The sequence below is a fragment of the Talpa occidentalis genome, unplaced genomic scaffold (assembly GCF_014898055.3).
Source record: "Talpa occidentalis isolate TD23 unplaced genomic scaffold, MPIMG_talOcc4v2.1, whole genome shotgun sequence".
NCBI classification, from domain to species: Eukaryota; Metazoa; Chordata; class Mammalia; order Eulipotyphla; family Talpidae; genus Talpa; species Talpa occidentalis.
In genome coordinates, this window is record NW_026555331.1 from 25,043,335 (window position 1) to 25,165,230 (window position 121,896).

Here is a 121,896-nt window from a genome sequence, read left to right on the forward strand (position 1 = left end):
ACATAGGGGTGCATATATCTATTCCAATTAGTGTTGTTATGTTCTTTGGATAAATACCCAGAAGTGGAGTAGCTGGATTGTATTGTATTCATGTGAGTGTATATGTGAAAATTAAATGTATGTTTAATAGAGGATTAAAAATATCTGTAATCATAATTATCATAATACTGTAAGTATCCTTCTTTTTTAGCATGAAACTTAAGTGGTAACATTGCAGTCACATCTTGAACCTGAATTCATTTTATTTTATCTTTTATGGAGGTAACAATGGTTTACAATGGTGTATATGATTCGGAAGTATTCAAACCCCTCCAGATTTATGTTACCACCCCCACACCCACCTAGTCTTATTTTTTTAAAGAAAGTTCCATATGTTTTTCATAATGTGAATGACTATACCAATTTACATTCCCATAGTGTATCATGGTTTGTTTCCTATTCTCCATATCCTCACAAACACTTCATCACTCTTGATTTTTTAATACTAGCCATTCTAACAGGTGATATGATATCCATTTGTGGTCTTGATTAGCATTTCCCTAATAAGTGATGATAAATATCTTTTCATCTGATGTCTTTTTTTGGGGAGCAATGTCTATTCACATGTGCCCATTTAATCATTTGCTTGTTTTTTGTTGTTAATTATGTTCTTTACTTGTTTTGGATATTAACACTTTGTCAGATGTTGGATTTTCAAATATATTCTCCCATTCAGTGGATTGCCTTTTCATTTCTGAAGGTTTCATTCACTTTATATGTTCTTTTTAGTTTGATGTAGTACCATTTGTTTATTTTTGCTTTTATTTCTCTTGCAGTTAAAATCAAATCCCCAAAGATAGTTCTAGAGCCACTGTGCAGTATTTAATTCCTTTGTTTTTATCTATGTATTTTATAGCTTCAAGTCTTAAGTTCAGGTCTTTAATCCATTTTGAATTAATTTTTCTGTATAGTAATAGTGGTCTAGGGCCTCCCCGGTGGTGCAGCAGTTGAGCGCTGGGCTGTGAAGCTGCCTGCAGCCTCTGCAGCACCGGTTCCATCCCCGGCCTCTGGGTGAGGGTCCCACATGGCATGCAGACCTCTCCTGCCATGCCCGCTGCTCCCCTCAGCAGTGTACTTCTTCAGTCTGCCTGTTCTGCTCCCCACTCTGGCTCTGGCTCATTCTCTCATCCTCCCGCGCTTCTGAATACCCAGTGCTTGTATAAATAAATAAATAAATCTTTCAAGAAAAAAAAAAGTAATAGTGGTCTAGTTTCTTTTTTTTATTTTATTTTATTTTTTTTTAATTTATTTTAATTTATTTTTTTTTAAATAATAAATTTTATTTTTATATTCCCCATACAATTGCAACCCCCCCATTCTGACCCCAATCCCTCCCCTCCCGCCCCTCACCCCCCAAAAAGTGTCTCTGGTTCATAGTTTTTTGTTCATTTTGATTTTCGCTTTCTTATAGTTATTCATTTTTCTGGTCCCTTATTTAAGTTTTCTAGATTCCTGCTATGAGTGAGACCATCCAGTATTTTTCTTTTTCTTTTTGGCTTATTTCGCTGAGCATGATCCCTTCCAGCACCATCCATGTTGCTGCAAATTGCATGTGTTTATCTTTTTTGAATGCTGAGTAATATTCCATGGTATATATGTACCACATCTTCTTGATCCAGTCATCTATTTTTGGGCATTTGGGTTGTTTCCAAAGCTTAGCTATTGTAAACAGTGCTGCTATAAACATAGGGGTGCAGGTGTTCTTTGGAATTGATGTTTCTGTGTCCTTTGGGTAAATACCTAGGAGTGGAATTGCTGGATCATATGGAAGCTCTATGTTTAGTAGGTCCAGAAATCTCCACACAGTTCTCCATAGTGGTTGGACCAGTTTGCACTCCCATCAACAGTGCAGAAGAGTTCCATTTTCTCCACACCCTCGCCAACACTTGTTGTTGCTAGTTTTTTTAATATGTGCCATTCTCACTGGTGTAAGATGGTAGCTCATGGTAGTTTTGATTTGCATTTCCCTGATTACAAGTGATGTTGAACATTTTTTCATATGCCTGGTGGCCATTTGCATTTCCTCTTCAGAGAAGTTTCTTTTTAGCTCTTCTGCCCATTTTTTGATGAGATTATTTTCTTTGTTGTTGTTGAGTCTCATCAGCTCTTTGCAGATTTTTGTGATCAGTCCTTTATCATTAGTGTTGTGTGCAAAAATGTTCTCCCAGTTGATGGGGTTTCTCTTTGTTTTTATTATTGTCTCTTTTGCTGTACAGAATCTCTTTAATTTGATGTAGTCCCAGCTGTTTATCTTTGCCTTCACTATCACTGCTTTGGGTAATGTGTCTGTAAAGATGTCTTTGATGTGCAAATCACGTAGTGTTTCCCTATATTTCCTTCTATATATTTTATGGTTTCAGGTCTTATGTCTAGTTCTTTAATCCATTTTGAGTTGATTTTTGTGTATGGTGTGAGGTAGTGGTCAAGCTTCATTCTTTTGCATGTAGCGACCCAGTTTTCCCAGCACCATTTATTGAACAAACTTTCTTTGCTCCAATGCATAGTCTTTGCTCCTTTGTCAAAGATTAGTTGACCATAAATCTGTGGGTTTATTTCTGGATTTTCTGTTCGATTCCATTGGTCTGTGTGTCTGTTCTTGTTCCAATACCATGCAGTTTTGATGATTATGGCTTTGTAGTAGAGTTTGAAGTCTGGGAGTGTGATGCCTCCATTCCCATTTTTTTTTTTTTTTTTTCAGGAGAGCTTTGGCTATTCGGGGTTTTTTGTGATCCCATATGAATTTCATCAATAATTGTTCTATTTCTTTGAAGAATGACATTGAAATTTTTATTGGAATAGCATTGAATCTGTATATTGCTTTTGGTAGAATGGCCATTTTAATAATGTTTATTCTTCCAATCCATGAGCAGGGGATGTCTTTCCATTTCTTTGTGTCTTCTTCTATTTCTTTTAACAGTGTTTTATAGTTTTCTTTGTATAGGTCCTTTACCTCTTTTGTTAGATTTATTCCCAAGTATTTGATTTTTTTTTGTTTTGATAATAAAAGGGATGGTTTTTTTAATTTCTTCTTCTTCAGATTTATTGTTTGTGTATAGGAAGGCTACTGACTTTTGCGTGTTGATTTTGTATCCTGCCACTTTACTGAACTGATTGATGAGTTGAATTAGTTTTTCTGTGGAGTTTTTGCGGTTCTCTATGTATATTATCATATCATCTGCAAATAGTGATAGTTTGACTTCTTTTCCTATTTGGATTCCTTGGATGTCTTTCTCTTGTCTTATTGCTCTGGCTAGAACTTCCAGTATTATATTGCAGAGCAGTGGTGAGAGTGGACATCCTTGTCTTGTTCCAGATCTTAATGGAATTGCTTTCAGCTTTTCACCATTGAGAATGATACTGGCTGTTGGCTTGTCATAAATGGCCTTTATGATGTTGAGGTATGTTCCTTGTATCCCAAGAATTTCAAGGGCTTTTATCATGAATGCGTGTTGCACTTTGTCGAAAGCTTTCTCAGCATCTATTGATATTATCATATGGTTTTTATATTTCTTTTTGTTGATGTGTTGGATAACGTTAATTGATTTTCGGATGTTGAACCATCCTTGTGTCCCTGGAATGAATCCTACTTGGTCGTGGTGAATTATCTTATGGACACATTGTTGGATTCTGATAGCTAAAATTTTATTGAGGATTTTTGCATCAGTGTTCATTAGGGAGATTGGCCTGTAGTTTTCCTTTTTTGTGTTGTCCTTGTTTGGTTTTGGTATTAGTGTAATGTTGGCTTCATAGAACGTGTTTGGTATTGTCCCTTCCTTCTCAATTTTTTGAAAGAGTTTGTGAAGGATAGGCACTAATTCGTCTCTGAATGTTTGGTAGAATTCATTTGTAAATCCATCAGGTCCTGGGCTTTTGTTTTTGGGGAGGTTTTTGATTACCATTTCAATTTCGCTAATTGTAATTGGTCTGTTTAGGTGTTCTATTTCTTCTTTATCTAGCTTTGGGTGATTGTAGAGTTGTAGGAATTTGTCCATCTCCTCTAGATTGTTGAACTTGTTTCCATATAACTGTTCATAGTAGTTACTGATTATTCTTTTGATTTCTGCTGTGTCCGTTGTGATTTCTCCTCTTTCATTTGTGATCCTGTTTATTTGTGCTTTCTCCCTTTTTTCCTTTGTGAGCCTGGCTAGGGGTTTGTCTATTTTATTGATTTTTTTCAAAGAACCAGCTCTTGGTTTCATTGATCTTTTGGATTGTTTTTTTAGTTTCAATTTCATTTATTTCTGCTTTGGTTTTTATTATTTCTTTTCTTCTACTGGTTTTGGGGTTTTTTTGTTGTTCTTTTTCTAGATCTTTGAGCTTCGAGATTAGGTTGTTTCTTTGAGTTCTTTCTTGTTTCTTGATGTGAGCTTCTATTGCTAGATATTTTCCTCTTATTACTGCTTTTGCTGCATCCCATACATTTAGGATATTGGTGTCCTCCTTGTCATTCAATTCAAAGAATTTTTTAATTTCTTCTTTGATCTCCTCATTAGTCCAGTGGTCTTCCAGTAGTGTGGTTTTTAATCTCCATGAGGTAGGAAAGTTCCTTGCTTTCTTTTTATGGTTTATTTCTAGTTTGATGCCTTCATGGTCAGAAAAGATGGTTGATATGATTTCAATCTTGGTGTATCTGTTGATGTTTGTCTTGTGCCCCAGTATGTGATCGATCCTGGAGAATGATCCATGTGCGCTTGAGAAAAATGTGTACTCCGTTTTTTTGGGGTTTAGTGTTCTATAGATGTCTGTTAAGCCCAAATGCTCTAGGTCCTTATTTAGATCTTTAGTTTCTTTACTTATTTTTTGTCTTGTTGATCTATCCATTGTTGATAGTGGTGTGTTGAAGACTCCCACTACATATGTGTTTTCTCTGATGTCTGTTTTCAGAGAGGACAACAGTTGTCTGATATATTTTGGTGCTCCTTCGTTTGGTGAGTATATGTTAATGAGTGTTATTTCTTCTTGAAGTATTGTCCCCTTGATCATGATGTAGTGACCATTGGGGTCTCTTTTTATTTTTTTGAGTTTGAAGTCTGTTTTATCTGATATAAGTATAGCTGTTCCTGCTTTCTTTTTTGGTCCATTTGCTTGTAGGATTGTTTTCCATCCTTTAACTTTGAGCCTATTTTTATCTTTTGTAGCTAAATGTGTTTCCTGGAGACAGCAAAAGGTTGGGTTTTGTTTCTTAATCCAGGCTGCAACTCTGTGTCTTTTTATTGAAGAGTTTAGTCCATTTACATTTAGAGTTAATATTGATATGTTAGCATTTGTATTTGCCATTGTGTTTGTCTTTCCTTTGATTTTATTTATTCTTTTAATAACTTTTTTTGTTTTTTGGCCTTCTTTCATTGTTATTCGTCCTTCTGAGGTTCTGGCTTTAGGATTCCTTGTAGTATTTTTTGGAGTAGGGGTTTAGTCGTAATGAAATTCCAGAGTTTCTCTTTGTCTGGGAAGGTCCTTATTCTTTCTTCATAGAGGAAGGAGAGCTTTGCGGGATAGAGTATTCTTGGTTGGCATCTGTTTTCTTGGAGTCTGTTGACTATGTCCCTCCACTCTCTCCTTGCCTGTAGTGTTTCTTCAGAGAAGTCTGATGTCAGCCTGATTGGTTTTCCTTTGAATGTTATCTGTTTCTTCCCTCTTGCCAGCTTCATTATTTTTTCCTTGTCCTGGATTCTTGGGAGCTTTACTATTATGTGTCTTGCTGTATTTTTCCTTTCGTCGTGGAAGTTTGGTGTTCTTCTTGCTTCTTGTATATCAATTTTCAGCTCCTTCTTCGCATTTGGGAAGTTCTCTTCAATTATCTCCTGGAATATTTTCTCTGTTCCTACATCTCTCATCTCTCTCCTCTCCTTCTGGAATTCCTGTAACTCATATTTCCTTTCCTCATGGAGTCAGATAGTTCCCGAAGTCTTTCTTTATTCTTTTTCCTTCGTACTTCTCTTTCCTTTTCTGTTTTGGTTCTTTTTATTTCTGTGTCTTCAAGAGTACTTATTCGTTCTTCCATTTCATCTATTCTGCTTTCATTGCTTTTCCCAGAGTTCTTTAGTTCCTCCATTAATTCTTTGATCTCCTGTGTTTCTTTTGCTTCCCTCTTTAGGGACTCAATTTCCTTCTTCTGATCATTGTTTTCCTTTATGAGTTCTGTCATTTTTTTAATCACGGCAATTTTAAATTCTCTTTCTGTAAGGCTCAGAAGTTCTTCCAAGTTACTGTCGTTGCAATCTGGGGGGTGGTTTTCTTTTTGTGGTGTGCTTTTTTCCTGAGGAGTTGCTAGGTTGTGTGTGGTTCTTCTACTCCCTACTGTCTGTTTTCTAATTTGTCGTATGCATTGGGACACTGTGTTGCTCGGACTGGCCGGCATCTTGGGTGAACTTCTCCGCTCCCCTCTGGCTCCTCCAGGAGCCATCTCTGGCTTCTGGGGGAGCTTTCTGCTGGTTTCAGGAAGACTTTACTGAAGAAATGTCCCTGTTCTAAAATGGCAACGCGGGACTCAGTCCCTGAGCATCCGGTCTCAGGCACACTCTTCTGTGCACCCGGTCTGCCCCGGCCGTGGGTGCCTGTTCCCTCTGTGGGCTCAGACTGCTGGTCGGAAGGGGCCTGGCGTGGGCTAACTTCCCAGCTGGCCACTGTCTCCTCCGGGAGCCTTCTGCCCTTTTCAAGCAGACTTAAGAAATTTCCCTGTTCTATGGGGTGTTAGTGACTTTTTTTTTTCTGGTTGCTAGGTGGCGCCAGAGATCTCTCCTATTGTCCTTGGGGGGCTTTTTTTCGCCCCCCCCCACCCCGTGGGACAGGGAACAGAGCAGGAATGGTAGGGTAAACCTCAACGGCTTTGGGGTGCTGTGTCTGCCTTGTGCCCCACCGTCGTGGAGAACCCACGCCCCGAACTTCGTGCCCCGGGTCTCAGTTCAAAGCCCTCAGGTCCAGGACGTGGGCTGTAGCCCAGTTCAGTGGCGCAGGAATGGCGCCTTTTGCACCCCGCTCCTGTGCCTGGGCACCTGGTTCTGTAACAGGGTGGTCCCCAGGAAAGGGGGAGTTTCCCTGCCCCACCCAAGGGAGGGTGGAGCTGAGCAGGAAGAGGAGAAGCGGCAGAAGAGACTGAGGAAGGAAGGAAGCAGGATGGAGCCAGGAGACCTGGAGGAGACGCATGGATCCTAGAGACACGTAAAGAAACTGCGCTTGTCTTTTGGTCGTGGACTGGGTGACACAGATGTGGGTGAGACCTGTGGGGAGGTGACAATGGCAGTTTTTATCTTGATGTTGATTTTGCTCTTTTCCTTCCGGGCTTGTCTGGTTGTTTGTGACCCTTTTCTGTGGGTCCCCACAGGAAGATGCTTTAGACTTGTGGCAGGCTTTGGGGCCTTGTTCTGGGCCAATCCCATTTGGATGGACTTTTACCCACGAGGGGACGGGTAACTCTGGATGCTTCATTTAGAAACTAGACTCTTTGCCTTTCCTGTATTGTTTCCTAGTTTTATTAAAGTTCCTTCCCATTAAAGTCTCCTATGTTTTGTGTTGATGCGGCGGATGGCAGAACCCATGTAGAATAGGCAGGTTTGCAGGGTTTGGGCTGACCCTCTCCCTGTCCTATAACAGATTTGGCGCCCAACGCAGCCACGATCCCGATCCGCGTTTGCTTTTCAAGCGGCGGCGCCAAGCACGCTGCTTTTCTGCGCAAGCTTACAGGCCGGCACCGGCACGGGGCTGTGTGAGCATCTCCTCCAGAGTCTCTTTGTTCTCCAATGGCGCCCGGAGCATTCGCTCACCGCCGCCGCGGCGAATCCTGCAGGGTTCTCCACAGCTCCCGTTCACGGGGTGTGGTGGCTGCAATAGTTCCTTTCCACTCACAGTCCCACTTGCTGCGTCGTTTGTTCTTGTTGGTCGTTTTGGTTTGTTGTTTTCCTCCTCTCTGCTGGTCGGAGAATGCCGACTCTGTGGGTGGGGGAGGGGAGCAGGGGTCTGCGTTTTCCTCCCTTCTAGTCCTCTTTTATGGCCACTTTCTTCTTCGGGTAGTTTGCTGGAGTTGTCCGTTTATCTTCCGTGTCCCAGTTCTCACTGGGACCTGCCGCTTTCCCTCCCTATTAACTTTTTTTAATGGGAGATCTTACTCGCAGCGTCTCCTCGCCGCCATGTTGCTCCCAGAAATACCAATAGTGGTCTAGTTTCTTTTGCATGTAGCTGATGAGTTTTCCAACACCATTTATTGAAAACACTTGCCTTTTTCCATTTTGTGCTCTTCGCTCCTTTGTGATTTGTTAGCAGTCCATATATGTATGTGTTTATTTTTGGACTCTCAGTTCTGGTTCATTGATCAATGTGTCTGTTTTAATTTCAAATACTTACTGTTTTGATTACTATATCTTTGTAATATAGTGTGACATCAGGGACACTGATAGCTTCATTTTGCTCTTTTATCTCATGATTGCTTTGGATATTTGGGGTGTTTTATGGTTGCAGAAAAATTTTAGAATATTTTTGTTCTATTTGTGTGGAAAATGCTTTAGGGATCTTGATAGGGATTGTATTGATCTTTATATTGTTTTAGATAAAATGACCACTTTAACAATATTAATTCTTCTAAGCTATGGAACAGAATATCTTTCCATTTGTTTGTGTCTTCTTCAATTTATTTTAAGAATGTCTTAGAGTTTTCAGTGTACAAGTCTTCTATCCCTGGTTAAATTTATTCCTGGGGATTTTATTCTTCTTGATGAGATTGTAGATACTATTATTTTTTTATTTCTTTTTCTGATAGTTCATGTTTTATATTCATACTGTAGCCTGAAACTTTGCTGGGTTTGTTTATTATTTCTAATAGTGTTTTTGTGGCATCTTTAGGGTTTTCTATTTATAAAATCATGTCATCTGCAAATAGTGACAGTTTTACTTTTTCATTTCTAATTTGAATGACATTAACTTTATTTTTTCTTAATTGTTCTGGATAGGGCTTCCAATGCTATGTTGAATAATATTGATGAGTATTTTTGTCTAAGATCAGATCTCCTCTGATCTTGGCGGAAACACTTTCAGTTTTCACCATTGAGTATGATGGTGATGGTGGCTGTGGGTTTAGGTACTTTACTTTTCTTTTTTTTTTTTTTGGGGACCCTCGCCGGCGGCTGGGGAAAGAACCGGCGCTGCAGAGGCTGTGGGCAGCCTCGCAGCCCAGCGCTCAACCGCTGTGCCACCAGGGGAGGCCCTAGGTACTTTTCTTATATATCCAATTTATGAAGAGTTGTTATCAAACAAATATAGATGCCAGTCAAATGCTTTTTCTGCAACTATTGAGATGATCACATGATTTTCAACCTTTATTTTGTTAATGTGATATATTACTTTAATTGATTAGTGTAGCTTGAACCATCTTTGTATCCCTAGAATAAATCCCACATGATCATGTTATATGATCCTTTTAATGCATTGCTGAGTTCAGTTTGCTAATTTATTGTTGAGGATTTTTTGCATCTATATTCATCATAGATAGTATCTATAATTTTCTTTTTTGTGTGATGTCCTGAAACAGATTATCTTACTAAGTTTGTAAAATTTGAGCCTGGTACCAGAAGTCATCTTCCTTACACAATGAGCCTGTAATAGAATGAAGCAGAATGACACAAATAATGATGAAAGATAGGTAAAATTAGAGAGAAAGAAAGAACAAGAGAGAGAAAAAAAGCAAAAGTGAAAGAGCACATGTACAAGAAAAAGCAGAAGTGAGAAAATAAAGGGAAAGAGAAATGAACTGGAATAGTAGATTTCGTATAGATGCATAATTAATTTTTGCCAACAGACATTTTATGTTATATTGCCCCTGTGACCAGCATTTCCCCAAATATGAAATAAGATACAAAAAAGATATATTTTCTTTTCAGCAATTAATCAGTGCCAGGCACTGGCTGATGCTCTCATTAAAAATTAAGTTGAAATAGACGCTAGGATATTCTTAAAATGAAAAAGGTTAATATGCAGAAAAAAATACATTGTCATGTGTAAGAGCTTATATATAGAGAGATAATAAGTGCTTTGGGAATACAAAAGAGAAATTGACTCTGTACATAAATGGAGATGGGGAAGTATATGGAAAGAGAGTTCATGTAAGAAGTAGCTAGAAACCAAAGTAGAAGCAGAAGTTGCCTGGTAAATACCTTATGAATGGAAACAATGAGAAGCTTGCATTGGTAACAGAGGCTTTAAATTTGTGTAAATTGAATACATTTATTAGCCTCTATTACCTGGCCTACTTTCCAAAGACAGACTTTACCAGATCCTGTTTTGAAAGCAGTTTATGACTGACACATAAGTGTTCTTTAAAAATATGTACATACATACTGAGTATGTACACATACACACTGAGAAAGAAATGCTAGTTTTCATATTGTCATCAGCTTATTAACATTGCCACGCTGTCCATTTCAAAAGGTTAGTGAGACCTATGCACATTGTAAAATGCTGGACTCTTCCACAGGGCAGTGCACTATACTAAGGGTCAAATTAGAATGTGCCTTGGATTCCTTCACTGTGGTTAGACCTAGCTCAAAGTCAAGCCCTTGAAAAGTGGTAAGATTAGGGGCCTCCCAGGAGCTCAGGGGTTAGTGGGATGATGATAGCCATTGTGGCGTTAGTTGGATCTCTGGCCAGGGAGCTGACCCACATGATGCCACAGACCTCTCCTGTCTCCTCCTGCTGCTCCCCTCAGCAGTGTATTTCAGTAGATAGGCGTGTTCTGCTCCCCACGCTGTCTCTGGTGAATCCTTTCATCCAGTCCCCACCACCTCTGTCTACACCCCAGTTCTTATATGCGTAAATAAATAAATCTTTAAATAAAGTGGTAAGATTTTTTAAATTGCATTGCAATTTCTGTTTTTCCCCCAAATCTGGTTAATGTAGGCAATTGATGGAAAACAAGAGTATATTCTGATCGGATGTATAAACTATAAACCTCAGAGCAGTTTTCTCTTACCAGAGGTTTCCCTTGATAGTAAAATAATTACCACATTAATAACATTCCTCTCAATTTTCAACACCAAAGATTTCTCTAACAAAGCATGTTGGAGGGAGAAAAGTGCCAGACCACAAAGTAATTTAAAAGCAATAAACTGCTTTTGTCTTTCACCCTGACTCTATGTAAGTCTAAATGCCCAAGCTCTCTAGGCTATTCCCTGAAAGACAGGGGGTTTGGGTATACTTGTTTGCTTATTTTTTTTTCCCTCTGTTTTCAGTGTAAAGTAACTTCCTTCCTTCTGTGAGATTGTTTATAGGACTTGTGACTCCACAGTTTAAAACCCATTGTTTATCTTTTGAATATGAAATTTTCAAACATTGTTTCATGCATCTGTCAGGATTGGTCTCTGCACCACAACCATGCTGAAATATTTGGTTCCACATGCTCTTTTACCCTCAAGCCTTGCTCATCCTGAGCTACTGAGAGCTCTTTCCCTGTCTACTGCTTCTCAACTCCTTCCACGTGTTTAATTCCTGTTCACCATGTACATGTCAGTACAGTTATTACCCCTGGAGGAAATCTTCTAAATTCTCTAGCAGACTGAGTTTTCTAAGATCAAAGATATTGCTTTGTTTATTAAGTGGTCTTCAGCAGCTGGAATGAACCCAGTTGCTTTTCAATAGATATTTGTTGCAGTACACACATTTTTTTCTTAGTTGCTGTTTTCTTTTCTGACCTATGGTTAACATTTGCTCCTATCACACATTAACTTGGATTAGCTTTGGTGGCCATGTGGTTTACTTTAACCAATGAGATTTGAGCAGATATCTCACACAGCACCTCTGGAAAGATGCTTTAAGTGCACTTGCACAGTTTGACACTTCTCTTTCTCTTGTTTTCCACCGTGAGAATCTTGAAAAATGAAAAGTAACAAAAGTTAGAGAACTTACACTACCTGATAAGAGATTTATTATAAAGCCACAATAATTAAGATGGTGTGTTACTGGCATAATAAAAGACAAATCAATGGATTGAACACACTAGAAATCTAGAAATAGACCTTTCTATATACTCAATTTCTCTATACTCATTTGATAGTGATGCCAGAAGTTCAAAGGGGAAAAGAAAATATTTTCAACAAATGGTGGCAAAACAATTGGGTATCTATATAGCCTGACAAGACTTGTACATCACAACGAAATTAATCTGAGGAGGACTGAAAACCTAAATATAAATATAAAGGCCACAATTTAAAAATTTCTTGAATACATACAATTTAAAAATAAAGAATACATTGGAATGATGTAGTAGGCAAAGATTTCTTGGTATATAAACAGCAATAACCATAAAAGAAAAAATTATATATTGGGCTTCATCAAAATGAGAAACTTCTGCTCATCAAAAGACACCTTTTAGAAAGTTACAAAATGTAATTACAGACTCACTACCAGCAGTAAAAGCATGTTATTTCTAGTTATTAGAGTTATGACATGAATGAATAAAATGTGTTTAAGCTCTGAAAAACTGGTTTAATGATGAAAAAATTCACAAGGGAACTTTGCTTTTAGTTTTATACCCATCATCTATTATTTGATTTTTTTCCATGCATGTATGTATTACACTGGTTTTAGACAAATGGAGAGAGAGACGACAAATAATAGGAAAAGACGGAGTGAGGTTAAAGGAAAGTATGAAAACCTGTATACCTAGAGGTTATCATAGCATAATGAGATTTCAGATGCTTTATATTCATTATACTTGTCTGAATGGTTGACAATATTTTTATAACTATCAAAGGAAAATAAAGCTGTTTTCCTTTTGAAATACAGAGTACCTCAAATTTGAAAGAATCAACACTGTTGAGGTACTTGATTGCCAACTAGAAAATAACATCTGGTAGCGTTGGAGCTATCTGATGGGAAAACACTTTTCAGAATGTCAAAGTATTATTAACTTCTTGGTTTACATCACTATATCACTCTGAATACAAACCACTGTTGTTTCAGTTGATGAAGTCTGGAAAGTCATTATCCGCAAAGTGCCAGGTAGGACTGAAGAATAGTTGCTTACTAGTCAAGCAGAAAGTTCTCACAATAATAGAATTACTGTCAAGTGACATTGAGCTCTTTGCATTTACTGTGGGAGTAAAGAAAGTCTTAAAAAAAAAATACCCCTATGGCAGTCTTTTTACTTTATACTGACATAGCCCTTTTGGGATTTTCTCTAAGATTAAGTCTACACCCATAATTATGTCATCATGAATGCAGAAGTGTCATTTTTTGCTTGGCTCTTGTAACTTGTTTATAAGCCTAGAAGAGCAATAGCTAATGGTGTTGTTTAGAGCCATCTGCCACTTAGATACCAAAGCCCGGTGTACTGTTCCCACTAGAGCTGTGATGTTCGTTCATCTAGGCCTAAAATTAGGTGTGCAGAGAAAAAGTTACATGCCCTTAGGAATGGATTTTATAGCAAAGAGAATATTATTCCAGAAACTAGTCATCAGGTTATCTTGGCCATTGTACAGATAGCACATTTGGGAATTATTCTCAGGAAAACATGGGTAGAAGCTCTGAGTAGTGGCTTGGACTTGGACTACTATAAAGACTGGGGGGAAAATAAAGCACATACAAGCCACAGTATATAACCTACCAAAATTAATCCCATGATATAGCAAACCTTAATGTAGAATCCTTATTGATTTTGTGAGATTATATTAATGACTCTTTCACAAATGGCTACAAAATATTCCAAATTCCCTAATTACCTTATTTATAACTATGAGCCAGATATTTGCAGTAATACTTCTGCTCTGTGCATGCATTTTTAAAGTTAAATTTAGGATTCTCTAATAGCATTGTTTAATATAGAAAATAGTTAAAAGCTGGGATTTTGAAGTTGGACAAATCTGGGTTTGACTCCTTCAAGTTCCATTTACTAGATGATCTTTTCAGCACACTCAATATTAACCTGTTTTCTCATCTGTAAAGAGGAACAAAGTACAGTTTAATAAAATTGTAAAACTAAACATGAGAATTTACATAAATCACCTAGTTCAGTGATTCCTAACTTGTCCGCACATTTGAATTCTCCTGGGAAGCTTTAAAAATGCTAGTTCCTAAGTTCCATTCAAAAAATTATGATTTAATTGGTCAGGGGTGTGGTCTGAGCTTTGAGGTGTTTTAAAGATCCCTAGATGAGCCTAATATGCAGACAAGTTTGAAATCCACTTACCTAATACCTAACAACAGTACCTTGAATCAGGTGCATATGGTCTAAGTCTTTTATAAATATTGTCAAATTTAATATTTGCAACAATCCTAAGAGGTAGGCATTATATTATCACCAACTTCCAGATGATAACTTGGGTTTCAAGAATTTTCATAACAAAATCAAGGCCAAGTAGCTAGTAAAAAAATCAGAAGCAGTATTTAATCCCAGTTTGCTTGAATTCAAAAACAATACTATCTAACTCTAAGTGAGCTTCCTATCTATAAATTTCCCAGTCCACTTGAGGTATAGCATATTGGCAACCTCAGTTTTGCAAAGAAAAGGAAAAACAAAGAAAATACCCTCTAGAGTTAAGATAAATAAATCATAGAAATAACTGTTTATCTTATCTTGCAATGTTCTCAAGCAGGACTTACTTTTCAGTTATTTATACCACAATAATTAGTATTTGTCAAGAACTAGACTTAAGTGAATTTCAACCATAATAATTGTGATTATAACAAGGCATGAGAAAATTTGAGGGGGGTGATAAATATGTTTTTTATCTTGCTTGTGCTGTTGTTTCATAGGGGTATATGTGTGTGTGTGTGTGTGTGTGTGTGTGTCAAAACATATATTTTCTGGTACATTTTAGGAATATGCAATTTGACATGAAATAATTCCCATCATCACTTACGTGAGGGAAACACAATCAAAACTACAAAGAGACACCGTCCAATTGAGAATAGTCCTTATCAAAAAGAACAGAAACAAGTGTTGGTAAGATTGTGGAGAAAAAGGAACCCTCATATACTGTTGCTGAAATGTAGATGGGCCCACTCCTCTGGAAAACAGTATGTAGTTTTCTCAAAATATTAAAATAAATCTGCCATAAGACCTGGCAACTGTACTCCTTAGTATCCATTCAAGGAACACAAAAACACTAATTGGAAGGGATATATACACTCCTTTGTTTATTGAAGCATTATTTAAATATCCAAATTATGGAAACAACCTAAGTGTCCAAGGGCATGTGAATAGATTGGGAATGTGTGGTATACAGGCACAATGAAGTACTACCTAGATATTTAAAAAAAAAAAAAAAAGTATGAAAAATAGTATGACAACATGGATGAAACTGGAAGGGATTATATTAAGCAAAATAAGACAGACGAAGAAAGTCAAATAATGGATGATTTCATTCATATGTGGACTATAAAGAAACAAAGCAAATGAAAATACAAAACTAAACCAAAACAAACCCTAGAAATCTAACTGCAGAATTAAGACTACCAGAGGGAAGGGGGTGAGGGAGGATAAAAAGGATTTTGGGGAGTATAGATAAGCATTGTGTGGTGACATACATCTGAGAGGTGTGAATTTATACCCCTAAATCATATAAAGTTTTGTAAACAAATGTTTCTACAACAAAAAAGATACAATTTCAAAATAAATAAGATTTAAAATAAATATATACAGTTGCTTATATATCAGTTATACCTTAGTAAATAAATCTGTTGTAGTTTTAAAAACTAATGCTCTTTTCTTTTTGTTTAAAGACTTCATTAGCTAAATAGAAAATAATTACACATATGGTGGTGATATTTTTATTTTATATTTGTTTCTTTTCACTATGTGCTACAATGATGTTGATAGGGTTAAAGTTTTCATTTTTCAACAGTAAAAGAGTACTTGTTTTAATTGCTTGAAAACAGCACAACTATTTCATTTTTTAAAAGATTTATTTTTCTTTATGCATACAAGAACTGGAGTGTAGGCCAAAGGTGCAAGGGGTGGGGGGGTGGGGGGAGGGAGGGGGGTGAGATTTGAGAGGATTCACCAGAGACAGACTAGGGAGCAGAACAGGCAGATCTACTGAAATACACTGCTGAAGGGAGAAGCTGGAGAGATAGGCAAGGTCTGCAGCCATGTGGGTTAGCTCCTTGGGTAGGGATGAACTCATGCAGCAGTGGCTGCTGATAGCTTGATAGTGCTGAGACTTTAACCCCTGCACCAGCAGGAAGGCCCAGCACAAATATTTTAATCAATTTTCTGGGAGGAACAAAAAGAACTCCATCTTCAAAAAGAAGTTGAGAGTGTCATGGCTTAGAGAAGGTTGCATAAAATTTTACAATGCTGATTGTTTTGAAATGCAGTAATTGGCTAGATGTTAAATAGTTTGCAAATTTATCTCATGTATTCTAACCAATTTGTTAAAACACAAGGTTACAAGAGAGCACTGAAAATGTATCTACCACACTTAAGTACATTTAATATCTGGGAGTCAATTTATTGAAGCTTTTGTTTGTCCTGTTCGCCTTTCTTCTTCAAAAGTAAATGGCACAGCAGAATCTTTAAAGACAAAGTTGCATTTCAACAAGGTGGTTTTGGGATTTGTTCATGCCCTATGCTTACAGTTATTTATTGCTTTATAAAGGTTATATAGGTAGGTAAATATGACTAAAGGTCAATATGACAGAATTTTCTACAGAATATCCCTTTGGTTTAGCATATTAAAACTTTTAGCATTTAAAATTATTTTAAAGAATGAATACCTTAAAATGTTTAGACATGAAATATATGTGACATATTCAAATAGATAAGAATAGATGTTTTTTTAAACACCTGCAGGTTTTTAACTTGCTTTCATCATCTATTTTATGGTAACTTTAAAGGAAGGACTAAAGGTGGAGCAAATTCTTGCTAATGCAGAATTTTGATGAATATTAATAATTAACTAACTATTCTGGTTAAAAGAGTGCCATATTTAGTAAACCTAAGTTTCTTATTTATCAAAGAAACAAAGTACTATGAAGGACACTAAAATGAGACCTTACAATACCTAAGACAACTTTGAAAAAGAAAAATAAAGTGTGAGGAATCAATCTTTTCAATATTGTATAGTCACATCTATAGTCATTGTATAGTCATAGTAATCAGACTGTGTTATTGACGGAACAGAAGAATAAACCAATGAAACAGAAAAAGAACCCAGAAAAAGACCTATACTGTCAATGCCAATATCCTAGTTGTTATATTTTTGTAGTTTTGTAAGATGTTACTGGGCAGGGGGGATACCCAATAGTATTGGGAAAGGAATACGGAATACCAGGAATTTCTTGTACTATTTCCTGCAAGTACATGTGAATCTACAATTATGTCAAAATAAAAAGTTCAGCTTAACAAGACACTAAAATAATGGCAAATAGAATATAATTATTCTGGTTTATTTTACAGTTCTTGAATTTTATAGTTCTTGGTTATTTTCATTATAAAAATTATATAGTTCTTGGTTGTTTCATAGTTCTTGGTTGTTTTCATTATAAGATGATTTGCCATATATAAGGACTATGAAAAACAACTTCATTTTTTGAAATTTCTAGTAAATTGAATTTTCAATGACTGGGTGTTCTGTTACACAAGAATTGTAGTGAAAAAACCTTAGCTAGTTCTGGAAATAACCCGATAACCTTTTCCAGAGGTCAGGCAGGTGAGCTTTTTTTAGCAGCTTGTTGCTATGGAAAGTGGCTGGTATCCCTGTGCATAACCTATGTCCAGGTCATCTCATCATTTCTCAAGGATTGCTATAAGAAATGGATGTTCAATATCAGCACACCAGAATACTTAGGTTTTTCTTGTATCTATTCAACAATTTTGAAATGTATACGCAAGATTTTTTTTAATGAGAAAAAACTTTAATAAACAAACAACAGATTGAGCTCAGAGTTATTAGACATTACAAAGGCTTTTGGGATACAGACTAGGTGGACCATTGGTATGTGATGGTGTCTTTACACACATTGGCAACCAAAAAAGTAGGTTAACTTTTTAACACATGGTTTATGTTCATTTTCCTTCTGGGAACAGACCTAATAAGAGAAATGTTGCCAGCATAAACTGGATACTTTGCAGAGAACTAAAAAGGTGATAGAAAAGGGGTGAAGTGTATTATGATTGGGCCCGATAAGGACGATTGAGAGTATCACTTCTGTGTCATTTAAAGAGAAACTATGATGACTGTAAATGACTCTGTGTAGTTGATTCACTTCACATCTTTGCCAGTTTCCTACTGATCAAATGAGAAGGTTGGAGAAGATAAAAACAAAAACCTACTCCACTTTGAATACTTTTCTGGTGTAGATGGTAGGAACACAATACGGAGACACCTCTGCTCAGGTCTCTGGGGCCTAGTGGTAGTTGCAGTTCTGCCATTAAGTCATTGCCATTAGTTTTGGACCAAGTTTTTCACATGCTATCCTGAGTATTCTTGTACATCAATCTTTTTCTTTGTAATAAATACCCAAAGCTAGATAAAAAGTAGTCATTTATAAGACTTTTGTTAGATTATCAGAGTAAAATCAGCAAATTAAGCTCTTATCAAATATGTAGTTTTGCCCATACATCAAATAGGTATTATAGGAAAAAGAAATCAAAATCAATGAGTTTTAAAAAAAAATTGTTGGGCCTTCCCGGTGGCGCAGCGGTTGAGCGCTGGGTTGCAAAGCTGCCTGCAGCCTCTGCAGCACCAGTTCGATCCCCGGCCACTGGGTGAGGGTCCCACATGGCAGGCAGACCTCTCCTGCCACTCGCTGCTCCCCTCAGAAGTATACTTTGTCAGTCTGCCTGCTCTGCTCTCCGCTCTGACTCTGGTGAATTCTCTTGCCCTTGCCCTCCCTCGCTTCTGACTGTGCCTAGTGCTTGTATAAATAAATAAATAAATCTTAAAAAAAAAATTGTTTTATTGAGTTAATGCTGTCTTACAGTACTGTACATGATTCCGAGTACAGAATCACACCTTTTCAGATGTATGTCACCAGCCATTCCCACCACCAAGGCACCCATAGCCCTCCATCATAGTATATTGAGCCTCCTCCACATGTTTTTCTCCTCCTACCCTCAAGCCCTCCTGAACCCTTAATTTTACTGCCAGCTTTCTAGGGTTTGTTATTGATTTGTACTTTACTGACCCTTTGTTTTGTTTCTCTTTATTCTACATATAACCATGTGATATTTATACTGTATGATATTTATACCATATGTTACTATATGGTATTTATACCATGTGATATTTATATTTGTCTTTTTCCAAGAATATTAAGAATAACAAAATTGGAAAACAATATTAAAATATTTCCATGAGATTATTTTTAATCTTAAGTATGTTCTCAAGAAATACAGGGATATAATTACAGAAGTTTTACTTGTGGAAGTTTCTTGCATTTTTCTTTACAGTATGGACTTTTCCATGTTTTAGGAGAGACTAACATTATTATATAGTGAGCTGGGAAAAATAAAATATTTTGAATTAGATAAAAAGTTTTCAAACATAATCTTATACATTTTCAGAGCTTCAGAAATATGGATTGTTGGAAATGTCTCATAAAATATTTTATTAAAGCAAAATTATAAACATTTAAAAAAATAACTTTTTTTCTGATGTTGCATCCCCTTTATAACCACTTTCATTCATGTTCTTACTTCACGACTTACCCAAACAATTTTAGTAGACTAGCCATTTCTTTGCTCTGACCTATTTCTTACATCCCACCCCTAGTCTATCCCCCATCTGTCTCCAGAGTAATCTTTCTAATAAACAATCTTCTTGCCCTCTCTCTTGCAAACCATTCTTTGCTTCTGGTTGCCTAAAATATAAAGTTTATACTTAACTGGTCTTTCAAGGTCATCTAAAAATTAGGCCCCACCTTCCAGCCACTCCTAAACATACATCCCACTCTTCTCTATCTTTTCGAACATGCCACACCTTTTCTCATGAGGGTCCTACTCTCCAGAATGCCCTTTCTTGTTTCTGGCCTGTCAATGATCTCACTTCTCTGAAGCTGTCCTCAATATCCTGAGACAGTTCATCACTGCTTCTTTTTGCTCTCATGGGATTTTTTATGGAATAATAGTTGCTATTTATTGAGCGCTTACTAGGTACCAGGCACTGTGCCTAACTAAGCATTTTACAGACGTGATCTCACTTAATCTTTCCAGCAGCCCTATGAGGTAATGTGGCACTTTTCATGGTGTCTTCTCATTCATTGTTTTCAAGTCTATCTCCTAATTAGAAAAGAGCAGTCTTTCTCATCTTATCTGAACCACCTCCTCCTATTCTGATCGAATCAGGTGCTCAGTAAATGTTTTTTGAGTGATAAGATGAATAAAATAAAATAAATAAATGCAATGTGGTACTTTAAAGAGTAACTTGTGAGAGGTGGTTGGTTCCACCATACTGTGTATGACCAGAACACTGGGAATAAACTTTCTGATCCAAATAGCTCTCTAATTTTCCCTGGCATGCTGCTTGAAATCCCTGGTTCTTAAAAATGCCCTGTGTTCCCTTTTTTATTCTTGCTATTACCAACTTAGATTAGACCAACCTAGATTATTTGATCTACTCATCTACTTTCAGATCTTCTCCTTAATTATTGCTTGACACCTCAGAAAAAGTCAACTTTCCTAAAATACTAGTCCAATTATATATTTTTCTTGTCCTAAAACCTTACAATTTCTAAGGGGAATCCTTTATCTCTGTCTAACTTTCAAAAATCTCCACAATCTGGTCTCAACTTTATTTTCCCACTACATTTTAAAATATGATCTAATCAATCTGAAATAGTTACCATTTTTCACATCCATGCCTTTCACATTCTTCTGCCTCTCTGGGTTACCTTCTTTCCTTAAGTTGTCTATAAAAATTCTATCCCTTCTATGATGCTTTCCTAAGATGCATCAGTCAGAATTGACTTCCTGTTTCTCCTTATGCTTATTCCACAGAAGACTTATGAGAGACATTATTTTGAAAGTAAGGGATAAGTCTAACATTTGAATGTCTAATGTTAGACTAATATCCTATATTCAAAGTTAGCTCTTGGAGGAATTAAGCAGACTTTTTCACTTAACTGCCCACCTCATTGATCCTCCTTTTAAGTAAGTGTCTACCTTTCCCATACAGTGGTGAGTCCTCTGGGGCAGTAGTTCTGTCAATTAACTTGCTTCTTGGAAAAGAGGTGAGTAGATCAATATAGGATCCTGACCTCACTGAGCAACTAGATTCTCTCTCCAGAGTCCAAATACTGGGTATAGGTCCTTTAGAGACATCATTTCCTATAATTTTATTGAGAAAATTTTGTATTCTTTCAGTAAACTTTTTTTCACTCAAGGGCAAAATGAGTTGTGCTTTAGTTATCTAATCCCACAAGGTTGAGAGTAACTTTTTAAATAACTCACAGTGTGAGGCACCAGGCTCCTGGTGCATTGCTACCTGTTGAATGTAGGTTTGGCCTCTGGTTATTAACCAATGCCCATATCCCACTGAAGACCAATTAAATTTGTATTTGCTTTAATGAAAGGACATATGCATATGGTATTTCTTTTTAAGTTTCCCTGGTGACTCTAATATATTCTAACAGGGATGTTGGCTATATTATAGTGCTTGTCTTTGCTTTCTACTTAATTAGAAGCTTCTTGAGAGAATCAGTCATGGTCTTCGTCTTCAAAGACTTCCCAAGGCAACTTCAATTAAAGCATTTCAGTTTTATAGCAACAACAAATGTTGATGAGGTTGTGGAGAAAAAAGGAACTTTCCTGCATTGCTGGTGGGAGTGCAAACTGGTCCAACCACTGTGGAGAGCTGTGTGGAGATTTCTTGACCTACTAAACATAGAGCTTCCATATGATCCAGCAATTCCACTCCTAGGTATTTACCCAAATGACACAGAAACATTAATTCCAAAGGGCACCTGCATCCCTATGTTTATAGCAGCACTATTTACAATAGCTAAGCTATGGAAACAACCCAAATGCCCAAAAATAGATGACTGGATCATGAAGATATGGTACATATACACCATGGAATATTACTCAGCAATCCAAAAAGATAAACACATGCAGTTTGCAGCAACGTGGATGGAGCTAGAAGGGATCATGCTCAGCAAAATAAGCCAGAAAGAAAAAGAAAAATACCGGATGGTCTCACTCATAGCAGGAATTTATAAAACCTAAATAAGAGACCCGGAAAAAGACTAATTAATACAAAGTAAAAATCAAAATCAACAGGCAACTATAAACCAGAGACACACTATGGAGGGTGGGGGAGGGAGAGGAAGGACTAGGGTCAAAATAAGGGGGGTGGGGTGCAATTGTATGGGGAATATAACCAAAATGAAAATGCATATATTGTGCAAAAATAAAAAATGATGTAAGAATTATATAAAATAAAGTATTTTTTTAAAAAAGCATTTCAGTTTTAATTGTTGCATGGGGTTGTATCAGAATTTAGGCATAAATTCTAGTGCACATAGTGGCAAATTGTACCACAATGCCTTAAACCAGGGATTTACTTTTCCTATAGAGCAAGAAATCCAGATACAGGCAGTCCAAGATAGCAGAGCATCTCAAGAAAGGAAAGCCATTAAGGACAAATAATCTTTCCATTTCTCCACCTCTGCCATCCTTAATGTTTAGCTTGTCCCCTGGTGATCACAAGATGGCTGCTGCACTTCTATGAGTTACATATTTTGCAAGCAAGAAGGGATCACATTAAAAAGTCCTAAAGAACTTTCCTGGACAATCTATGCCTTTAAAAAGCTTTCCTGGAACCTCATTGGTTAGAACTGTACATAAAGTTACCCAGGGACCAATACTGGAAAATGATTAGGGAAAAAGGAATTGTGGATAGGGGTTGATTCTTGCAAAACATAGTGCCATAAGGTTTGATTCTAATTTGAGTTGAAAGGAATATGACATATTATTTGAAACTCTACTGAGATCTGAGAGATGAAAACTATGAGTTATGAGATTTATAACAGAACAGACTAGACAGAACAGACTAGACTAAGATCCAGCACAATTCTGAGGCTACTGAACATTGCATACATCTGTACATGGTCATTATAAGGTCCTACTTTAAATGGCATGAGTGATTTCCAAAGAGAGAAGATAAAACATTGAACCTTTATTTTTAGTTATTTTTAAAAGAACCTCTCCCAATTTAGAGTAACAAATGGAAAAGCAGATCTTTCAGTTATCCTTTGACTTAAAAGAAAGTAAAGTGAACCATTCATAATATCCATGGAATATGTCCTCCATCAGTTTTCTTTATTTAGAAATTGGAAGCCTTTTTTTTTTTATTTTTAAATCCCTAATGCAGAAAAAAAATCATTACACAGTAAAAATCCAATTGTGTTCAAGTGCAATCACAAATTTTTGCTCTTTTCCCTAAGTGTACACTACTGTTGGTTATTTCTTCTAGAAAATTTTTTAAAATTTACTGTTGCTGTTAAATGGTCTTTACCTGACCCTTGATTCAAAATAATAATAGTAATCATAATAATAATATTTTTCTAAACGCATGCCACCTAAAGAATCAGCACTCTAATTTTTCAGTGTCCCCAAATGACCTATTTTAATTAGGTTGGTATGATATTCACATTTTTGGACGGAAAGCATCTCTCCATGTTACTCAGCTAAAGTTGTGCAAGAATATTGATTATTACTTCTCCATAGCTATGATTTTATGAGTAAATTCTGAATAAGTAGTACCTGTAATTAAGTTTAGGTTGATTTAAGTCAACAGGACAGTGATGCATACATTTGAAATGGTTAATCATGTTATAACAAAAAATCACTTGTATTTTTATCATGTTAAAACACATTAGCGACTGGATTTCTGGGACTCTTATAATTTGTCACAACTGATCCTTTATCTTTATACATACATGCTTAGCATATGCTTATTGAAACTATTCAGCTATCTGCTGTCATGTGCAGTTATTTTGTACCATTTCAAGGATTTATTCAGCAATAATCTTGCTACCACCACAAACTCTGTTAAGGGAGAATTATTTCCATGAAAATTCTACTTCTTAAGCTATTATTTAAAACAGAGGGAGGTACAGTAAAGAGATGTTTTATCACACATTCTGTAACAACCCTACATAGTTTCTGCAAGTCAATTTTAATCTATTTGGGGTATGTAGTTTATCGGTTGTATTTCAGTTTCTATGACAACAGATGCAATCATTGCATACACATTCTGCAGCTGGGTAGACAGGCAATCTCCTCTGAGACTTTAACTTGCAAATAAAGCTGGTGTGAGTAAGAGGCAAGCATTCTTCTCCTCCAGGAGACTGAGTACACTGAACTTCTAGGATACCAGTCTCAGGTGATAGCCAAAACAAGGCTTCCAAATGCAACTCTTTCTCCAGGTTTCTCATGGAACAATTGAGATATCTTTATCCAAGGCATGAAGATACTTCCACTGCTGCTTTTAGAATTTGGGACTTGGGTTAAATAAAACACAGTGGAAAACTGTACACTAAGTACCTGGTTCTCATCCATTTTTAAGACTCTGTTTCTAAAGTAAAATGTGTGAAAACACAGTTCAGCTTTTCTGAAAATAAAACTTAGATGAAGATGCAAACTAAAATTATAGGAGTCACCGCAAAAAAAAAAAAAATAGGAATTAAATAAAGTTCCATAACAAAATTCCCTAAGAGTCTTTTATAATGTTCTAAAACTGAGATTGTACATTCATTCTGAACAAATGAATGTTTTATACATAATCAATTTCATTCAAAGAAAGATGTTTAACTTTTTGTTATTAAAAAATTTCAAACTACATAAAAATAAAGAGAAAATACAACAAAATTTCATGTACCCACCTCCCAGGTTCTGTTATTATCAATACTTTGATAGTTGTTTTGTCTATAAACCCCTACACACTTATTTTGTCAATTTATATTAAAGTAAATTATGTAATTTCACTAATGCATATATATTAAGTCTCCAATTGATATGGATATTTAAAAAAATATGACAAATGTGCTGTCATTTTTAACAGCATCTATATGTAATCTATAGATGCTAAAAAATAAGCAATTAACCTAAAAAATAAGCAATTAACTCTTTAATATCAGAAATATTTCACTTTGAATTAATAATAATATCAAGACATTGATGATCATAATAATTGCTATACATTATGTAAAAGACTTGTAAGTAAAGCACTTCAATGAAAAAATATAAATCATTTATTTTTTCCTTGGAGAGCTAAATACTTTAACACTTTTTTATTCTATCCTTTTTCTCATCTTCTTTCAAGAGGAGGCATCAACTTAGTTCCTACCATTTTACAATAGTGTAGGGAATACCCATGGAAGAAGTTAATTTTAATTGACTGCAATATTGGGGAATCTCTGATTCAGTCTTCATTTCCTTTTCAATTGACCCAGGGGTAGATATCAAGAGGTTATCATCCACCATATACCCATCATTACTTAAAACAGATATGTTCACAAAATCTGTTTTATTAAAAGTCATTGAGTAAGCTATTTCTCCATCAAAACCTTTCTGTTAGATTGACTCATGTTCCCTTAGTTGAGTGCTTATCTGTATTTGACTTTCCACTTAACTTCTTTGCGAATCTTTCTGAGAATCTTTCTGATGTTTTTCTTGTCTCTTTCTTCTTGGTGTGTGTCTATTTCTCTATCTCTGTTAACATCCTTATCTTTTCATTTTGTTTTCCTCCATTTTCATCTTCTGTTCCTTTTTAGTTTCTGCCTCTCCTTCCTAGTTGTAATTTATCAACTGTAACTCAATAATCTCCATTCTTAATCTTGAAATTGACGAGAGAAATAATGTATAGCTTCTCTGGTTTTTCATTTGATTTTTATTTTTCTTCAAAGTAGTAACACTCATAGTATATTTGTTTGGAACACATATTTAGCTGCTCAGATAGGTGGCTATGTGTTGCATGTTTCGGAAGATGATTTCCAAGAAATTCTAAGCAGTTTTGTAACTAGGAATTTCACTTATTCTCATGGCTTCTCTGCTAATAGGATAAAGGAAATTATATAATACTCTGATTTTTATAAAGTGTCATGCAGTTTAGAGTTTCAAAGCATCACTCATGAGATGAGTGTGGACTCATTTTCAGTGCTCAGTATTTTAATTAGTAAATGCTTAGTTATTCAAGTTGGATTCTAGCATTAATACAGACTTTGTGGACCATGCTGAAGTCTTAAGTATGGAAGAAATCTTAGAGACAAAATGCCTTAATAGTCTCTAACTGGAAATCTAAGACCCATGGAGAATAATTCACTTCCAAGGGTGGCTTCCTAAGTTGGAAATGGAGTTAGAACTAGAACCTCAACTTAATGCCTATGAATCTAGTACTTTCCCTACAATTTCTGTAATAAGAGTTGATTATATGTTACATGGTGCAACAGGACAGTGTTGGGTCACATCAGTATAACACACACTGTGAGTTGATTTTATGAGAAACATGATATCCCCCCGACTCTGACCCAGTGGGTTTAGAATGTTAGGACACATTAGATGTACAACTAATAAAGAGGTATGGTAGAAGAAGGCTTAATCTGTAACAACATGCTGGAATGTATCTAAGAATAACTCAGGATACACTCACAGGAGAATTCAAAATGGAAATTCCTCCCTAATGGAGTAATTGATATTGTGATAACTTTATAAAACAGTGTGTTCAAGTTTGTGTTTATGAAAGGGAAAAGATGTCCATTTCCACCATGGTTCAATAATCAATGTATTTACTGGCTTAATGTTTAATACAGATCCTGTCATTTTTATTGTTTCATTAATAAGTTCACAAAGAATTTGTCACTTGTTTTGATTATATGAGGAAGCAGAAATGGGTACACATACCCATTTTCTTTATTCTTGTTGTGAATAAAGTGACTTTGTAAAAATAACAAATAGGGACGATAATAACATATATCTCCTAAATATGCCTGTAAGTGACTTAATCCCATGCCTTTTGCTCTCCGAAAGCTACTTCAAGAAATGATTTTGGTTTTCAGCACCCCCAAATGGATGAGCTATTTTTAAAGACATTATTAACTCATTTAATATTAGTTTTTTCTCTCACATATTTTTAAATTATTATTTATATTTATGTTTATAATAACTCCCTTTTATGACACATAATTTCATTGAAAGAATATCAGTTTTTCAATAGATTGGAAGTGGAACTACTGTTGAAAAGCCACCTCCCTTCATTCTATTTTCAATGAAAGGAATAAATTAATATTAGAAATGTCACTTCAGTGAGGCTATTGCCAACATTAAATTATAGGGAGGTTCCTCTAAAGGGAAAAAAAAAAAATGATAGAACTCATCTACTTGAAACGGCTTCATGGGTAAGCAAATAGCATAGCCAAAAAAAAAAAAAAAAGGTCCCACCCAGTAGGAAATGGTAAGAACAGCCTTAAAATATTCCAGAGAAATAGACTGTTTCAATAAAAAGTTAGGAGAAAAATGTCAGCCCACGACATCAGTTGACTTGGACTGCCAAAGTCTTGGGCTGGAAAAGCACAATAGTAGGAAATCTAAAAACTTTAAATGGCATTAAAAATACAGCCCCTAGGAAAAATAACATAGGCTAATGTACAAAAACAGGGCATGGATATTAATCAAATGTTGTAGTTCAGTTTTCCCTCCCCCACATTACACTTCAAGTATAAAATTGAACAGTCATAATGCAGCAAATTAATTGTTTTCAATATTATTAAAATGCCCTCACTGAGGGGCCTCCCCTGGTGGCCCAGTGGTTGAGTGCTGGGTTGCGAGGCTGCTCACAGCCTCTGCAGTGCTGGTTCGATCCCCGCCCACTGGCAGGGGTATCACAAAAAAAAAAAAAAAAAAAAAAAAAAAAAGCCCTCACTGAGAACTCAGACTTCTGATCTCCATAGTTCCTGGTTCCTGTCTAAATCTTTGCTGTGAATTGTGAACACTATCTCTACCAAAATATCTCCAGGTGTCCTGAATAAAGTTCTTAACTCATAGTAGCTTTACCCTAATTATAGTATTAAATAACAACCAAGAAACTTGACAAGTATCTAGTCATAGAAATTAATAACATATAAAGAACTGGAGACATCAAAGTTACATCTTAGTAGCTGATCAATGACCTTGGAGAGATTAATTTAACTTCTCTAAGCCTCAATTTTCTTTATGCCTAAAATGGGAACTAGTGATGTATACCTTATTGGGTCTTCTTTACCACTTAAACAACTTATATCTATCTTGGCTTAGTGGATGTAGACGCTCAATTAATATGTGTTTCTTCTATTTCTATAGTTAGGATAGATCTTGAATACCTAAGTATTCTAACAAAATGAGTTGTGTTCTCCATCATATTTGCAGATATTGTCTTATAAATCTCAAATTTGCTGAATGAAATATTGTCTTATAAATCTCAAATTTGCTGATTCTTAATAAGTTGGTTCTCATAATGTATACTCTTGAGACAATTATTTTACAAAATATATAGATAATAGTTAAGAGATTGTTGAGCATTAGTAAAGAACACCGCCACCTTTTGGTTAGATAATTTTTTTATTTTTATTATTTTTTATTAAGGTAACAGTGTTTTACAGCATTGTGTATAATTTGGGGGTATGGTTCACACCTCTTCAGGTGTATGTTACACCACCACATTCACCATCAAAGCTTTTGATTAGATTTTAATAAGAAAGTGTCATATGTTAATGTGAACTGTCTAGAAGTACATTTTTTCCAAAACTCAGAATGTGGTAGGCAAGTGCTATCTCAGATATATTTACTTTTACTAAATGACTCCATTGGTGGTTAGCTATAGTATCATTTGGTCAATTCAAAAAGATTTCCTTCTAATTTTCTACTTAGTTTCTGGAGAATGCTCTGAAAATGCCACTATTTTGGCAACAGCTGGATAGATTTAGATTCTCAGTCTTTGTCCTATGGCACAAAAGGGCCTAGAGACTGAAGGTGATCATTTCTACATAAGAACTTTTGTTTTGGAAAAGCTGAAATATGCTAAATAACAAGTGAAAGCTTCAGTAAACTTACTGCATCTTGTCATATGTACATTTCCATTTAAGATCTGTATTTTAATTTTCTTTCCATATGCATGGCTTTACATTTACTATATTTACAGATCAGGAAATTTTTAACTTAGAGAAGTTAAATACCTGAAAAGTCACAGCTTGATTGAGACAGAGATCTTGGAAACCTTTCTGTTGACTCTAGAAACCATGCTCATAAGACCTACACTATTTCTGAAAGAAAAAAAATATATATTTATATAAAAAAGTTATATATATATATATAACTTTTTCCCCTAACTGCAGCTCCTGGGTAGAAAATAAATCAAGAGCAAGCTGGATTTGTCTTCCATTCTTTATCCACTTTTAGAAATTCCATCTATTCCAGGGAGTTCAATCTTCACATTTATTAATCCTATAATCCATACCTTAACCTCTCTCTTATATTCAAATTCCAAACCTATATAGCTAACTTCTGACTTGAGTGTTTCACCATCACATAGACTATGACCAAACTGAATATTCCCTTTACTGAAATAATTGTCCTTTGGGAACTGTTCCAAAATTGCTCTTGATTTTTCTTTCCTTTTCTTCCATATCCTGTCAGTTGCATAATACTATTAGTTGGTTGATTCATTTGTTAAATCATTCCTGGATGTGTGCATCCAGAGGTAAAATCTGCCTCAGGCATTGAGCTCACTGTTAAGAATATCTAGATAAGTCCCTGCCCTCTAGATTCAGAGTGGTTAGATTTCAAATTCTTATTTAAAGACATTCACATCCAATATTTTCTTTCCACTCCCACAGCCAATATTGTAATGCAATTTATCATCTTGTCAGGATCAGCTCTTGTATGAGTTCCTAGCTGGTGAGCTGTCTACTTCTATTCTCCCTGCTCAACCCCCGATATTTTCTCTAACCATTCTATTCATTATCAACAGAAGAATCTTCCTGAACCCAGCTTTGCAATGTTGCTTCTTTGCTCTTATGCTATTAATGGCTGCTATTGTTGGTAGAATTATGTTCGAATCTATTGGACTGTTTTTCAAGAATCTCTATATTCTGTTCCTCTTGTTCAGCGTTACTTACCATTGGAAAACTTGACCCTCAGAGTCCCTCAATCAGAGTCACACAGGCATCTTATTAGAAATATAGATTTCTTGTCCAGAGCAAAGCCTTGCCTCCTTGGGGCTACTTAAAATTGCCAACACAAATCCAAATATTATAGTAAGTCTTTTCTAACACCCTCTAACTGAGACAGCCATGCTTCTCCATAATATGTGGGCTCTTTCTTTGCAACAAATCAATAAACCCAACCTCCTTCAACTGCAGGTGTGTTTCTGGTGGTCTTTGGTTGGAAGGCATTGTCAGGTTACATGAATCCTCACTTTATTGAGTATTCTGTTTCCCTGTAAAAAAAAAAAAAAAACTATATACATTATTACTTATCTAAATTCCTTCTATCCTTCAAAGCCATATCCTCCTTCATCACTGAGGACCCCGACCCTGCCATCCCACATCATTTCCTTCTAAACTCACCAGTGACACCCATTTAGAACCAAGTACAAAGCATTGCTACACTCTTCATTCTTTTTTTTTATTTATTTATTTATACAAGAACTGGGGTACAGGCCAGATGCGCGGGAAGGTGAGATGATTCACCAGAGACAGAGCAGGGAACAGAACAGGCAGACTGACGAAATACACTGCTGAGGGGAGCAGTGGGTGCGACAGGAGAGGTCGGCAGCATCATGTGGGACCCTCGCTGGCTGGCCGGGATTGAACCGGCCCTGCAGAGGCTGCGGACAGCTTCACAGTGTGACGCTCAACCGCCTGTGCCAACAGGGGAGGCCCTACACTCTTCATTCTTAACATTGCATTCACCTCCTCTCCTTAAAAGCCATGACTCGTCAATGTCAGATGCTCCAGAGAAAACCAGTTCTAACTGCTATCAACAGAAGAATCTTCCCAAGCCCTGCTATGCAAGGTTGCTTCCATGTTCATACATCTTTAATGACTGCTATTGCTGACAGAATTAAGTTCAACTATTTCATTCTGTTATACATGAACAAGCTAGGGTTGTTCAATATCATATCCCTCAAAGCAGAGATAGGAAAGAGATGAGCTCTGGTAATGTCATATCTCTCTGCCAGAAACACATGTAGGAGGAGGTCCCCAGGAAGGCTCTATAAGCCAAACAGGAGAAGCAAAATCTGGCATCATTGAGTGTGAAGGGGGAAGGTAATAAATTAATGAAAATTAGTTTATGAATTCTTATGCTTCTAGCAGAACTGTTTATCATCAAACATGATGTATAGGCTTACATGTTGGTTATACTTTTTGATGACGTAGTCTCTTTTTGAAGAAAGCATGTATATGGTAATTAATCTTTTTTTCTAAAAACCTTCTATGTCCACATTTATTCTTTTATTTGTTGCACAAATATTTAGGGGCACTTTCAATGTGTGAGTCACTGTGCTGGGAATTGGCACTACAAAATTTATCAGGAAAGACAGGGCCTTGTTCTCATTAAGATCCCACAATTTATTGGTTACATGGACAATTAACTAAGAAATTGCTCTAAATTATGCTAAGTATAAAACAATAGATTCATGAAGGGTTCCTGGAAGAAATAACTTTAAATGGACACATCATGGATTAGGAGTTAGTCATTTTATAGAATTGTGGTAACTCATTTGGGGGGTCTCTCAAAATATTCTTTAGATCCATGTGCTCAAATAAAAATTTATAGTTATCAAGGTTTAAGAAATTTTCAAAAGAGCTTACCTCCCTTCAATATGCTCTACAATTTTTAACTGTCTGCTTTTAAGATACATCTTTCTATCTATGAATATTAAGAATTGTTGTATTGGGCCTCACCTGGTGGCGCAGGCCATTGAGCGCCGCGCTGTGAAGCTGTCTGCAGCCTCTGCAGCACTGGTTCGATCCCGGCCGGCTGGCGAGGGTCCCACATGGTGAGGCAGACCTCTCCTATCACCCCGCTGCTCCCCTCAGCAGTGTATTTCATCAGTCTGCCTGTTCTGTTCTCCACTCTGTCTCTGGTGGATCCTCTCACCCTCCCGCGCATCTGGCCTGTACCCCAGTTCTTGTATAAATAAATAAATAAATAAATAAATAAATAAATCTTTTTAAAAGAAAATCTTTGTATCCTTTTATGTGAGTGTACCTATCCTGAAAAGAGTTCTGTGTAGGAAGATTCCATGAAGGCTTGCTTAGTAAGAAATTTTCATTTACTGCATAGTACCAGATCAAAAAAATGGATCCTCCATTGAGCAATATGATGACACATCACAGATCCTGCCTTCAAACATTCCAGAAGCTGCCATCACTTAAGTGTATTTCTGTTCAATTATTTTTTTCCTAATATTGTTCAGACTACATGGGTAGCAAATGACAGAAAGTCAGGGTTCATGTTTCTGTTATCTATGACAGCATATTCTCCAAACACCTAGCACCCTTTCTTGCACTCACCACGTCATAATGCCCATAATCTAAAGAAAATGATAATACACCTTTGCAAAAACTGGAGAGAAATTAATCAATAATATAGAAAGAAAGAAGAGGGGAGAAGAAAATAACCTAGGGGACTTTGAATCCCACTAGAGACAAGATGGTGGCAAATTGAAATGACTCATGTACAGTGGTCCAAAATTCTTGTGGTTTCAGAGAAGGTATACAGAAATAAGTCCACATGTACTCATATTTCAAATAAGAAGAACTTGTGGTTGGAGGAGGATTACTGAATGAGACATGATCCTTTCCTTAAGCAGCCTACAGCCTAGCTGAGGAGACAAGGCTCACGAACTAGAAACAACCTGGTAGCAATTAAGTTCTAGACATGAGGTACTGAACTCCTTAACTATGGTGATGACAGGGACAATGATAAGGAGAAAGAGAAATGTGCATTTAGAATTTAGAGTTCCATCCTTTATATGCTTGCTCATGTCAGTTTGCCCAGAGGGTAGCAACCATGCCTATTTAATTGATTTGATTCTGATAACTAGGACAACTTCCACATCAAATATCTTATCCAAAAGGTAATTCTAGTTTCTCTGTAACTACCTTACTTAGGCCAAATTCACCTGCATCCTCTATCTTTGGAGTTAAACTCTTAGGTACCAACTTTTCTGAATTATGGCAATTTTGCTAGCTCTTCAATCTTCCAGCCTTGATTTACCTACCATTTTGACATATAACATATATATTAGCGGTTCTTTGCCTTGACTAACCTGCTTCAGTGTAACATATTTTCTATCTAACCATCTTGCTGAAATGAATTCCTGAGCCTGTTCTTCTAGACTCAACTGCTATGTGATCACTTCTGCCCCCATATACTAGTTTTGTATTGCTGCACAATAAATTATCCCCAAATTTAGCAACTCACTGAACCTTTATTAGCTTATTCACAGGATCAGGAATGTGGGAATAGCTCAGCTGTGTGGCTCTTATTCAGTCTCTTATCAAGCTGCAGTAAAACTGTCAGCTGGGGCTAAAGTCACTCAAAGACTTTTAGAGGGCTGGAGGTTCCAGTTCCAAGTTCATTCACAGGGCTATAAACAAGAGACCTCAGTTCCTCCTTGCATGGGCCTCACCATAAGATTGCTCACATTAGTTCAACTCGCTTTTTCCAGAGTGAATGATCCAGGAAGTTAAGGAGGGAGGAGGGAGGGAGGAAGAGAGGAAGGGAGGAAGAGAGGAAGAAAAGACTCTGTGTGTGTGTGTGTGTGTGTGTGTGTGTGTGTGTGTGTGTGTGTGTGTGGAGAGAGAGAGAGAGAGAGAGAGAGAGAAAGAGACCGCCTTTTATGACATATCCCATTACTTCCACCTTATTCTGTAAATTAAAATCAAGTCACTCTGTCTAGCCTCACACTCAGAAACCAGTGGGACGGGTTTACACAGGATGAAAATATCAAGAGGCAGGGACCATGGAGGCTGCTCTAAAGGCTGCATGCTATACCCCTTTATAAGGTGATTTCTCAGTTCTTCATTGGAAGAAGTTTCCTTAGTTTTTCATATATTTATTAACTTCCTCAAGAAATTAAAGTGATTCTAATCTGCTTGCCTGAGAAGCTATATGAAGGTAATATTTTATACTTTTGCCTCAAAATCTTCTCAAAATCTCCAATCTACTGTCGGGATTTTACCCTTTTGAGAATGAAAATATACTTTTCTTTTTCAATATTGTCTAGCACTGAAAGTTGTCAGTTTCCATTTTTTTGCTTATTTTGATTTCCTGGGAATAACAGCATAAAACATTCCTTAAACTCACAATGTTAAGAAGTAAATGGAGAATTCCTTCTATTCCTTACTGCCAACTGAGAATATTCATATCCAAACCCTTCACAACTCAGTGAATAAGCCAAACCCAATTCTCTGTAAAAGTGAGCCTTTTAAAATCTTTTCTTAATTTATTTATATCAAATAAAGAACTGTATTAATGTAAACAATGGTTTATTTCATAAATAATTGAAATGAGCCAGGAATTGAGTCTTCCGTGCTTAGAAGTAAATATTTAGTAACTAAAACAGAACTTACTATTATCTTAGCTTGACTTTGCGCAAGGTTCTGTTAAGCCAGGAATACACTGGAAACTGGAAGTCAGTGTCATGACATTTACCTTCAGGAGTTTACAAGTGGTGAACATGCTAGAACCTTGTAACTAAAATCATACCTTTTGTCACAAAAAGAGCAAAGACTGATCTGATAAACTCCCCTTTTGGCTAGAAGGAAGTAACAGAGATTTTGTCCTTTTTAAAATGTATGTCTGAGTAGGGATGAGGCTAAAATGATGGAGTGTTTGGGCAGAACTATTTTGCATTCCTACATTTGGACATAAATCCTTGGTCAAGCATGTAAACACAATGAAGACAGGATGTATTCCATTCTCAGTTCTACCACAATTGTGCTTAATTTCAGCAGTAGTTCTGAGCTTAGTTTCCTTAAAAGAGAAATAGGAATAATGAATGCTTTCACTTGCAGATCTGTATTGGTGATTAAAGTGTGTTAAAATACTAATAAAAGGGCTGGTATACAGTAGGCATTCAGGAAATCTTGATCCTCCTTCCTTTTGTGTTCCACCAAAATATGTTGGCAATATCTCTGCCAGGGAGATTTTACATACAGCTGTTGCCTCATTTCCTAGCTCTGTTGGTGAATCTGGGTGTGAAAGGAAGATTTTCTACCATCTGCATGGAGGACATTATATTGTTAACTGTATTCTGGACACTTAAGAGAGAATTGAGTTGAATATTTAAGTACTCCCTGAAGTCAATGCACAATTTAAGAAATTATGTATATTAGAATGTTATGCTGCAATATGATACATTAAGTCCCAATGAAGCTGTGGTCCCTAATTCAGACTGTATTAAGTTTCTCTGTTTAAATTTTATTACAGTGTAGATCATCAATATCAAGTGAATCAAGTCAACTATGAAAGCATCCCTAATAAGAGAAAAACATTTTAATGTATCAAGAAACCACTCTATGACATTTTACACAAAATACACCACTTATTTCAGAGACATGTGCTGGAAAGTTGCTAATGTTAAGTTTTATACTAATTTATGTTTACCAAGTGCTTTGCAAACACCTTTATTTCCCATCTCCAAAGACTTTTGATAGTGGGTCAAATCAAGCTACCAACTTGGAGAAGCAATTTTGCTGAGATCTCACCACACTCCACTTTGAAATTTAGGATAATTTGATCTATAATCACTTGTAAAACCAATCCCTATTGTCAAAATAGCCAAGATATTGTCCTGAAACTTTTCTCAAATACTCTTCCTACCTCCTATTAGATAAAAACTATATTATCTCTCAAACTTCCCCAGAGACCCAGGAAGAAAAGTCAGCATACTTTTCACCTTCTGCTCCTTCCAAGTCACCTATTGGTCCACTAACACTTTTACTCAACTGCTTTTCCTATAGAACAATATAATCCTCTTCTTGTCATATTCATGCTTGATATATTTTTAAACAATAACCTGTATAAGCCATCATTCAGTTTTAAATTACAATGATACAGATGGTTAGGAAGAGAACACAGTTACTCATCTTGAAAATGAGTCCTTTTTGGACTAATATCAAAGACATATAAAAAACTCATAAAACTCTACAAAAAAACAAAACAAATAACCCAGTCAAAAAATGGGCAAAAAACTAAACAGACACTTCTCTACAGAAGACATTAAAATGGCCAGCAGGCACATGAAAAAATGTTATTAAAGAAATTATTATTATTAATAAATAAATTATTATTAATAAATAAACTTATTATTAAAGAAATGCAAATCGAGACTGCAATGAGATACCATCTCACATGATGAGAGTGGTCCATATGGAAAAGACCAGAAACAATTGCTGACAAGGATGTAGAGAAAAGGGACCCCTCCAACATTGCTGGTGGGAATACAAACTGGTCCTGCCCTTATGGAAAGCAGAATGGAGGTGTCTCAAAACATTAAAAATGGGTTAGCTATTGCCACTTAACCCAAAAATTCCACTCCAAGGCATTTATCCAAAAAATTCAAAAACATTAATTCAAAAAGAAACTTGGACTCATATGTTTATTGTAGCACTGTTTACTATAGCTAAACTATGGAAATAACCTCAGTGCCCCAGAACAGATGAGTGAATTAAGATGTGGTATATGTACACAATGCAATACTAAGCAACCAAAAAAGATGAACTCATGCCATTTATGGCAACATGGATGGAACTTGAAAGGACAATGCTAAGTGAAGTAAGTCAGAAGAAGAAAGATAAATACTGGATGGTGTTACGAATGTAAAGTAACTAAATGAATAGTCAATAAAGACAAGCTGAGAAGCTAACATTTTTGATGGGTGACTACAGAACTGAAGCACCAAGGGAGAAGGGGGTGGGAGAGAGACGAGCAAAGAGGGAAGGAAGCACAATGGTGTATGGTGGTGGAATATGAGTGAGATAGTGGTGGGTGCACTATGGTGGTAATACCTGATGGGGTACCCCAATATTAGCTCAGTGAAAACTTAATTTTTTTAAAAAAGAAAATGAGTCCTTTTTAATCCCTGTACACCAATGTCTGAGGGAGCCTCAGGAGAATCACTAGGCTGTTTTTGGTGAACATGGGAGTGGAGTGAGTAAAATAATTTTGATGAATTAGTTAATGAATTTGAGTTATGATTGCCTGATACCCTCTTCACTAAAGACCATGCTGCTAAGCAACTAGATTTTGACCACTTCTTTAAAAAGCAATACTCCATAACTATACTGAAGTCACACAGAGCTTTTATAGTTGCCTTTTATTTTCCTCTTAATAATATCTATGCAGACCTGAAAACGTGATAAAATCCTTAGTCACAATCTATCTTTTCTTTACTCAAACACAATATGGCAGATTCAGCTTAGGCATTCTTACTTATAGTCATCTCACTAACTCTTTGTTATTTGTATATCATCTTAGCCATCTATTGATGGTTACTTGATGGTTAAAAAGAACTATGTTCTTTTTCCAAAATTTATCATGAAGGGTGCTTAGACACCTCTTCATTCCCACTTTACATCCTCTTAACTAGCCCAAATATTGCTATGACAACCAGCTGTGCACAAAGTGTATGACAGCACCTTGCCTCCATCAAGGTGATATTTCCTTGCTTTCTGTATCAGAGAATTTTTGCTATAGTGTTTTTGGGAACCAGCTCAATTATTTGACTCACAAAGGTGGAAGGGAAGGAAGTTAACACAATCCATAAAGAAATACTCCCCTTTTCTATCTCTTGAGTAGACACTTCTGAGTGTATTCCAGACAGTTCCTCAGTCTATCTCCATAAGATAAAGTCATATTGGTCAGCTTGCCATATTTCTTTAAAAAAATGTATTATTTGACAATTGAAGAATACAGAGCTCAGTGATATTTTTATTATACCCATTTTTATATTGGCAAGTAGGCATGCTGTTGTGATTGTCAGACATATTTTATCAGTTTCCAAATCAATGTGCATATTTCCCAGAATATTTAAACTAACTGAAAATATTTTGACGATTTAAAATATAGAATATGAGAAAAACTTCCACTAAGGAAAATGTGTCAAATATTAAAATTGTCTACATGATTCTCTTTTCAATGTTTTAGTACAAAAGAGTGAAAAACGGGAGATTTACCTTTAGCAATGAAATGTTTTTCTCCTTTTAATTGATGGAAACATGCTATAGAAATAGTCACAAAACAGAATTACAGCATTGTGAATATAAAAAGTATAAAAACCCTAGAACATAACATGGTCTTTGAATTTGCTGTCTGATGATTTCCCATTTAATACCTTCTCTTAAATACTGATAGAAAATCAGAGTTCAGCCAGACATCTTGGCAATGCTAAGAAATTATACTTTAAATGCAGTATGCAAACACTTATTTTCATTTCTAATCTTAATTCAGAGAAGATGGAAAATATAACTATTCAGTCCCCAAAGAAATATTAACTCCTCAAACTAGCTGTTTTGTATAAAAAGTCCTACATGTGTGCCCTATGAACCTATCTAATATAACTACGAGTACTGTAATTTCTGCATTTCCTGATTTGTATTAAAATTGCAAGTATATTAGTCTAATATTTTATAGGGGTTTTTGGAAGACAGCTCTTGAAATTTTCAAGGTATAGGGTTGTCAGTTCTCTGGAAGGAGAATTCAGCATCTGACAATAATTCTCCATAATCTTTTACTTGGACAAAGATTCTGATTGGTTATAGTCATGGTTTTTACTCAGACACAAACCGAAAAATTTTATAAGTAAAGAGGTTCACTGTTTTCTTTTTTTGAAATAACTAGACATCATATCCTCACTTTGAGTCTGTCCTACATCCACTAAAGTATAAGACCTACTCCCAGGCACCCTGATTAGCTAACCAGCCACCATAGTGATTTTTTAAAAGAGAGTTATATTCTTTTTTTTTTTTTTTAAATAGGGAATGCTTCACAAATTTGCATGTCATCCTTGCCCAGGGGCTATGCTAATCTTCTATCATTCCAGTTTTAGTGTATGTGCTGCCAAAGCAAACACAAGCATTATTATCTAAATACTCAGATTGTGCCTGATGTTTTGCTACAAGTTTCCTTTATCTTATGCTTTGTTCTGTGTGTGTTGTTTTTATTTCTTTGTTTTTTGTTGCCTTATACAGCCACAGGGCACTGTTACTATTGACAAAAATCTACTCAAATGATAAAACATCAAAATTCTAAATTATTTTATGGAAATAACAGACTTATATTCAGATGCATACACTAGCCTATATAATCCTTTCCCTCCAGAAGAAAAAATATGTAGCTTTATGCATAGTCAGAAGAAACAGTAAACTTATTATTTTTACAGTAGCATTCATGGATATCTGAAATTGGGGTATATTGATGACCCTTCTTGGAAATTTGATAGAACTAAAAGTCAAAAATTCAAGAAAGTTGGTGGGTAATTTTTAATATTCAAGGTCTGATTTTAAAAGTAGTATAAAATAATACTATTTTTAGGTATCTGTGACAAAGAATGATTAGATGTATTCTATCATTCCGTCTCTATTGGATTATTTCTTTTTTTTTTTTTTTTTTTTTTTTTGGTTTCACTCTGGTCTTTATGGATTATGGCGAATCAAGTGGCTAAATAAAGTCAATTATGTAAAATTCATATTTTAAACTTGATCGCTCTATTTAATATACATGTCAAACTCTAGTCTTTACACATAGAAAGAGTATTCTTATTTTTAAGAATATTTAAGACTGGAGCATTCAGGAAAATTGATCACATCATTATGCCACAAAGAAAATCTTGATAAATTCTAAAAAGTAGAAATAGCATAGGCAATATTCTCTGATTACTATGTAATAAAGCTATAAAATAATTTAAAAAATCAAACAACAAAAATTCCCTTTCACCTGTAAACATTAAAAATTTCTCTTAAAGAAATTTTAATTCTTTTAAAAAGCCTACAACTCTTTTTTTTTTTTTTTTTTTTATAACATCAATACAATTTTATTTTTTAATCCCACAGTTCACATTTAAATTTTGTCAACTGACTCAATAATGTCCTTTTTTCCCAATTTAAGATCCAGTCTAGAGTGACGTTTCTAGAATCTCCTTTAATTGGGAACAACTTCTCAGTGATTGTCTTTTTTTTTTTTAAGATTTTTCTTTTTTTTTTTTTTTTTTTTTTTATAAATTTTATTGTTATATTCCCCATACAATTGCCGCCCCCCATTCTGACCCCAATCCCTCCCCTCCCGCCCCCGCCCCCCTAAAAGTGTCTCTGGTTCATAGTTTTTTGTTGATTTTGATTTTCACTTTCTTATAGTTTTTCATTTTCCTGGTCCATTATTTAAGTTTTCTAGATTCCTGCTATGAGTGAGACCATCCGGTATTTTTCTTTTTCTTTTTGGCTTATTTCGCTGAGCATGATCCCTTCCAGCGCCATCCATGTTGCAGCAAATTGCATGTGTTTATCTTTTTTGAATGCTGAGTAATATTCCATGGTATATATGTACCACATCTTCTTGATCCAGTCATCTATTTTTGGGCATTTGGGTTGTTTCCAAAGCTTAGCTATTGTAAACAGTGCTGCTATAAACATAGGGGTGCAGGTGTTCTTTGGAATTGATGTTTCTGTGTCCTTTGGGTAAATACCTAGGAGTGGAATTGCTGGGTCATATGGAAGCTCTATGTTTAGTAGGTCCAGAAATCTCCACACAGCTTTCCACAGTGGTTGGACCAGTTTGCACTCCCACCAACAGTGCAGAAGAGTTCCTTTTTCTCCACACCCTCGCCAACATTTGTTGTTGCTAGTTTTTTTAATATGTGCCATTCTCACTGGTGTAAGATGGTATCTCATGGTAGTTTTGATTTGCATTTCCCTGATGACAAGTGATGTTGAACATTTTTTCATATGCCTGTTGGCCATTTGCATTTCCTCTTCAGAGAAGTTTCTTTTAAGCTCTTCTGCCCATTTTTTGACTGGATTATTTTCTTTGTTGTTGTTGAGTCTCATCAGCTCTTTGCAGATTTTTGTGATCAGTCCTTTATCATTAGTGTTGGGTGCAAAAATGTTCTCCCAGTTGGTGGGGTTTCTCTTTGTTTTTGTTATTGTCTCTTTTGCTGTGCAAAAGCTCTTTAATTTGATATAGTCCCAGCTGTTTATCTTTGCCTTCACTATCACTGCTTTGGGTGATGTGTCTGTAAAGATGTCTTTGATGTGCAAATCACGTAGTGTTTCGCCTATATTTCCTTCTATATATTTTATGGTTTCAGGTCTTATGTCTAGTTCTTTAATCCATTTTGAGTTGATTTTTGTGTATGGTGTGAGGTGGTGGTCAAGCTTCATTCTTTTGCATGTAGCGACCCAGTTGTTCAATAAATGGTGCTGGGAAAACTGGGTCTATTGGATTATTTCCATCCACAAAACACCTGTGTGCCTTTTCCCTTGGGCTACCTTATTTTCTTCCCATTTATAGAAAATCATCTCGAAATCATCTATACTCATCATCTTCATTTTCCTCCTATCCCTCTGTTCAGACTTTTAGTCCTCTGCTGCAAATACATATTCAAGGTCACTAATTGTTGCTGAATCCATTGGTCTCACCTCAGTACTCATTGCACATTTCACAGAGCAGCCCTTGACAGTAATTGCTCAAACCCTGTTTCTTTCTTCTTTTAAGTATAGAAACATCACGCACTTCTGTTTTCCCACTTACATAATTGGCCTCTTGCTTTTTTCTAACTTTTTCTTTTCTTCCTGACCTCTAAATTTTTAAGTTCCCCAAGGACCGATCATCACTGACCTTTCAAGTTTTCTTTGTTACTGTATGCAAAAAACTCTGGGCGCTCTGGGTTTAGACTCTGGTTCCCTAAGGGAGGACATTTCCACTAAAAGACCAGCAAGAGTCCAGTTGAACTATGCTGCCTGACTCCTGGCTCCTTGTGGTCAGCAAGATTAGGAATCACCATTTTAGCAGGAGAAATTGACCCTGGCCATCAAGAAAAGTTAAAATTGGTTAGGACATGTTTGAAGCTTGATGATGCACTTGACTGACACTTGGTACTCCTTTGTCCACATTTGGTGGTAAATTGACCAGTGTGGTAAATCTAGTCAGAGAAGGATACAGGGTATAATGTTCACATGCCTCAGAATAAAGGGTTTTAAGTCATGCAACCAGGTAAACCTTTGAGACCAGCAGAATGCGAGTTAAGGGTAAGGGGGTGTATAATGCATGGTAGATGAGGGTGACAGTCAGAATGAGTTGTGACCATGTGATAAACGTGTTGCAGTTGGAGCTGTAGTTTGTCCCACTCACCTTCCTTTTACAAGTATTCCTCAGGAAGAACGCCTCATGGGAAGTTGCTTGCAGAACTTGTATACAAAGATTGAGGGGCATAAATAGTAGATAATGGCAGACACAGTGAACTACTTCCCCATCTTCTGGAAATGTTGCTGGAAGATGCTGCTCAACTGTCTTTCTACTGAAGGGATTCTCTCAGCTAGAGAAAGCTGTCTTGCCCAACATGCCTCTTTGCAGGATAGCTGGTATCCAATGACCAATCTGCATGGGAGTATAAAGGCCCCCTGTCAGTGCTCCCAAATCTGAAGGATTGAGGACTCCATCTCAGGGTCTACTTCTGAGGAAATCCTATAGGAAACAATATTTTAGTACTATTCACTGAAGAATACAAACACTTCCCTCACAGAGATTGGAATGGAAGCGATATTCTTGTGCTGTTTGTGCCTCACTCTCCCCCTATTCTGTTCTGTAATGCAGAAACCTTGCTTCCTGAAACTACATCTCCTTGGCACCCTTGGAATTTTCTTCCAGTTTGCTTTGCCCAGTAGAAGGATAGTAGCAGTGGGAGATGAATGGCAAGAGGAGGAAGTGAATCAGGGTATTTGCACTGCATCTCTGGCAATATCTACATGTTCTTTGTCACAATGGATGCCTCCAATCTTGGTAGCCTCTACTAAATAACCTCTACTAAGACTTTAGCTTCCAGTGATTATATTTGACTCCTGAATTCACTACAGGATCTAACCCAGACACATGATTAACTATAATTTCTGCACCTGACAAATGGGTTTATACATACCTAGCAAATGACCTTTCTGTCTAGAATACTTGTTTTTTTCAATCATCTCACACTCAGCTCAGATTTCACTATCTCCTTGAAGCCCCCTCTGACCATCCCCTTCCCCAGCTCATTCCCAGCATGTGTTCCTTAAGAATCCTGTTGCAGGGCCTCCACTGGTGGTGCAGCGGTTGAGCACTGGGCTGCGAAGCTGCCCGCAGCCTCTGCAGCACCGGTTTGATCCCAGGTTGCCAGCGAGGGTCCCACATGGCGCTCAGACCTCTCCTGCCGCGCCCACTGCTCCCCTCAGCAGTGTACTTCGGTCCTTCTGCCTGTTCTGCTCCCCGCTCTGGCTCTGGCTCTGGTGAATTCTCTCACCCTCCCGCACTTCTGACTGTACCCAGTGCTTGTATAAATAAATAAATAAATCTTTAAAAAAAAAAAAAAGAATCCTGTTGCTTCCCTCAATCCCATAACTTATTGTACCAACCTGTAATCATACATTCACTCAGCAAGACTCAGTCTTCCTTAAGGGCAAGATGAGTTTGGACTTTCATTTTTGTATTCTAATCCTGACACAGGGCATCTGATATGATAAGTCAATAAATGTTTTTTAAATGAATGAATGGCATAGAGACAGGCTTCTGTGTGTCACCAGAAAATGTTTACATGACATAGATTTGAAAATAAGAATATTGGAGTCAGAATCTCCCAGAATACAGACCTAGCTCTATATTTAAATAAGAGCTTTGTGAAGTGGCCTTGGGATAAATTGTTTAACCACTGTAGGCCTCATTTCCCTTAGTTATTAAATAGAAATGATAATAACACCAATTTCATAAGATTGCTATAAGAATTAAAATAATATTCATAATTGGCGTGCTATCATTAAATACCAGGTTTATTTATTGTGGTCTACCATGCAGCGGCTGGAGTGCTTAAGTGTCTCATCTATAATTTTTATTCAGTCCTCTAAACAAGTCCGCAAAGTGGATGCCAACTCCACAGAGATTAAAAAAAAAAACAAACTGTAGCAGTAAACTCAGAGTCACAGAACATATTCTCTAATAATACACAGTATGTTTGTCTGGGTAAGTTATGCCAAGGTACATTTGTAATAAGACAATCCTGAAATATAAGTGAATTAATGATAAAGGTTTATTTCTTTCACACATAAAATATGCTGTGAGTCCAGTGATTCTCCTAGGTATCTTCATTTAAACTTCTCTTCAGGCACTAAGGTTGCTGTGCTTTGCATATGTACCATCTTGAACAATGATTTTCTAATTCACTGCAGCAAGGAAAGAGCCTCTGGGGTTGGGTCCCACACTGGTTTTAAGTGCATTCTCAACTGACACACATCATTTCTAACCACACCACTGGCCAGAAGGAGTCATATGACTACATAACTTCAAGGAAGCTGCAACAGTGCAGGGGAGCATAAGGCTATTTACTATTTCTAGCCAATGCAAACGCATCTACAGATAGAACTTTGTTATGTGCAAATTTATAGCTTCAACTACACCCGATTATAGTTTAAAATAAAAACCTTAAAATCAAATTAAAAATTTTGCGTCTTCCAACTAAGGATGTAGTTAGCCTTCTACAATACTGCCTGAATATCTATCTCATCTTTTCTTATTTGTAAAATTAGATGGTTTGACTAAATGTTGAGAAAGTTTTCTTGCTCATAAAATGGAGTATCCTATATCTCTGTTGTGTTACTTCTACAACAATTTGTTAGAAGATTAAAACATATGAAAAGTAATACTTTTTGTTCTCTTTCAAAGTAAACTCCTCAGGGGGCCATGTTATTCTAATGATGATGCTGTTGGTTAAATCATATAAAGACACTTACTGTATTTAAGGTCCAGCCAGATAATGCAGAATGAACCTAACTCACAGTCAGACTGCCTGGTCTCAAAGTCCCATTCCGTCACCTTCCAATGGTGTGACTTTGAACAATTCATTTAATCACTCTTTTGCTCAGTTTTCCCCTCAAATTAAGGGAGATTAAAGACTATACTTTCAGGGATCATTTCTATAGTTCGTTACTAGAGAAGTTTCTCTGATCGTGTAGAGCACCGGAAAGCTAAGCTTTGGAAACAATCCAAATGTCCAAAAATAGATGACTGGATCAGGATCAGGTGGTACATATACACCATGGAATATTAGTCAGCATTCAAAAAAGATAAACACATGCAATTTGCAGCAACATGGATGGAGCTGGAAGGAATCATGCTCAGTGAAATAAGCCAGAAAGAAAAAGAAAAATACCGGATGGTCTCACTCATAGCAGGAATCTAGAAAACTTAAATAAGGGATCAGGAAAAAGAATAACTATAAGAAAGAAAATATCAAAATCAACAAACAACTATGAACTAGAGATACTCTATGGGGAGTAGGGGGTGGGGAAAGGAAGGCTTGGGGTCAAAATAAGAGGGTTGTAATTGTATGGGGAATATAAAAATAAAATTTAAATAAAAAAATACACAGTGATGAAAAAAAATAAAAAAATAATTAAGGGAGATTATTTCTAAGTGGTTGTACTCCCAGAGCTTTTGATTGTTTTCTTCTCCCTTACTTCAGTGTTTAAATATTGCTATTACATACATGTATGCTTTCATAATAAAATCAATATAGGATATTTTTTATGAATACAAAGTAAGTGAGATGGTCCCTCTAATTTAGAAATCATTCCTGAGCAAACCTGGGTTATTTATTATATTTCAAAGATCTTTCTAATATCTTTAGCACTGTTATGGAAAAAAAGGGAAAGATACTGTTATATGTATTTGAGAAAAGCAGAGTTTACTATAACAGCCTGTAACTGTTACGAAAACGATGGATTATAATACCCTAGTTTTTTAAAGTAATATCATGAACTATTGAGTAATTTTCTAATTGTATGTAGGCTTGGTGTCAATAACACAAAATAAGTGCAAGACTGCAGAAGTATGTCATATAAACACCTTATTGGCCCATTACTTCTGCAACACTGAGAAAAGCCATGGTAGATTTGGTGTCGATCCTGCTTTTCCCTGGATAGAGTGAGTTCTGGTCTGTTCTATCTCTCATTACTGTGATGACGGCATATCCAAATGCTAAATACTCAAGAGACACTCCAATCCAGTGTTAAAGACTGAACACTTCATCCCCAAAGAATGTAGCATTCCAGGAGAAAACAGGCCTCCTTCTCACACTCGTAAAATTGTGAAGGTGTGTGATAAATCGGAGATCAAAATGAGAGGCCACAAATTCTTAAACGTGTTCTGCCCCTTCACCATGAGTCCTTGCTCTTTCCAACATAGAGAGAATAATATATTTTTAATAATGATAATGGCAAAGTTGGCAAATACACATCAGTAAAAACAAGCTCCAATGTGTTACAATAAGCTATGCAGTTAAGAAGGCAGGTCTAGGTGGAAAGCAGAGAATAAATAGTTAGAGATATAACTAAAGATCACAATGTGAAACATCTTAAGTAATTTGAGGGGATTTATTTTGAGAGTATGGGCGGGAATATTTTTCCCTTAGGGGACTGGTTTCTTTCCCTTTATCCTTTCTTTCTGCCGTCTATCCATCCGTCTATCCTTCCCTTCCTCCCTCCTTTTATACAGAGATTTTCATTCTTCATATTCATAAAACAAAAAATACAGGTTTGAAAAACTACCATTTACTTTAAACATCAACTTTATAAAGAAATACAACATCTTAAAAGTCTAAAATAACAAATTTTATGTATGTCAAAGAAAAAAACAATAGCTTTTTTTTTCAAACATGTACATTTGGCTTAAGTGAGAACTGCATTTCCATTTAAAAATCAACACTATTTTAACAAAAAGCATGTAAAAGGTTGTTTCTGAAATGATCAGTACCTAAGTTTGTATCTAACAAAAATGCAAGATAATCTGCTTCAGCAAAGCAGAAATATATAGATTATGCATGCTAGTTAAAATTTACTAAACAGTGGATTTATTTTGCTAAAGCAATATGCTTTTCACTAGTGCAGCTTACATAAAGTATAAAAGATAAGTGTACATCTTGATGAATTTTTATATGTTATAGCCATGATCTACCCACAGATCAAGTTAACCCTTAAAAGACAATGTTTCCTTCAATTTTAGGTGTATATGTCTCCCTTCAGGATATTAATAAAAATGTAGATTTCTAGGTCACATTCCCAGGTATTTACTATCAGTAGGTCTAGGATAGGGCCCTGAGGCTGAATAATTGGTATACCTCCACCTTGAGAAATTCTGCCCTTGAAAGAAACCTAACTTGAGTGGGAACTCTTGCAGAACTTCCATTACTCTTAACTGACAAATGATTTTATTCAGGGAAATCTAGGTGGTTTTCTACTGAAGATTATGTCTGGCATTGGCTGTCTGTGCAATTGTAAGTTTTAGTTTTGTTTTTTCATTCTTTGAGCCAGTCTCCTAAGTAAGTTTACACTAATCCATGGTCAAATAAAAACTAAAATCCCTAGTAAGTTTTTCATAAAGCTTAATGACTTTATTTTTTTTTCCCTAAGGTTTATTTATTTATGCATACAAGAGCTGGGGTACAGGCCAATGGTGTGGGGGATGAGAGGATTCACCAGAGACAGAGTGGGGAACAGAACAGGCAGACTAACCGAAGTGCACTGCTGAGGGGAGCAGCAGGCGAGACAGGAGAGGTCTGCTGCTCCATGTGGGTTGCTCCCTGGCTGGCTGGGAATCGAACTCATGCTGCAGTGGATTGCTTCATAGGTTGCGTCTCAACCCTTGCGCCACCAGGGAGGCCCAAGCTTAATGACTTTAAATTTGAGATTATGTTCTTCATACATTCAGAAATTTGAAATGATCATTCTTTTATTAAATCATTCTAACAGTAAAATGGTACGGGGTTTTTTTTTTTTTTGGTTTTTTTTTTCTTAATTTAGAAAAATAAGAAGTCAGAAACTCTCTGTTATTCTCCCAGCTTCTAAAATCTGGGCTACCAAGTTTTCAGATTTGCTTCTTAAGTTTGAGCTGATTGCTGCAGGGGGAGAGTAGAGTACCACAGCTTATACACTGAACAACTAGGGTTCCATTTTCTTTGCCAGAGCTTGTCAAATTTGACCGAAAAATTCCTACTGCTCCAAAAAATGACATCAGCATCTTTTCTCTTCTTATATAATTAAATACTCTCTCTATAATAAGCTGTCCAAAAATGGGAAAACTTAAATCAAAACCACCAAACTGGGCCTTCCTGGTGGCGCAAGGGGTTAAGCACAGCACTATGAAGCAATCTGCAGCCTCTGCAGCATGAGTTCGATCCCTGGCCAGCCAGAGAGAAACTCACATGGAGCAGCAGACCTCTCCTGTCTTGCCTGCTGCTCCTCTAAGCAGTGTGTTTCAGTCAGTCTGACTGTTCTGTTCCCCACTCTGTCTCGGGTGAATCCTCTCACCCCCCGCATCTCTGGCCTGTACCCCAGCTCTTGTATGCATAAATAAATAAATCTTAAAAAAAAAAAAAAAACACCAAACCACGGTGAATAGACTGATTTGTTTTTCATTGCAACTGCCATACCACCTGATTTTTTTCTTCACCATTTCCAACATCATTAAAAATCCTTGCAACAGTTTGTAGATGTTCCATCTCCACTTATTAAAAGCATCATCAATTTTCAGTACTATATATTTCAAATTTAAAACATAGAGGTTGTTTTCACTTTTTAAAAAAATTAAAGAACACTATCATAAACATTTTTGTACACATTTTAAAACTTTATTTTAAAATATATTGTTAAAAGAAAAAAATTGATATGGAGGCTATAAGCAATTTTAGGACTTCTGATATCTGTTGTGATTCAATTATATGTTGCTGCATAGCAAAAGCTCCAAAACTTAGTGGCTTAAAATAACAATCACTCATTGTTTCTGCATGTAGTATTGGCTGGGTTCACTCAAGCAGCTGCATTCAGCTAAAAGATCAACTAAGGCTGGAATGCCTAAGATGACTTCACTCATGTGTCTGGCACCTTCACCAGAGTAGTTGGAATAACAGGGGGTGACTTGGCTTTCTCTTTTTTTACAGTCTCTCCTCATTCAGTAGTCTAACTTCAGCGTATTTATATGGCAGCTGATCCTATGACAGTGAATGAAGAGGTTGCCAGGCTTGTTAAGTCCTAGACCTAGATGCCAAAGCAAGTCATGGCACTAGCCCAGATTTGGGGAAAAGAGAAATTGACTACTTTTTAACAGAGGAGATACAAAAATCACACTGTAGAAGAACATGTGGGGTTAGAAGAATTGTTATGGTCATCTTTAGAAATAAATGACCATATATTGCCATATGTATTCTTTTCTAAACTCTACATATACATTTTTTTCTATACACACACACACACATACATGTGTGTGTCATTATTTTATGAAGTTCAATTTATTAAGAGAGGAACAAACAAAATATACCTCCATCATTGGCAAGAGTTAACAAGTGTCTGGAAAGATAGGTAATAACAATAACTCTCATATACTTTTGATGGGAATGTAATCTTGAATTTTCATTTTAGAAAACAACTTGGCACTAACTGCCAAAAGCTCATAAGTATAAATAATGAGGAAATGGTTACACAGGTAAATGAAGATATACACATAAGAAGGTTCGCAGAGCATCATTTGTGGTTCAGTACAGTCCCGAACTGTAAATAATCTTAAAGTTCACTGACTCTAGAGTAATTTTAAGAAAATGTAGAATGTTATAGAGCAATGAAAATGAGCAGACTCTACATTCAGTGATATGGATGAATCCTTCAATTTTAATGTTGAATATAAAATACAAGTCACAAAAGAATGCATGCAATGTGGTTTCATTTATATAAAGTTCAAACACACACAAAATTAAACTATGTTGCATACAGAAGTAATGCAATTATACAGAAGAACAGTTAAATATTTACCATATTAAAGCTAAAGTTTAGTTTGGCCTGGTAAGGGGAAGGAAGATAGGAGTATCCAGGTGAAGGAAACAGTATGACTGAGTAAAAGGAAGAGGTTGGCTGAATTTGAGAAATTTAAAGGAAGCCAGAGAGTCAAAGGAAGAAAATGAACTTCGAGGACAATTTAAAGATTTTCAAGTTTCATGCTAAATACAATGAGAAGTCATTGATAGGTTTTAAACAAAGGATCAGGTTTTTATTTCAATGGGTAATTTTTGTGTCATATGTAAAACCAATTAGAGAGAGCCAAGAGTGGACACAGGAATCAGTTAGGAATCTATCTTAAATGTCTCAGGTGAGACGAAGTGGCTTCAACTGGTGCACTGATAGTGGATAAGGAGAGAAAGGGATGGATCTGAGATAGGCTTAGAAGGGGACTCACAAGACTTGGTGTTTGGAGAGTTTAGAAAACAGAATGAGTCAGCGTGACTCCTGTTTTCTGGCATGATCAACAAGGTGCCATTCATCAAGAACGGGAACACTAGTAAAAAGTATGATCTTGATTCTGGATCCCTGGGAGACACACAAGTGTTGATGTTACACAGTAATTAAATATGTAATCTAGAGCTTAGAAGTACCTGCATCAGAGAAGGAAATTTGATATTTGCTCTTTTAATGCATCATGGCAGTAAACAAAATAGGGCATGATTAAAACCCAAAAGCTGGTAAAATAACTCAGAGAGGAAAGGTAGAAGCAAAACAGTGAAAATGTTAATATGATCTATAGGCAAAGCATTGTGCTTGCTGAGTGAGCACAAGCTGAGTTGGCTATGGTCCCCAGTTTACTGTCAAGTGGAGGAGACACTTTGGCAAGTCTTATATATCTTATCTGGTAAATGATAAGGAGAAGATGCCTAGAAATCTCACAGAAGGGCAGCTTAGTTGAGCAAGTCAAATAAGAATTAGCCAGAAGAAAGTTGTAAAAGGCATTCCAGGCAGAAGCAATAAGATTCACAAAAGCAGTGAGGCTTGAAACATATACATGTGTGCTAACAAGCAGTCCAGTAACTATAAAAACATAGAATTTGAAAGCTAAGTGACAGGAGGTCAGACCAAAGAGGAAGAAAGAGTCCAGTTATGTAGGGCTTTGTGTGCCCTGCCAATAAATCCAAGGGATACACACAGTAGGAATACTCAGTAGGACATGGTCATATTTGTACTTTTAGGGAAATTACTTACACAAGCATGGAGGGTGAGGGCAAAGCTGAACATGCACAATTGGTTGGGAAAGATAAGCTGCTGTATAGGAATGGTGATGGGGATAAATGGGAACTATACATATGACAAACATTTTGGACCACTCTTTATTTCAAAGAGCTTGTCTGGAAGATCAATCTGCTTAGTCCCAGGTTCATCTCATCTTTAAACGCAGTTGGCAGGGACTTCGGAGCGATGGTGCAGGGCCAGGTTTTAAATCTACAAATTCCCACAAAATAACAACTACAAAAACAACCAGATGGTGAAGCCAAAATGCCTGGGCAGATTTTACAACAAAGCTAGGGGATCCCAAAATACCAACTGTGGGGGCAAACATCCAACAGTCACACATTCTCAGGGTCTGTGCAGGAAGGAGAAGGAAGCCAGTGAGACTGGGTGTCAGCCATAGGAGGAGCTCTCAAGTGCAAACAGGAAAGCTCCCCAAAGCCACACTGGTAGCTCCTGGCTCAACATCCCCCCAGCTGCCCCAGTGGTAAAGTGGCATATCAAGCATCTGGTCACCTTTGCCACCCCAGGGGCAGCAGAGCCCCCCTGTGACTCCAAAACCTGTAACTCACCAGTGCTCAGATTAGACATGGCCCCACACTGAGGATAAGCTAAAGCTGCTGCATGAAGAATAAATCCCAGCAGCACAGGACAACTGGGACAAAAGAAAGAAAATTGGGGGGTAGAAGAGGTAGGGGGTTGAGCATGATCCCTTCCAACGCCATCCATATTGCTGCAAATTGCATGTGTTTATCTTTTTTGAATGCTGAGTAATATTCCATGGTATATATGTACCACATCTTCTTGATCATGCTCAGCGAAATAAGCCAAAAAGAAAAAGAAAAATACCGGATGGTCTCACTCATAGCAAGAATCTAGAAAACTTAAATAAGGGACCAGGAAAATGAATATAAGAAAGTGAAAATCAAAATCAACAAAAAACTATGAACCAGAGACACTTTTTGGGGGGTGGGGGGCGGGAGGGGAAGGATTGGGGTCAGAATGGGGCGTTTGCAATTGTATGGGGGAATATAAAAATAAAATTTATTATTTAAAAAAAAAAAAAAAAAAACCAAACATGCTCTTACCATAGATCTAAAACTTTTCACACCTGGGAATTTATCCCAGAGTAATTAAAACCCAGGCTCACATAAAAAACCTATACATAGCAGCTTGATTCATAATAGCCAAAAACTGAAAACCCAGATGTCCTTCAATGGGTGAATGGGTAAGCACACTGTGGTATATCTATTTCATGGAATATTACTCAGAAATAAGTAATGAGCTATATATAAATATACTCAACAACTTAGACCTCAAGGGAATTAGGCTGAGTGGGGGGAAAAAGAATCTTAAAAGGTAATATAATGCATGATTCCATTTATGTAACATCCTTACAATAACAAAATTCTAGAAGAACAGTGGTTCAGTGGCAACAATGTTGACAGTGGTACAGATGGGGAAGGGATAAAGCAGTTGTAGAAGGAAGCCTACAGCAGATGGAACACTATACCTTGATTAAGATATTGTTTACACAATAATCACAAGTGATAAAATTGCACAGGACAAATACATGTATTAAAAAAACCTGTATATACCAATATGCTTTATGGATTGTTACAACATCAATTTTCTGGTTTTAATATTTGCACCATAATCTTCCCAGACGTTATTATTGAGGGAAGCTGAATGAAGGGTACACAAAATCAATCATTTTTGCCAACTTTCTGTAAATCTATAATTATTTCAAAATAAAAGTTTTGAAAAATTAAAAAAAAAAAAAAAAGAAGAGGTAGGGGGTTGAGGGGGGAGCCAGCCAAGAACCCCTGAACATAGTCACCAAGGTTTTGACCACTACACAAAAACAACAGAAGAGGGAGCTTGGGGAAGTATGAAAGCTTTCTTCCAGCAGCTTCACTGTAAAAGTTCAGTAAAAGCTAATTTCCTTATAGAAATGAGAATGAGGGGCATCACTGGTAGCGCCAGGGGTTAAGCACAGCACTGTGAAGCTATCCACAGCCTCTGCTGCACGAGTTCAATCCCTGGCTGGCCAAGGAGCTACCCACATGGCACGGCAGACCCCTCCTGTCTCACCCTCTGTTCCCCTCAGCAATGTATTTCTGTCAGTCTGCCTGTTCTGTTCCCCATTCTGTTTCTGGTGAATCTTCTCACCACCACCCCAGCACCTCTGGCCTATACCCTAATCTTGTATGCATAAATATATAAATCTTTGGGGAAAAAAAGAAATGAGAACAAAAATAAAATTGAGGGAAAATCCCATGTAAAACTATTATTTAAAAAAAAGAAAAAACTTGAAGAAAACTAACATCTCTACAGACAAGGAAGACTGGCCCAGAATATATACCTACCCCAAAAAGCTCAAAACTGTAAACTGTCATTTCAAAACAAGCCTAAAAAACATTCTGAAAATGATTCATGATGTGAGAGAATATCATAAATCAGAATTAGAAAAACTCAGCCCTGAATGATAACTCAGAAAAAAAATGAGAAACAGAAAGGGAAAAAAATAGAAAAAACAATCAAAAAGAAGGACAAAACTGAAAAGACTATAAGAGCAAATAAACACAGCAGATAGAGCCTTAAGAAAAACAGAAAGTGAAAAAGAGGAATTTTTTCTAATTTAAAAACCAAACAAATGAAGAGAGGTTGAAGCCAGCACACAGATCTTTTCCAGCAGCTCCAGACTTGGACTGACTCTGCTTTGTGCCTCTGGCTGCCTCACAGTGTTCCTGGTAGGTATCTGTGTATCTTGTGACCTCACTCAGTTCTTGTCACATGGCAGGTACAGACTACTTTTGTTAAATAGTAGTTATCTCCTGTAACAACTCTCCCATCCCCTATCTCCAGGACTCAGAGAAGCCTTCCGAGATAACACCGTTAACCCAGCTCTTTTCCTCTACTGGCATTGAGTTAATGTTCCATTGTTACTTTGCAGAATAAAAAAGGGAAACTCTCTTTTTCAAAGATCAAAAACCAGGTCCAGGACATTCTTCCTGTTCCTTCTCATTAGTCCTACTTCTTCTATAACCTGGCATGTAAGTAAGCTTTTTCTGTCATGTAAGACATTTTCAAGACAAAACACATTCTTTTGTTCTAATCATGTATGTTAATTCATTCAAAGTTCATTCAGCAAATAGTTACTGGGCAGCAATGAACAAGACCACAGATTCCTGCCTTCACAGAATCACCCTGAGGTGCAAAGGATGTGACCAGTAAACAAATAAACAAGGTCATGATAGATAGTGCTAAGCACTGGAAGTGAAATAAATAAGGTGATGAAAAATTAGGAAAATCTATTCTAAATAGAAAAGTCAGGTCTTTAACCATATCCAGTTTCATAGCAGCTTGATAGTTTGAGAATACTAAAATATTCAAATGCCTCCCCATAAATCCCAGTTGTATTCCCCTTTGGGGCTACCGATAGGCCTTCTTTCCCTTTTCCTCATTTTCACCAAAAGTACATGAGTATAGGTTTATATGGCTTTTTCCTGACCTTTAGTAGAAAAGACGGGTGTAAACAGATGAGCAAATACAACAGGACAAAGGCTATGCCATAAGTTTGAACAGGGTTAGGGTTCACAGCTAGTTAACTCTTCTGCCTGGGCCTTTGAAGTCCCTGGAAAATCCTGCTTTCCTGTTTAGGTTCCAGGCTGAAAATTCTGCCTGGCTTCTTACATCATCTTAATATTTATTTTTTATTTCTTGGCTAGATCAGAAGCAATTTGACTTGCATGCAATACCAGCTCAATTCCCTCATAGTAGATTCCAGCACTCGCTTAGTCTCATGACTTAAAGTAACATGAAAATTTTATTTAAAAATTACTTCCCTAAAGGGTCCATATTTTTCCCATCAAGTTTTTTTAAAGAGATGCTAAATAAGATTTGGGCTTAGATAATTGAAAGTTGGTTATTATTATACAAAAGAATATGTTCAGTTATAATTGTCATGATTAGAAGCCTGTACTATCCTTCATTATCACTGTATTTCTCTCAGTAAGTACATTAACCAACTACATGGATCTGGTTATCAGGCAATGAGTGTTTATTTGGACTGAAGGAATTTTTAAAGACAGATAACACAAGCAGCGTATTCAATAAAAGACACAGAATTAGAAGTATTCAAACAGATACACTGATGTTTTAATTATGTTCTAAAGTGGCTCATGGTTTACATTAGCTTGTCAACTCTTTTAGGCTCATCACTTTCAGATTCCTCTGAAATACTCCGACAACTGGGAATTACTACTTTATCCCATAGAATGGAGTTACTGCATTCCAGAACCTCGCATTGGAGACAGATGAGAAAAAGCAGTAATGATTCCCTGTGCACAATAACATTTGTTTCACATATCACTAGGTCTCAGAACTAGAGTAGAATTAGCTATCAATCTTAACTTTAAATGAGGTGATATGTGAAGAAAGAAGGGGTTTGCTTAAGTCCTACAAAGGCAACTTCTCGTGTGATTCTTTAATGAGGATGACAGCAGGACTGAGGCTTCTGGAAATTCTCACACAGACATCAGGTATAACCAATATATAAAGGACTCCAATAAGGTTCCTCCAGAGCAAGGGAATAAGGTCAAGAAAAAGAAACACACTCTGAAGACACACACTCCAAGAAGTAATAATTATTTGGGGGAGAAAAAAGACTTAGAAAAAACCTAGATGTAAGACATCTGTGTGTTCTATCTAATTAAAGAGCCTCTTTAATAAATAACTCATGCACATCTCTTTCATTACACTCGTGAAGCTACAGTATAATTCTTGGTTTATGCATCTCTCCTGCTGCCTAGCTGTGAATTCCTTTATGTAGAAACAGCATATTTGTTTCTCTTGCTCTGGCACAGACCAAATAATTGTTGAATAAAGGAACTGGAAACATAACTAAAGAAGGCAGACATTAAAATGCAAATGCATCTGCATGCAATATATAAAGAATAATGGGATTAAAATGATAACATTTAGTGCTACTTAACATATCTAAGAAAGCTATTCAATCAACATCCACAAGTATCCTAAAAATGTGTCTACTACTGTAGTGATATGCATTCATTAGACCATTCCAAAATATGGTTGAAATTCTTTCAAGACCATGTAGGTATGGATATCCAGATTCGATGCACACTTACGTAGAACATTTCTAGAGCATTTATTGAGAACCTGTTATTTGCCAGGTACTGAGCAGGTATTGAAGCTATAAAGAGTTATTTGTAGGGCCTCCCAGGTGGCGCAGCAGTTGAGCACTGGGTTACAAAGCAGCCCACAGCCTCTGCAGCGCTGGTTCACAAAGCAGCCCACAGCCTCTGCAGCGCTGGTTCGATTCCGGCTGCTCGCCGACCGCCGGGTGAGGGTCCCACATGGCGCGCAGACCTCTCCTGCCGCCCGCTGCTCATCCCAGCAGTGTGCCTCGGTCCTTCTGCCTGCTCTGCTCCCCGCTTTGGCTCTGGTGAATTCTCTCACCCTCCCGCGCTTCTGACTGTACCCAGTGCTTGTATAAATAAACAAATCTTTAAAAAAAAAAAAGTTATTTGTAGTCCTTATATTCAAAATGTCCATAGCCTAGGAGAGGGAAACATGTTTTAAAAGGGGACAGGGTGGGGGAGGGTTGGTAAAATACTACAGGTTTCTAGATAAAAGTCTGCTGCCAGTAAAGACTGGCAGAAGGAGGGTGTGATTCCTTCAGGCATGTTCTGCTCATGGGAAACACAGAATAGAGACGATGCATCATCTGAGTCTAAAAAACATGTAAAAGTGGTAAACAGCGGAAGGGACCATTTACACTGCAGGAGCTGCTGGAAAGCAAGTGGACACAATAAACTTGGTAGCTTGTTTGAGCAGAGCTTAATATAATTGGAGTGTGGGGTTCTGGAGAAAAAACATTAAAGAACTTTATATAGTGTACTGAGAAGATTTTACTTTATAGCATATAAAATTGGAAGTTCAAAATATTTACTAGGGCTGCCATAACAAATTAGCATGATCAGGTGGCTTAAACAACAGAATTTTTTTCCTCATAATTCTGGAGGTCTTAGCAAGATGATTTCTTCTAAGCAATCCCTCCTTGCCTTGTAGAGAGCCACCTTTTCTCCATGTGTTCATGCAGTCTTCCCTCTGCATATGTCTGTGTCCTAATCCTCTCTGCTTATCAGGTTACAAGTCATATTGGATTAGGGCTCACCTAATGACCTCATTTTAACTCAGTTACCTCTTAAAGACCCTATCTCCAAATACAGCTACCTTTTGAGGGACTGGGGATTGATTAGGATTTCAATATGTGAATTTGGGAAAGAGGCACACAATTCAGCTCATAACACAGTTATATGTGTGTAGAGATCACCTAGTCAGCAGGGCAGAGCACAGGTTAAAGAGGTGCAGGACAGAAGCATGGAGAACCTTTGGAAAACTATTGCAGTAGACTGTATGGGAGATGATCAGAGCCTGAACCAGAGAGACAGGGGAAGGTACAGAAAAGGGAGAAGCTTAGAGTCATCAGGAAAAATTGGCCTGCAGGACAGAATTCAAATTCCTCAGCATGGTCCACAGCACCCTTAACAATTCAGTCCTGACCTTTCGATGTAGACTCATGTCCTGCTGCTCAACCTCACAAATGCTATCCTTAGGGACAAGGACCTTGTCAATACCCCTAATCATACTATGCTTTTTTTTTTTTTTTAATGGCAGTAACATTGGTAACAACACTGTATATGTTATAGGGGAATAGATTCGCACCTCCTCAGATGTATGTCAATACACCATATCCATCACCAAAGCACCCTCGTGACTCCAAAACCTGTAACCACCAGTGCTCAGATCTAGGGCATGGCCCCACACTGAGGATAAGCAGAAGCTGCTGTGTGTAGATTAAATAACAGGCGCACGGGACAAATGGACAAAAGAAAGAAAATGGTGGGTGAAGGGGAAGAGAGCAGCCAGTGGATCCCAGAGCAAGTCACCAAGGTTTTGATCACTACACAAAAACAACAGAAGTGCTTTACCCTAGACCACTGGGCTCCCACCCCACCAGGCCTTTTTTCATACCCCTTACTGTCCCTCTCCTTCTAGTAGACTCAATACTATATTATGCTTTTTCTTAAGGCCAAGCCTGTGTGCCTGCTCTTGCCGCTGCCTGAAACATTCTTTCTCCTTTTCTTAGCCAGCGGATCACATCCTATTCAGGTGGAAGTAGTCAAATATCACCTTCTCAAAGAAGCTCCAACTTTCTCTGGCTGCCAGTTACTCCCTCCAAGAGCACTCTGTGCAGACTCTCACACACTGTGCTATGGTTATTTTGCATTTTACATGTTTACCACCCATAACCTGATAGCCCATAACCTCTTTTCAGGCTGGGATGCAGAGCCTGGCATGATGACCAGCAAATGGAAAGCATTCAATAAATGTTTGTCTAGTGTATAATAAAGTTTTCACCTGATAACCACTTAGGTATACCTGGGCTGGTCATGCCTCACCATCCTCTACAATATCTCTTTTTAACTAACACAGTAGGAAAAGACTAAAGCAAGAAAGTAAGATTTTCCATATTTGGGACTAAATCTCTCTTATAAAAAGAAACAAGATATTTTTTACAAACTAGCAAGGAAAATTCCAGGGAAAAAGCCAGGCAAATCAGCAGAGTTTCCAATCTGTCACCACTTTAATCCATCTTGTAAATCACTTCCAGTTTAGTTTTAAAGGAAAAAACACCACTGTCTTCATCACTTTTTTTTATTTAAGAACTTAATAAGTGGCTCCCATTGCCTATCTGCTCAAATCCAAATTTCCTAGTCTGGTTCTGAAGAACTTCCACAGCCTTGCTACACTTAATCTATCCAATCCTCTGTCCACACAACTGTTGGACTTACCTTCCCCAAAACATCGATAGGATCATTCATTCTCATTATCAAGAACAGCATATTATACAAGGGATACTTTCAAGCCTCTCAAGACCTCAGATTAATTTTAAATTCCTAACATAAGCCATTCCACTGCTTGTCCCTGGTCTTTTTTTCCCCCACCCTGGCAATACCCTCCTCTACAGTCTTCAATCTGTCCCCAACTGCATCCTCCCACCCCTAGCCTTCAAAGTGGTCTTTTTAAAGCATATTTCTGATTATGTGATTTCTTTGTTCAAAACTCTATAATCACTTCCCATAGCATTCAGAATATAACCACAACTTTGTGGCACAGAAACATCATGCCATATATTCCATCCCTCCATCTTTAAACACATCTTCCACCATACTTCCTCTTGCTCAGCCAGCTTTTGAATTTCCAGTTTCCATACTATGCCTCAGTATACCAAGCACACTTCTGCTTCAGTTCCTTTATACTTAATATTCCTTCACCTGGAATTTTCCTACTCTAGAAAGCCACGGGCTCTCTCACTTAGTCAGGTCTTTTAAATTCTGCTTTATCAGAGAGTTCTTCCCTGACCACTTTATGTAAATCAGCAATCTCTCCCCTTCACTCTCTAACTTCCATCTTACATGTTGTTATTTCACAGCATTATCATCACTAAGCAAAGCATGTATTTATGTTTTTATCCATTTCCTTTCATTTGAATTTAAGCTTCCTTTAGAGAAGGTAGTTTATTTCCTTTACTGCTGTGTTCCTAAGTCCTAGAACAGTACTTAATGCATTATAAGTATTCAATTTATAGTGAATGAATGAAAGAACAATTACCATCTATTAAATTGAAAGCTCCTGTAGCCAGGGACTAGCTCTGACTGATTATATATTCCTATTAACACTTAGCTTAGGATCTTGTATGTATATGGTAAAGGGTCAAAATGATTTTCAAATTGAATTGCATGATTTCTCCTTAAAGTGGCTCTGTTTCTTTTTGGCAAGTTTCCGTACTGGCACCTGCTTCATTCCTTCCTCTGTTGCAACTCACTTCCACGGCAAGTGTTCTTGCTATTTCTCTCTTTAGTGCCCCTGTTTTCTGTCTATATTTAATTCTAGGTTTAAGATCTGGGCTTCCAGGAAACATCAAATTACAGCTATCTCTTAACTCCTAGAGGTTACAAATACTACTCCCTAAAATTTAGCATGTATAAGTTATATATATATATATGTTGTATATAATATGTCTATATAAGGTATATACATGTAACATAGTATATAATTTATACTGTATTCTCTGCTTCATGGAAATTCAGCCTTGCATTTTCAAGAATACTGTAATGGGCATGATGAAAGAGGTCATATCATATTTTCAAATTAATGAAAACATTAAGTTCAAGGTATACACAAGGTAAATAATTAACAACTATATGAACTGATCTATAATATTTTCTCCATTTACATAGTAGACATCACCACTTGGATATTTAATAGGGATCTTATTCTAATGGAAACAGAATTCCTGATTTCAAACCAGACATGTCACTTTGCCATTCTCCCCCATATAAGTCACCAATAATTACCTAATTTCTTTATTTGTTTTGATATCTTTAACTTTGAGAAGTTAAAAAAGGTACCCAGTTTCTTAAACCCCAACAATTTTTAAAAATTAAACCTTTGCTCGAAGACAGTGGATTCACATGCATATGTTAGAAATAATGTAGGGAGATCCTGTATACCCAGAGGTAATATCTTGTACAATTAAAATCTGGTAGTTCATCAAGAAATTAAGCAAATTTATCATATATCTACCTTTGGGCATATATCCCCCCAAAATGGAAAATATAGGTTTTCCACAAAACTTGGGAACAACTGTTTGCAGCAGCATTACTTACAATAGCTAAAGGATAGAAACAACCCATGTCCATCAACCACCGACTGGGTTAACAACATTTGGTACATCTATACAATGAAATATTATTCAGTCATAAAATGGAATGAAGTACTGATTCATGCTACTACTTGGGTTAGAAAACATGCAAAGTGAAAAAGTCAGACACAAAAGGTCACATATATATATGATTCCATTCATATGAATGTCCTGAATTGGGAAACCTGCAGAGATAGCGAGTAAATTAGTGGTTGCTAATCTTGCAGTAGAGTGAGCAAGAGAAGATGCAGATGAGGTTATTTCTCTGAGGATGAATAGTGGATCCAGATGATATAGGGTTCTTTTGTTTGTTTTTGGGTTTTTTGTTTTTTTTTTTTTTAGGTCACTGTAAGACCTATGTTGTTTACTTTGAGTAAGATACCAAGGAGCTTGGAGGGTTTTAAGCAAGATTTAACTTTTAAGCCATTCTCGCCATTGTACAAAGGAAAAGAGAGGAAGTAAGGTGATTTCCAAAATCAAAGTAAGACATGAGAGTGGTTTGGTCCAAGGATGCAACTCTGGATAGCCTGTGAACTGATGGGATAGGACATGCTTTAAAGTATAGAACCAAAGGATTTGTCGGTGGATTTAATGTAGAGTATAAGAAAGAAAAATCAAGGATGACTTTGTAACAGGGAGGTCCCCAAGAAAAAGGCAGGTTCCAGGTTCCTTCCTCACCCAAGGAAGGGTGGAGCTGAGTGGGGAGGAGAAGTTGGAGAGAAGACTGAGAGAAGGAAGAAAGGAAAGATGGAGAGCAAGAAGGAGACCTGGAGGAGGCACATGGAACAGACGAATATGTGTAGAAGTGGCACTTGTTTCTTGGCCTGGGACCAGTTGAAACAGACATGGGTGAGAGACGCGTGGAGTGGTTAACTATGGCAATTTTTAAGTTGATTTTAATTTTGCTCCTTCTGTACCAGACATGCTGGGTGCCTTCTGTCCATTTTCTATGGGTCCCTACCAGGAGTTGCCTTTGACTTGTGGCAGGCTTTCAGGCCTCATTGGCCCTGTTTTGGGTCAACCTTATTTGGCTGGGCATTTACTCACAAGGGGATGGGTAACTTTGGGTGCTTGATTTGGAAACTTCCCCCCCTGTTTATTTCACTAATTGCATTAAAGTTTCTTTCCCCTCCTTTTAATACACTAATTGTATTAAAGTTACTTTCCATTAAAGGTCTTACCCACTAGAGTATGTTTTGTCTTGACACAGCTGTTGACAGAACCTATTTAGAGGAGGCTGGTGTGGGGGCTCTGGGGTGCCATCACCCTGCTCGTTAACAACTTGAAGGTTTTGGGTCTGAGCAACATCACTGAGTTGGAGAATGCAAAAGCAGCAGGTTTTGGTGAGCTATGGGGGGGGCTTGGTTTTGTACAAGTAATGTTGAAAGGCTAGGTCGGCAGCCAAATGTATGTGACTTTTGAGGGTAACTAAGTCTGTATTGGGGCTTTAATTTGGGAGTTGCCAATGTAGGCTGAATTTAAAGCCATTGTGGTGAATATTACTTAGAATATTACTTTTAATAGGGAAGAGATCCATGATCTGGAGGCACTCCAAAATGAAGAGGCCTGAAAGGTGAGAAGAAACTAGAAAAGGAAACTTCCAAGCACTTAGAATAAAATCCATATTGCTTACCTTAATCATGATTTGGCCCTTCTCAGCACCTTTAACCCCAGTCACACAGGATATTCATTTTTTTTGAAATAGATCAAACTTTTTCCTATCTCCCAGTCTTTGGCTGTGCTGTGCCTTCCACGAGGTATGTTTGTATCCAGGCTCTAAATTTGGTCACTTCCTTTTTAGTAGCACTCTCAACAACATTGTTACTGAGTTTTCTCTCCAACCTTAATACCCATGAGTTTTCTCTAACCTAATTAAATAGGTCCAACAAGACCACCCCCACCAAATTATGGCTCTTAGTATAATCTGAAATTATTTAATTTGTTTTCTGACTAGAAACCCATCCCACCCTAATTTAACTAAAGCTAGCAAAACGATTACTATATGCAAAATAAACGGGTAGGACTGCAGTCCTTCCAGAAACTAGCAGAGGAAATTGGGCGCGCGCTCCACTCAGAGCAGCCTAGAGGAAGAAATACACAGAACGCATGCGCAATTAGGTCTCTGAGGCCTCCAGGCTGACCCCGCCCCTTTCCCTTGGGGTCGTTTAGCCACGGCACATGCGCGGTACCGAGCATGTCTGTTCGTTTGTCTGCGCTATCAATAAAGTTTTAGAACAGCCTCTCCTCTTCCTTGCCAAGATGGCGGAGTACGACTTGACTACTCGTATCGCGCACTTTTTGGATCGGCATCTGGTCTTTCCGTTGCTGGAGTTTCTCTCCGTAAAGGAGGTGAGGGGGTCTTTTAGTGCCAGGAGGATGTAGCGGGGGGTGAGATCCAGGCTGGACCGGCAGGCGGGGGCGGTAGCCCCAGGCCCGACACACGTGTGAGGCGGCCGCGAGTTTGATCCCGGGGCCGGCCGGAAGGACCGGCTTGGGCCGGGGCGGGCGGAGAGCCGCGCGGAGCTGTCAGTACGGCCGTCGGGGAGAAAGGGTCTCCGCCGAAGTTCCTGAAGGGCCGGTGCCGGAGGGACCTTCGCGTGTTTCCCTAAGCTGACGGCCCGCCGGCTTCGCAGTAGCAACGCTCTCGAGCGTTTACTTCAGGCCGACTCTACTCGCAAGTTAGTGTCAGGAGATTGTGATTTTTGTGTGTGTGGAGAACTGAAAGGGCTAGCCTAGCTTTCTGATTCTGCTTGCGGGATTGTTGGGAATGATTTTCTTACACTTAAACGAAATATCTAGCACTTTAGTTCCACAAAGTTGTGAGTTCTTTGCATTGAGTCGTCCTGGTCTTTGGTCAAGTAGCTACCCCCTGGACGCTTTGCGTATTTTGTCGGTGTGGTCGGGGATGCCAGATAACATTTCAAGTGAAAAGTTTTCCAATGTATAGATGTATACAGTCTTTTTAGTGATTAAATTGGTTGCTGACGTTTATTTAGCTACTCATTATGTCTTCAAGATGGGGTTTTGGGACCTCATTGTAAAACATGTCTCACTTCCGAATGTTTTTGAAATTATGGGTTTATTGGAAATTGGTGAGCTTTAATAATTACAATCAGTTGATATTGTGATGAAGAGATTAGAATATTGGTCAGAAAAATAATTCTGTTGCTCGGAGTAGATTTTGGGTGTTTCATCACCATAAAGATAGAAAAGTTCTACAAATAAACACTAAATTGTTCTGATAACTTAAAATTTCCCTGGTAACTAATGGCTTATTAAACCTCAAATTAATATGAACATATTCTAAGCACATCCAGACAACTCTAAAGTTGTTTATGTTGAGAAACAGCTAAGTTCATTTTCAATGAATATTCACGAGTATCTTGCCATATTAATCTTTACCTTGAAAGGAATGTTTTTGCCATTGTTTTTCTTGATGTAGGATGTACCTACACCTGTATTTTAGACCTTGAATAAAACAATGTGGTCAGACTTCTGTTTCCTTTTTAGACAAGGGATGATAATTCACTAAAGGTCAACGAATAGAAAAATACCATATTTTGAAATCCTTTATCAGCATCTTGTAGAAATGCTTCTAAATTTGCCAGACATCATATTTCTGCACTGTTTTTTTTACAGTTGTGTTTTTTTCAAGGCAGACAGATGAAAGGGAGGGATATGTAAGTATTAAACTGATTATTCATAGGTAAAGAACAAAATAATGAACATCAGCTGAGAATCAGTGGGAAATGCTGTGCCCAATAACTGCCTCCTTGATTGAATATTGGTAAGATAACTGTGATATACCAAAAGGAAGACAGTTGGTTGAAGATCATGTTTATTTACCAATCAGTAAGTATAGGGTTTCCATGGAATTATGAGAAATCCAAGTTAAAATCCAGATAGTTTATCACTAAAAAACTCACTCCCTATCCTTTAGAGGAAATGAGGTCTGTAATTGTCTTTTTAAATTTTTTAGAGATTTATTTCCATCCACCTGTGCACACAAGAACTGGGGTGCAGGGCAGAGGCACACGGCAGAGGGAGGGTATGAAAGGGTTCACCGAGACAGAGCTGGGAGCAGAACAGGCAAATATACTGAAATACACTGCTGAGAGGAGCCTTGGGCAAGACAGGAGAGGTCTGCTCTGCCATATGTGTTAGCTCTAGCTCCCTGGTGGGGCATGAAACTCAAGTCTGAGTGGCTGGTGAAACCAGAGAGGCCAAGAGGTCTGTAATTAAAAAGCAAAAGTAACTAATTTCAAAGAAATACTGGCAGAGTGCTGTCAAATGAAGAGGTATACTATTCAGTAGGCAAAAAGGACTTTGAAGAATGCCTTGTTTTGTCTTATAAGGTTAGAGTAAGTAACATGATGCATGTTCACTAAGGGAAAAACAATTTGATACAGTATGTTGATGAATATAAGCTCCCTGAAAGCAGGAACTTTGTTTTGTTCTTTTATGTTTATTCTCAGCACATGTAATAATGGAATTGGCATCAAGGTTTTTAACAGTTATTTAGTAAGTCAGTGAATTAATGCATATTTGGGTCTTCTGTTCTTTATTGTCATATGAAGTGGAAGGCCACATAGTGTTTAAAAGGCCCAGGCACCCTGCACCTCTGGCCTACACCCCAGCTCTTGTATGCATAAATAAATAAATCTTTTTTTTTTTTAAGTGTGTTGTGCTGAGGAGTTAAAATCATTTTCTAAAATGGTTGTACCTCACTCAGCACTATTAAATGTTCTTTTTGCTCTGCATCTATCCCAGCACTGGTATTGTCTGGTTTGTTTTTTTTGGAAGGGGGCCAGGGGGTGTTAATGTGGTTTTAATTTGCATTTCTCTTGTGATTAATGAAACATATTTGAGTACTTGTTGGCCATTTGTTTATATTTAGTGAAGTGCCTACTAAAATCTTTGAGCCATTTTAATATGGATTATCTTTCTTATTATTTTGTAGTCATTCACCACCTTCATCTTTTCACGGTCAGTGAAATGTGTGATCTTTGTGCATTTTTTTCTTTCCGTGGCAAAATTATATTTAGTTCAAAATTCCTTTTTTTTTTTTGCTGAAGCGTTGTCTTGATGACTTTTTTTTTTCAATTTGATATGCGCGTTTTTTAGAATCCTTATATATTGCTTGGCACACTTAATGTTCTTGGGTGTTTGCTTATGTATCTATTTAGAGTCTATTAAGGGTTAAACTGTTTTTTGCATTCTTTGACTTACAGAAAGGTTGCTTGTTTTGTGTCAGTGTATGGATAGGAAAGCATACACTGAAAGGATTGCTAGTATTTAGTGAAGAAATATTGGGGTTGTAAAGGAGAGGGTGTAACCATGTACATATGTGAGAGATACTAACAAGGTAAAAGAGTTAAGAGATGATTCTAGATTACATGGGTCTGAAGGAGACAACTATACATGTTTACCAGTGGGTGTTGTTACTGATTTATATATAATGGTGTTTGAGAAAGGATACGAGATGGCTTTTAGGGACACCTAAAGCACACAGTGATATAAATCAAATGATTGGGAATGGCTTTCAGTGTGAACTTGCCTATATTTTTAAATTACTAGGTATGCAAAATTATGTCTCTGTAGGTAAATTAATCAACTTTACAAGGGCGTGAATTAATAGTTTATAATATATTTATAAATAGTATTTCAGGAAATGTATATCCAAGTAAACTAATCTGAGTATTAATTTGCTTGGGAAAACTTCAGTGTATTCATTAGCAAGTAATTTTCTTTTACAGATATATAATGAAAAAGAATTATTACAAGGAAAGTTGGATCTTCTTAGTGATACCAACATGGTAGACTTTGCTATGGATGTATACAAAAACCTTTACTCCGATGATATTCCTCATGGTAAGTCTTGTCATTAGGACTGAATTTTATCTTTATGAACTGAGAGTGTATTTTGAAAGTTTGTGATTTATGAAGGAGCTTTAGCTGAAGTCTTAATGATTATTTGAATGATTTTAAAGGTTGTTTGGACTAAAGATAATATGAAGGTTTCAGGTCTTATAAAATGTAATATTTTCTCACCATAGAAGATGAAAAACTACTTTAAAACATGGTCATCAGATAACTTCAGTTCATAGTATGTGTCATAAAAATTGTGCTTATGAGTCAGATTATTTCCTTATAATTATCTGAGAATGTTGCAGATCACTTTGGGTTTGCAAATTTTTTCAGTAGCAGCTTCAGTGCTTGAGAGATTTTTCATCTTGAAGCATCTGGATGTAGCCATGACTCTGAAAAATGTGGTCCCTAGAACCAGCAGTGTCATCTGGGAGAACTTTTTAGAAATGTGTTTCTTTGCCCAGACCTAGATCTACTTAATAGAAACTGAGGTCCCTCAACACTCAAATTGGGGAACTTCTGTGGTAAAGTGTTTTCCAAATTCTTGTTTTTTTGTGGTAATAAATGATTTTTTAAAAAGTCATCCAATAAGTTTGGAAAAATTATCTTTTCTTCTGTGCACTTTTTTTTAAGATAACTCAGAGAAATGTAATTTATTTAAATTGACATTTCTCAAAATTACATCACAAATCTCCTTCAATAAATTGTTTAATAAATTGTTTTATACTGCAGAAATTATTACTTTAAATATAATCATCTTAAATTATATTTCTCTGCAGTAACAGTTGCTATATAAATTTTAGAGAAACTTTAAAACATATTGGCAGGGTAAGTTATGTGGAAGTTTTCTCTTACTCTTCATGTTGCAGTAAAGAAATTATAGAATTGAGTTTGAGAGGTTACAGAATAGGTTTATCCCAAAAAGAGGTTATTGGCTATATTTAAATTCCATTCCACCTATTTGAAAACCTGTAGCAATAATACATAAAGTTCTTTGAGCCTCTTTTCAGAAACTCTGGGATGAAATTTTAGAGATTTCAATGATAATAAGTGTAAAAGTCTCTGAAAAGCAGAATTAGATAATCGTTTGCTCCACAGCATACACTTGTTATCTGTATATTCCCCAGTTTCCCTTAAAAGTAAGAACAGGGGCAAGAAGAAAGAGTGGGGGGGGGGTAAGGACAGGATTGCCTCTCCTGTGCTTTTCTAGTGCTAGAAGAGTGAAATTGGATTTGGGAAAAATTACTGAGTTGGTGATTGCTGGCATGTGGATATCTTGGGAATTAATAAGTATATTCACACTTTAAATAAATTGAAATTCTTCCAGAGACATCCTCATGGTGAATGGTATAGTTTAATATTATAGTATTCCTTTGCTTTTTGAATTAGCTTTGATAGAAAAAAGAGCTACAGTTGTTTCACAACTGAAACGACTTCAAGCAGAAACAGAGCCAATTGTGAAGATGTTTGAAGATCCAGAAACTACAAGGCAAATGCAGTCAACCAGGTACCTTTGCTTTTAAATTCTAAAAATGCTTTTTTTCTGGATTAATACAAATGTCACTTCAAACTTTAATGTTCCCTTGTAAAAGTCCATGGCTTAAGTGACTGCTTTATCTGTTTTCATTTATCCTTACTATGTAGGGACCAAGAAATCCTTAATAATAAATGTTAGTGTTGGTTTTTAATGGCTTTCCAAGTTACCCAGCTATGATTATGCTGCAGTATTTCTCCTCTGTTCTTTATTTGACACTGTTTGGGGCTATCTTGCATTGTCAGAACTGGAGGGAATACTACTGACTCCTACCCAGAAGTGGCCAGTGATGCTTCTAAACATCTTACAGTGCATCAGATTGTGTCCCCTCCCTGGTAAAGAATTTTATATCCCACTAAAAAGTCAGCAGTGCTGAGGTTGAAAAACCCTGTGCCTGAGCAGTGCATAGAGAACATGGGTTGCCCACTGAAAGGGAAACCTGAGCTCCTTTATCACTTTGCTACATTCTCTCATATCCTTCCAACCTTGATGCCTAGACCAAGAAGAGTAGTGTAGAACTGATAAGGTTATTTTATTCCTAATTTCCCCTTGAAATAGGCTTATTGTTTGGTTTCCAAAGAAAGCATGTTACCTTACTTGAATTTAGTATAGCATCCCTAATTGAAGCTTTTGGTTATTAGAAATGCTTTAAAATCTTCTAAAATTGAATGTTGCCATTGTAGTAAATCTTAGCTACCAATATATTCACTTGAGGAATTGCTGGAGATTTTGCCATGCTACATATTTACTCCCTTGGTATGTGATCAAATCAAATTTTTAGAGACATTGATTCTAAGTTTTCATTTGTGATTTGAGAAAGTGTCATCACATATTTGCCTTAAATAACATGGTTTTCTTTGATGTGAGCTTGTTATAACTTGATAAGGAAAAAGAAAATTCAGACTGATGTTGTGAATGAAACAATGCTACCTGAGGACCTAATAATTCATTTCCCTTAAAATTAGAATTTCCAAGAACCTGTGGACTACATTCATGTACTACTCTTATTATTATATAATATACTTTGCTTTATGTATAACTATATACAGAAATGAGAGTATGAATAAGATGAATGTGGATTTATTTGCTAATTATTAGAAAGGACTCTTACTCAACTGGAGATAAATGAATGGATGGAATTTTATGTTTAAACTCATAAGATAGATAAACTTTTTAAAATAATCTCTCTCTACAAATGCTCTCTTTTTGAAATTTCATTGAACTAACAGTATTCTACTTCTCATACTTTCCCGGAAATATCGAATCAGTTGTTGGGCAGTGATTATCTACCTGCGGTGTATAAGGAGTGTAACAAAATTATTCACTAAGATTCAAAGCAATTATTAAGGGTTTTTTTGATCTTTTTTTAATATGGCAATTTTATGCATTTCACATTCAGTATTATAATACGTCTTGTTAATTTTGGTGATAACATATCTTCTTCTCATTAAAATTTAAGTAAAATTATACCCAAAGAGGACATGCCATGGAATTCCTTTTGTAAGACACATCAGAAAATATTTTCATTTTTGAAACTGTCCAGACAGTGGGCAGTTGGCAGTTGTACCCATTTGTTAATTTTTCCTTAAAGTCTTTGTCATCAATCTGTCTTTTACCAACCTTCCCATACCTCAAGTTTTGCAAAGCTATTTTTAAGAGTTAAATTGGGTTATTTGACACTTTTACACGAATAATAATTAGGGTGTGTAGCATGACAATTAGCTATGATTTGTTAATCTTGTAAAGATGCCAAATTTTTGTCCTTGTGAAACATACTCATGTTGGAGAGGGGAGACATAATTTATATATGACATTAATTCCTGCTAGTTTATATAGTACATGTGTTTCAGTCTCTTTCATTAATAAGAATATGTTATCTATTGGAAATACAACCTCAAGAGCAAATACTGTTAGGTTACCACATAAGTATATTACTGATCTGGCTATAAAAATAGAGTGTCCTGACTTTATTACTTAAAAACTTCTAAAAACTATAAATTGGATGATGTAGTGAAAAAGAACACATGATATTCATACACTAAGGCTAAGGAAATCTGAAAGTGAATTTTAAAATTTATAATTCTACTTTGTTGTTATATTCTAATAGTCTTATTTCTAGTTTGTAAGTATTATGATATATAAAATGCTTTTAATTTAGGTATAAAGGTTAGAAGTTGAATATGTGGACTATAAAACACAATTTCTAATTTTTATTATTAAGGGATGGTCGGATGCTGTTTGACTACCTGGCTGATAAACATGGTGTAAGTGGTCTTTAACATTTTGTTTTTTAGTTGTCATGTTGTAATAAAGCTAATTAAAGAATAGTGCTGTATATAGATAGGTTAGTGGCTTGACAAGATTACAGTTTACACCTTAACTTGCTAAATATAATTCTGGTGTTTTTTGGAAAGTTTTTGAAAATTGGTACTGATAGAAAACTTCATGCTTATCTTTAGATACAACTTTAGATTTGCAAAGCTTTTGAATTTTTTTCCCATAATAATGATAGATAGCATTTTACATATAAGTAAAGAGAACTAAATTGAATAGAAATCTTTTGAGCAATGGAATTGAGTAATACTTTGGCAGTCTTGTCAATTATAGTAGACCTTGACATTATCAAGTCCTTCATTAATTTCCAAGTACAGGAATGTTCCTAGCTGTCATCCAGTTTTCTTTTCGTTGTGTTAACTCAAAGTGTGAGGCTTTATCTATAATTCTTGAGCTTGATTTCAAGTTTAATTCTTATGTAATAATTACTGTAAATAAAAGGCATACTGACTACTGTGCAAATTACTTTTTCTGGTTTCCATATAGACTATTTGGTGGATTTGTTAATGTTCTAGTTCAGAAACCTCTTAAATTTCTTTACTTGCACTTTGGTGTGATTTGGCAGCAGTTTTCAAAGAGTAGGATTTTACTCTGTACAGCATTTGTACAGAATCACAACACCTTGCAGGGATGCATATGCTTGATAGTTATCTAAGCTCAGTCACCATCTAAAGGATTCACACATCAGACCTTCCTCTGCTATTTAAATTTATATTGCAACAAATTATTACAATATATAAGTCTTGAGACCAGAGCTATGAATATTATTAAATTTACCAGTTCCTAATGTGTTAATTTTAAGGGTCATGGGCCTTCTGATTTTGGTATTTATTTTTGGTAACAACTTTCAGAAATTTTGAAATAATTGACCTTCGAAGGTATTTAAAGGGTAAATTAATTATATTTTAAAACTGTCAACATTAAAACTTAGAATTAAGGTTTATTTATTTTTCCAGTTCAGGCAGGAATATTTAGATACACTCTACAGATATGCAAAATTCCAATATGAATGTGGAAATTACTCTGGAGCAGCAGAATATCTTTACTTCTTTAGAGTGTTGGTAAGTGGTTTTTCTTTGTTCTCTCTTTTATAGAATTCTCTGGTTCTTCAAAACATTTCTATGGATTTGGGTCTGTACATTAAGTTTTTAATAGCCATTGACAAAGAGAGGAAAAAAAAATAACTTTCACTTACAGAAACCAAATAGAAATAGGAAACCTTATATCAGGACTTCAAAATTAGGAATGAGATCTAACTTGTTTTTGGGATCTCCAGAAATTGTAAATATACAACTGTATGATATTAGCGTTAGCAGAATTCTATCGTTAATGAACATAGTATGATTTTTCCATTTACTGTTGTCCTCAACTATTAGACTATAAGGCTAAGTGGGCTTTTGTTTGTTTTTTATTTCTTTTTTTAAGATTTATTTTATTTATTTATGCATACAAGAGCTGGGATGTAGGCCAGAGGTGAGGGGGGCGGGGTTTGAGAGGATTTACCAGAGACAGAGTGGGGAGCAGAAGAGTCAGATCTACTGAAATACATTGCTGAGGGGAGTAGCTGAAGAGGTAGGAGAGGGTTAGCTCCTTGGCTGGAGATTGAACTCTGTGCTCTGTGCTGCAGTGGTTGCCCATAGCTTCATAGTCCTGAGACTTAACTCCTTGCACCACCAGGGAGGCCGTTTGTTTTGAATTTATGTATGGTGGAGGTGAGTTTAAATGGTAATCAGAGCAAATTCCTAACCATGAAATATCTGTTACCTTCATTTGTCTACTTAACAAGTTCCTAGATTTAGTGCTTTTGTTAGATAAGGAAGAGCATTGCATGAAGCTAAAGAGAAATCACAAAACTATCAAATTGAGAGATTTCTTTCTCACTTACCCTTCTGTTTAGGTGATTGTATTAATTAATGCATTCTAGAGTTATTAAAATGCCTTGTTTTTTAACTTGCCTGTCCTTTGAAAAATTATAATCTGTTACTCATTTTGGGTTAGTAAGCAAGTATCTAAAGTCTCTGATTTCTCTAGTTAATCCTAGAAGTTGGGAAATGACCTCTTAAGACAGGGACTTTTTGTCTTCCAACCTTGGAAGAATCTGCTTCATTTGTCTCTATTTTCTGGTGTTTTTACTTTTTTCTCCTACTTCCATATGTCGTAAAAAAAAGACACTGCTACTCTCTTAGGTTGTTTTTTAGAAATTTTTCTTTTGGGGGGGGAAGCTAAGAATTACTAATTCAGGTAATTTCTACATTGAAAAACAACACTTAAATTTTTTTTTTTTTTAAACTGTCATCCTTCAAAGACAGAAAAATTTTCAGTTTATTTCCAGGCTTGATTTGAAATTTTTTTTCTCTTTCTCCCATTTGTAAATGAATTCTTAATTTGCAGATTAACTGTGGTTAGCTTTCAAGTGCATTGTAAGTAATCAGTGATGCTAAACTTGTAGTGCCTTATCAAAATTCCATCAGTTTTACTTTGAATATTATGAAGGATTTAGGAGGACAAAAGTTGATTACTTTGGGAATGTAAACAGCTTAAACCAGGATTGTAAAACCAGAAGCCTGATATGATTACAGGTAAATGAAAAGACTTGGTTATTCATATCATTTGGTAATGCTGGGAGTGAATTTTGAGAATGAAGATTTAGTGTCATGTTAGAGTTCTAGCACAGTAAATTTATTGTTGCTGGTCAGTGAGTGAATGTGCCATTTTGCTAAGACATGGAAACTTAAGGTAACTGTTGGAAATCCAGATATTGAAACTCTTCTAGCATATCCACCCTTGAAAGCAGGTTGGTATGAAGCGCCAACTGTAATGACATGGATTTGAGCCAGAGTAGTATATGCATGAACCTTTTGGGGATTAAAAAAACTTGCTGCACTGCTACAAAAAGCTTTTATCCTAACACAAATAACACATATTGGTTATAATAGCATCATTATGTTTATGCAGTGTGGTTTTATAATTAGCCTGAAAATTTCTACAAGCAATTGGTGTATATTTAAAAGTTTGAGGAGTTTTGTGTTTACTTTTTTAAGTATGAAGATCCAAGTTCCCTATCAAGAAAATTTGGGTTAGTTTTAAGTTTTGTATTGCCAAACAACTCTTGCGCTGGAACCCAAATGACATTTGATTGAGTGATTGAATACTCTGATTTGAACACAAAATTAATGTTTATATTATATTAAAAGCAGTCAAAGTATAGTGATTGAATAGGGCTTAGAATTTATCTGCAGTTCATTTTAAAGTTTTTGTCCCATCTTGTGCCACAAAATATTTGAGATATGTAGGAACTGACTACTTCCTGTTGACTTTTTGATAAAGACTACTGACAAAGCTTTTTAAAAGAGTAGATTATTTTACTTCTCTTGATTTAGGCAGACACTAACCGAAGATCTTTGTATTTGAAATCTTGTTAAAAGCAAAGTAAAAAAATCTATTTTGGATTTGTGATGAATAATACAAATATTTTGTTTAGTATTTTTTACAATAACCTTTTTTCATTTCTCAATTCTTTCCTTGTGGTTGGTTTTGTTTTAAACCTATGGTTACGGAAACATAAGCTATGAAAGAACCATTGTAACTATGATCTGAGATTAGAATTTGACTCTCCGGGTGACCTATTGTAGGTCAGTGTTGTATAAATTAAGCTGTGTGACCCTAGAATCTACCTTTATTTTATAAAGACTTTTGACTCAAGGGTTGTTTAGGTATGCCCTATTTGGTTGTGGAATAACTTTGATTCTTGCTTTAAGAAACCTCTTAATTTGAAATGAAACAATGGAACATACTTGGTAGGGGTTTTTTAATGTATTTCTTTTAAAAGTTATTAATACTATTAACTATGTTAAAATTGACCCTCGTGTGTCCTTTATCCTGTATCCAAAATATAACTCCTGTCATCATCCAGCACCTTTTTGAAATAAAAGTGATTTTAGGATGGTAGGGCTCTTGGCTATCATTTTTATGGCATTATTTTTTATCTTTCCACTCAATTTAAAATTCATTTACTATGAAGTACTTGTCATTGGACTTAAAGGTACTTTTCCTTGACACTCAAGACAGCTTGAACAATGACTTTTGGAAGTGTTAGTATCTTCACCAGTTTTCAACCTCATGTAGCCTGTTTGATAGTGTTAGTATAAAAGATGTCTGTTTCATATTGATTCTCAGGTACACAGTTTATCACATTTTAACATCTGAAATTAGGATGTCTTGAATTGGTTGTGACTTTGGTTTTGTAAACATAAAATAATAGTATGTCTGAAAGTTGACTACATCTTAGGTTTGACAGACCATTTTAATACTCAGTTTTCTTTACACAGATCAAACATTTTATCCTCTGTAATTTGAACAATGATTTCTTGCATTTTTATTAATCAGTTTTTATATATCAATAAATTTTTACATATTAATATACCTGGGCAACCACAATCAAATCAAGATAAAGAATATTTCTTGTGCCCCTTTGCAGTCATTTCCCACCCCTAGTCTATCCATTAATTTGTTTTTTTTCTCTATTGATTAGTTGTTATCTCTTCTAGAATTTCATACCAAAACACATGATAATGTAAGCTTAATTTGTAAGCAAGTTTTTGAGATTCTTTAATGTTTCTGTATGTATACAAAGTTTGGTTCTTTTTACTGCTCAGTAGTATTCCACTAACAATATACTACAGTTTGTTTATCCATCTTTTAATGGAAATTGGATTACTTATAGTTTTTGTCTATAACAAGTAACATTGTCATGGATATTCATGTACAAATTTTTTGTGGGCATATTTTGTAATAATAATAAGAACCATTTCTTTCATAGTTATGTTTCAAAATCTGATTTACAAATTTAGTCTCTGTTGTTGCCTGTTCTTGGAGTTGCTGAATGTTACTTATTTTAGTTAATTAACTGCCATCAAAGGAAAAATCCAGTATAGCAGATTCTAAATTAAGGTATATTTCAGGATCCTTCTAGTTCAGACAACTTATATTTCTCTTATGTCATCATTTCTGTTCTCATTATCATTCTGATAATAATTTAGATTTACTTGTTTTTGTTACTGTCAATATCTCAGACCTGATAGGTGTTGGGTTTGTGAACTTATTCCAGAACCAAGAAGTAGGGGCTGTCCTCATTCCTCTACTTTTGTTGGTTAAGACTGCAGTCTAAGTTTTATAGCTTTCATAATTAGAAGAGTAATTTTGGGTAAATTACTTTCCATGCATCAATTCTTTTTTTTAATACAGGGTTCAAAATATTATTTACCTTGTAGGATTTTTGTTAAGATTATCTGCAAAAAAGAACTTTTATTTAGTATATATTTTTTTCATGATTATTGCTTTAACTGGTAGACCTGTTTTATTTTCTCTCCATTAGTCCTTATGCTTGTGTCACAATTAAGAATTTTTTTTTGTTCTGGAAGTCATTTCTCTTAGATTATAAATGAGACTTGTGAATTTTGATTTTTCTACATCTTCACCTCTGATTTTAGCAGCAAATTTCTTCTGACTCTAACGTGATTTCTGACTTAAATGTGACTACCTAAAATTTGATTAGTTGTATATAAATTATCTAAAATGGGTTATACTAAAATGCTGGTGCTGTCTCCTAGTTTTAAATTACTAACCCTTTATTTTCTGATTCAAAGTGACTTTCAAAGACTTGAGTATATTTCTCAAATTAAGTTAAATCGAATCTGTTTGAATTAGTTTAACAAGTGTGATCCAGTAAGAGCTTAGATAACTGATGTTTTGGGTAGAGAGCTATAGGTCTTTTAGAAGGCTAGATGGATATGTAGAGAGTATAAAGTGCACATTATCTCATTTCCCTCCAGGGTATTCAGAATATAATTAATTATGATTGCTTAAACAGGTTTCAGCAATGGACAAAAATGCTTTGAGTTCACTTTGGGGAAAACTGGCCTCTGAAATCTTAATGCAGAATTGGGATGCAGCCATGGAAGACCTTACACGATTGAAAGAGACCATAGATAATAATGTGAGTTACATTTTTTCAGGGTGATTTTCTAAAATTTCTGTATATTCATTTCTTCTGCTAAGGTAATCACTGTATACCTTTTGTTCACCTGACATAAAAATCACAGTGGATTAGTGGGGTGAATACATTTCACAGTTTCTCCTTGAAGAAAATTGCCAACCTCCTTTTGACATTTAAAGAAGTGAAGTCTATATTCATTTCTGTTACTGCTACTGTATCTTTTTTCTGTACTCATGAAAATGACATAATGTTGTTAGTGCTATCTATCATTCAAAGTCTTATGTAGATGACAGTTTTCATCTACAATTAATGCCCCTAAAATAATTTAATAAAGTTTCAGAACTTGCTTTTAAAATGTTTTTCTGAAATGGCCTAGTGGAGATTATTAAATCAGTCTTTGAGAACGATATAATAATTTAGAATGTCAAGGATCATGCAGATAATAAGGATCTAGGAGATTGTACTTCAGTCTTCATAACCCAAGTATGTTTTAGGAGTTTGGGGGTTTTAACTAAAATTCTAAGATAAAACAATTATCCTGCTTCTTTCTCAAATATTAATATTTCCTGTGCATATCTTATTTAACCCTTTAGTCTGTGAGTTCTCCACTCCAGTCTCTTCAGCAGCGAACATGGCTCATTCACTGGTCTCTGTTCGTTTTCTTCAACCACCCCAAAGGGCGCGATAACATTATTGATCTCTTCCTTTATCAGCCACAGTAAGTTACTTCACTGTATAATTTTAACTTTAATTATATGAAATTGTATAAATTTTTTAAAAAGGTGTGCTCTATTATTTGAATTTGTGTTACCCATTTTCCTCTCTCTTAATGTGACAGATTTTTAATTGAAAAAAACTTACAGGTAACCCTGAAGTTAATTATTTGAAGAAATGTTTTCTAAAGTCTTTAAAGTGTTATTTATATGTTATCTGTGTGTCTACAGCTTGGGCCTCATACAGAATTACAGGCCTTACCCTAAAATAATTAAATCAGTCTGCATTTTTAACAAAATAATCGTGTGTACCTGAAAGCATTAGAATTAAGACTTTAGGCCATATTGTTTGGAAGGAGAGAGAGTGCGTGTGTGTGTGTGTGTGTGTGTCTGTCTATCTGTCTGTCTTCTATGTCCACCCCAGAATTCCTTTAATATCAGCTTTGCTTCATCATCCAGCATTGGGTGGTAAGAAATTTACTGCTGCATGAATTACAGTATTCTATTAGCGAAAAATAATTTTTAAAAATTTATTTTTCCAGTTGAAATCAAGTGTCTCTGAATCTTCTGCCTTTATTTTTATTTCTTTGGAAAGAACAACAAAACTGCTTTATGAAAACACTTCAGCTATTTGAAGATAATTTTTCAAGCTTTATTTCAAGCATTATATCTCTAGTTTTAGCAAGTAATATGTCTTTTCGTATTTTCAGTATTTTGGTTTCTATCCTTAGATAATTGCCAGTTTATTCATGTATCTTAAAATCTGCTCTTCAAAATTGAAATCTTATTCTACGATTATTATCTAAGTTTTATAGATTATAGTGGCATTATCAGAGATAAGTCTACCTGGCATTAAGTAAAATAAAACACTATATATGATCTTTGTTTATATCACAGCATTAAATTTTAAATGTAAATGACAAAAAAATAAAATTTTATGATTTATATAACATTGGAGTTTTCTTTTTTTAGTAGACATATATAACACTCAAGTATGCCTTCACAGACACATTTACTAATGTGTATGTAACAGCATCATTTTTCCTGAACTGTTGTTCCTTCATAAAGAAATCCTATTTGAGGAATTTACTATTAAAATTGTATATACACATTTTTTAAAAGTATATACATATATGTGTACATTTTATGTTTGCTGAATGCTGTGGTAAAGTTATATATGTCTTAATCCATATATTGAATTAAACTTAAAAAGCTAGAGAAAGAGATTTATTTTAAAGTTCCTGTAAGGGGTGGTATTACTTTGTTCTGGTCTTTTGGCATAGAACTTTATTTGGCAGTAATATCCTAAGGGTAGATTTGTGAAGAACAAAGCTAACCAACTTCAAAAAGACTGATATGTAAAACCAAAATTTCATCAGTAATTTATGAGAAGTGTAAATGCTAAGAAGAGCAAGCACATGAAATACTTGGCCAAATTGTTCTGATCCAGAAGTCTTAGTACATAAGAAGCCATATAATAAACAGAATGAATCAATCTATTTTGATTTGAAATCAAAATAGAAAGTGAATTTCATATGACTAGTATTTTTATTTTTATCATTAGTAACACATTTGCAATGAGAACTATATGAAGAGTTACAAGTTATTTTTATCTATATATTTAATGTCCAGTGTTTGGTAGGAACTATGTAGTTAGCAAATTTTTATTCCTCTCCCCTCCCTCCTCTCTGAAAGAATTGTGAAGATCGAGTAAGATAGTATTTATGGATGTGCTTTATTTAACTATGTAAAAATAGGTATTTTTCCAATAGGAGGGATTTTCTATGGTCAGTATTTTTTTTAATTGAACTTTTGGTCTTCAGATAATTATAGATTTTTACGTAATTGTAGAAATAAAGAGGTCTGTGTACTTTTTATCCAATTTTCCCCAAATATAACATCTTACAAAACCGTAATACAGCATCACTGTCAGAATATCAACATTGATATAGACAAAGTATAGAACATTTTTTATCACCACCATGATCTCTTATGTTGCTCTTTATAGCTTTAAGTGGATCTTTTGCCCACACTAAATTTTATGACACCATGCATGGCTTTTGGGAAATATCTGGTACAGCGAGTTATACTGGTATTACAAATATGTTCATGGGCCTCCCTGGTGGTGCAGGGGGTAAGACACAACCTATGAAGCTGTCCTCAGCCTCTGTAGCATGAGTTCGATCCCCAGCTGGCCAGGGAGCAACCCACAAGGCGCAGCAGACCTCTCCTGACTCGCCCACTGCTCCTCTTAGCAGTGTACCTAGGTCAATCTGCCTGTTCTGTTCCCTACTCTGTCTCTGGTGAATCCTTCCAGCCCCCACACCTCTTGCCTGTATCTCAGCTCTTGTATGCACAAATAAATAAATCTTTTAAAAAAAAAAAAAAAGTTCATGTTATACAGTAGCCAAAAGATCACATTCATATTGCTACTTAAACCTAGTAAGCCTCAGTGTTAGAAAATAGTAACGCTCTCTATTATGGCAGATGCAAATTTCCCCAAAATCTCCCCTTTCTTTGAAAGCTTTAATTTTATTCATTTGTCTTAATGAAAGATAGATTCACTTTATTTCCTAGAAAATGTCTGTTAAATACCATGTCTGAACAGCTTTGGTTTGTCATTCTTCAAAGTAAAAATGTGTGAGAAAAAGCAGCTACTTCACTTTACAACTCAATTATTCATGTGTTCTTTCTTAAGACAACTATGATACTGAAGTATACAGCATAAGAACTTTGCACATACTTCCCATTCAGCCATCAGGATATTAAAATGATTAGTATGCATGGGTTAGGTTTTTTAAGTTAATAATTTGTATTACCTAATCAAGAATCTAGTCAAAAATGGCTTTTTCCCTTTCTTTAACTGCTAGAGTGTCATGAAAGATACATGACTAGTAGTGATTGCCCACTACCTTGGTAAGTGCAAAGGTGTCAGATTATTGTTTTACCACTCAAAGATTTTTACTGACTTTGACAAGTGGTGACTCATCACCATAAATCAGCTTTCAAGCATTTTAATCTTACTTGTAAGAACCTTTTTGTTTATAAAATTGTTTTATAATGTTAATTTTTTTTTCATTTTAGAACTATTTTGCCTATTAGCAAAATATGGAAAACTCTATACTATTAAAATTTTTATTTACCGAAATACTGTGTTTATTAGAGTCAGGTTACCATAATTTTATTTTGCTTGATTCTAAGTTATTTCTCATGGGTTTGACAGATCATTGTTTCAGCCATTTTCTTGAATCACATATTCTTAATTGCATTTGTATGTCTACTATCAGCCTGCTTTTTTTTTTTTTTCCAGTTGTCCCAGGTAGATAGTAAAATTTTTTTTTTAAGATTTATTTATTTATGCATACAAGAGCTGGGGTACAGATCAGAGATGTGGTGGGGGGTAAGAGGATTCACCAGAGACAGAGTGGGGAACAGAACAGACAGATTGACCAAAGTACACTGCTGAGGGCAGCAGTGGGCGAGTCAGGAGAGGTCTGCTGAGCCATGTGGGCTGCTCCCTGGTGGGCTGCTTCATAGTGCGGTGCTTAACCCCTTGTGCCACCAAGGAAGCCCAGATAGTAGAAATTAATGGAGAAAGTGCTATATTCTTTCTGTTTTTAATTTCCACAACAGCACATTAATATAAGCCTATAGTTTGCTTAGATTGTGAATTTCAATTTTTTTTTTTAATGTAAGAATACTTTGGGGATAATTTATACTTTTGTCCTTGAAATGCAAGTTTAGATGCCACTGTAGGTTAGAATCTCTTACATCATATATATTACCATTTTTTCTGAATCTAAGATGGAGATAATTTACACATTTGGAAAATGTTGAACTTTTAAATGTAACGTAAGGTATAAGATAAAGTGTCAGATGTAAGATAAATCAGTGTTCTTAGGCTTTTAGAGAAGAGACTTTGCACCAAATGTAGATGCTGTTAGGTAAAAGAATACATTTGTAATGCAATGCAAGAATCAAAGTTCAGCTAGCAAAAGATTATTTTGTGTATTTTCTAAATAAAAGTAACCTAAATAGTCTAAGAAAACTTCTAGTCAACTATATAGTGCACATACTGTCCTGACTGGCCCTTCTGCCTTTATTTTTCTGCATTTTCTAATTGTTCCTGATAAAGCTTTCATACAAATGTATTGCCTGCATTAGCTCAGGATGACCCCTAAAAGATCATGTAAAAATGTCCTCATCTAAAGGTCAGCAACTGAAAAACTGTCTTCTAAAGTTCTAAAAGTCTTGCCTTTTTTTTAGCTTGTCCTCTCTGAAATGTCTTTTTCTTCCTTCCTATCCATTTTTTAAGTTCCAGCTCAATCTACTTCCTTCTGAAGTTCTGTATATTATGTTCACTGTAATGTATCATAATTATTTAATTCTTTTATAATTGCCTTATCTTTCCAACCAGATTGTAAGCATATTTGAAGGTTGGGTTTTTGTTTATATTCTTGTAACTTTCTGCACATACTAGGTATTTAAATATTTTTTTATTTGACGGCATATTTTGCCTAATCCTTTGATTACTAAGTGTTTGAATTGCAATGAGGAAACACTAGTAAAACTTTCATGAAATTTTATAATTGGAACAGGATTATGGTAGAGTGAAAAAAATGAAGTAATCCATTTTAATTTACCTCAATAAATTTCACTTCAGAATACAATAAATACTGAAGCTCCTATTTAAAAGAAATATAATTAGTAAAGAGATTTCCACATAGTACAGCTTCTGTTCTCACATAGTTTACAGTCCAAACAAATAATACAAGAAATAACTTTACATGTTCAACTAAATGTAGTAGCTGTATTGTACATAGAAAACATATTGTAGTCTGACAGCTGCCAGAGAGACCTGGAGAAGTTAGAACAGTCCAGTGAAGATGAAAATTGATGTCTGACCTTTACAATTTGATAGACAGAAGTGATGATATGGGCCCTCCCTGGTGGCGCAGCGGTTGAGTGTTGGGTTGCAAAGCTGCCCACAGCCTCTGCAGCGCAGGTTCCATCAGGGTCCCAGATGGCACGCAGACCTCTCCTGCCGCCTGCTGCTCCCCTCAGCAGTGTACTTCGTCAGTCTGCCTGCTCTGCTCTCCCCTCTGGCTCTGAATTCTCTCACCCTCCCGCACTTCTGACTGTACCCAGTGCTTGTATGAATAAATAAATAAATCTTAAATAAATAAATAAATCTTTTTTTGAAAAAAAAAAAAGTGATGATATGCAAGAGAAAAAAGAGCACAGTGGATATATATAGGCTGCTAACTACGTCTATGGTTTTAGCTTATGTTTGAACTATATATATGTATGTGTGCGTGTGTGTATGTGATAAGTGATCCTACAAGACAGTGAACTAAGATAACTTCACAAGAATCATCTTTAATCCCCCCATACCCATCTGTATGAATATATACACACATAGATAACACCTTAGAAGTTTAGGTGTCCTTGGAATGTTTGGGAAACTGGAGCACTGAAATGCTGTATACCAGGGTCTGTGAACAATGGCCCATCACCTTTTTTTCTTACAGCTTACCATTTAAGAATACCTGTATTTGTCTGACTGCTTTTCAGCTGTAACAGTAGAATAGTTGTGACAGAGATCATATATTGTTGTCTCACAATGCTTATTTGGTACACAAGGAATTGCAAGGGTGCTGTGGATATAGCTGGACAATGTTTTAAGTGTTCTGTGTATCACCATATGGTATTATTTTGCTTTTCCTTTTGTTTGCTTTTTGTTTTGTCCCCATAGCAAAACAAGAAAAGTTGACTTCAAATGTATTTTTAAGGCACAGGGTAATGGGGGTTATTATTTTGTATCAAATTAGAAACAAAATATTGAACTGATACTGTAGGCAAACTAAAAATACAGTATATACACGTGTTACCTTTCTGTAAACCCCTTAATACAAGTTTTCTCACTGATAGCAAAGCACCTATCAGGAAAAATAGAAAATGTACAACGCAATATCTCAGCTAAATTTCCTTATGAAAAGGAAATGTCCACCAAATTGTTTCTAAGTAGCTCTTTTGTTAGCCAGGTAAGTAAAGCCATTTACCAATAATGATTCTGTTAAATCATGTTCATTTAGCAGCTGAGGAAATATGAACAGAGAAAATAAACTGTTTAAAAACGATGAGCCTTTTGGTGGCCTCACTGGTGGCACAAGGGGTTAAGCACTGCACTATGAAGCAATCTACAGCCTCTGCAGCATGAGTTCAATCCACAGCCGACCAGGGAGCAACCCACATGGCGCAGCAGACCTCTCTTATCTCACCCACTGCTCCCCTCAGCAGTGTATTTCAGTTAGTCTGCCTGTTCTGTTCCCCACTCTGTCTCTGGTGAATCCTCTCACCCCCCGCATCTCTGGCCTGTACCCCAGCTCTTGAATGCATAAATAAATAAATCTTTTAAAAAAATGAAATAAAAAACGATGAGCCTTTTGATTACTCAGAGTTGGAGATTTCTCAGAACAATAACAGTTAATTTTAAAAACAAGGTATATGATTTTTAGTGATTTTCCCTGACTCTTGATGAGTCATTAGATGCCACCACCATAGCTTAGTTATTTATATGAATAGTAAAGATGGGTTTGAAGTGACTGAAATATACATATCTGTGAGTAATCCCTACGGAACAATGACAGGTGAAAATATTTTCAAAGTTGAGACTATCTTGGCTTTCCCTACTAAATATTAGCATTTGAAAAGTTTAGCAGTATCAAAATTTTCTTATAACTTTTTTTGAGTTTGGGGGCTAAATTAAAATTTTTCTGAATGAGAAAAATTGCCCTGAACCACTACTGTCAAAGACAGAGTGGCTATGAAACTTACCCTTTGCTGTGGACTTGATAATGTTTCTTAATTCATCCTAGAATTACAAAGGAAAATAGTGCTTATGTGCAAAACTTATACTGCCATAGTAATTTTGATGACAGTAACATAGTGTGAGTCATAAGTAATGTCTAACTGCTTTATACATATCTGTTCTGTCAAAAGTTATAACAAGGGAAACATTCCCTTATAAATTTGCAACAGGTCATTTTTCAAACTTGGATTATAGTTCTAAGGAAATGTCCATATATCACAGTTCATTTAGCGTGCAGTTGAATTGGGAGGAATTTATCAGCAACGTAATGATATGCAAAAGCAATATCAGAAAATAATAGAATTCTATAAATTCCTTTCAAGCGATGAATATAAGTTAAAATCATATACCTGTCAACTGTATTAGTATTTGGTAGTGCCTGTGGGCATGAAAAACATTTTCAAAGATTAATTAACATTGCCATCTAATAATAAAAAATCATTAACTTTGCAAATCACCAAAATATGTATTATATTTGCAACTTGCCTCTTAGCCTGCAAAATTTAAAATATTTGCTGGCACTTCAAAAATTTTGCTAATCGCTGCTATATGCAGAGATGATTTCCCATGGAAGTCATCCTTCGATAAAAATAACACAGATAGATGTGATGCAATGATAAAAAGTTAGGATGAATAGAAAGAAATATGTTTAACATATGTAATACATTTACAGAGCTTATTTCTGTATAATTCTGGATAAATTTATCAGTGAGTTCCATAAATGGCAACTAAAATTACTTCAAAACTGATGTTAAGAAAAACATTTATACTCTTGTACTTATACACAACGTAGCAAGAGAGTATTGAGGCAGTTGTTGTGAACAAGTATTGAAATTTAAAATTTCATGCCTGGAACAGGTTTAATTTTTCAGATTATGAAACTTTCTGCTAATGTTTTTACGTGTCTTATTTTGAAAGAAATTGTTTTATTCTTGAGTAATTGTTATACAACTGCTTTGTCTAGAGGGAATTCAAGGTGTATATTATTATGTGTCAGGTTATTTTAGATGCTGGGGTCTTCCAAAGAGTTCAGAAATTTTATGGGGAATCTACAGATGTTAAACTACGATGATTTATTAATGTAATCCAGAAAATTTAAAAGGTATCTGAGCTGGGCATTACAGGATAGCTAGAATTTAGGTTTTCAGAGGTATATGTTTGGGAAAATAGTCCATGTGGAATGAGTTTTAAGAAGTAAGGAAAGCAGGGCCTTCCCTGGTGGTGCAGGCGGTTGAGCGCCGCGCTCTGAAGCTGTCTGCAGCCTCTGCAGCGCCTGTTCAATCCCTGCCGGCCGGCGAGGGTCCCACATGGCGCAACAGACCTCTCCTGTCTCACCTGCTGCTTCCCTCAGCAGTGTATTTTGTCATTCCGCCTGTTCTGTTCCCTGCTCTGTCTCTGGTGAATCCTGTCACCCTCCCGTGCATCTGGCCTGTACCCCGGTTCTTGTATAAATAAATAAATAAATCTTTAAAAAAAAAGATGCTTATTTAAAAAAAAAAAAGAAGTAAGGAAAGCAGGAATGCAGTCACTGGTACAGTGTGCTTTAGGTTAGATCTAAGAGAAATGTTGACAAGTATTTCTAAGCTTCTTGTTTAGTGCCTAGAACTTAGAGATGCTCATTTAGCACTTATTAGATATAAAATGGGGAGGCTTTTTTTGTTTTGTTTAGGAAATTGTGTAGTGTAAATACAGGAAAAACACCTAATGACACAGGGTGGCCATTCATTAAGAAATAGCAAAATTTGCTGAGTATTAACCAAAGGCCTGTTGACATTTGTCTGGCATCTATTCCTTCCTTTTTAATTCCCAATACTACCAATTAAAGAAGGCCTACAGTTTCCTTCTCCCTGTTATTTCCAGTTTTTTATATCCTCAATTCTTTAATTTTTGTTACCTGAATTCACAGTTTTCTGATTATGATGACTGATTTGCACATATTTGTATTTCATATATTTGTTTTAACAGGTGAATGTCTGAAAGTCATAGCTTAGAGGCTTGGAACAGACTGACAGCATGTATAGGGCTTTCCAAAATCCTTTTACTTAACGACAGTAATAGGATTTTTGACTTCATAAGTGGATCTCCCATCTCATTCCTAATTGGGAAATACCAGCTGGCTTTCTCATCATTTAGATTTCTAAAATTGGATTATCTTTGTTTCCTTGAAAAGTTGGCTGTATGTTTGCGGCTTTATGCCACTTTAACATAAAGTCTAGTGGGCTGTTGTATTTACAGGTCTAGAAATAAAATTGGGTAGGTTATTAATATTTAAAAAAATTTTTTTTCCTAGATACCTGAATGCAATTCAGACAATGTGTCCTCATATTCTCCGCTATTTGACTACAGCAGTCATAACAAACAAAGATGTCCGAAAACGCCGGCAGGTGCTAAAAGATCTTGTCAAAGTTATTCAACAGGTGAAAGCTAAAATCTGCATTCATTTTCAAAACATACCAAAATTTGGGACTAACCTCTTTTTCTAAAATAAGACTGGAAGTTCTTCAGGTTAAAACGTTTTTAAAACAGAAGGAACGTTTACATGAAGTTCAGAGGAGAAAAGCTCGCCAAATGGTCATTTTCATCTTTAAGTCTGAAATATGCTTATATTAGCAGTGGTATGAATGATTCCTGCTGTCTGCTAGGTGCATAATTAACATATGTTGTGTATTAGTGTTGCTTTTGTTGTAAAGAGTGAAGGAGTGAAGTCTGGACTATTAGAAGATCACTACCTACATTATTCCAAAAGGATAACCTTTACTAGTGCGCAGCAGCCCCCAATTTGTACAAAAACTGGGTGTTCTTTTGGTTTTTGTTTTAACTTTAAAAACTATTGCAGTTACCTTTATATACTGCCCATTTCTCAGGGTTATCACCTACTGACTGATATTTTAGTGAGTTTCTCAGCAATAACTGTTTGAAAGAGAACTTAATATTTTGTCTAATAATAAATACAAAGATTTCACTCAGAGTGTGCCCTTATGTTAGGGAAAGTTCTTCATTGTTTTTTGACTAAGAAAGACTTAACAGTAAAGGAATTTGAAAGCTTTTAAATGATTATAGGGTTTGAATTTAGAAATTTTGTCTGGAAGTTACTATAAACTTGTGACATGATTTGAAATCAGGATTCAAGCAATTGCTTTGAGAAGATGACTTAAGTAATTTACTGTAAGTTATTGGTAACTTAGGAGAGAAAACAGAATTGAATATTCTAGGAGCAACCTATTATACAGTGTGGAATCAGATCCAACTTAACCTTTAAATTAATTTTACAGGAATCCTACACATACAAAGATCCAATTACAGAGTTTGTTGAATGCTTATATGTTAACTTTGATTTTGATGGGGCTCAGAAAAAGCTGAGGGAATGTGAATCAGTAAGTATAAAATTTTATCTGTAAATTAGTAATAGTCCAAAATTTTGCAATATTGTAAGAGTTAACTTTGCAGTATTTTTGATGAAAGTAATTATATCAGAAATGTTTATGAAACTTGAAATGGCAGTTATATAAAATGTGCTGTGGTAAATAGATTTTTAATGTTTTTGCCTTTTGTATCCCTTTTGTTAAAACTGGGATATTGTAAATTCATATACTCATAATGCCATGTCTTATCCTGAGTTAATAAACATATGAAATGTTTCATGTGAGGAGTTAGTTTTACAGAATTGCATGTTATAACTGTGATTCTCAGTTTACTTCTTAAGTGAGCAGCCTATCGCTAGAATTTTTCACTTGATTATATTTAAATAGTTGCTACAAACCAAGCAATCCCAAACTGTGAATTAAGTTAATTTGCAAGTTTTAAGAAATTAAAGTAAGACCTTAACTGTTAGATGCATGTGCCAAATTGATGTTAGTAGTTGTGGATTTCATTTTTTTAACTCAAATGTTACTACAAAAATGAGCAAAGTGTTTGAAGAACTAAGATTTATTCCTGGGGCCTCCCTGGTGGCACAAGGGGTTAAGACTCAGCACTATGAAGCTATTCACAACCACTGCAGCATGAGTTCCATCCCCAGTGAGAGAGGTGACCCACATGGCATAGCAGATCTCTCCTGTCTTGCCCACTGCTCCCCTCAGCAGTGTATTTCAGTAGATCCGACAGTTCTGCTCCCCACTCTGCCTCTGATGAATCCTCTCACCCCCGACATCTCTGGCCTGCATCCCAGCTCTTGTATGCATAAATAATTAAAAAAAAAATCTTAGTCCTTTAAGAAAAGAAAATTACCATGCAAATATACCTTCAGAAGTGATTCATGAACATTGGACAAAATACAAAATTATCCAGCGTGATAATTTGTGTACAGAGTAATGTGTGACACTATTAAATATATGTATATATCGGTTATTCTTAAGTATTGATGGGTAATTGGTTTTGCTAAAGTTAAAATAGTGTATTCTCTTCTAGTTATGATACTATCTGTGGAATAGGAGCTAACTCCTTAGATTTTTTTCCCTTGTAGATTTCCAAATCTACTTTCACAAAAATATGTATATATTTAGTCCATTTATGGTTTCTAAGTAGATGGAAAAGAGATGTTATCTACAGAGCACTTACGTGAATAATGGACAGGACAAAGCTAGTTGTCACAAAGTTGGGGTTTTTTTGGCATTCATTTGCTTCTTTTAATTGTTAGAGACTTGAACACTGCTATAGAAAGGGCTGTGGTGTAAAACTAGTGATACTAGAGGAGGGAATTGTAGTGAATTAATAAAGCAGAAAATTAGTTAAATTTTTAAAATTGCTTGTCAGTGCCATTAATTATTATTTTTTATATTTTATACACATAGGTGCTTGTAAATGACTTCTTCTTAGTGGCTTGTCTTGAGGATTTCATTGAAAATGCCCGTCTCTTCATATTTGAGACATTTTGTCGCATCCACCAGTGTATCAGCATTAAGTAAGAACATCCTGGTTTGATACTTATTTTCTACTTTTAAATTTTTGGAAATTTCCATTTATTATAAAGTTATGTTTAATAGAATTCTAGTTCATTACATTTTTGCTTTATTTCCCTTTGCTTTAGAAGACAATAAATAACCTATATTGATTTATTAAAAATCCTGTTTTTGTTTGAATTATGAATGCTACAGACTTAGACATGTCTTCTTTACAGGTATAGCTTCTTAGAGAAATAGTTTCCATGTGTGGTACAGCATGTTTGCTTGAAAATGGTAGCTTTGTGTCAGTATATGGTTATCAGTTAGTTACCTTTTTAAAGAGTTCTGTTAAATCTTAGTATAGAGAGAAAAGAAGAGTAACTAGTTCTAGAATGATTTTCAGCAGAAGTTCAAATAAGGAGTTAGTCCTTAGTAAATCGGAAATTCTGTTGAAAGACCACATTTGGTAATCATTTCATTTAATTGAGTTTATTTTATTTAATTATATATTTGAATTCTCTTATACTAAATGCCTATGACATCCTAAAATGTTGAAACATGGAAAAATTATGGTGAATTTCAGTTGAAATTTTCTCTGTTGTGTGAGAAAATTATTGGGAAAAAATTGTGAAACTTCATAACCTATTAGAAACTAATATTACATATTAGAATTTGAAAAATAGCTAGTGCCCTTTGGCCACAGATGAAGTCAAACAGTAAATGCTCCATAAATGTTTAAAAACTTACTACTTTAATGTTTCCCTCTTAGGAATTGTGTGTAGACTAGTTTTTCTTCAGTGCCATTTGTTTTTGTTAAGGCATCCATACTTGCTTGCCTAATTTTAGTGGATTGTCATTGAAGTGGTTATTCTGAGTTAAAAGTATATTATGACCATGGGGCTTTTCCTATGGGAATAAAGCCTTGACTTCAATTTAGTACTTCGCTATAGCTAGCAGACTTAAATTTTAAAAGTTTGATTCTTATTAAAAATACATGGATATTCCTAACAAGTCATTAGTTGTGAAATAAAGAGAAAAGTGTATCTTATGTGGGACTCTGGTAGACAATAGATAACTGAATTTTTGCATTGTTTTATTTCTAATTTAAGGTTTGTAATTATGCTGATTATGGAATTTTCTCCATTTCTTGTTAGAATCTGGTCATTCAGGTGTTTATTTTCTTTGTCCAAAACTTACTTAATTATCCTGGTTATGAACCATTTGAAAGCAAACTCCTTTTTATGTCTTTAGCATCTACTATATTGACTTTGTAGTACTGAAGATACTAATTTTGTAGGTACCAAATTTTCTTCAGAATCATAGCCAATAATTGCCATATGTGACTCTGAGCATTTTGGTTTCAAGTTTTGCAGCCATGGTTATTAAATCTTGTATGTTGTGTGTGCACACTTATTTTCAGGTACTCAAAAATTTCAAATACTGAGTTGAGTACAGTTCAGTAAAAATTTCTAAGATGAATAAACTTTTTTTGTCTTTTTACTGACGAATTTGTATTTTTGTCCGTAATAATGCTTTTTCACTTGGGTATTTGCTTCTGAGGTACCATGAGTAAGATTTTTTCCAGGTCTAGCACTTTCTCTTTATTAACTCTGAGAACCTGTATTCATCATTTTGCTTCTTAGGATTCAGTTTATTATTGTTCATAGTAAACTAGATAAATCAAATGTGTGTCATGTAGATCTGTGTGTCTGCATGCAAGAAATGTGCAGTTCAAAGAAAGTAATATAGTTGGACTGCTTCTATAAACTTTCATTTGACATTGTCACTACCAAAGAATTTTTGAAACATTTCTATCAGTGTAGTGGGGTTTTTTTTGTAGTTTTTGACAATCTAGGCAAAGCATTTTTAGGCAAATTCCAATGGCTTTCTAAAGTTCAGGAATCTTTTCTCTCTCCCACTGATAGTATTTCCTTTTTACTTGAGTTGTTTAAACTTTTCGCTCTGTAAAGAATGTTTTGCTTAGATGACTTGAATGCATAGATTAATGCATTTTCTTCAAATATTAGGGAAGGATTTCAGAGCTGGAAGAAATCCAACATCACAGTTATTGTATCACTGACAATAGTACTTTACAGTAGAATTTTCTGTAGTGATGGAAACATTTTATGTATACATTATTCAGTGTGGTAACCAATAGCCATATGTGATTTTTTGAGCTCTTTAAAGGCGGTCTGGTTTCAAGTTCTAGAACCATGGATTTAAAATCTTGTGTGTGCATACATGTACATTGTTTTCAAATTGAATATTATACATATATGCAGTATGTACTATATATGGATATTTATAAATGTATATATGCTATCTTTAAGAAAATCAAGTGCTATGTGTATATGTATAGATCAAATCAGAGCCCCCCTCACCTGTTCAGTGTCTATGTCTGTTCAGCTTCCATCCTGACTACTAAGGCATCTCTATGACAGGACCCTGTGACTTATGGAAACAGTTTTATAAAACACTTAATTCAGTACTCTTTTTTTTTTTTTTTTTTTTTTTTTTGGTAGCTGGAAAACTTACGGTTTGGAGATGTTAAGCTGCTTAGGTATTATTTCATGACAGAGTCTGAGCTAACAGGTCTCTTAATGAATATTGTGACTTATTAAAAATTCATTTTCATTGTGAACAATTTAGAAATCAGACTTGGACTAATTTTTAGAAATTAGTCTTGGACTAATTAATCTGTTAGTTGAACTAGAGGATAAAGATGGAAACCTTATTTTTTCAGTGTTTAATTCTGTCTCATGATCTCTAGAGTTTTGGTTCGTAGTAAAAATAGAGATCCCCAGAAGCGCTCCCAAACTTTCTGGATCAAATTTTCCAAGTGTGTATGCTAAGATGTGTAGTAGGGCTAATATGCTGTACTTTGAGGTGGTTATTCCCTAAAATATCTGGGATTGAGAACAACTGCATCAAGTTGTCATTTTCTTAGATGTGTAATAGAGCCTGCTAAAATAATGGTGTGAAAAATCAGTGATTCTGTATCTTTAGTTTATAATGAATTGAGAAGTTATAGAGCTGAGCAAGAAAGTGCAGTGTCAGGTGAAAGAATACTCACAGTGAGCTCACAAGCTGTAAGTTCAGTGATGGAGTATTAAGCTTCATATTTTTAAAACTGCTTTAATGGGTTAGAAGTATGGCTGAAAATAGTAAGTACTCAAGTTGGGCTTTTATAAATAGAGCCAACATCTTAATACAGACTCCAAGGACTTAGAATCTATGAGAATGACCACCAGAACTAGTGTTTATCTTTAAACAGTACGTAGGAAAAAAATCATTGTCCTCTAATCTAGAGATTTTTAAACCTATCTATATAGAGAGATACCTGGAGAACATAAAAACAACAAAAGAAAATCTTGAAAATAGTCTTTAATCTTTTCAGACCTTCTGAATCAGGGATCAAAACTTGAGCATCTGGGCTTACAACTTTCCCAGGTGATTCTTTTACAGTGTGCTTCTTGGGTTATTGCTGTAAATTAGTGATTCGTAATTCTAACTGTGCAGTAGAAGTGACGGAAAGCTTTTTCTTTTTTTTTTTAATAAATTTTATTTTTATATTCCCCATACAATTGCAACCCCCTTATTTTGACCCCAATCCCTCCCCCCCCCCCCCCCCCCCCCCCCCCCCATAGAGTGTCTCTGGTTCATAGTTGTTTGTTGATACTTATTTTCACTTTCTTATAGTTATTCATTTTCCTGGTCCCTTATTTAAGTTTTCTAGATTCCTGCTATGAGTGAGACCATCCGGTATTTTTCTTTTTCTTTCTGGTTTATTTCGCTGAGCATGATCCCTTCCAGCGCCATCCATGTTGCTTCAAATTGCATGTGTTTATTTTTTTGAATGCTGAGTAATATTCCATGGTGTATATATACCACATCTTCTTGATCCAGTCATCTATTTTTGGACATTTGAGTTGTTTCCAAAGCTTAGCTATTGTAAACAGTGCTGCTATAAACATAGGGGTGCAGGTGCTCTTTGGAATTGATGTTTCTGTGTCCTTTGGGTAAATACCTAGGAGTGGAATTGCTGGATCATATGGAAGCTCTATGTTTAGTAGGTCCAGAAATCTCCACACAGCTCTCCATAGTGGTTGGACCAGTTTGCACTCCCACCAACAGTGCAGAAGAGTTCCTTTTTCTGCACATCCTTGCCAACATTTGTTGTTGCTAGTTTTTTTAATATGTGCCATTCTCACTGGTGTAAGATGGTATCTCATGGTAGTTTTGATTTGCATTTCCCTGATGACAAGTGATGTTGAACATTTCTTCATATGCCTGTTGGCCATTTGCATTTCCTCTTCAGAGAAGTTTCTTTTTAGCTCTTCTGCCCATTTTTTGACAGGAATATTTTCTTTGTCGTTGTTGAGTCTCATCAGCTCTTTGCAGATTTTTGTGATCAGTCCTTTAGTGTTGTGTACAAAAATGTTCTCCCAGTCGGTGGGGTTTCTCTTTGTTTTTGTTATTGTCTCTTTTGCTGTGCAGAAGCTCTTTAATTTGATGTAGTCCCAGCTGTTTATCTTTGCCTTCACTATCACTGCTTTGGGTGATGTGTCTGTAAAGATGTCTTTGATGTGCATATCCCGTAGTGTTTCGCCTATATTTCCTTCTATGTATTTTATGGTTTCAGTTCTTATGTCTAGTTCTTTAATCCATTTTGAGTTGATTTTTGTGTATGGTGTGAGGTAGTGGTCAAGCTTCATTCTTTTGCATGTAGCGACCCAGTTTTCCCAGCACCATTTATTGAACAAACTTTCTTTGCTCCAATGCATATTCTTTGCTCCTTTGCCAAAGATTAGTTGACCATAAATCTTTGGGTTTATTTCTGGATTTTCTATTCGATTCCATTGGTCTGTGTGTCTGTTCTTGTTCCAATACCATGCAGTTTTGATGATTATGGCTTTGTAGTATAGTTTGAAGTCTGGGAGTGTGATGCCTCCATTCCCATCTTTTTTTTTTTTTTTTTTTTTTTTTTTTTTTCAGGAGAGCTTTGGCTATTCAGGGTTTTTGGTAATCCCATATGAATTTCATCATTAATTGTTCTATTTCTTTGAAGAATGACATTGAAATTTTGATTGGAATAGCATTGAATCTGTATATTGCTTTTGGTAGGATGGCCATTTTAATAATGTTTATGACGGAAAGCTTTTTAAAAAAATAATAATGGATAACCAATCCTAACCCTAAATAACTAAAACAATGTCTTGGGGAATATCTCAGCATCGTTATTTTTTAAAACTCCTTTAAAGTTGTTCTGATGGAAAACCTTTTTTAATTACCTTTTTTATTTTGAGATGATTTTTGATTCCCATGCAGTTTTAACAGAATACTGATCCTTTGTGTGCTTTACATTTTCTACCAATAGTAACATCTTGCAAACCGTAGTAAAATACCATAAGTCGAATACTGATAGTCAGATACAAAACATTTCTGTCACCACAAGGATCGCTCATGTTGTTCTTTTATAACCATTCCCAGTTCTCTTTAATTCCTGGCAACCATTCGTCTATTCTCCAGTTCTATATTTTGCATTTCAAGAATGTGCAAAAACTTTTTTTTTCCTTAAGTGAATATGCTATTTTTCATGATTGTGGTATAATTAATAGCCGTGTTGTTAGTGCAGCTATTCTAGAAAGCATTACAAATGTAAATGAGTGCCTCTTCTGGCCAGTTACTGGGTAGAAATTAAGGAATACACCCCCCCACCCCAAAAAACTAAAAATCCAGAGAAAGAGACATAATAAATAAATAAATATGATTTATAATGGGTGTTCTGAAGGAAAATTCAGTGTGAAATTGAAGTTTCAGTGAACCCCAGTAACTCTAAATGGAGTATCTTTAAGCCCCAATGGAGAATCTTTTTATTATAAACCAATTATAACAAATGTTCAGTTTCATTCACTTATACTGGCTTATCTCTGCCTTTAATTAGTCTAAAGGTATTTAATATTTGATATTTTGACGGTGGGGGAAGGATTTTTCCCTGGCCTCCTTTCTTTTCCCTATTGGAGACATTTCAAATGCAAAATAGAAATGTATTATAAAACCCATGGTTGTTTATTAAACAACTCTTTACATTTCTGATTTGGAACATTCTCTTGATAGGTTTCTTAACTAAATGACTTATAAGCACATATGATAGTCATATCTTTATAAAAATGCATATTAAGAATGTTTTTATCAGTTTATATACAGCCCTATAGATTTGTAGGATAAGTTTCGAATCTGCTTACCATGAAGTATGCAACATCTGTCAAAAGAGATTACTGTGGTGGGATTTAATTTAGTATAGCTGAGTAGTATATCAGATATGGTGTGTGCCTGAAATTTAAAGGCTGCTCAAGAATAATTCTTGCATCAGTTTTCAATTGTAGATAAAAACAAAGCATGAAGTAATATTTTGAATGTGTATGATAAACATGTTGGAGCATACGTTAGCATAATTTCTCTATTTGGGGGTTAGTTTTGGCTTTTTACAGAAGAAGGTATTTGGCAACTACTCTTGTATTTCTTTAAGTTATGAAGTCATTCTACTTTATTTTGTGAAGTAATATTTTAGATTTTAACATTAACGTTCTTATTACCACATAGCAATCTATAATTATATGCCCTGATGATAGAAATAATAGGTACATTTCTAAATGGAGAAAAAATAGTTTCAAAAGCTGATATCATACACAGCATTTTATTTGTTAGATATGAAGTAATATTTTCTTCTTTTGACTACCAGGATCTCACTGAATTTTTCAATTCAGTGAGAATTTTTATTTATCACAAAATATGTCTCAATTTTACCCTATTTCTTCCTAATCTTAGTTAAAAACACAGTTTACATTTGTTCTTTAGTGTATGGGCAGGAATAGACACCGTGCGGGTTTTCTAGGATCCAACAGACTGGGTAAAGGAGGAGTCAGAGTCCTCAGTGGGTTTTGCAGGTCTTTTATTGGGATTTACCAGGTACACAGCAGGCATGGCTGCTGGGGGGCCGGGAGGCTGGCAGGCCTCCCAACCCCCAGCAAGTCTTCACTCTATCTGGGCTCTCCGGCGTTCTCTACTTCTCTCTCGGCTTCTGTTCGTTCTCGGCTTCTTGGCTTCTACTGGCGTTCCCGTGACGCAGCCCTTAAAAGCCCAGTCTTAGCCCAGGTGAATCCCATCTACCTATGCCCACACCCTACTCCAGGTGCCCACCATCAGGCATGCATGCAGGACCGAAAGGATCCATCATCTGTCCTGATGGCGGGAGGGCAGAAAAACCTGACGTTTTTCCTTACCCTACGTTTAGTTATAGCACACTCCTTATAAAAGACTGGAGACTATGTTAAATAGTTGTCCAGTCTTCAGTGAAAAGCAGGCCAGAGATTCCCATACCCTAATTCCTAAGTCAGTAGTATTTGAAATAAATTATGCTTATCAAAATAAAATTGGGAAAACCAGATTATTTAGTGGGTAAATAATAAGCATGTGAAATGCTAGACCCCAAATCCTTATTTGTTAAGACATGGGAGGAACGGGAAAGGGGACTGTGGAAGGATTCATAGTCATTGAAAATCTGATAGAAAAGCACCCTAGAGTTGGTGAAACCCTAATTGGTTTTCTAGATTTAGATTTATATATCTATGTTCTTAAGTGGGACCACCTTGAAGTATATCGGTCTGTTCTAGATACACAATTAAATATGTTTAACTCATTCAACTGAGGAGGAAATCTGCTAATCTAAACATTTTTATAGGGACTTACAAGAAATATTGACATGTCTAGTTTAAAATCAACTAAAAATTAATTTTATGTTTAAAATACAGGCTGAAACATTTTTTTCTCAGCAATTTTGTCTCTTAGTTTATTGACAAACTGAATTATTTGAACTAATACAGTAATGGTGTAGGGTAGTGTAAGCCAATTTTTTGTTTTTTTATGCTTTGATAGGAAACTTTTTATTTTTTAAATCAAATAAAATCACTAGAATGTAAGAGAATTGTAGACCGAGGATTTCTTCCTATTATTCATTTAATTTATTTTCTTGTGTATATTTTCCTGTTACTTGAAAGAAACTGGACCAGTGCCACCATCTTTAATTTGCGTTCACAATGGTGGCCTAGATAACCTGGGATGCCAATAAGTAATTTACTAATACTTCTTGGTCTTTATTTCAAGTTTTTTTTTTTTACTCCATTTACTAAGTAAAGGTGAGCAAGCACTACTTAAAACAGTAAATCCCCAAACGGATTAAGGTTTAGAGCAAGTAGACATTTATGGATCCTGATGCATGTTGCCAGATTTCCCCAGTTATACAGGAAGATGAAACTTAGAATATGGATGTAAACAAAGAGGAAGGATAGAAAATTCTAAGTGGAGTTCTTATTAAAAAGGAAATTTTCTTTTATCTTAAATTCTGAGATTAAATGTTGTTTTGTTAGATAAACTGTCCCCTAACCTCCAAACTAGAACTATTAATAAAGCCCTTTTGTATGTTATATAACTTCTTAAACTTTTTCCTATGGGGGAATATTGCCTGTTTATTTAAGGAAAAGACACAGTTCCCTAAGCAATGCTGGTGTGAATTGAGGTTTGGGGAACAGTGATGAAGAGAATAAAATAAGATCTGTCCATGAAGTTGGGTTAATAATCATGAATTAATTATTCTTTATGTTTGCTGGGAATGTTTACTTTCAGCCAAAAACACAAAGAACAAATTTTGCCATATAAAGCCAGGTAGTTTTGTGGTTGAGTTGACTCATAGTCTTTGTCATCGTCGTCATCATATTTTTAACTCCAAGCCTGTTTTAAGGATAAACTTGAAATAATTACGTCCTCATAGATTCAGTTTGTATTTTAGTTTGCAATTTTATTGCTAGTCTAGCTTAAATATTACATTTGAATGAAATGCTGTTAACTCTTTGTCAATATACACATATAAAATAGGGATAGCACAGAAATTATCCCCATAAAACCATTTTTACTAATAAGTTGCATTTTGTTTGAAAGCTCTGGAATTATATCACCTGTGATTTCCAGTGACTTGAGTATTTATGTTTTAATATTGGAAATGCTTGTCAGCTCAGGAATTTTAATTTATAATATTCTCAGGAATGATTTTATTACTGAAATTCTAATTCTTTTCATTAAACCAGTGTTTGCTTTAGAAGGTAGTATCTATAGCAAAGACAAGTGAAAAGGGAACAGTTAATGTTAGTGTATATGTTTATATGTTTATATCTTCTTAAATATATGTTTATATGTTTATATATGTTTATATGTTTATATCTTAAATATATGTTTATATGTTTATATCTTCTTAAATACTATACATACATAGATGCTCTGCCATCAGCTGACTAACTTACCTACAACTAAAGTGGACTTTTAAGTCCTGATAATACTAAGCTCTGCAAAAACTACTTCTTTTTCAACTTGATCATAAATTGGAAAAATAAAATGCAGGAGTGTGTGTGTGTGTGTGTGAGTTTAATTTATTATAGGTGATAAAACCTTTTTCTCTGTTAGATCATTACTGAGTACTACCTAAGAGTTAGGTGTTGATCTAGAAGCTGAATTTCTGTAAATGCAGAATATGATGCCCTCCTTTTAAGGATCTTAGTGTAGTTGGTGAAATGGAGTATGTGCTGTCCAGAAGGAGGTAAGAGCACACATATATGAACCATGCAGATACTAAGAGTCATAGTATTTAAAAGACAGTGACTTGGACATACCTGAAAGTCTATGCAGAGTGTTGGTCAAAGCCTATGTACATAAAAGCAAGTTTTTTAGAGTCAGTTAATAATTGTTTTACTTTTTTTCATTAGCATGTTGGCAGATAAGCTGAACATGACTCCAGAAGAAGCTGAAAGGTGGATTGTAAATTTAATTAGAAATGCAAGACTGGATGCCAAGATTGATTCTAAATTGGTGAGTGCCGTCTTAGTTACATTACATACTAAGAAACAGTTGCAGGTTATTTTATACTTTTTAGAATTTTTAATTAGGATATTTTGTTTAGTTCTGTTAAGAACTTGTTTTAATGTATAATAGTTCTTTGAAGGCAGCATTAGCATCCTGTTGTTACTGGATGAATATTGCCGTTTCTCCATACCGCATAAAAACAATGTAACAGTACTGTAGTGTTGTGATGACATGCTCAGTACCTAGTGGGAAATTTAGTCACTAACATTATAGGATCAATTTCTCTCTCTCTCATTACAGGGTCATGTGGTTATGGGTAACAATGCAGTTTCACCCTATCAGCAAGTAATTGAAAAGACCAAAAGTCTTTCATTTAGAAGCCAAATGTTGGCCATGAATATTGAGAAGAAACTTAATCAAAATAGTAGGTCTGAGGTAAGGGTCACATGTTTCCTATTCTTTCTGGTCTTCAACAATAATGCAATAATTGCTAAATGGACTTCATTTGAAAATGCTAAAATCAGTTGTATGTGATTTTGTATTTCTGTTTATTAGGGGTATGAACATTATGTTTAAGAAATTTACTAAATTTAGAAAAAATTAAGTGTTGCTACCTTATAACTTTTACTTTTCTGTATGACTTCATTAACTCATTTTCTCGGGGTTTTCAATACATCATTTTGATACTGGCACATGATAACGTGTGTAGCCCTCTTTCAGTATGCTTTTTAAATCTAAAGAAATATTTCTATAAAAATATTTGTCTTTGTGTATTAGAATTGATCTTATACAGATTTCATTTCATATTTAGCTATTAAAATATTTATACTCTTTTTGGTAGAAATTTTACATAGTAGATATTAAAGGAAGGTGAGTAGCCTTATAATTTTGGAATCTCAGTCAACCTTTAATGCTCTTCATGATTATGTTAACTAGAATGCAGAAAGTTTTTAGGATGCAATTGTTAAACATTCAAGGATCTCATTTGTTGAACTTTTAGCAACAGGTTTGTATCCTTAGAACAGTCCTTTAATATTAAAAGAAGGAGGGCCTCCCCTGGTGGCGTGGTGGTTGAGCGCTGGCCTGCGAGCCTGCCCGCAGCCTCTGCAGCGCCGGTTCGATCCCCAGCCAACGGTGAGGGTCCCACATGGCACGCAGACCTCTCCTGCCTCCTGCTGCTCCCCTTAGCAGTGTACTTTGTCAGTCTTCCTGCTCTGCTCTCCCCTCTGGCTCTGGTGAATTCTCTCACCCTCCCGTGCTTCTGACTGTACCCAGTGCTTGTATAAATAAATAAGTAAATCTTAAAAAAAAAAAAAAAAATATTAAAAGAAGGAAGAAATAGTCCTTCAACCAATCTGGAATAACTGAGCCTAGAAAATGCATCTTTTGTAATGTTTTTTCCCCCAGTATGCTTCAGGATAAATTGGTGTTGACTATTGTTACTGTATTGGTAATATCATTGTTATACTGTATAACTGTTCAAGAATTATCAGATATTTTGATGTGCTTGTTTTATTCTAAGTGGGACATCTGACATTTAGCAATTGCAGAGATTGTTAAAATCATAAAGAATGTTTTAGCAGGAATCATGCTAAAAGGAAATGCTATTAACACTTTTTTTCTGTATTGAGTCAATACTTTCTCAGAAAGTGCTTTCTGCTTTCTTTTCACTCTGATTCTTTGTATATTTTAGGCTCCTAACTGGGCAACTCAAGACTCTGGCTTCTACTGAAGAACTGTAAAGAAAAGATGAAAAACTATAAAAGATGAAGTAATAAAACCATTCTATGAAGGGTGACCTTCATTTTAGAAACAATTAACATACTGAATATGAATTTGGGGGAGAATTTGAATAAAATTGGCTGTTTCATTTTATCTTGTGCATTTCCTTGTGTGTACATGTGTGTGGTATTTAACTTTTTATTTTGGAATAACTGTAGACTCACACAGGAAGTTGCAGAAATAGTACAGAGATGTCCTAAGCCTACTTTGCCCCAATATTTTCATCTTATACAGCTATAGTATACTATCAAAACCAATATGTTGACATTGTGCAGTGTGTGTGAAGAAGTCTGTTGTCACTTGTGTAGATTTGTTCGACCATCACTGCTATCAAGGTAATAGGATTCACTTCACTGTGATAACTTCTTTGTGCTATCCCCTTGTAGTCACACTTACCCACACCACACCAGCTAACTAAACCCTGGTAACTACTAATCTGTTATCCAACTCTTAATTTTGTCATTATGAAAATGTTACAAGAATGGAATTATACCTTTTACACATATTTACCTTTTGAGATTAGCTTGTTTTTTCACTCATATTGTCCTTGAGATCCATCCAAGTTGTCATCCATACCAGTATTTCATTTCTCTGTATTGCTAAGTCATTTTCTACAGTATTAATATACCACACTGTTTAGCCATTTATCTATTGAAGGATAGTTTGGTTGGTTCCCATGTGGGGCTATGATAAATAAAGCTGCTGGGTTTTTTTGATGCCTTACTTAAAGTGACTCTTAGTTACTCACTGGAAGACTGTAGAGACTAAATAGAAGTAGAAGTTGAATTTTACAAAGCCTCTTTGGATATTATATACACATAAACACTTTTACTGGACACCTGATATAATTAAGATATATGTAAGTCTTTTTGAGTTTTCTTTACATGAAAGTAGTATGATTTTTACCTTGGTCACTAAACTAAACTCAGATAACAGAAATTGCTGTTTCTGCTTTTAAGGAGTGACACAAAAATAAAAGATACTTAGGTTTTTGTTTGTTTTTTTAATTTGACATCTGACTAAGCCATCTTCAACATTCAGTTAAATTTAGAGAATAATTTGCCCCATATGCTATGGTTCCAGACCCCTTACTTGAGATAGTGGTGCTAAAGCTTGTGGGAGGTTCACTGGTCAGGGTAAGCCAAATGCTAATTTGTCATTCATCTATAACAAGTATTGTGAAAACACTATAAAGGATCATTTGTACTACTAAATGGTCAAAGCTCATAGAGAAAGTGGCATATCAATAACTAGATGGAAATGGACCCTTCTTAGTGTAGGAGCTAATTCCATTAATCAGAAGTACAGATTTATAACAGCTATAAAATTAAAAGTCTATATGCAGTTGCATACATTACTCAGACTTGTAGAGATGGGAAGGATGTTACAATGCTTGTTTTCCTCTTCATTGGTTACCTCAAGACAAAAGGTAAGGACTCAAAGGCATTGTTAACCTGCCCCCTTTTAAAGACTGTATCTTAACCAAGCCATGTTAATAGCAAATAAAGATTTCTATGTAATTACATAGCCAACAGTTAAAAGCAAGAATAATAGTTAATGTGGATCAGTAAAAACTCTAGGGAAGAAAGATAGGAAGCTAATATTCAGCATCTACTATGTGTCAGGCATTTTCATATTTAATCCTAAAGAGAAAGAAAGCTCACAATTGAGTGACACAAGTGGAAACTGAAATTTTGTGGCTAATGTTTATTGATGAGGAGACATTCTCAGTTACTCAGGGTTATGCCTAGAAAACATTAATGCAAGAAATTGAAAACAGCCTTTTTCAGTTAAATCACACTGCCCCTCTGGACATCATTGCCTAATCCTCCAGACTAAATTTGCAAAGAAGGAATTATATGTAGTACATTGTGAATGAGATCTTGATCTACAAGACTGTCCAGGTCATTGAGCACCTTATTGTCAAATGAGAACAAAGTGTTTTGTTCTAGTGTAATTGGCTACCAGCAGCCCCACAAAAAAATAAGAAGACTTAGTGGAATATATGAAACATTCTGGTCTGCTCCTACAAGGGTAACCATTATGAAAATGTTCATTTTTCTATTTTTGCTTTTCACATTGCTACCCTTTGAACTTGAAGTACAATGTCCATGGATTCTAATTATCAATCAGGAAAATACATTGGTAATGTTTTAATACATTACCAACATGTTTATTGTTAAAATGCATTTTTGAAGTTTGCATAAAAGCAAATTACTTGGTTCTGAGTTTAGCCTTAATCCTTGGTAACAGGTAAGCCACCCCAGTAAGATGTTGGTTACAAAATAAGTACTGGTTCTCATTTTTCGGTCTTCTTTATTTTTCTCCATTAAGTAATAAGAACATCTTTATGTGTCAGCAGCTTTTGCAGACACTTAGTAATAAGTCAAAGACCAAGAGTTCATTAAATAATTTCTTGTAGTCTTCTAGGAAAGAATAATTCACAAATTCATATGTTTATGCTTTCAATATGATGAAATATAAAATGTGTTTATATAAATATTGTGTTATCTGTCTAGTTTAAAGAAAATTAAAACCAATAATTGCTTACCCAATACCTCCTATACACTACTCAAGAAATATAATGGTCCTAGCAACTTTGAAGAACTAGTGGACCCCTTACTAATTGTATTTTCCTCCTTACCCCTGAGAACCACTACTACACAACTGTGACTTAGTGTTAATAATTCCTTTGCTTTTATTTAGAAAAATTTCCATATATACATATACCTATACATATATATACACCTATCTAACAAAAATGCTTATAGATTTAGGTACAGTTAAAAGTATACATATTTGGTATTCCATAAGCTTGCTTTTCTCAACAAAGATTTATGCTGATTTATTCATGTATTTAGCTGTGGTTTCTTTTTCACTGGTATGTAGTATTCCATTATCTGGGTATACCATATTTCATTCAAGTATTGATAAATACTGTATTTTCAGCTGACTTATATTGAGTTTTTGCACCAGTCTGACAATGATTTATCTGTTACCTGAAGAGTTAACATTTATTTCATTCATTATGTTTATAGACTATGTGGAATTATTTGTACTATTTTATGAGCTTTCTATTTGTTCCACTTTTTTTTCTTATTTCTTGCCTTATGAGCAACAAAACATTTTATTTCTATTTATAGCACCCTAAAAATTTAAACATCTTCATTAATATTTCTAACCCACAACAACATGAAGGAAGGTTTTACTGTTATCTTTTCCCTGGATTATTGTTTTTGTCAGTATTCTGGATATAATTCAAAAATGAGACATTTTTTTCTCATTCCATTTGTAATTAGATTTGTTTCTTTAGGTGCATTTACGTCTTTAGCATTCTGCAGTTTCACTATAATGTGTTTAAATGTTAATTTTATTTAAGATGACGTCAATTTACAACACTACAAGTTCTAAGTATATTTTCTCATGCCCACTCCCAAGTGTGAGGTCACTATCCATAACCAACCAGTCATCCCTCTCTACCCTTTTCCACATCCCTTCCCTTTAATAACCACCATTCTGTTATAGTCTAAAGGTATTCTTTATGTGTGAATTTTATGTTACTTAAACCAGCTGGGCCTTCAATTATGAACATGGTTTTTATCTTGAATTAGTTCTGGGAAATTATCTGGATATTTTTTCTCCCTAATTCCTCAAGCTTTTGTTTTTGAGTTTTCTCTAGTAAAAATCTCTCTTCGTTTCATTTTTTCTCTCCGTGTGCTGCACTGCATTTTGGGTAATTTTAGCTGTATTTTCCAGTGCATTAATCATCTTAGCTGTGTCAATTTGCTCTTCAGCAGGCACTGAATATCTAATGTCAAATTTTTTTCATCTTTGATAACTTGTCATATTTTCAATGTCCATTTATATCCTTAAAACTTATTTTTGTCTTTGTTATTTAGTCTGTTTTGTCACCTTCCTGCCCAAGCTTAATGAATACAGTAGCTCCCAAATTATCCTATTCTGTTGATAACCCCCCCTTTCCCACCTGTTTCCATACTATAGAATCAATCTTTTCAAATTTAAATCAGGTCATTTTTGTCCCCTGATGAAAAAATCTTTCCATGGCCTTTGTTTCATTGTTTTTAAAACTGAATCCTTCAGTGGCATTCATTATCTGGTATCTGTTGAATCAACCAACCTCAAGCCCACTGGCTTGTCAGTACCTTAAAGTAGTAGCTCCAATCTATTTTGACTGCTGCAGAGAAGGAAAAACATTTTACATAATGATGCAGTACCATATAATAAATATATCTAAGGTTGGATGCTTTAGGAAGCATATGTGATCTCTACATTTTATTCTACATAATGGTGACTATGTCCCATAATTTTTTTTTTTTTTGGTAATTCACTAATTGGTATCAACACACATTTAAAAAATAATTGCCTTAAACAGAGCAACATCTTTCTATACTTGATGATTTGCACTGATGTCCCCTCTGCCTGAGAATGAATTTTCTCTTCCTCCAACTCCCACTCTCCATGCATTCTCCATATATTTCCAGTTCATATTTTATTTATCCTCCAGAAGTCAATGCATAGCAAGGAAAAGATGATTCCTTTCCCAAGGAAAATTTTTCTTAACCTGGCTAGGCTAGCTTTTGTTACAGTCTATCTCATATGAATTTGTCCAACTTGTTATTTCATAATTGATATCGTGATTAGTTGGTTAACGTTTGTCCAAAACTGACATTTTCATTTGTTTATGGGTGATATCTGCCTTTTTATTACTGAATTTCTTGATAAATGATTAAATGAATGAGTGAATGTTCAGAATAGTGCAAGGAAAAATATGTGGAATTAGAAAAGGTTGATAAATGCTAGTACCTGCCCCAAACCTTAATTTTCATTCTATTCTTATCAGGTGGTCTGGAACAAAATCATGTATTTCTTATTCTCTGATTTCCTGTTCTGTCTCTTGTCAACATTAAGTGACTTGTGTGCCTGACTACTAGAAAATACAAAGAAACATCATAGGCCTTCTCTCCATAGTTCACAGTTGACTGAGACACACAGAAACGTAATATGGCAAGTACTATTGTATGTGGAAACACATTGACAAGGTGTTATGGTTTATGAAGTTTCAAAATTTGTCATTTTCTTGCTCTTGGCAATGATGGAAGTAAAAAAATGGAGAGAAGTAGATATATGAATGGTCTCAAATGTTTGCTTCTCTCTACTTCCCACTGGTCAGGAAGACAGGTAGACAGAATGCAGAACTATTGACTTCCAAGTTCACAGCCTTCTGAACTGATGTTATTTGCCAGCCTGTGTTTTGTTTTCCAGCTAGAGGCTATTTGGACAAAGGAAGTGTAACAGGGTGGTCCCCAGGAAAGGGGGAGGTTCCAGGTTTCAGGGAGGGTGGAGCTGAGCAGGGAGAGAAGAAGCTGCAGAGGAGACTGAGGAAGGAAGAAAGGAGGATGGAGAGCAAGAAGGAGACCTAAAGGAGGCGCATGGAGACTAGAGACACGTGAAGAAACTGCGCTTGTCTTTTGGTTGCGGACTGGGTGACACAGATGTGGGTGAGACCCGTAGGGAGGTGACAATGGCAGCTTTTATCTTGATGTTAACTGTGCTCTTTTCCTTCCGGGCTTGTCTGGTTGTTTCTGACCCTTTTCTGTGGGTCCCCACTGGAAGATGCTTTGGACTTGTGGCAGGCTTTGGGGCCTTGCTCTGGGCCAATCCCATTTGGATGCAGTTTTACCCACGAGGGGACGGGTAACTTTGGGTGCTTGATTTAGAAACTAGATTCTTTGCCTTTCCTGTATTGTTTCCTAATTGTATTAAAGTTCCTTCCCATTAAAATCTCTTAATTTTTGTGTTGATGCGGCGGATGGCAGAACCCTATATAAAAAAGGCAGGTTTGCGAGGTTTGGGCTGCCCCTCTCTCTGCCCTGTAACAGAAGGAGTACAGGTATCCTTAAATATCTTCAAGTATCTCAAAGAAGTTACTGGGCAATTTAACCCTATGGGTTCTAGTGCCACCCTTAACATAGGAGCAATTAAAATCCTAAATCAGGATCACCTCAGCAGTAAAGGTCAACATGAAAATAATGAGCAGCAAAGACCATCAATAAGAAAAGTAATCAAGGTTAGGGCCAAACTATCTGCTGGAGTGAAATATTTAAAGTTTCCAATGAGGCTTTAATCAGACTCTTAGAAAATAGCTCTGCTGTTAAACTGCTTAGTGTGTTATCCATGCATAATTTACTGCCATGCATTTTTAATTCTCTCAGGGATCAAGCCATCCTCTGGAAAAGTGTTAACTTCCTGGAGAGGTAGCACAAACAGTTACATTTTGTTAATTTTTCATCTCATGTATTTAATAAACTGTTTGACTGTTAGAAGCTGCAAGAAATAACATTAATCTAAGGCATCTCCTATTTTGGTTCTAAAACTGTGACTCTTGTGCTGACTTCTATTTAGTCTGATGAGCTTGGGAGAACAATGCCAGATTGATTAATTTTGTTTTTAAGTTTTGTGAGGACAATTAACGGGTGAAGGGAAGCTGACATTTTGATCTGGGAAACAGCTTGGGCACTTAGGCACTATTCCAGGTAAATAAGTTAAGTCTACTTGTGTATGTATCTGTAAGTCTGATTGCTTAAAGGTATACATCTAAGATTCCATGCTGTTCAGTGCTTGATGGCAACTGTTTGAGAACCAGAAGTATGTTAGTATAAAACACCATGGTGGGGAAAAAAGGGATCACAGGAAGATACTAAATCAGGACTTGAAATCTGGCAGTTTTCCTAGGGGAATAAAATACTATTGGATTGCATTTATTTATGAACATTTTTTTCTTGCCCTCTGCATTGCACTTTAAGCACAGTAACCATGATTCATTGATCTTTGTGCTCCGCAAACAGTAGGCACACTTAGTTGACATTCATTTCTTCAGAGCCCATTGGGTGCTTCAGGTACACAGGTCGTGTTTGGGAAATGTTAAAGCAGCAGTCCAACAGAGAGGGCACTGCTGTGATTCCCTCTGGTTGTCTGCATTGGGAATATGCAGCTTTCACTTCGTTTTAAAGACAAATGATCTGCATAGAGAGGAAGCACATGATTAGCGGTCTTTGTTGAGTTCGTTAATCAGGCCAGAGCAATGGTCCATATCTGCTTAAATCAGTGTTTCTGCTCTTCTAGCCACACATTTGCACCTTGAAGCTTTGCCAACTGTTTTTTAAGTGCATTCTATATTGGTGAGGGAGACCTGAAAAAAGTGCAGATAGATCAGCTTAAAATCATCATATCTTTTAAAAACAAAGGTTAAAGCAGGAATCCCATAATGGCAGATCAGAAGCTTTATCTTTATATATTCAAAGTACATTAGTCCCATAAGTGCTGCTGTCAGCATAAATACTACATAATGGGGACAAAACTTAAGAAGCTGTGACATATATAGGTCTTGAACTTTTGTTCTAATTTTTTTTACTTAAAAAATTAAATTTCTCTTGGTAAGGTAGTATAACCAGTCCTAGAAAATACCAGACAGGATGTGGATGTTCTCATTGATTCGTAGATCACCTGAGATCTAGCAACCAGTTTGACTCACATCTTAATAGATGACATAATTCGATTATCTGGCCATAACTCCCTTGCCTTGGGAATTGGTGCCATGTTCCTTGAAGATCTGTAAGACTCAAGTGAACTTTCACTAAGAATAATAATTCCTCTTAATTGGTATATAGGTTTACTATTTTTTTTTTAAGATTTATTTTATTTATATAAGAACCGGGTTACAGACCATCAGATGCGCGGGAGGATGAGCGGATTCACCAGTGACAGAACGGGGAACAGAACAGGCAGACTGACGAAATACACTGCTGAGGGGAGCAGCAGGCGAGACAGGAGAGGTCTGCTCGCCATGTGGGTTGCTCCGGGGCCCGTGGGGATCGAACCGGCACTGCAGAGGCTGCAGATAGCTTCACGGCACTGCGCTCAACCGCCTGCGCCACCAGGGAGGCCCCTAGTTTTACTATTTTTTTTTTAAAGTTTCATTTTATTTATGCGTGCAAGAACTGGGGTACAGACCTCAGATTCAGGGGTGGGGGCGAGAGGATCCACCAGAGACAGAGTGGGGAAAAGAACAGGCAGATTGACTGAAATACACTGCTGAGGGGAGCAGAGAGTGAGACAGGAGAGGTTTGCTGTGCCATGTGGGTCAGCTCCCGGGCAAGGGATTGAACTAGTGCTGCAGTGGCTATGGAGAGCTTCGTAGTGCTGAGACTTAACCCCTTGCACCACAAGGGAGGCCCCTGTATTTTTACTTTTATTTAACAATCACCTATAATCATTTATATTGGTTCAAGTTAGTCTCCAGTGAGTAATGTAAATTGCTTTACAGTTTGATCATCTGGCAACCTTTTCTGGTCTGGCCATTAGTGACTTGGGAAGAAGAGTTGACTATAAAGTTAAAAAAAGAAGCAAACAATATCTATACTGACAAAATTATTTCTTTTATAGGGTGTTAAGTTCTCTTATTTAGGTGAAGTTTAGTGAAACATCACTTATCAAAGTTTTTAAAAAATAACAGCTTTTTCCCTTCTAGTGTTGCTAAGGAAAAAAAGTGAAAGCACTCCCTTGGGCATCTCTGGATATTTGAATAGACAACAAGGAAGAACTGTAACTTTTTTTTTCAGCCAAATTATCCTAAGAACACTCTGCTCCAACATAGGAATGCCAGTGGAATAAGAGATGGTAATACAAGATGCACCAGGAGACTCGAGGTTTTGTGTGTTTGAAACTTATATTCTACTATAATGACTAAATTGTAGAGAAGCAAAACTAATGTGTGTGTGTTTTTTTTAATTTACCCAATGTTTTTTTGGTTCTGTCTTCTAGCAGACAAACTTCTTTTGTTTTTTGTTTGTTTGCTTGTTTGTTTTTAAAAGTTCAATCTTAAAATTTTATAAAACAATATGACTAGGAAAAGTTAAGGGTTACACCATACTAGAACAATTTGCTCAAAATAGAAATGCCAAAGGCATATAAAATATAAAGTTATATGCAGTATTTTTTCACATAACTTATTTAAGTTGGTATGACTTTTTTTTCTTTCAATTTTTAATTTCACTATAAACAAAAGTGAAGAAAATAAAGTGATTCTTATCTACTGAGTACTAGATGAGGTCTCAGGATTTAAAATAACATAGATCTCTTATAAAATTGCTTTTGATTTTAATTCAAGAATAATTATGCTGGATTCTTATGTATGACTGGACAAAAAATCATGCGGTTGTGTGTTTTGGCGTATGTTCTTCCAGATTTTTCAGTGATAGTCATGATAACTAACAAAGGAAATTTAGATTGGAAGACCTTTTCCTGTACCAGATTCTAATCATCACCCTAAGATTAATTCCAACACCTATTGGATACTTTTGCATGAAGACCTTGTGTGTGTATATATATATATATATATGCACGTTGATGCGTTTAGGTGGTAGAGAATAGGGACCTCGGATTCAAAAGAATAAACTTTTGGAACAGATACCTGCATAAAGCTCTGCTCCTTTCCAGCTCCCCTGCTGTTACCAGAAAAAAAAAAAATTGGGGTAAGTAATAAAGAAATTAGTAAGAATACAATGTTTTGTAACAGACATTTTTTCTGTCATTCATGTTTATAATTTTCCCCTCAGAGCAGAAGTAAGATTGTAAACCATAGCTTTAATGTATATATATATCACTACCAAAAAGGAAAAGAATGTGTGTGTGCACACACACGTAGGAAAGTCTAGATTTTAGTGTCAAACAGAGATGTGGGTGTTGTGCAATCAACAAAACTCTGTTGTGCAATAATTAAAGAATTTTTAAACTGAAGATTAAATTGGAATGTTGTTATAAACATAAGGGAGATGGCCAACATTTTTCTTTGTATCAAAAGAAAACTCATTTCTAAAAATAACCACCCTCTTTGTGATGACCCTTTAAAATAGTTTTAAGTAATTCCATTCACAGATGAGCTTTGGGGGCTGCAGCACTTTGCTGTAAGTGGTTTGCTCTTTGATCCCGAGGCCTTTAATCAGGTGTGTATCCAGAAGAAAGCATTAGCATGGCGCTATCACCAGCCAGACTCTGCATCTCTCTGAAAGTGAATATGGAATGACTAAACCTTGCTTCTGGGTCCCAAAAGGTTTCCTTTGGTGTATGAATTTAAGGAAACATTGGTTAAAATGATTTCCCATTGCTAAACTTAATTTTATCAAATCAAGGCTAATATGAGCCTCTCTAAAGTTATCAAATTAAAAAAAAATAATCACCTTGATGAAACAAAATAAAAGGCAAGTGTTTTTATCTTCCATGTTTCATTTTACTTTCCCAGAAATCAGATTTAGGTAAATGGAAGGATTGAGAATGTTATCTAGTCTTTCAAGTGTTGTCATCGACCTTTAATGTGAAATTGATTTCGTGTATTCTAAATGTCCCAATTTTCTTTACTTAGAGTGTCTTGCATATTGCCTTCAAAAATGCAAAAAACCAAAGATTTATTCTACTCTTTTTATTCCACCTCCCAACCCCCACATCGCTGCTCCAATCTATATCTCTGATCAATACAGATTCTGTCATGTAGACACCAGATCTTCATTTTTCCTCCCTATCCTTTTGTTACCCCTATCTAAACAGTTTTTCCCAATAATTCATATTTAAGAACTTAGTTTGAATCCTTTACCAATTATAAATTGTCTCCCTGGGCAAGTTACTTAACCTCTCCAAAGATTATTTCTGAAACTTATTTCTTAGGTTTATGGGATTAAACAAAACAATTCATGTCAAGCAATTAACACTGTGCCTGCCCCGGACCTGTTGTCTGCCACTCATGCTCCCCAGCTCCCCAGCTCCCGCTTATCATCTTCTTCCTCCTTCTCTTCCAATGAGTGTTTGGCACAGGTAAGCACACAATACAAAAACAGTTTTCATTGTTGTTATAACCCCCTCTACTCTTCATAAATCAAGTTCTCATGAATTTTCCCCTGTAATATTGAATTTGATTACAGGCCTACCTGCCCTGTGTTTTGTGTTCTTTGCAGTAAAGTTTTTTTTTTTTTTTAAAGATTTATTTATTTATGCATACAAGAGTTGGGGTACAGGCCAGAGACGCGGGGGTGTGGGGTAAGAGGATTCACCAGAGACAGAGTGGGGAGCAGAACAGGCAGACCGACGAAACACACTGCTGAGGGGAGCAGCGGGTGAGACAGGAGAGGTCTGCTGCACCATGTGGGTTTCTCTCTGGCTAGCTGGGGATCGAACTCATGCTGCAGAGGCTGCGGATTGCTTCGCAGTGCAGTGCTTAACCCCTTGTGCCACCAAGGGAGGCCCTGCAATAAAGTTTTGTATCCATTGACTTGAATTTGTAATGTAACACTTTTAAAATCAAGTGATGTGTTAGAATTAGGAAATGAAATATTGCAAAAACACTGTTAATTACTATTATGCTTTCTGATCATGTTCTCTCGTCATATAGATGTTTCATATAGTCACTATGTTTCTATAGATTTATTTTGAAGATTTTTAAATGTCTGAGTACATATATTGACAATTTTACTAAAAAATCAGGCACTGTGCTCTTAAGTGCTTTACATACATGATTCTATTTAATTCTCTGTAACCAGTGGGATGTTTACTATTTTTGCCTCCCATTCAGAGAAGGAAACGGAGTTATGCTCAAGATCATACAGTTATAAATAGTAGAGAAAAATTTGAAACCAAATAGCCTGATTCCAGAGCCTATGCTTCTAAACACGCATGCACTGCCTTCAGGAATAATTAAATTATTTAGTAGTATGTCCTTAACCTAGATCTTTCTGAATACTTGAGTTAAAATGAAGAACAGTTTCTGCAAATATTCATTTTATTTTATTTTTAAAGATTTGTTTATTTATGCATACAAGATCTGGGGTGCAGGCTAGAGATGCAGGGGGATGAGAGGATTCACCAGAGACAGAGTGGGGAACAGAACAGACTGACTGAAATACACTGCTGAGGGGAGCAATGGGCGAGTCAGAAGAGGTCTGCTGCACCATGTGGGTTGCTCCCTGGCTGGCCAGGGATTGAATTCATTGTGCAGAGGCTGTGGATAGCTTCATAGTGCGGTGCTTAACCTCTTGCGCCACCAGGGAGGCCCCAAATATACATTTTAAAGGGAAAATAATTTTTTTCCTAATAAATAATACTGAAAAATACATAACTCTGAATAGAAATCTTGCCATTAATTTTTATATGTTTCTTTAAAAATACTGAACAAGGTTTTCTCTTTTGTTAATTGTCTTAAAAAAAAGGAAGTGTGTCCAAAGGATGGCATCTAAGTTGAAGAGACAAAATCATGACCTATGAGAAATAGTTGAAAAATCTGGAGATATTTAGCCTTGGGAAGACCCAGGGGGAATGAAATCTTTTCCAATATTTGAAGGGCTTGCATGTAAAAGAAGGATTATATATACTCTGTGGGCCCGAGAGGATAGAATTAAAACCATTCCTTGGAAGCAATTAGATGGGAGCTTTTTTTTTTTAAGATTTGTTTATTTATGCATACAAGAACTGGGGTACAGGCCAGAGGTGTGGAGGGTGAGAGGATTCACCAGAGACAGTGGGGAGCAGAACATGCACATTGAGTGAAAACACTGCTGAAGGGAGCAGCGAGCAAGTCAGGAGAGGTCTGCTGCGCCATATGGATATCTCTCTGACCGGGGATCGGACTCATGATGCAGAGGTTGTGATAGCTTCATAGTGCTGTGCTTAATCCCTTGTGCCACCAGGGAGGCCCTAGATAGGAGCTTTTTAACTATTAGAACAGTTGCGCCATGGAGAAACATGCTGAAAAATAGTGACAAGATTTCTCCCAGTCACATTTTAACTATTTCTACTATTCTAGTACACAGATCTCACACTTTCTGAGAAGAGAAAGGTAGCTCTTTTCTTGCAAGAACATCAGAGACCCCCAAAGGTGGCTATAATGTGAAAGGATGATTTTTATAAAAATTCAGGTTATAGGGCCTCCCTGATGGCGCAGGCGATTGAGCACAGAGCTGTAAAGTTGTCTGCAGCCTCTGCAGCATGGGTTCGATTCCGGCCAGCCAGGGAGATTCCCATGTGGCGTGGCAGACTCTCCTGTCCCACCGGCTGCTCCCCTCAGCAGTGTATTTCAGTCAGTCTGCCTGTTCTGTTCCCTGCTCTGTCTCTGGTGAATCCTCTTGCCCTCCCGCACATCTGGCCTGTACCCTAGTATTTGTATAAATAAATGAATCTTTAAAAAAAAAATCCAGGTTATACACTTAATATATAAAAACACTGGAAATCCATAAAACCTTCCCCTAATCCCACCATCCAGAGATAATAATTTGGTCTATTAATATATTAATATCATTTTTATGATAAAACTAATATTAAAAAAAACAAATACAAAAAACAATAAAGAAGAAAACAAAGAAAGGTAAAAGACAAAAATAGAAACAATTCCACAATCTCCTATACGATCATCACTTATATTTTAATGTATTTTTCTTCTAAGATCTTCATTTTTCTATTTTTATGTTTAACTTCATTTATAATTGTAATGAAACTTACACTTTACAAACTTTGTAGGCCATTCTTTTCACATAGCGTAATATTGTATACAACATCTTATATTAATATTTAAGTACATCTTATGAATGTAGCATGAGTGATTTAACCAATTTCCTACTCACAAGTAATTATTTATTCAATAGGGTTTTTTTTAAACAAAAATAACACTGTGTTTTGTATCTTTGTATATCATTAATTAGCCAAGTGCTAATTATGTTCTTAGGTTAGATTTCTAGAAGTAGAATTAATAATTTCTTAAAGGCTCTTAATTGATTTGGTCCTTGACCTCTGATATGATACCTTTATGATTTTTGTTTGTTTTTATTTATGCATGCAAGAACTGGAGTGTAGGCCAGAGATGCAGGGGAGGGGCTATGTGTGAGAGGATTCACCAGAGACTGAATGGGGAGCAGAACAGGTGGATCTACTGAAATACACTGCTGAAGGAAGCAGCAGACGAGACAGGAGTAGTCAGCTGTGCCATGTGGGTAGCTCCCTGACCAGGGATTGAACTCATGCCACAGTGGCTGGTGATAGCTTGATAGTGCTGAGACTTAACCCCTGCACCACCAGGGAGGCCCCTGACTCTCACTAAATAGAAATTAGGCTTAGATTTTTAGCAGATTAGTAAATCATAGTTGGTAGATTATGCAAGCAATTTTTATTTTAATGGAGCTTGTTTTAAATAAAATTAAGTGTTGTATTGATTTCATGTGTAATGGCCAATTCCAATTTTTCTTTAATGTACTTATATTTTCTCCCATTTTCCAAACATATTGTTATTTTAATAATTTATTCATAAGAACTCTTTGTGTATCAGACATTAGTCTTGTTTCTTGTTTTGCCTTTAAGTGTATTTAATTCTTTTTAACTTTCAGAACTTTTTATTTGTACATAATCATATCTTTCTGCTTTTATGATTTCTTCCACTCATCTTTTTTTTTTTAATGCCCTTTTATTTCTCTACACACTTGGAATTTTACAAACCACCAGAAGCAGATGACTTCTTCCAATTTTGTATTTCTAGATTGGACTCGTGTAATCACAGGCTTCTATTTCCATTTTTTTTTTTGGTATATCTCCATTTTTTTTTGAACATTTATTTATAATTTTATTCACATGATTTATATTCAATGTCAATTCTTTTTATTTATTTATTTTTAATAATAAATTTTATTTTTATATTCCCCATACAATTGCAACCCCCCATTCTGACCCCAATCCCTCCCCTCCCGCCCCCCACCCCCAAAAAGTGTCTCTGGTTCATAGTTTTTTGTTGATTTTGATTTTCACTTTCTTATAGTTATTCATTTTCCTGGTCCCTTATTTAAGTTTTCTAGATTCCTGCTATGAGTGAGACCATCCAGTATTTTTCTTTTTCTTTTTGGCTTATTTCGCTGAGCATGATCCCTTCCAGCGCCATCCATGTTGCTGCAAATTGCATGTGTTTATCTTTTTTGAATGCTGAGTAATATTCCATGGTATATATGTACCACATCTTCTTGATCCAGTCTATTTTTGGGCATTTGGGCTGTTTCCAAAGCTTAGCTATTGTAAACAGTGCTGCTATAAACATAGGGGTGCAGGTGCTCTTTGGAATTGATGTTTCTGTGTCCTTTGGGTAAATCCCTAGGAGTGGAATTGCTGGATCATATGGAAGCTCTATGTTTAGTAGGTCCAGAAATCTCCACACAGCTCTCCACAGTGGTTGGACCAGTTTGCACTCCCACCAACAGTGCAGAAGAGTTCCTTTTTCTCCACACCCTTGCCAACATTTGTTGTTGCTAGTTTTTTTAATATGTGCCATTCTCACTGGTGTAAGATGGTATCTCATTGTAGTTTTGATTTGCATTTCCCTGATGACAAGTGATGTTGAACATTTTTTCATATGCCTGTTGGCCATTTGCATTTCCTCTTCAGAGAAGTTTCTTTTTAGCTCTTCTGCCCATTTTTTGACTGGATTATTTTCTTTGTTGTTGTTGAGTCTCGTCAGCTCTTTGCAGATTTTTGTGATCAGTCCTTTATCATTAGTGTTGGGTGCAAAAATGCTCTCCCAGTTGGTGGGGTTTCTCTTTGTTTTTGTTATTGTCTCTTTTGCTGTGCAGAAGCTCTTTAATTTGATGTAGTCCCAGCTGTTGATCTTTGCCTTCACTATCACTGCTTTGGGTGATGTGTCTGTAAAGATGTCTTTGATGTGCAAATCACGTAGTGTTTCGCCTATATTTCCTTCTATATATTTTATGGTTTCAGGTCTTATGTCTAGTTCTTTAATCCATTTTGAGTTGATTTTTGTGTATGGTGTGAGGTTCTTCCACTCATATCTTTTAAAAAATCCTTCACACATACACACACATTTGATCTTACACAATTGCACGAGTTTGTAAAGCAATGTCTACAAGACTCTGACTTTGTAGCTATTGCTGGAACTTGAAGTCCAGAGGGAAGAATCCCAGGAAAGGAAGATGAGGGTAAAGTGAAAGGGCAGCACAGATGGAACCACAAGCATGAGCTGGACCCCCTCACAGGGATGGAAGGTAGCCACTGCCTGTTGTTGTTGCCTCTCTCTTTGGTGGTGGGGTATGGGCTTCAGCCTTTGGTCATGGGGCCCAGAAGTCAGTGAAGTTAAAGGAATATACAGAAGGCAGAATTTTGTAGGCCTGGCCACAAACTCAGGATAAGATGAAACTACAGGTCAGTGACAATGTGGACAAACTACCAAGACTGCTGCTTCATTTCCACCCCTACCTCCCATAAACAATCTCTCATGCCCACTCTTATAAGAAATAGAAAGTGGACACCTCACTGGGCTCCCACACTCCTGTATTTTATCTAGTTTTATTAAGTTAATCAAGGAAGAGAGCGATACTTCACCAAATTAACCTGTCCATTCAGGAACATGGCAAGTTTCTACATTTAAATCTAATTTTATATAAAGAGTGGCATAATTTTTGTCATATTCTATTAAAATTTTTGTTAAAATTATTGTGTTTCTTGTTTCTAGAGCAAATGGAGTCATTCTTTCCAATTATTTTTTAGCTGACCCAGGGGAAAATTATTTCTTTTAGCATATCTTCTATTCTGCTGCTTTGTTGAAAACCTGTTAATTTCAGAAGTTTGTGAAGTTGGTTTTCACTAGTTTTCAAAGTAAATAATTGTATTACCTACAGACAATAACAGCGTCTAACCCCTTCTTTCTGTTTTTGTTTCTTCTCATTGTCCTGGGTCCTTGATTGAAGCAATGGCAGCCAACAGTGATGATGGTGGATGTCCTTTCAGTCTCTTGATTTTACCATATTATTTTTAATCTTTAATATTTACTTCCATTTTGGCTGGTTTTCTCATTTGTAAAATCAGGGAAATGCAAATCAAAACTACAATGAGATACCATCTTACACCAGTGAGAATGGCACTTATTAATAAAACTAGCAACAACAATTGTTGGCGAGGTTGTGGAGAAAAAGCAACTCTCTTGCACTGTTGGTGGGAGTGCAAACTGGTCCAACCACTATGGAGAGCTGTGTGGAGATTTCTTGAACTACTAAACATAGAGCTTCCATGTGATCCAGCAACTCCACTCCTAGGAATTTACACGAAGGACACAGAAACATTAATGCAAAAGGGCACCTGAATCTCTATGTTTATAGTCTAGCTCTATGTTTACAATAGCTAGGCTATGGAAACAACCCAAATGCCCAAAAATAGATGACCGGATCAAGAAGATGCTGTACATATACCCAATGGAATATTACTCAGCAATCAAAAAAGATAAACTCATGCAATTTGCAGCAACATGGATGGAGCTGGAAGGGATCATGCTCAGCAAAATAAGCCAGAAAGAAAAAGAAAAATACCCGATGGTCTCACTCATAGCAGGAAATTAGAAAACCTAAATAAGGGACCAGGAAAAAGACTAATTATAATAAAGTGAAAATCAAAATCAACAAGCAACTATAAACCTGAGACACACTGCGGAGAGTGGAGAGGGGGTGGGGAGAGGAAGGATTAGGGTCAAAATAAGGGGGGGGTGCAATTGTATGGGGAATATAACCAAAATGAAAATGCATACATTGTGCAAAAATGAAAGTGATGTAAGAATTATATAAAATAAAATATTAAAAAAAGAAAAGTCAAAAAAAATATATTAATCACTTTATTTAAAAATTAAGAAAATGAGCCTCAGATAATTTAGATAATGTGACCAAGATTTGACAAATGAAATTCAACTCCTGTGACTATGAGTCCAGTGATCTTTCCCATAAAAGCAGAGGAAAAATCCTATTGAATAGTCATTGTTAACAGATTAAAAAAAAAAAAAAAGAATCTGATTTCACATACAATGCCACTTGCTATCTACTCACATTTGTAGCAGAATACACTCACACATTTTTCAAAAGGGAACCATCAGCATTCTTCCATTATTACAGTGAAAGACTGATTTTTAATGTCCTATTTAAATGTGTTAATAATAATTTATTATTTAAAAAATATTTACTTCTAAGTGAAATTGGGCCTATTCTTTATCTGGTCTATTTTAACGTTGTGCTAATCTCATAAAATTAATTAAATGGCTTTACTTACAAACTCTGTTGCAGTTTGCTTAACACGAGAAAATGTATAAATAGGTACTATTATGAGTGGTAGTACCTATTTCATAGTCTTGTTGTGAGACTTAAATAAATTAAAAATGCTAAAACCCTCAAAGTTTTTTGTACATGGTAAGTACACAATAAATGTGAACTACTACTATTACTGCTATACTTACTGTTACTGTTACTATTACAACCGTTAACCAAGGGTTAACATATACTAATTGAACATTATTTTAAGCCCTACAGTGTTACTGAAAAAGCAGATTTGTGAGCTATCCTGAATATTAAACTGTGTAGGACTGGTCTTAATTCTTAGTGCTAAGCACTCAAAATATTTGATTAATCAGTGAAAGTAAGCATTATTAACTCAGGAAAAGGCCAGTAAACTGATGAAGAAGAATTAGAAAAAACAATATTCATATATTTTTATAAATTTTTTATTTTATTTTTATTATTACTTTTAAAGAGGTATGCATTTTTTATTTGTTTATTTGTTTGTTTTTTGTTTATTTGTTTGTTTATACAAGCACTGGGTACAGTCAGAAGCGAGGGAGGGTGAGAGAATTCACCAGAGCCAGAGCGGGGAGCAGAGCAGGTAGAATGACGAAGTACACTGCTGAGGGGAGCAGCGGGCGGCAGGAGAGGTCTGCGCGCCATGTGGGACCCTCCTCTGGTGGCCAGGGAGCAGCCAGGGATCGAACCGGCACTGCAGAGGCCTCAGGCAGCTTCGCAACCCAGCGCTCAACCACTGCGCCACCGGGGAGGCCCACAATATTCATATTTTGAGAGAATTTAATATATGAGAAGGGAAAAGGAGAGTCTTTTAGGCTTGGGCAAAGAAAAGTGTAGAGGTAGAAATAAAGCTAAGTGAACATGGAGAAACAAATGTCCACCACAGTAGAATGGATAGAATAAATGGCAAAATAATAGAGTAATACAGTGGCTTACTATACAATAGGGAAATTTATCTAATTATACCTGGAATATCAAAATGAATGATATCACAAAAAGAATATGAAGAAAAACAAGCAAGTCATTATTTCATCTCTATAAAATTCTAAGACAGACAAAACTATATTACATTGTTAAGGAGAAGCATGTAAATGATAAAGCTATTAATAATAATTATCACAATATTTAGAATAGTCATTACATCTGGGAAAAGGAAAGGAAGTTCTGAGATATGAATGCTCTAATATTTCATAGTAGGAATATGTGTAAGAACTTGGTTGTTGCTTTAAAATTCTTTTTTTTTAATGTACATGTATCTTTATAATTAGATGATACATTTTCATAATTAAAAAGTAAAATCATTTGAATGTAAGGGTGAACTGAGGAGAGAAAGCCAGCAAGCCCAATTAGAGAACTCTGTTGTGAAGTGGCAAGAATTAAGTAAGGTGATATTCAATCCATTTCTTTTTGAGCGCTAACTGACATCAGTTGATGGCTTTTTTTTTCCCCCTGTAAGCTTAAAGCTCTCACCTTCCTCAATATACAGAAATAAATAGTGGAAGTCATCAAGCAGAGTCAAAGGGTCACAGCAGAGGGTATTGAGACCTCCTAGAGGAATGTTACCTCTGACACCTCGCTGGCTGGACTGGGGATCAGGCACAAGGCAAGGGTAAGGTGTTGATAGTCAGGAATTGTCCCTCCATATCAGGGCTTCCTCATCACAATTGGGGCCCTTATTCCAGTTGACAAATGACACCCCACAGAGAAGGATGATGGAATTTATTCCACTATCAAGGATATGGCTGAAGCAGAGTCTGGTTAGTCCTCAGTGGGGGAAATGGAAGAGATCAAGTAAGGATAAACAAAAGGAATGTACTTTTACTAGGCAGATCAGAAAGAGATATAGGCTGATATATGTGCAAGTTCAGGCACTTGGAGTTTATCTCCTGTGTCCTGTGTCTGCCCCAGACATTCCATTACTCACTGCTCTTTTTCTTTTAATCCCGTTGTTGAGGTAATAAGATGCAAGCTGAGCAGGTGGAAACTAAAATCGGTATGTTTATGTTCTGTTGGAATACCTTTAGAACTTAGTGGCAAAGAAACAATTTAGTCTGTTAATGGCCAATCAGCTAAGAGCTGGCTATTTGGAAGTATTTCTGTATCAAAATATTGTATTAATCAAAATTAATACCTTCCTCAGAAATTTTTCTGAGACAAAGGTAAACGTCCAAGGCTAAATAAGGGGACTGCTGGAATACCATAGCAGATAAATCTTGCTTTGTTACAATCATTATTTTATTCTATCTACCGATAGAACACCATCACGTAATCCCTGAGCAACCATGCAAAACTGGTATTCTTCTCGTTCATTAAACTGAGGCTAGATGACTTGACCAAGAACATGGAGTGAAGCTGGGATGCCAAGCTCAGTTCTCTCTGAACACAGAGCAGAAGCGATATTAAGGTGACAACCAGCTTCTTAAGAAGAATGAGGACATTTTAAAAGAATTCTTACCAGAACAAGTTAGAGGGGTGGAAGGATAGTTCCTGGAGGGATTATTTTATCTAGGGAAAGTCTTTCTAAACTACAGAAATGGAGGCATTTGCTAGCAAGTACAAGCAGGGGCAATATCCTAAGAGAAAGGAAATGATAGAACCATCACCAAAACTGGAAAAAAGTGATAGTGGGTCCCAAATATAAAAGACCCCACTTAATAGTTTTGGATTTAATAATCTGAGACCTCAATTCTATTATAGTCCAATATTTGCCTTAAACAGTCATTGAGGGCCTCCCCGGTGGCGCAGCGGTTGAGCGCTGGGTTGCGAAGCTGCCTGCA

At 35.8% G+C, this 121,896-nt stretch overlaps 1 protein-coding gene, 1 non-coding gene and 1 pseudogene across 3 annotated transcripts; 2 read left to right on the forward strand and 1 right to left on the reverse strand.

Annotated features, from left to right (window-relative positions):
- Positions 1-38,977: 38,977 nt before the first annotated feature.
- LOC119251687 (U6 spliceosomal RNA) lies at positions 38,978-39,080 on the reverse strand. The gene has a single exon (XR_005126570.1). It is a non-coding gene; the product is annotated as a U6 spliceosomal RNA (small nuclear RNA).
- Positions 39,081-45,131: 6,051 nt separating this feature from the next.
- LOC119252190 (small nucleolar RNA U3) lies at positions 45,132-45,214 on the forward strand (annotated as a pseudogene).
- Positions 45,215-63,243: 18,029 nt separating this feature from the next.
- On the forward strand, positions 63,244-101,054 carry EIF3E (eukaryotic translation initiation factor 3 subunit E). 2 transcript variants are annotated; one of them, XM_037502738.1, is made up of 13 exons: positions 63,244-63,424; positions 66,832-66,946; positions 68,333-68,450; positions 70,699-70,741; positions 71,768-71,872; positions 76,681-76,806; positions 77,400-77,524; positions 86,681-86,807; positions 87,663-87,764; positions 89,181-89,290; positions 99,083-99,185; positions 99,480-99,614; positions 100,873-101,054. In XM_037502738.1, exons 1-13 carry the CDS (start codon positions 63,254-63,256, stop codon positions 100,909-100,911), a joined length of 1,419 nt encoding a protein of 472 aa, XP_037358635.1. In that variant the 5' UTR covers positions 63,244-63,253; the 3' UTR covers positions 100,912-101,054. The 2 variants fall into 2 exon arrangements, with proteins under 2 accessions (XP_037358635.1, XP_054548003.1); XM_054692028.1 differs by lacking the exon at positions 63,244-63,424 and adding an exon at positions 63,642-63,753.
- Positions 101,055-121,896: the final 20,842 nt, after the last annotated feature.

What these genes read in the sequence shown, in the direction of transcription:
- EIF3E (XM_037502738.1), top strand. Translation starts at nt 63,254, where the DNA reads ATGCGCGGTACCGAGCATGTCTGTTCGTTTGTCTGCGCTATCAATAAA. An exon ending in AAGAGACCATAGATAATAAT is followed by an intron (nt 76,807 to 77,399) that starts GTGAGTTACATT and finishes TTAACCCTTTAG; the next exon opens with TCTGTGAGTTCTCCACTCCA. An exon ending in CTCTTCCTTTATCAGCCACA is followed by an intron (nt 77,525 to 86,680) that starts GTAAGTTACTTC and finishes TTTTTTTCCTAG; the next exon opens with ATACCTGAATGCAATTCAGA.